Source organism: Martes martes (genome assembly GCF_963455335.1).
Source record: "Martes martes genome assembly, chromosome: 11".
Classification (NCBI taxonomy): domain Eukaryota; kingdom Metazoa; phylum Chordata; class Mammalia; order Carnivora; family Mustelidae; genus Martes; species Martes martes.
The window spans coordinates 47,385,963-47,530,141 of NC_137899.1; the positions used below are offsets into that span (position 1 = coordinate 47,385,963).

The window sequence follows — 144,179 nt, forward strand, 5'->3', positions numbered from 1 at the left end:
TGTGGCATTAATATTGCAGTAACTGTCTATAAATAACAATAATAACTAGTATAGAAAAGTAGCAAAGCATTTCTATGATTAACATCTGTCTTTTATGTCACCAAGGCGGGGGGGAACATTTTAGCTTATAAATTCACTTTTTCAGCAGTCTTTATTTTTTTTCCTTTTCTAAACACTTTGGATCCATTACACCAAATCTCTAAGCATTTAACAAATTTTATTTTGTAATCAGATTCCCCATCTTCATTCAACAATGCCCATTCTGTTACCAGATGTGCTACATCTAAAGAGAATTGCTCTGCCTCTCCTATTTAGAGGGGGAAAAGATTTGCTTATCTTTAACATTGTTGAAGCAATCTCACATAAAATACCCAGTGATGATGGGCACGGCAGTATTCAGGTGAAGCAAAAATGTTTTGTTTTCCTGGTTTACTTGGGAATTGGTCATGATTCTGAAGAATTCAACTCACTCTTGTCTGAGGAGAAACACCCTTTGTGTTTTTGTGTCTTTCACATGTTGAAGAGTAAATCCAAGCTCTGGAAAGAAGTAAAGTATTAACTCCATTAAAATCATTAAAATGCAAGTGCGATGATACCCCAGGGAGAGAGAGGAGACAGAATACCCTGACATCTCTTTCCTTCTAGGCTTAGATCTCTACTGCTGCTGATCCCCACTATCTCGGCCCCATCAGAAGCTGCAGTGCTTGGTACCTAGGTAAGGGGCTCTGTAAAGATCAACAGCAGGACACAGAGGCAGAGAAGGACTAACAGTCAGTACAGATGTGTTAAATAGCAGATTAAACAAATTTAAAAGATAATGATTGATTGAGAGACAGGTGTGAAGAAATCATCCAGCAGCAGAAAGAGACAGGATTTGGAAAATAAGGAATATGAGTTAATTGACATGTAGAATGGAATAGACAAGTGTTTTATATTTCTAATGGGTGTTCTAGAGAAAAGAACACAAATAATGGAGGGAGGTACTATTAAAGGAGATGATAATAAAAGTAGTCATTTTCCAATAATAATAGAAAACACGGGGGTGCCTGGGTGACTCAGTTGGTTAAGTGTCCTACCCTTGGTTTCAGCTTGGGTCATATCTCCAGGTCCTGGGATTGAGCCCTCGCATTAGGCTTCCTGCTCAGGGGGGAGTCTGCTTCTCCCTCTCCCTCTGCTCTTCCTCCTCTACGCACACTTGTTCTCTCTCAAATAAATAAATCTTTAAGAAATAATAATAATAATAGAAAACACATACAGCATTTTCTATGTGCTGGGTATTCACATCAACTAATTTAATCATTGTAATAATTTAGGAGTATGTATAACATGAATCTATAGACACAAGAAACACAGTAATTAGTGAGCAGTATAAACAAAAAATAAACTGACATTCACCTCTTAGTCAAATTGCAGAATACCAAATAAAAAGAGAAGAGGAAAGAGCCACAATAAAAGACAGTATCAACAATTAGACTGATAACAGAAATATTTTTTTTAAAGATTTTATTTATTTATTTGACAGACAGAGAACACAAGTAGGCAGAGAGGCAGGCAGAGAGAGAGGAAGGGAAGCAGGCTCCCTGCCGAGCAGAGAGCCCGATTCAGCGCTCAATCCCAGGACTCTGGGATCATGACCTGAGCTGAAGGCAGAGGCTTTTACCCACTGAGCCACCCAGGCACCCCTGATAACAGAAATTTTAAGAACACTGGAATGAGTCCAATGTATAGAAAGAAAAATAGGGCACCTGGGTGGCTCAGTTGGTTGAAAGACTGCCTTCGGCTCAGGTCATGATCTTGGAGTCCCAGCATTGGGTCCGGGTCCACATCAGGCTCCCTGCTCAGCAGGGGGTCTGCTTCTCCCTCTGACCTTCCCCCTCTCATGCTCTCTTCTCTCTCTCTCTCTCTCACACACACACAAATAAACAAATAAATAAAATATTTTTTAAAAAAGAAAAATAGCTATGAATGTAGAATTAGGTACCAAGCAAAACTATTTTCAGGTATGAGGGAATTACAGCAATACCCTAAGATAAAAACAATGTTTATATTCAAGACTTCAAAATTAAAAGAGCTTCAAAATGAATGTAATTCAGGGGGAAGAAAACTAATTGCAAAAAGAGGGTCAAGAGGCAAGGCAGAATGGAGAGCAAATTGATAAACATTTAATTAAATTTTAGGAAATAACTGTCTTAATAAAGTAACAGTAATAATTTCTTATTTAGGATATACAAGAGGATAAAATTAAAGTACAACAATAACATGTAACTTGGAAGGAGGTTGAAAATGGCTCATATATTTTTGAAATGAGAGTGGAGAGTGATTTATATTTTGTTCATCAATTGAGAATTTCAAAGAAAATTATCAAAAAGATCAAAATATAATATAAATCACTCCCAAGACAGTTAAAGGGAAAAGATGAACCAAGAGTTAAATAAATACAATATCTCAGTCAAGAAATGCTTGAGTGGCTCAGGCAGTTAAGCATCTCCCTTCCACTCAGGTCATGATCCCAGGGTCCTGGGATCAGTCCAACATCAGGCTCCCTGCTCAGTGGGGAGTCTGCTCCTCCCTCTGCCTGCTGCTCCCCCTGCTTGTGCTCTCTGACAAATAATTGAATAAAATCTTTAAAAAAAAAATATCTCAGTCAATCCAAAATAAAGGAAGGGAGGAAATAGTAAAAATGTGACAACTAGCAAAAACAAAACGATAGAAAGGTCAAAGTATTTATAATCACAGTATTCAATTTTTTCCTGTTAAAAGACAGAATGACTAATTGTATTTTTCAAAAGAAATCCAGCTATACTTTGAATTCAAGAGGTATGCTTGAAACCTAAGGAGAAAGAAAGGTTGAAAATACAAGAGAAAAAGATTAATCAGGAGGATTTTTTTTCCAGGAAAATTCTTTAAAAAAAAAAAAAAGATGGAGTAGCTATTAATAACCTTTAAGTAACCTTTAATAACCATTAAGCAAAAAGCATTATTAGGAATAAAGAAGTCAGAACACTTACTGATTTACTAATAGCTGTATGTCAACTACTGTTATGGGCTTCTAAGTATTCACTTATTTAAACCTCATGTCAATCCTTAGGTAGGTATTCTATCTATCTCCATTTTTCAGGCAAGAAAAGGAAGGGATAGAGGTTAAGTAATTTGCTCAAGTTCACCCAGCTAATAAGGAGTAAGGTTAGGATTCAAATCCAAAGGGCAACATGTCCCTAGAGTCCATGCACTTAACATATTTTTTAAAAAGATAGGTACTGGTCCTCTTCTGAAACAAATTTCAAAACTGACCTCTTTAGTTTCTGCTGAAAATTAGCCATTGCATTTCATTTGGTTCATGAGTCTTTGGGACAGCTGCTTCATCTCTGTCTGCCCCATACTATATATATAATGAACAGATAGAATTAATTCTATCTGTAAGGTAAATGTTCATTAATTCATTTTAAAGTATCATTTATTCCTACAAAGGTTCCAAAATGTTTACATAATAGGCACTCTACAACTTTTAAGTATAAAACATTATTTTGTGGTGTATTTTCTCCCATAAATTCAAGCAAATGTGAGCTCTTTGCTTGAATTATTCAGGTAATAAACTCAATCTTAGCTGTAAATGTGACCTCTAAATATTAGAACTAATGCAGACAAAAGAACCTGGTTCCATCATTTTCATATGTAGTATATTTCTCTCCTGCCCACCTCCTTGCCTGATAGTATTAGAAATACAGTTTGATAACATGAATCAAGCTAATAACATTAGTCTGTGACTGATTACCTGTCCAGTTTGGCCTCATATGAAAATTCTAAGCAATTAATTTTAATCTTACGATAATACTCACGGGATGGTAAACCATTCTCCCTAATTTAAATACAATAGTTTCCAAGTTAAATACATTAGCAATAATGAATTAATAAAATCTTTTCTCTGAAAAGTATATAAGTACCATGGCTAAAATTTTATACAAAGAACATATTAAATTTTTAATTAATTTTTATCCTCCTCAGTTAACAAAAATCACATATTGGTTCTTTGATTTTCAATTCCCATTATTCTGAATGTCTCTTAATTGGCATTTCAAGAAAGCTGCATTGTTTAGGACTAATTGGAGATTCTGCAAAAATATAAATTGCAAAAATAATATCACTATAAAAATTTAAGCAGTACAAAGATTTATGAAACAATAAGTAAAATCTACCTATATGATTCTTCAGCTCCCAATCCCATTTCCCTGACATATCTAGTTTTAAACATTTGATATTTGTCTTTTTAGAAATTTTCTATACTTAATGTATATTAAAAATATACATGTTTTTATACATATGCAAACATATACATTTTAAAATGAAAGTATACTGTAATTATTACCTGGAAATTTGCCTCCTCACCTTTTTCATTTGCTATAACCTAGCTATCTTTACAAGATGTAAGATATAGTTCTGCAAGAATCATTATTTTATTTTATTATTCTAATGATGAGTATGTAGTAATTTAATTATTTTCCTATTGACAGTCACTTAAAATATTATTTATTTTTATTTTTTCATATTGGAAACTGTGCCACAATAAACATTTTTGGCAGTGGAATTATTGCCCTAATAATTAAATTATCAGAAAAGTTACGTATCAGGGGTTATTTTAAATTTCCATGTGCTCTCTTAAACGGCCATATCTCTCAAAATTTTCACTGACAGTTCCCAGTTTATAGCACTACTCTTAACAGTAGATGTGATAAAATTCTTTAAATTTGGGCCTCAATGAAAGGTTGTGGATTTTGATTTTAATTTTCATTTGTTCATTCAATTATTATTATATTTTAGCTGAAGTATTTATAATCATATGTCAATTTTATCTAGTTTAGCATAAAATTATCATATGGTAGTATAAGAGTATTTGCTCTCTTCTGACAGTTTTATACCTTTAATAAGGAACTTACTTTGCTTTTTTAAAAATAATGAGTAGCAATCATCTTAATTAATTGCAATGTGGCTTTTACAAAGATCTTGGAGCCTCATTAGTTAAAATCTCACATGTATATTTTCCGCATGAGTATTCTTTCACAAGTTACAAACTGATTATTCATTTTGGTTTCAACCACGCTTGTCTTTTTAGGATTCCCTAAGGGGTAGGGAGCCTATCAATTCACTCTTTCTAGCAGATTCTCTCACTGGTGCTTAGTAATAGGGACAGGGAGAGCCTGTAATCGGCCTGCCTGCCTGGGTTGGTAAAGGAGTTTTTTGTTTTAGTGGAAACTCAGTATTTACTCACTTGGAAGACTCGTGTTCAAAACAATTACAAACAGGAATTTTCTCTTAATTGCTTGGCTTAACAGTGATAGGAAGGTTAGGTCATCTAAAAAGAGCTCACAAATAGTGTTCTGTTTGGGATCTTCATTCTCTCATTTCAGGTGAAAAACAACAGTAACAATGATGTATTCCTTGGCAGCCTCCTCCTTTTTAATGTGACTCTAATGTTGGAAGCTTTTTAGAATTTATTATGCATCAGGACTTTATCATTAACTGTAAACTGCCTTCTGTCCGCTCTAGCCCATTGCCCTTCTTGATTCAACCATATGGCTCTAGAAAAATCCCACTCTTGCTCTGCAGAGCCAGGCACACAGCCATATGCCAAACCCTCAAAATGAGCAATTCAGGCTTTATGTTCTGGTAATGCAAATTTCCATTTCCTATAGCTATTTCTTCTTTTATGGGGAGACAAATAAAACTAAGATATTTTTTCAAAGTATTTGTCTGTGACTCATGTGAATCATAATACATTTTCTCTGTAAAGGAACCCACATTTTTCACCAAGCTCTGTTGGTGCCTTGTGATTTTTTTCTCTCCTGGATTGACCTATTCTACTCTTCTATGTCGTCCACTCTGTAGGAAACACAGTGGTCAGACTATACATATCATTGCTAATGCTTTATTCGTTTCTTTTGTAATGCTGCAGCGGGCTGTCTTTATGACATTACACTGGATATGGCTTGACTCTTTGATATGGGGAGACAGGATTCAGGTCAACTCCAAAGAAGAAATTGGCAAATTACCACCAGAAGGGTTTTGAAATAATAATAATAAAAAAAAATCCTGTCCACTTTTATAGTCCTCAGAATTGTCAGTCATCAGCGAGAATGCATCAGCAGAGAATGCTGAGGTAGCAAAAACAGTCAGGTGGGAGGATGAGGCATCCTTCACGTGCCATCTGTATTAACCAACATCAAGGCAGCATCAAGGTCTTCCTTAAAAACGAGTGACAGGTCTTGACAGCTAAAAAACACAATTTGGCGGGGTGCCTGGGTGGCTCAGTCAGTTAAATGTCCCACTCTTGATCCATGTTCAGGTCATAATCTCAGGGTCCTGGGATCAAGTCCCCCATCTGGCTCTGCACTCAGCAGGGAGTCTGCTCGAGATTCTCTCTCTCCATTCCCCCTCTCCTGCCCCTCCCCTCTCCTCACACACGCTCCCAAGCACTCTCTTTCTCTAAATAAATAAATAAATCTTTCAAAAAAGAAATAAAAACAAAAATAATAAAAACCCACAACTTGGACCCCTGCAATAAGCAAACTCTAAGAAATTTCCTTTGATTTGTAATCAGAGCCCTTAACCAAGAAAGGAACATCTCAATTTTGGCAGCACTGAGCCAAAACAGTGATGGAAATGCAGATGAAGATCCCTAGATCCTAGAATGAGAATCCAAATTAGACAGTAACAATATTTCTTGGCCATATTAATAAGGATTACCACCAATCCCATGATGAGGAAGACTGAAGTCTGATATCAGAAGCCACTCTATATATTTTGATCTATGTATCGGTCATGTCTGAGGGAATTGAAAAATAAAATAAACTGGGATTATTCTCACTATAATATTTGTATCCAGTAAGTCTTATTACTTTTCTCAAGTTCATAGTGTCTTGAGTCAAAGATTTTTCAGGTATTGTCACATACAATACGTGTAGCTGGGGGGACCTTACTTACTTGAGACAAAATGATGGTGCCAAGAAGGAGCACATTCATGAAAGAATCCTTTACAAAGATTTTTTTTTCTTTCCCCCACAGGGTGTGCTACATACTGATTTAGGTTTATTTGTTAAAGACAGAGAAAACAAGGCATAATTTTGAAATACCTCAAACTGCTGGTTATTTTAATTGTGAGAATTTTCCAAGTTCAATGTATATATGAAAAGCAAAATGTTTTTCTGCTTACACTAGTACCACTCACAACAATTTTAATCTAGTACAAATTGGGTAAATCACCACTTCTTTGAATGAGTTGTTCAGAGCGCTCAGGCAAGTGGCTGTTATTATTGATTACTCACCAGGTGAGACGAAGACATCTAAGTTCGCAGGAAAGACGGATATCGTATTAATGATGAATTTTAATTTTGAAGAACATCCTGTTTGCATTAAATATTTAATATGCTCTCTCACCGAAGCGGTTCTTTTGCATTTCTGGTGTGTTACCTGGGAACTGAGGATCTAGCACCACCTGCAGGCAAAAATTGGCTCATTTCATCTGGCAGTCGAAAGTTTTACAAAAGCTTTCCCACTGAGGTCAAAATTGTTTCTCCAAAGAAGAAGGTGGTCCGTACAATAAAAATGCAAAGCGAAATGGCATCTGGTTTGTTTTGCCTTTCTTTTCTTCTCTCAGAGCATGCAGACTGCCTCCTTAAGAAGTACTGTGGTCTAACACAGTGTGTAGGCCACAGGCTGCCACGCTGGCCAGTGGGTCACCTTCCTGACCACGCACAAGAGGCACAGTGACTAGGGTCCACAGTACTTTCAAAGGCTCAAGAAAATGTTTTCCTTTCTTTTAAAATCAGGGGAAAGAAACCTTTTAGCTCAAAGAAAATGTTTTAAAATATAAATACATTAGCCTTTTTACCAACCCATCTGTAGAATATAATTTTAAATATTTTTAGGTGAAGGAAGGGGCCGGAAGACAAAAGGACTTAGGGCCCCCAGCCGCCTCCACAATGAAGAATTACAGGGAGCACCTCCTCACAGCTGTGTCAGGAGGCACAATCCACCGAACCCTTTGGAAAGCACTCACAACCCAGCCTGACACACACACAGCTCGCAAACTGTACTCACTCTGTGCCAGCTGCTTTTAAAGCCTGTTTACCCTCGTTCTTACTAATCATATGCCAGACTTGAAGTAAAATTTCCATTCACTTATTTTATCTTGTGTTCAACCCACATACCGTTTAATCAATGCTTTTTAAAAAGTAAATTCTTTAATCAGGGAACAAGACTCATCAATATACAGTAATCACTGGAAAACCTAAAGCCCAAGTGGGGGAGTCTGCCTGCCATCCTTTCTTCAGCTAGTTGCACAGATTTGTTTTCAGCAACAGAAATAATATAAATAGTAAATATTAAAAGCAAACATCAATATTGTCAGTAATATTGATAAATATTAATAATCAAACCCATATATTTGGCATTTATTAGATGGCAGTCACTGTGAAAAATCATTTCTAATAATCTCATTTTTTACTTAAAAATACCCAGTAATGCCATGAAATAAATGTTATTTACTCCTATTTTACAAATGAAGGAATTAAATAGAGAAGGAGGTGAAGCTCTCTGTGCAAGTCCACATCACTGGGAAGAGGTAGAACAAGGATTTGGGGTTGAATTAAACTGAGAGTCTCCTAACTCTAAATCACAGCCCAATGTCCGGCTGCTCTCCTGGCTTTAGTACTATCTCTGCAAGGACGCTCTTTCTTACCAGACATCTTTCTAGATACAGATGCATATTCCACAGCTAAGATCAAACAAGCAACTAATTCAGAAAGTCTTCCTGAAATGTGTTCCTTTCAAAAATATTTTTGCTGGGAGATTTAGAGCAAGATGGCATAGGAGCAGCAGACTGAAATATCATTAGGTCCCAGGAGTTCAGCTAGATAGTTACCAAACCATTCCGAACACCTACAAACTCAACAGGAGATAGAAGAGAAGAAGAGCAGCAATTTTAGGAACAGAAAATTGACTTGATTATCAAAAAGAAAAGAGAAAGGACCCAAAATAAATAAAATCATGAATGAAAGAGGAGAGAACACAACCAACACCAAAGAAATACAAACAATTCTAAGAACATATTATGACAACTATACACCAGCAAATGTGACAATTTGGAAGAAATGGATACATTCCTAGAGATGTACAAACTACCAAAACTGAACCAGGAAGAAATAGAAAACCTGAACAGACCCATAAGCAGTAAGGAGATTGAAGCAGTCATCAAAAATCTCCCAACAAACAAGAGCCCAGGGCCAGACACCTTCCTAGGGGAATTCTATCAAACATTTAAAGAAGAATTAATACTTATTTTCCTGAAACTGTTCCAAAAAAATAGAAATGGAAGGAAAACTTCCAAACTCATTTTATGAGGCCAGCATTACCTTGATCCCAACCAGACAAGGTTCCCATCAAAAAGGAGAATTACAGACCAATATCCTTGATGAACACAGATGCAAAAATTCTCACCAAAATACTAGCCAATAGGATCCAACAGTACATTAAAAGGATTATTCACCACGACCAAGTGGGGTTCATTCCTGGGCTGCAAGGTTGGTTCAACATCTGCAAATCAATCAATGTGATATGATACATTAATAAAAGAAAGAACAAGAACCATGTGATACTCTCAATAGATGTTGAAAAAGCATTTGACAAAGTACAGCATCCTTTCTTGAGCAAAACTCTTCAAACTGTAGGGATAGAGGGTACATACCTCAATATCATCAAAACCATCTACGAAAAACCCACAGCAAATATCATTCTCAATGCGGAAAAACTGAGAGCTTTTCTCCTAAGGTCAGGAACATGGCAGGGATGTCCACTATCACTATTGCTATTCAACATAGTACTAGAAGTCCTAGCCTCAGCAATCAGACAACAAAAAGAGATAAAAGGTATCTGAATCTGCAAAGAAGAAGTCTATCACTATTTGCAGATGATACGATACTTATGTGGAAAACCCAAAAGACACCACTCTAAAACTACTAAAACTCATACAGGAATTCAGTAAAGTGTCAGGATATAAAATCAATGCACAGAAATCAGTTGCATTTCTATACACCAATAGCAAGAGAGAAGAAAAGAGAAATTAAGGAGTCAATCCCATTTACGATTGCTCCCCAAACCGTAAGATACCTAGGAATAAACCTAATGAAAGAGGCAAAGAATCTGTACTCAGAAAACTATAAAGTACTCATGAAAGAAATTGAGGAAGACACAAAGAAATGGAAAAATATTCCATGCTTATAGATCGGAAGAACAAATATTGTGAAAATGTCTATGCTACCTAAAGCAATCTACACATTTAATGCAATCCCTATCAAAATACCATCAATTTTTTTCAAATAAATGGAACAAATAATCCTAAAATTTATACGGAACCAGAAAAGACCCCGAATAGCCAGAGGAATGTTGAAAGAGAAAGCCAAAGTTGGTGGCATCACAATTCCGGACTTCAAGCTCTATTACAAAGCTGTAATCATCAAGACAGTATGGTACTGGCACAAAAACAGACACTTAGATCAACGGAACAGAAGAGAGAGCCCTGAACTCTATGGTCAACTAATCTTCGACAAAGCAGGAAAGAATGTCCAATGGAAAAAAGTATCTTCAACAAATGGTGTTAGGAATATTGGACAGCCACATGCAGAAGAATGAAACTGGACCATTTTCTTACATCACACACGAAAAAGGATGAAAGACCTCAGGGGGAGATAGGAATCCATCAAAATCCTTGAGGAGAACACAGGCAGCAACCTCTTCGACCTCAGCCACATCAACTTCTTCCTAGAAACATTGCCAAAGTCAAGGGAAGCAAGGACAAAAATAAACTGTTGGGAGTTCATTAAGATCAAAAGCTTTTGAACAGCAAAGGAAACAGTCAACAAAACCAAAAGATAACTGACAGAATGGGAGAAGATATTTGCAAGTGACATATCAAATAAAGGGCTAGTATCCAAAATCTAGAAAGAACTTATCAAACTCAACACCTAAAGAACAAATAATCCAATCAAGAAATGGGCAGAAGACATGAACAGACATTTCTGCAAAGAAGACATCCAGATGGTCATGAAACACATGAAAAAGTGCTCCACATCACTTGGCATCAGGGAAATACAAATAAAAACCACAATGAGATATTACTTCACACCAATCAGAATGGCTATTAAGAAGTCAGGAAGTGACAGATGTTGGCAAGGATGAGGAGGAAGGGGAACCCTCCTACACTGTTGGTGGGAATGCAAGCTGGTGCAGCCACTCTGGAAAACAGCATGGATGTTCCTCAAAAAGTTGAAAATAGAGCTATCCTATGACCCAGCAATCGCACTACTGGGTATTTACCCTAAAGATACAAATGTAGAGATCTGAAGGGGTGCGTGCACCTGAATGTATATAGCAGCAATGTCCACAATAGCCAAACTATGGAAAGAACCTAGATGTCCATCAATAGATGAATGGATAAAGAAGATGTGGTATGTATGTGTGTGTGTGTATAGATATAGATAGAGATATAGATATATAGATATAGACACAATGGAATACTATGCATTCATCAAAAGAAATGAAATCTTCACATTTGTAACGACATGGATGGAACTAGAGGGTATTATGCTGAGCAAAATAAGTCAATCAAAGAAAAACAATTATCATATGATTTCTCTGATATGAGGAATTTGAGAGGCAGGGCAGGGGTTTTGGGGGATAGGGAAGGAAAAATGAAACAAGATGGGATCGGGAGGGAGACAAACCATAAGTGACTCTTAATCTCACAAACAAACTGAGGGTTGTTGGGGGGTTGGGCGGTATGGAGAGGGTGGCTGGGTTATGGATATTGGTTAGGGTATGTGCTTTGGTGAGTACTGTGAAGTGTGTAAACCTGGCAATTCACAGACCTGTACCCCTAGGGCAAATAATACATTATATGTTAATAAAAATAAGTAAAATGGAAAAAAATTTTTTTGCTGGATTAGTGAATAAATTAAAACCTTTTATTTTTATTTTTATTTATTTATTTATTTATTTAAATAAACATATAATGTATTTTTATCCCCAGGGGTACAGGTCTGTGAATCGCCAGGTTTACACATTTCACAGCACTCATCATAGCACATACCCTCCCCAATGTCAATTTCGCCACCACCCTAAAACCTTTTATTTTAACATGCATAGCTTTCTATATCAGTGCATACTGTGGATCAAAAAGATATGGGGGAAGAGATACTGAAGAGGAATCGTTTATTGAAGTTATCAAGTGGTCTTGAGCCATTAAAAGCCACTGAAAATTCCTGGCTTTTTTTTTTTTTTTTAAATAAGTGATACAATGCAGTTAAATAATAGGTTTCGGTTTCAGACAGATATGCATTTGAATACAATCACTGTGATACGTAAGCAGCAGGATATTAAACAACTGAACTCTTCCGACTTTTAGGATATTCATCTGTAAAATGGGGATGAGTCTCCTTATCTCAGTAATTTTGTGAGGTCTAAATAATTAATATTAGTTAAAATCCTTAGTGTCGTGTTCAATACACTTCAGTTTTTTTTCCCTTTCAGAGCAGCCTGACAATTTGATAGTCAAATAATTGATCTACTTCCAATAGAGATTCTCACTGTATGCTACTGAATAATTTATGAAAATAAAGTGGATATTGATTGGAGATCGTATCATACATACACTGTCCTTTAACAGGCATTTATTCTCACGGGCTTTAGTTTACCTGTCTCAAATACATAAATTTAAAAAAACCCAGGGACACCTGGGTGGCTCAGTCACTTAAGCCTCCAACTCTCCGTTTTGGCCCAGATCATGATATCAGGGTCATGAGTCCCATTTAGGGATCCCTCCTCAGTGGGGAGTCTGCTGAAAATTCTCACCTTCTGACCCTCCCCCCATTTGTTAGCGCTTAAGCTCATGTTTTCTCTCTAAAACAAGTAAATCTTTAAATAATCAAAATAAATAAATAAAATTTAAAAACCCAATTACAAAAAACTTCCCTTGACAACATTTTCTGTCTACAAATACCATAATTTCCAAGAATAGGGGCTTATTCTGGCCTAGTTATTTGCCTCATTTAATTTCAGCATCACAAAAGTCAAACGTTTAATTATTTACCACAATTAATTTCAGCATCATAAAAGTCAAAGTCTGGAAATGAAGGCATACTGGGATCTTCCAGTATTCAGAAGTGTTACATGCCTACCTCAGAACGTGAACTTCCTCATAGCCTAAACACAGACAGCTCCACCCATATGACTTCCAGCTGTGATCATGGCTAACCCTCAGGGATGGACAATGCCTCAAGCCTGCCCAATCCTCTGACTCTTCCTTACCTTCTGAGGTTTTTCTATCTCGGACTTTTGAACTAAATGACATGTTTTCTAGCCAATGGGTGGCCACTATGGGAACTGAAAGATTTCCAGGTAGACTTGGCAGCCTTGTGAGATCCTGAGGTGGATCATAAAGGATAGCAATGAGTAGAGAGAAGAGAGAAAAGAGTGGGTCTATTTTCTTGATTACTTTCCGTTCTCATTAAGCCCAACTTTGCATCTTGCCTTTGAGCTCTGTGACATTTTCTATATCCTTTTTCACTAAGCCATCATTTTTACTGAGTTCAGTCAAATGTAAAACTTCAACTTGATGGTTCGTACCTTAGAGAAGGGAGGCAGTTTTTATCAAAGTGAGACAAGACAGAAAATGAAGGAAACTGAGGGCAGTTACCCACTCTTCAACACCAGGGAGAGGAGCTGTCCAACATACTTGTCCACAGCAAACTCCGGAGCAGTTCAGGCCATTGTGAACAGGTAAGAGATGCAGTGTCCACGATGCTGTCCATCATTTTCAACATCCATGAAGAGTTACATGAGGAGGTCCTTGGGAGGCAAATTGAAAACTGGGGGGTAAAACTGACAAAGTCATCAACAGGCTCAGGTTCTGCAACCCATTTTCAGGGTTAAGGGCTGAGTTCTATGAAAAATGGAAAGTATCTAGGAAAAGGCTTTGTAAGATATTTCATATTTAATATTAAATATTAGTAATTTCAGCACAACTGTGTTTTACTGCTGTTCACAAGTACACCATTTCATCCACTTCATCAGATGAGGAAAATGTGCTGAAGACTTATGCAATCTTAAAACTATCAGGCTTTTCTTTTTCTATAAACAAGAAGTGAGTTGATGTTTTCAGTACCATTTGCAAACAGCAACTGAGAAAATATCAGCTACAGGGCTATTCCAAGTCTCTTATATAAGAATTAATTAATACAGTCCACTTAGGTCGTCTACTAAGCTTTATATGAACACATGGCTATTCCACTTTTTAAAAAAATACAATCTTATAACTGCCTGTTATTTACTTCTTACTTATAACTTATAACATTGTAGATACAATACTGTGTTTCTTTTTTCAGGTTTTCTGTATTTATTGCTTCTTCCCCATTTAATATGTTTAATGTTTAGGACACTTCATCTCATTTTAGAAATAAGTGGCATGCCTACCATAAGGAATGAATTATTAAGTGACATAAAGGAAAGAAAATACTATACTCATTTAACTAATATAAATACACGTGGTTTAAACTCTAGCATGTGGGGCACCTGGGTGGCTCAGTGGGTTAACGCCTCTGCCTTCGGCTCAGGTCATGATCCCAGGGCCCTGGGATGGAGTCCCGCATCAGGCTCTCTGCTCAGCGGGGAGCCTTGCTTCACCCACCCCCAACCCTGCCTCTCTGCCTACTTGTGATCTTTGTCTGTTAAATAAATGAATAAAACCTTTAAAGCAAAAGAAAAGAAAAGAAAAAAAAAACTCTAGCATGTAAATACTTTAAAAACAATTACATGGTTATAGTGATACTTATTTTATATATATATATATATATAAAATGTTCCATTATAGGCTCTAAATATTTCCAAGTAGTTCTAATCTGAAATTTAAAATTTTATTATGTATGTTGCAATTTGGGTAAGTTTTATAATTTGTGAATATAAAAAATAAGATATATTTCTAATTCTATCAAAAAGATTACAATACTTTAATATTTTGCAGTAAAGGCTAGCAGCATTATTTTAAAGTTTAGAGAAGTTTGTATTTTAAACAGGGGGCCAAAGAAAGGGTCAGAATATTGGATGCATAATATTGGACACAAACCTTTCATTTAAATGCTAACATGAATAAACACAAAATAACCAAGCATATTAAACAAGGTCTATGACCTGAATTCTTTTTGGAAAATGATTTATAAAGTAAACATTGAAAGGTACATATTTTAAAGCACCTTTGCTTTATCTTCAAAGTATTATCCAAATAGATTCTGGATAAAAAATTTTAAAGTTAATAAATGTGAAAATATCAACAAGAATAAGAAAAAATTAAATTTCTTCTCCATAAATTTATCAAATTACTTGCTTTTCTAAACTCACATTATATTTCTAAAACATTACTTTCATTTGCATGAGTCATTAGCTTTCATAAGGAGTGCTTTTATATAAAATCTGTAAACCATAGCATTTCTTCATTATTAGCATGTACAGGCCCATTAAATCTATTATAAATGGGCAGTCTACTGATGAATATTTTAATTGTAGCTTGGGATTCTTGGTGTGGATCTAGAAAATGTTTATGAAAGATTTAAAAGAGTTGGTTTAGACATTTCAGAATAAGTCCTTGAGCAATTATAACTTTTTAACCATAAAAAATACACATTGAAAATTAATAAGGCTATTGATAAAGCTGCTATGTTGTATACTGAGCAAAGGTGGCAAAGAGATGAATATTCAAATTGCATCTATTTTTATTACATCTATTTTTGTAGGAATTTCAAATCTAATGATTAACTTTCAAAAAGTATTCATTTTTATCTAGAGTGCTTTTTTCTTTCTAGGACTTCTATTTCTGTAAGAGCGTAAAAATTGAAGCACACACTAATAGTCAAAGGTTTATTTTGCATTTATGTATCCGTACTTTTGGTAACAAAATAAGACACAGTGAAACATTATATTTTCTTAAATCTTTAAAACTATAAGTAAATATGAAATAAACTAAAATTTCTTTAATTCTGACATTGAATGCTATTATTTACAAGATTCTTATCAAAGTTAGCATAATTTTATTCTAATAATGTCTTGCTTTACCTGATACTTTAAACATGGCTTAGGAATGTTCAGTATTTCCACGTAAAAGAACAAAATGAGTTTTGTGAACTTCTATGATTTAAAATAGACACAATCAAGTTAAAATATTTTCTGGGGCACCTGGGAAGCTCAGTCGGTTAGGCATTGCCTTAGGTTCAAGTCTTGATCTCCAGGTCCTGGGATCTGCAGGGAGTCAGCTTTTCCCCCTGCCCCTCTTTCTTGTAAATAAATAAAAAGTAAAAATCTTTTAAAAACATTAAAACATTTTCTGAGAAAGACAAACAGTGTGAGGTCGAATATGAGATAGGAGAGGAACGATTTATAACTATAGATAACCTATAGTAATTTTTATCTCCGAGACAAATCTTTCAATTATATGTATATACCTGTTGATATTACCCACTTCCCCAATAATTAATGCCATTAAATTTTGCTTTTATTTAGCTTTCGCTTCTCCTTTGGTATTTGTAGAAGGATCTGATTTTGTGATAGTTTTTCTCTTGCTTCTACACCGAAATAGATCAAAGTACCAAAAGAATGGAAAAATGAAACAGACATCTTCATGTTCTTTTTACATATCAGCACAGTGACCAAGTAAGTCTTCTAAGACCAAAATTTTATTCTTTCTTCCACCTTGTCCAGAAATGTACAGGTCAGAGCAACAGAAAGACTGGAGGGGAAAAACAGGCAAAAGTAAATATGGTATCTTTATCATGGAAAAATGGCGACTTCAGTATCTGGAATACAGTCCAAAGCAATAAGATGCAGGGTATGTCTTATGTTAGCTCACTATCGTCTCCTCACAACTGTCAGTTCGGTGTAAGGGTAGAGCTACATTTTCCAGAATCCCCTTTCCTGTGTGGTTCTGGGTTAGAGTTTGCTGATGACAAAAGCTTTCCATGGAGATATAAGATGGAAATGAGGTGTTTGCAGCTAGATATTTGGATAGATAAAAGATTCACAGTGGCCTTCCAACAGATTTTTTTTTTTTTTTTTATAATGACCCGCTTTGCTTGAGAAGTTGGTGGAGTTTTTTAAAGATTCTCAAGTACTGCAGCAGCTCCAAGAAAGATGAAAAGTATCTGCTTGGTGCTTTAGGCTAGCATCTTCAATATCTACCTCTCTGACTTTCAGCAGCTGCTTTCGGGACCTCTACCTCCCTCTCTCCCCACATGCACCCCCAGCTCTTCCAAGAGTCCTGAGAGTTCCTAATTCTGCATTAAACGCTTTATATCTGAATACATCAAATAGCTTCAGTTATGCTGACTGATCCCTGATGATAAAGACACCATCACAGTAAGAACTGGGAAATACTCAGTTTATTAGATAATGTGAATGTCTTGAATATCAGATACATCATTTCAATAAGTAAATATCAAATCACATTTCAAAGTCCATTCAGATTACCTGGATTTCTTCTTTGCTTTTCTCTAACAATGATAGGTAAGACCTTTCTATGTGTTATTAGTTTCTTCAGTCTTTAAAATAATTTTTAAAATTATGTTCAAATAAACTTCAAATAATTATCTTCAGCTTTTTCTGAATAAAAATTTCATTCTTATGACAGGCTTGTGATTCACATACTTGATATTAATGGCGTTTTGTCTGTAATAAGAAGAGGGAAATCAAGTTTCAATGAATATTAGAAAACTGTTTAACCCTTGCTCATTATTTGCCACCTACTTCTCTCTGGAGTGATACAGAAAGCTCTTGGTTCTGTGTTTGCCACTGGAGACTAAGTACTGCTTTCATGAATCTGAGATCTAATCCAGATTATATTTAAATATCAAAAAGGTTGTGACTAAATGGAGCTTAGAGACTACATGACTCCATCTTGACCAAAGGTTACACTCAAGAAACAGCCTTACTCAATAAAACCCAGTACATTTTTTTTCCTGATACTTTTCAGGAAAAGACTGTTTTCAATTCATGGCAACGTTCTTTCCAGTCTCTTTCCTCATGCTTTTCCTTCTCCATGTCTATTCTTCTCTTCAGTGTAATAACTGATAAGCAACTAACCAACTTACACAGTGTCTTTTACATACCAGTGACCTGTGGCGACCTATTTAGTCCTTAAATAACTCTGTGATTAGGTGTTACTAGCACCACAGCACAGATGAAGAAACGGAGGCTCAGAAGAGTTCATTACCTTGCTGAAGTGAACAAGTGGCAGGGCCAGTGCTAACTGCACCTACAGCAGCTGGGCAGCAAGTTCGGAAGCCTCTGAAAGTCTTTCATAAACCTCCCTCTCTTCAGCACCTCCTTTGCCCAATTTCCCTTTTCTTTGTGTCCTTTGTTTCTAGCTAGTAATTCTCATTCTGTTGTTGTTTTCATTGAAATGCTGGCAATTCAATCACTATCTTCCATTTCTTTTCCCCCCAGTACCTCAGGATGCTGGAAGAAGGGCCAAGAAGCAGGAAAGGAGTGGGTGGAGTCAGGGGGGGTTCTGTGAATGCTCATAAATGGTACTTGTTTGTTTGTTTGTTTCCTATTAAAAAGAAAGTTATTTTTATCCTCTGTTTTGGAGCCAAATAAATATAAAAAAACAAATGAAGCGATGATGCCAATGAGCAACAGAGTAATGTTGAATTAAATTAATAATTTAATTAAAATTAAATTAGTAATGTGAGAATTAAAGTCAAGAGTTTAGAAGAGCTGATTATATAGGAAAGCAGGACATGGGGTCCTTGAGCTGATCTCTTTTTTGTTTTCCTTTTCCTTCCCTAATGTGGTTCCAGATGCAGTCTCAGAAGTACCATTAGTGGGGATGATGATGATCTGAGGAAGGATTCAGGTAGTAAAGAAATAGATAAAAACAGGTTATAGCTAAGTCACCTAGTTTAGTATGTCGGAGTGAAATTGAAAGCTTTTGAGGTCATAGGGTTTTCTATGCCATAAAAATCTCCAAATTAAATAAAGTAACACATGTATACACTGCCTTTAGGTCAGGGAATTCACATTTTTACATTTATTGTTCTTAACAACACCCGATCCAAGAGGTACTCCATAACGTATGTTTTCTGGTTTTCAAACCACAGTACTGTCATGAGCTTGTTTGCTTTGTTTTCACGATGGCGGCATACGCAGCCAGGCTGAACACCTGTTTAAGCAGAAACACATGTGCGCATGCACTTTGCCTCTGAGCCAGACTGATCTAGGATCACACTTCAAAAAGAAAATTCCTTATCATTTTTCAAATTATGGCACTCCAGCGTACTTTGATATTCACAACCCTTGGGCTTTCTGAAGTGCTAAATAGCATAAAATTGCTTTTTATATTAAAGCTAATATAGATTAAGAAATTTTTGAGATCTCTGTAGATATTCAGAAACTTTTAAGATTGGAGACAAAGTAAAATTCAATTTGATCTTATGAGCACAGATTTGATCATGGAAACTTTTAAAATAGATGTTTCTACAGCACTGGCCTTCTAAGAGTGAGGCAATATCAGGAACTCTAAGAAAGTGTCTATTTTTCCTTTGTTTTCTTGCTTTTTTTAAAATAAAAATAAATCCTAATTCTAATGATATAAAGAGTTTTTTATTGCTTTCCTTGAAATTGATTTTATTTTATTTTTTTAAGATTTTATTTATTTACTTGTCAGAGAGACAGAGAGAGAGAGAGTGAGTGTGTGTGTGCGCATACACAAGCAGGGGGAGAGGCAGGCAGAGGGAGAAGCAGGCTCCCTACTGAGCAAGGAGGCAGAGGTTTAACCAAATGAACCACCCAGGCACCCCTGAAATAGACTGGGGAGCAAGTAAAGAGAAAGAAATACTGTCTGGGAAAAGAATGAGGATAGACAAGGTTTTAGTGGCACACAAATCCTCAAATCAATGAAGCAGTGGATATAAAAGTGGTGGATTAAAAAAAAATGGAGGGGGGGTGAAGGTAGTCTTTTTAATCTAGTATTTGACCAAAATATAAATTAGTGGTATCTTAAGTCCATATTGGGGAATATTTGTTCTCTTTCAGCTCCAATGCCATGAAATAGAATATTACACTTGACAGTTATACCTATACATTAAAACTCCTTAAGTGCACATCAAACTTTTGTATAAGAAGATAACTCTATCATGACACAAAAATGATATTATTTTTAGTTTCAGAGGCAAATAGTAAATCCTTGCATGTTTTTTAAATTTGGAAATAAAATAAACATTAACAGATAGGTATCAATTGCTAAGCAGAATATCTGAGTAGATAGATGTCAATATTTTCTGTTTAAAATTTAAAATACCTGTACTTTCTTTTCACATTTGACTCCAGAATATCCATCACGACAAGAGCACACATTGGGAAATACACATCTGCCTCCATGGAGACACTTTTGATTGCAAATTGCTGCAATACACAAATTTTTACCATTAACATCCTTTGACACCAATGCTTGTGACATAGTCTATACTGGTGGTCAGAAGCCATTCAGCAACTCAACTATAAAATAGTTGTAAGATTTTATGAATGGCCAACTACACTCCCATCCTTGTGTGGTCAGAGCACACACATATAGTCATCATACACATAAAAAAACAAAACACCCAGAACTCAACACAGCGGTTTCACTATTCTTTAAATATACTATTAAGGCAAAGAGAATTTTCATTGGCTACATTTTAAACACTGGGTGTACATTTTTGTTTTCTTTAGAGAGGAGATTCAAATTAGTAACATAAAATAGCATTCATAATTTGTTTTTTATTAATTTAGCTACCATTTAAAAGAAACAATTCAGTACCAGCCAGTGTATGGAAAAATTGACAATTTAATATACTATCATTGGAAGTTTAATGTGAAATAACTGTTTTAGAAACTTCCTAAGCATTTTCACACTAGCAATTTCTTCCTAAAAATTTCTTCTCAGGAAACTTAAAAATACCTATATCTATCTCAATATACCTCAATATCGATCTATTTTTCTATCATCTATCTAATCTATCCACCTATATTATCATCTATTATCTATATTTATTATCACCTACCCACTTACAGACAGAAAATGCTTGTCAGAGTAATAACATAAACAACAGAAGGGCAAAAGTCCAGTGAATTATATAAATTATGTTATATATTTAAAATTATATATATTATGGAACTTAATATTTCATTCAAAATTATATTTTGAAGGACATGGAAAATGCTTTTAAGTAATACTGAGTGAAAATAAATATAATATAAAATTACATACAATACAGTTATTTTTCATGGGAGAGATATCTGCTTCCATAGCTCATAAGGAAAGTTTGTGTAACCCAAGAATAATATTCGCTTTGGTATAAGTGCAACATTAAAAGGTTATGTTTTAAACCATGCTGTTGGGTATGGTTGGGCAGGTTGTGTAATGCACAAGGTACCACATCTAAGGAAGAACTTCTCACATCACAGACATCATAGATTTGAATATTTGTTACAATAACTTTCCAGCAGATGGCAATAAGACATCTTGTTCAAATAATGTCAATATTCAGAATTTCTGGACAGTTGGGAAATAAAACATTTTGAGAATGGGGATTTGAAAAATTCATATAGAAGGTGCAAAATTATAGTGCAGATCATGAGGCTGCAGAGTACCTCAACCCACACTCACTGGGGCACCTTCTGACACTAATGTGCTTTTAACATCTCATCATTCTCACCTGTGGACCACGCAGCCCTCTTTCCAGAATAAGCAGCTCAAACTGAGGGTGATGTTGGGGTCGATTCCACGTTAAAACCTGTTAAACCCCTAGGGCCTGCCTGGGCCTACTTAGCCATAGTGACTCCATGTTGCCTAGGTAGCCATTTTGTTGTTTAATAAATGCCTCAGCAGTTACTGATACTGGTTCCGGATAACCGTTGCTAAAACAATACCTAAAACAAGGCCATTTTGTTGTTTAATAAACGCCTCAGCAGTTACTAGCCCTGGTTCTGGGTAACCGTTACTAAAACACACAGGTAGGAAACATCCAATCAGCCAAAGCCACATACGTAGATGTCTGCGGTTGCGCCCTATAAAACTAACCTGTAAGACCAAGAGAGTGACCATGGGTCACTCTCTTCGGAGGCGGCCCTGGCCGGTCAGTCTGACATCTAACGCTTGGCACAGAATAAAGCCTTACATAACTTTCACTTTGTCTCAGCCTCGTTCCCCTGGCCAGTCAGTCTAACTTCTAATGCTTGGCATAGAAAAAGGCTTTGCATAACTTTCACTTTGTCTCAGTCTCGTTCCTTTGATAACAGACCCAACAGGTGATAGCTCTTTTTTTTTTTTTAGCGGTTTATCACATCTAATTTCCAAAGAGAATTATTGATTTTTGAGCAGATAATTCTTAAGTAGATACTAGCACTTAGTGAATTCTTTGATAATATCTTAAGATGAAAAATGTGTAAGTTATAATAGGTATTACTAATAAAATAAAGTCAAAGAGTCATGGGAGTTATATGCAGAAACTTTGATACATGGAAACAAGTGTAGTTTATAAAACATAAAAAAAAACAGGGCAGATATTTCCAGTAAAATCACATGGTTCAGTTTAGTAACTGTGTATTTTCAGTTTATAATGCACTTGGATCACCAGTTTTGAAATGATGTAATTATCGATCATTTGAAAATATTTGCGGGGAGGTACACCTGGGTGGCTCAATGGGTTAAGCCCCTCCTTCGAGTCAGGTCATGATCTCAGAGTCCTGGGATCGAGCCCCGCATCAGGCTCTCTGCTCAGCAGGTAGCCTGCTTCCCCGCCCCCCCCCCACCTGCCTCTCTACTTGTGATATCTGTCAAATAAATAAATAAAATCTTAAAAAAAAAAAAAAGGAAATATTTGGGGGGTATTTCCAGTTTTCCCCCATTCAGTTAATCTTTGTTAATATTTTAACATGTTATTTCAAGTTTTCATACATTTTGAAATTATGTAATATTTGATTTTCCTCAATACCCTGAGACCTCATACATATGACTAAATACTACATATGACTAAATACATACACATATGACTAAACTATGGGAATACATATGACTAAATACACATGACTAAATACATAAGACTAAAACTAAGGGAAATTTATTAACATATTAAAGTCATAAGGAATTAGTTCTGGGTGGTAGAATCTGGGACAATTTAGTTTTTAAAACTTTTTAATATAGTTTATGATTTTCATGATTGGTATGTATTTTTCTCATAATATGAAAAAAATATTTAAAGTGTATATTAAAAACCATCTCCAGCACACCTGAAAGAACTTCAAAGGCAATGCACAGACCACAATTAGGAGTTACCTGTGTCACATAAAGTCTTAATATATTTTACCATATTTTCTTCTTTTAAATGGGTATGACAATGAAGAAGATTTTCTTTATTTCTAAAACCATTTTTTGAATGGATCAGCATGCTGGGATTTGTTTTTTTCTATGATTTCTCCTCACACTACTTTGCTCAATAACTGTAACAGATTCAGGTTCAGAAGACAGAGTAACAAACAAATTCTGTAGGCTTACGTATTTGACACTGCACTCCTTCCCATGTGGTAGGACAATGGCATATACTGGGAGCAATACACTCACCACCATTTTTACATTTCTGAAAGCAGATAGCTGCAAAAAGAAATATAAACAAGTTAAACATTTATTTTGCTAGTCAAATACTCATGAATAAAGCACAAACAATTTCACCAAAGGAAAAAAAGAACCAGTTAAAAGTTAATGATTTAAAGGAGATTTTTTCCCTTACCATTTTATCAAGAACATTTTCCAATGTCACTACTGATTCTTGAATAAGGTGATTTTAAAGGTTATATAACGTTCCACTGATTGAATGTGTGGTGATTTAACTTTTCCTCAATTTGGGGGCATTTACGTTGCTTCTTTTTTCACTTTGACCAATACATTATAATAGCTAGTAATTTTAAATGGTAATTTATAAAAAGAAAAAAATGAAATATTTGAATGAGGAGAGCTGTTATCACCTCAAAACCTAACCAGACTTAAAAGCAGTGGCACTCCATTGGAAGGTTCTGAATTGGTTGGTCTAAAATGGGGTCAAGGAATCAGTAACTTTTTACACCTTCTCCTGCCCCCTACTTAAGACAAGGAGACAGGACTTAAAGACTTGTCATTTATCCTGGCAATTATAGTGGACAGACTGGAAATACGGAACATCCTCTTTCTCTGCTAACCTGAAAGAATGAATTCAGAGCTCTTTTTATTCTACTCTATTTCAAAAAGGGATCCCCTAATGTAGGAACAAACAATAAAAAAACAGAGACAAAACACAAGAAAAACAAGGAAAATGCTCTTTGTAGTAAATTCTGCTTTATGTTCTCGTGAGGCTTTAACATTTTAAGACTGTTCCTCTTACGTATGTTGCATTGTTTCCCTCTCCAACCAGAAGGACAAGAGCAAACATTTGGTCCCATGCATTTTCCTCCATTCATGCACATTGGATCACAGATACCTTCAGGGAAAAGAATAAAACAGCCCTCAAATAGCAATCCTTTACTATTTCATGTGTTGGCTTTACCTCTGGCTGGCAATACCTTCAGTGGTGCCTTACTTTTTTGGCATCTTCTACCAGTGTATCCCTCACGACAGGCGCACACGTTATTTCTCATGCAGCGTCCGCCATTCTTACAGGGAGGGTGACAGAGAGCTGAAAGGACACATGGCCGCAATCTGTGAATATTACATCTCTGATTATTACATATTACATATTGCCTCATGTGCTTGTTATCTATGGGGCCATAAGGCAGAAAAATGTGCTATTAAAATAAAAGATCACAACTGCAAGTCATTAAAACCATCCTTTCTAAATCATAAAATCCAATGCTCATAGCTCTAAGCAGCCTGTGGATTAGCACAATTTGAAATGTATCGATGAACTGTTCATAGCAAATGGCATCTTGCTACTATAGTGCTTAAATTTTGAACCTGGTCTTATATTTCACCATTCTTGGAACTAAAGAGTGAAATGATTGGGGAAGAACCAAGAAAATAAGTCAAAACCTGGCTCAAAATAAGAGATGTATCTACGCTTATAGAAATTAGAAAAATCTCAACAATCTAACACATGATTTTTGGAAAATAATTTTAAGTTGACTTTTGAACACCTGCTGAGGTCATAAAGGCAGAGCTTTATATGTCATTTATTTCTGTGAAAGCTTAGTGAAAAGTCCTTTTAACGGTAATTCCTTGGCTTTGTTAGGACTGTTTATTGGATAACCTTGACTACACTGTACAAGTATTTTCTATGTATATGATTCTGCTCCATGGAATTCAAAAGTTAGTATTTATTATCTTTCATGAGAGGATTTTTATTGCTTCATGTTTCTTCGAGAAATGACAATTAAATGCTTTTATTTACAAAAATGATAAGCAAACCTGCCTGGAAATCTTAAAACTTATTTTTTCCCTAAATGATAATAAAGATCATGTTTTTATTTCTTCTGCATCTTCTGCAGCATGTCCTAAAGACCACTGTACTGGGGCACCTGCGGGGCTCAGTTGATAAATGCCCGACTCCTGATTTGAGTCAAGAACTCTGGTCATGAATCTCAGGCTCGTGAGATTGAGCCCTGCACTGGGCTCTGCCCTGGATGGAGCCTGCTTAAGATTCTCTCTCCCGGGGCGCCTGGGTGGCTCAGTGGGTTAAAGCCTCTGCCTTCGGCTCAGGTCATGATCTCAGGGTCCTGGGATCGAGCCCCGCATCGGGCTCTCTGCGTAGCAGGGAGCCTGCTTCCTCCCTCTATCTCTGCCTGCCTCTCTGCCTACTTGTGATCTCTCTCTGTCAAATAAATAAATAAAATATTAAAAAAAAAAAAGATTCTCTCTCCCTCTACCTCTGCCCTTCCCCCCCCTAAAAAAATAACCCCCCAAAACAATTGCGCTATTATTTCTGCTAGCTACCAGAAATAGTGAGTATGTATGTTTCACTGGCTCCTTATGTCAACTGTCTAGTTTAAACCCTAAAGTCAGGAAGTCTGATCCTGGAGACTTTAAATCAATCCCCAAATCAGTGCCAGTTAGAAGTTTTAGAGGCTACCTAACTCCAAAACCTGCTAATATGACATATGTTCAACAGATACATTTTAGTTCAATACTTAATAATTTAGAGATTTCCTCCTTTCCCAGTTACTCGGTTGGCATATAAATTATAGAGACGTTTTCTCACTGTATCTTACATCTACAGCAAGGAGCATAGGGGTTAGCAGCTTTTTATTTCCCTCTTACGTTCTCAGTCAAAACTACACCTACAGCTCACAAATACAGGTTTAGATGTAGCTGCTTGGTTTTCAAGGTTTGCCTTAACTTAGTCTTTACTTCTTCCCATTTCACAAGCCGTTTCCTTAAAGAAAATCTTAATTAGAAAAACTCATTTGGTATGCCTGTGTACCTAGTACTTCAGCGATGGTTTCTTTTCTACCTCAACTGCAACCTAAGAATCCTAGCCAACCTTCAAATAAAAGAGATGAAATCACATCAAAGTATAACATGGCAAGGAAAGTATAGGTTTTAGGAATTAAATTATGACAGGTTTTGACATGTTTCTACTAAAAATCTACTCTGCATTTTGCATAAACTCAAAGATATGAAGATGTAGAGAATACATTTTAAATTTCATTTATTGACATTAATTCATGTCTACACTGTCAGCCTCAGGACAAGCTCATAGCAATGCTACAGATTTTTTTTCTAGAATCATAACAGGAAAAGTGTTAAAATAGCAGGACATGAAGGGGGGGGGAATGATGCGTCTTTTTGTCTCCCTATCACCTTGCACAGTGCTGTGCATAGCTTTTCATAAATGTTAAATAAAACTAAAGTTGAGAGATCATGAGATAATAGTGGACATTGGACTGGCCACAAATCAAGCATTTTTGCTGTGAGGGCAATAAAAATGGCACCACGGCACACAGCAGACTGCAAGGGAACTTTGCTTGTTTGGTTCACACCTTAACCCTACAAAACTGCACAGACAAGTCCTGAAACCGGGAGCCTAATACATGGGGAAGAAATACAAATATTTCACATAAGAACTCATACATTTCCATGATCTGACCATTTGGTGACCACAACAGCAACATCCCAAGAAGTAGAGAAAAAAAAATGGCATCTTCCCCTTTGAGACTTGTCTTAGGTTTACTCTTGAGTTCTGTTTATGCCTTTCCCTTTTTATTTAGAAAGAAAGAAAGAATAATTACCATTCTGACACTGTGCACCAAAGAATCCATTTGGACAAAGGCAAGTGTTTGGCTTATTACAGGAACCACCATTGAGGCAAACGGGGTCACACAAAGCTAATGAACAGCAGGGGGAAGACAGACCATAAAAGTTTTATTATTTAAAAAATGAAAGCTGCACTGAAGTACAAAATGGTGCATAATGAAATATTTTATTTTTACTGCAAGTAAAACCCATAACCTATAATTAATTTGACTTTGCCAAACATAAGAGGAATGAAATAACTGGATAATAGCTTTGAGAGTCTGTTCATTAAGTTTACAAATAATACCACGCTAAGAATATGGAGGTTATGATTAGAATTCAGAATGCCCTCTGTAAGCTGAAAAAATGATGGGAAATTGGAAGACAACGTCAACAGCACTAACTGGATGGTCTTTAGTCTGCTCAAATACAAGGGGCCACATGTGTACCTCTTTAAGTCTCCTTCCTAATTCAAACAGGAACACTGCGTTCAAGTCCTGGCATGCTCAAAAGCATTGTTTTTGCTTCTTTACTTTTGTTTCACTTTGAGAGTCACCCCCAAATCCATTTTTCAACCCAGACTTTATCCATCCTCCAAAGCCCACCTCAATATTATTTTCTTCCAAACTGTAATTGTCAGAATGAATTTTTGTCTTTTCTGCTCCCAAGGAGCAATGTGCTAATTACATTACTTATTATAATCCAATTGTATCATAGTCTTTTTGAATAAGTGTATCCTGTGTCTCCTTCACTAATGATGTGCTACTGGAAGTCAGGGCAAAAATCAAATTGATCTTTGTGTCCCTTTGCATCATGCTTCACACATAGTTGGCAAGCTATAAGCATTAAATTAAATTTATGTTGAGAGAAGTCATTAGATCACAATGGCTTAGATTATTCGTAGATAACCACGAACATGCTGGCAAAGAAGCAAGCCTGATATTGTGATAAAGACACAAATACCGTGATGGTGTCCTTTAACTGTTTGAATGTTTCATGAAACAGAATGTCTGTGCTGTGATAAAAACTTGAAAGAGATTCAGGAAATGTAACACAGATTTCTCTCCACTATGAGGCAAGTGGATGATGGAAATACAAAGTCTAAAAAAAAAATAAAAGTACTGATTGGTCTGGATAACAGTAAAGCTGAAATTCTATGGTCTGATACAAGAAGAAAAAGAATCAAGACAAAAGGCAGGTTTTTAATAAAACTTCGTACCAGTCTTGTCGCATTAGCTTTATGCTTCGGGGTGCTGGTCTGTAGGATAACGGTGCACTTTACATTTGTTTTAACTGATTTATTCATTGAACGTATTTCTGATTTTACCTGTATCACAAGTAGGTCCATACCAGCCAGGCTTGCACTGGCAGGTATCTGGTGTAAGACATTCACCTCCATTTTCACAGTGCCTGTTACAAACCACTAAAGTCGTAGAATAAAAATAAAATCAAGGTAGATTAGGCTTGGAACTGGCCATATTATTGACTATTACCTAGCTAGCTTGTAATTGCCAATCACATCCTCTAATGAATAAGATCAGAGAAAAAAAGAAAAAGAACTTATTCTTTGGCTTTAAATGGTCTCTGATTCTCACATTCAGCTATTTTTTGCTAATAGAGTTGGGGAAGGAAGAAAATCATTGAGCTGAATGATAAACAAGAGTTCGCTGATTGAGAAAATTATCAGTAAAGAAAATAATCATAGATATAAATTAAACAAGATAAACTTATATGCAAACCAACAAACTGGAATTCTTATTATTATCTCAAGGAATGGTCATGGACAGGGTCAAGAAGAGAGTTGCTTCCAAGAATAAACTTCTTTATGTTAGTACTGGCACCTGGGGCTCCCAGGGGTATATAGAATGAGAACTGTCAGAACAAATCATGAATAATATGCCCTTTAAGTAGGCATTAGGTTTATTTTAGTTAGTACTAAAGCCACCAACTATTCAAAGGAGCAGTTTCCTTACATTAGGCTGCAAGAGAGTTTTGCTTACTTGTTTCACACCTTGGTCCTATAAAACCATAAGGACAAGTGCAGAGATTTCCAGCCAAGCAGGTGCCGCCATGCTGACAAGGTGGACTACAGTGTTCTACAGACACAGATTATGTTCTTAAGTCAGCTCTGAATTAGGAGAAGGTCAGTTGATATTTATGAATCACAGCCACAATACACTTTCTTCTAACAGCAGTTTATAATAAACTCAGTTCTCATTTACTATGAAATTTAGCTCTGTGGGATTGACTATACAAGTTTATACTCTAACAACACCAACAAATCATCAGCATGTTTTGGTTTATAAAACTCTTGGTTAGCATATAAATATATCATCTTGGGTTTCTTCTGAAGAGTGAGACCTGGACGTACACATTCCTGCCCTAAAAATGGAATACTCCTCTTGAGGTGCCTGGATGGCTCAGTGGGTTAAGCCTCTGCCTTCGGCTCAGGTCATGGTCTCAGGGTCCTGGGCTCCAGCCCTGCATCGGGCTCTCTGCTCAGCAGGGAGCCTGCTTTCCCCTCTCTCTCTGCCTGCCTCTCTGCCTACTTGTGATCTCTGTCTGTCAAATAAATAAATAAAATAAAATAAAAAGGAATACTCCTATATTTCCACAATTATTTTCATCATCATTGATATTGTTTCTATTAGTTCACTCTGGATTTACTTTAATTTGTTAATTTGTACCTTGCCTTGTCATGGAAGTATTTAGTGTGGCTCTTAGCTTGTTCATAGTTATTTGTACCATCTATCAAAGATATTCTTTAAAATACTATATTAAGGGGTGCCTGGGTGGCTCAGTCATTAAGCGTCTGCCTTTGGCTCAGGTCATGATCCCAGGGACCTGGGACAGAGTCCTGCATCAGGCTCCCTGCCTGGCAGGAGGCCTGCTTCTCCCTCTCCTGCTCCCCCTGCTTGTGTTCCCTCTCTCGCTGTGTCTGTCTTTGTCAAATAAATAAAATATTTTTAAAAATAAATAAATAATAAATAGAATTTTATATTAAAAATAACAAATGTGTCCTTTTAAAATATTATCCATTTGAAAATGCCATTTCATAAACTCTCCTAAGATTCCAAAAAAAAAAATTATATGGCTATAGACTTGTTTTTATTTTTTATTTATTTTTATTTTTAAAATATTTAATTAATTTATTTATTTGTCAGAGAAAGAGAGACAGAGAGAGAGCACAAGCAGGGGGAGAGTCAGGCAGAGGGAGAAGCAGGCTCCCTGCTGAGCAAGGAGTCCCATGTGGGACTCAATTCCAGGACCCTGAGATCATGACCTGAGCCAAAGGCAGACGCTTAACTGACTGAGCCACTCAGCCGTCCCTGTAAAAAAAATCACTTTTTAGGATTCTTTTTACCACCTAATATCTTCTAATTATTTGGTATTTAGCACTTTCTTGGAGCCATGTTTGACAAGTCGTTCAATAATCAGGAGTGCTCTGCTTGAAACTAAAATATATATCAGAATACGGCACCTTATAACTAAATCTCAAAAATATTACTTCTGAAGACAATTTTACCAAGGAAAAATAAGCTGTTACTCTTTGGCTATTTAATTGTAGAAACCTAAGTGTTTAGAAGCTTCAAATAAATTATTTTTAATAAACATTAAAAAGCTTAGATTTCCCTGCCAGCATTAAGATTTATCAGTATAGACACAGCAAAACTGAATTATCTTTCTAAAAAGGCTTAAAGAAAATAGTGTTATTTTCCTTCTTTGATTTTTAATTTGAATGATCACCTTCATCACATGTTGCTCCGCCATGCCCTGGGGGACATTCACAAACGTTAGGCTTAATACATTTTCCATGGTTTCTGCAATCAGGATAACATATAGCTGTATAAAATAAAGCTCATGTTTTAGAAATGCCCATTATCAATTAAATTCTTTATGCAAACTAGTGAGTGCTGTACCTACCAGTTTGGCAGTTAGAACCAGTGTAGCCAGGTTTACACCTGCATATGTTTGGGGCAACACACTCCCTGCTTTTTCCACATGGGTGTCTACAAATGGCTGCAAAAATCAAGGAAAAAAGGCTGAACTGCTGATATAATGTACACATGTTGCCCATAGACTTACTTATAAGAAAAGTCAAATTCTCTGAAATTTGAAAATTCCGAGTCTGCTTATTGAACAATAACCACTGCATTTATCTATAAAATTATTTTTTCCCTTTGAATTTGTTTTACTACTAGAATGACTCAGAAACATGACTAATATAGTCAGAAAGAAGTACCATATGAGGTAATTACTCCCACGGCAAAGCCTGATGTTGAAGGTGGCTGCTAGCCATAAATGGGATTACACTTTTTCAGAGGTCAATAAAGTTTCAGAAACTAATCAGACAAATGTTGGTAAATGGTGGGAATAATCAGAATTTCAAAGAGCAAGATGCTAGAAACACGTCATAAGTTTACAGGTTTATATTCCTTAAGCTTAACTACCTGACATATTTTATTAGGCATTTAAATTTTTCTAAGGTAAACAAAATATATGATTGTTTTGTCTTACTAATAATATGACATTTTATATTATAAACATGTAAGTATTGAAAGTTGTTATTATTATCACTATTCCTACAAAAAAACCCCCAAAAACAAACAGAAAAAGTACCTCTCAGTAATACTGAGAACAAAGAAATACATACCCCAACAGCTCTATTGCTTAATTAAGTTGGTCTCAAATAAATCAAAACACAAATAACACAAAACAAAACAACAAAATACCAACAACACAAAATAGCTTCTGCAGTATCAAAGCCAAAAATTTGATTTGCCTCAAAGAAAACAATACTGGTAATTGTGAAAAGAAGCAAACACTCCTTTCAAAATTAAAGTGATGCCCAACTTGTTTTATTCTCAAGAGCTGGAGGAATTATAGAGAAACCCAGTTTATGCAAATAAGCAAATACACCCAAATTAGTAGTATAAAGTGCTAAATGCCCACTGTGAGCTGAAAAGAATACAGACCACAATGTTATTCATATCCTTATTTTCTCTCTTTATCTGCTTAATGCTAGGCAAGTCAGTTAGCCCTGTAAGGCTCTGCCTTTCCTATTTGGATAATGGGAAAAATAACAGTCAATGTGCGGAGTCTTTATGGATTATATGACATAATTGATAAAGAATGTGTTTATAAACCTTGGAACACAGCATGTACCCAAAACATATTTACAATATATTACATAGTTATAGTACTATTTGATTTACTTTTTAAAAATAACTCAGGAACAGCCATGTTAATTTTTTTTGAAATATGAAGAGGATATATATAAATAATAAATAAATACAATGAATAGAAATTGGTGAACTAAATGGAGTAAGGAGGAATTAATAGAGAGGCATCTCTTTTTAATCACTTAAATGTGAACTAAATAGTTTCTTTGCATCTTCTCAAGAATTTTCATACTACCTCTGCAATGGATACCATCTCCATAATAACCAAAGGGGCAGCGTCCACACCGGAAGTGACCATCTGTGGTTGGCATACAAGAAACACCAAGAAAACAAGGTGATTCAGCACAAGTTGATATTCTGGTCCATCCAGGCTTTTCTGGCAAAATAGTGATGGCTCTAGTAATCGATGAGGCAAACCCATCCTTATACTGTGTGTAACCTTTGGCAGGCCTGTTAATTTGAGAATTATGCCCTCCAGCCTCTGTCTGGATAGTGCTCTGTCTAACATCCTTTACTTCACCAGGGGAACCATTTGGGTTGATGCTTGAAGAACTATGGTTTTTCGTTAACACTCCCAATTCCTCCAGACTGAGATTGGTACTGTTAGTATGATCCGCCTGTTCAAACCCTGGTATCTGATGGGAAATAATGTTTTTTGAATTATTCATTTGAGTTGTAACTGATTTTAATGAGAAGTGCGGGATGTCACTGGTTGTGTTCAAGAACTTTTTGATACTGGCAGGCCTGTGGGTAAAGCTTGCACTGGATGATGAATGATCTGTTGACAGTGACTGAAATTTTATATCTGAAGAACCAAAAAAGAGAAAGAAATGTCAGTCAATAACATTTATTAATATTCTGCTCTTTCCCCAGTATTTAACATTAAGTAATTCATTCCTTCATTTAATGCCTATCACATGTATGCCATTACACTAGGAGCCATGCAGTAGTAAGAAGTCATCATACACTTCCTGCCTTCAAAGAATTTACAATCTATTTGGATATATCAGGTACCTGGACTGTTAAACATTGTAAAAGTTAAAGAACAATAATTAATAATTTTATTAAGACTTAGAAATAGCCAACAAACATTTATTGACCACTTCATACAGTGAGGCTCAAAGCAAAGGAAATTGCTCACATGTTTGTATTCTTGACATGTGAGCAATTCATAATAATAATCTGAAGCAAATTTTAAATCATACAAACATACTATGCATAATTTTAAATGAAGACTTAAAATTTTCGCAAAATATAAATAATTAAATTGACTGAAGAAGAGACAGAGGAGTTGATAGAACAACTGCAATGAAAGAAAAAAATAATCTAAGTCTAAATAATCTAAAATAATCTAAAGTCATTAAATATGATGCTAAGACAGATGATCTAATAGAAAAAAAATTACCAAATTATCAAGGAAAGAATATTGTATAAAACTCTTGCAATGCACAGAAAGAGATGAAAATTTTTTATTTATTTATTTTTAAAGATTTTATTTATTTATTTGGCAGAGAGAGAGATCACAAGTAGGCAGAGAGGCAGGCAGAGAGAGAGGGGGAAGCAGGCTCCCCGCTGAGCAGAGAGTCTGATGTGGGGCTTGATCCCAGGACCCTGAGATCACGATCCGAGCCAGAGGCAGAGGCTTAACCCACTGAGCCACCCAGGTGCCCCCAGATGAAAAGTTTTATAAACATTTGATCAAGTGACATAATCCTAAAGTCAGTATCATTTATGAAAATACATATACATTTTCAATGAAATGCTACCAGATGAAATGAAGCAGTGTTGTTACAGACTACAACATCAGGATGAAATGGACTTGTATCTCTACTTACCAAATTACATTACATCATTTCATTATGATATTATAATATAAAGAAAATATAAAATGTTAAAAAGTAATTTGATACAATTTTCTGCTGAAAACATTCTAAAAAAGTTAATCTAACAAAACATTAATAGAAATTATAGCAAGTCATAAATGATGCTGAAAAACCATTTGATAAAATTTAAAAACCACCTTTTTTAAAAAGATTTTATTTATTTAACAGAGAGAGCATAATCACAGGTAGGCAGAGAGAGAGAGGGAAGCAGACTCCCTGCTGAGCAGAGAGCCCAATCCCAATGAGCCACCCAGACTCCCCTAAAAACCACTTCTAACTTAAATCTAAAGAGAATTCTGAGAAAGCAACAAATAAAAGGGAAATCCCTTAACTGCATGAAGGGTTTCTAGCAGAAACCTACTGTAATATCATACTTAATGGTGAAACATGAGAAGAATTTCCATTAAAATCATTAAGAAACAATTCCCTGCCTACACACTGGAGGTCCAGCCATTACAACGAGGGCTCAAATTTGAGAGCTGGGACTGCAGTCAGACTGCTCAGGTTCAACTCTCTCTTCTTTTACAAATTGTATATATCTGAACAGAATACTTAACCCATCTATGCCTCTGTACAGATGAGTAACATGGAAATAATAACTGCTACTGTCTATAGCTATTGAGAAGATGGAATGACACAGTATATAAATATTTGTCCTGGGATATCATAAATATCTCTCTGCCTGCCTCTCTGCCATAAAACTAAGTAAACAATACCAATAAGAAAAAAAAATTATTTTGTATTAACAAGCATCTTCCTAAATACACAAATGCCTCAGACAAAGTTAAGGAACTTATTAATCACTCATATGTAATGGGACATGGTTCAACTTGTTTTCCTCTTAAGTTCCACTTGATACAGGTTTTATTCAGGGAATGAGTCTCTGTTTGTAAAGGGCTGATCTTAGATCACTTTAGTGCACAGAGTGAACGGTACGATACTGTTGAGTATTTGGAACTAGGTATTGAGGGGGAAATGTGAGTGGCTGAGATAGTAGGGAATTCCTCTTACCAGCCTGCACTGGGCTCCTTAAATCTGTTACCTCTAGTGCTAGACTGGCCCTCCAATCTGACTCACAAAGTGATTTATTTTTCATCAATATGAGGTATTATTCACTTAAAGGTAACAAAATACAGTTCTTTGACACTGTCTTCTATAACTTTTCTCTTTTAAGCTTTTAAAAGGTTGATATCCACCAATTTTTGTCCTCCTTCCTCTTCCTGTTCTCTTTGGGTAATTTCATCCATGACTGATGACCTTAAGAACTGTATCTTAATCTTCCCTCCAGAGGTCCACTTGGAGTCACCTCAGTCTCTATGTATCCATACTGAATTCATTCTTTCCCTTCCAAAACCCCTTCTTCTTACTTAGATGTCATGTGTGTCATGTATCTTGGTCAGCTCAGGCTGCCTAATAAAATACATAGACTGAGTGTCCTAAACAAAAGGAGTTTATTTTCCTACCGTTCTGGAGGTAGCAAGTTCAAGATCAAAGTGCAGGCCCATCTGGTTCCTGGTGAGAGTCTCTTCCTGGCTCCCATACCTTCTCCCTGTGTCCTCACATGGCAGAGAGAGATGAAGCTCTCTGGTGTATCCTCTTCTAAGGATACTAATCTTATCGGATCCTAACCTTCCCTTATGACCTCATTTAACTGCTTACTCCAAATGCAGCTACAATGGGGTTTTGGGACACAACCTATGAATTTTCAGGTGACACTATTTAGTGCATAGCAATATGAAAGCCAATTCTACACATCCATTCACCTAAACTGAGCACTTGGCACTTAGTAACTCTCTTTCCCTCTCCATGCTAATCCCAATCACTGACCATGGACCATCACCTTGCTCCTTTAGTGTTTCTTTCAACCATTACCTCCTCCTCCAAGGTCAGAATATCTTCATGTCTTTCCTGTTTATTTGTAATACTGTCTTAGCTTTTCTTCCCACCTTCAGACTTGCACAGTTCCTTACACATAAGTGGTCCATCCTCCATACTGCTCTTGAGTAGACTGTAAACTGTATCCTGTTTCTCACAGTTTCTCAGTGATCTGGCCACTGGCTAGGACTCCAGCTTTAACTCTTGCAGCAGTCCCTCTTACCTCTATATTTTAAGCACACTTAATTACTCATAGTGCCCAAGTGTGCTGTGATGTTACATGCCTCTCCACCTTTGTTCATGACATTTCTTCTGCCTCGAAAGCTTTTCTCTCTTGATTGGATATATCAGATTTAGCACTTCTTTTTTAAAAACTTTTCATTATCCCTCCAGGTAGACATGATTCCCTGCATAGTATTCCTGCTAGTCTCTCCAGGCACTTTTATCAACAGACATAGAATGCCAAATTGAACTATGGTGATGACATCAGATTCCCTGGTATCATACTCAAACCCATTAGGTCAGTGGGCATGTCTTACCTATTTTTGCAACCTCCACCTCCAGCTTAGTGCATGACACTTAATGAATATATACTGAATGAATACAGGAGTAAAAGAGATAATAGAACTGAGGGATTTGGATTAATTAAATGGAGCAAAAAATATTTCATGGCAGAAAATAGGGACTTTTACCATGACATATTGTCCCATCACCATAAAATCCTTTTGGACATGCACCACAATGATAGGAGCCAAAGGTATTGAGACACTCTGCTCCTGGAAAGCAAGGCCTGGATTCACACTCATCAACATCTTCCTGGCAATTTTTGCCTAAACAAAATAAAGATTGAGAGTTCAAATTATTTACTTTGAAAAACATTATGTGTCCCGTTAAGTACTCATTCTTTGATTTTTTTTACCTGAAGATATTTTACTTTTACTTTCCTAAAGATATCTTTACTTCTATTACATTAAGGTATGCCCTACAAACTGCAGAAAAGCTGTAATATATTAAAAGGAATGTACTAATTTTAAAATTTACAACAGAGTTAAACATAGTCATTAATTAGATTCTATTTAACATTAAACAAGACCCTTCAAGTAATAAGATTTTCCCTATAAAAAAGAAGACAAAAAGCCATTAATATTTTAAGGCAAAAATTTACCATATTAAAGCAGCAATTTTTACTTTGTTAAAAACACTCCGGGAATTTTTAAAAAGGTCTTAGAATGGTTGCCAGCTTAGCTTAAGGACAACTTACTGCAGTTATTACATTAGCTGTGAAAGTCCACAAAAATTTTATAGTGTGCTAGGAAAAGTTAGTCTTTCCTCAGTAAAATTTTTTGAGATCAAGTGTTACTCTTTGAAATGTTCAAAAACTTATTTGAATGAATATATTCAGTCATTTACTCATTAGAGTAAAATCCATGAAACAATCAACATTTGAATTCTTTCAAATGTAGTCTGTAGCATAACAGTCCCAAATGATAAATTTTTTATTTTACTTTAAGATTTTATTTATTATATGACAGACTGAGCAGGAGGAGGGGCCAAAGAGGAAGGAGAGGGACAAGCCTAAATCCTCATGGAGCCCAGAGCCATTGTGGGGCTTGATATCAAGACCGAGATCATGACCTGAGCTGAAATCAAGAGATGCACACTTAACTGACTGAGCCACCCAGGCACCTCTAACATTTTTATGTTAAAATAGATGCCTTCAGGGAAAAAAATTGCAGCTCAATAATTGCATATTTACTTATTTAACATTTGTATCTATTTAAATTAGAGGAAACATTGGTATGACTTGCAAAAAGCCTTGGGAAATTAAAAGGTGTCATTCATACTCTTAGTTGAGGTTTCTAGAATCAGACATTTGAGGATAATTAATGAGTTAGCAAATTTCACTTGATTTCAACTCTGACTTTATATCTTGATCTTTTAAGCAAATGAATTATCAACCTTTCTTAAATGACAATTCTTACATTTCCCATGGCAAATTTCTTCATTATCCCATGTTATATTTCAATAGAATACATTTAAATACATTTCTACCTACCAAATTTAGACAGAAATGTTTAGGAACCTGCAAAATACAACACAGTCATAGAATATTGCCATTAAAATGACAAAAATGGGCAAAATTATAAGAGTTTCTGTAAGCAATGTACAATAATAAAAGGATATTGGTAGCAAATATATTTGTGATGATTATTACTACACTTTTTAAATGTATATTAAAATCTTTAGGAACATACACTTGCTTGAGTAATCTGTAGATTACTTGGAAAGCCAAAGAACTTTCCTTTCTAATCTGATCACATACTAATTTCACTCGTGAAGAACCAAAACTCACCTTTGAGTTCAGGCGGACATACACAAGAATAACTGGGAAATCCACTAATACACCTGCCGAGGCCACAGGGGTTCGACTGACACTCAGTGATGTTCACTTCACAGAGAACCCCCTCAAAGCCAGGCAAGCAGATGCACAGGTACATTCCACTTCCTGGAGGAAATTTCCTATCTGACACACATGATCCACCATTCAAGCAATCACAAGACTTCACAGTCACCTCCAAAAGAAACAAAAAGTAAGATGCTTTATTTTTCAATAAAATTAACTTCAATTTATGCTCCAGAAATTGTGATAGGCATGTATGTTTATGTATAAGACCAGATCATAAGTTTTACAAAAATAAATAAATAAATATATATATATATATTTAATGTAAAAGACTATTTAAAAAGATATGTTAACAAAGTAATTATGCCAACTTTCAAGAGCATAGCCAAAATATAAATGCTGGGGATAATTTTTAAAAATGTGACAAGATGATTGATCAATTTCTATAATGCACCCACCACAACCGGAACAAAAATCCGTAAGGAGTAAAGCAGTCAGTCACCTGAGTTATCCCAAAGTACAGAGAGTAAACAGTCACTTGAATTATGTGGTTACCATGAAATTGTACACAACTGCACTTCATACCATTACTTCTGTGTGAGTGTGTCCCAAATGTCGAGCATATACAGTGCAATAAAAAATAGTATTAACAGCTCATGACTGATAATATCTAAAGAATGGTCAACAAAAAATGACTTTACTTGAATGAAAGGGTATAATTATCAACCTTAGGTTGAGCACAGGTCTTTCAGAGAGGTAGAAATGAATGCATTCTTCATCCTTATCATAGGTAAGTACAGGTGAAAATGATCTAGGAGTCAGTCCTTTAGCTCCATGCTCTAGACTTGAGAATCTCCATAAGATTTTAAATTCTGACAAAAACAGCATGTTGGCAGTTTAATTTTCCATGAAATGTTGAATAATTTAGTTCCTCTTCACAAAGTAAGATTATATTGCAAGTTTAAAATGGATACCAATATTGCTAATTAATTCAGTGGCATTTATGTAATGATAAATATTACCATAATCGTGACTCTCGTTTCAGCATTGCAGTCATCGTTAAAGAGTAAAGTGAATTGCTGTGGAGTCTGGGACTCTGTTTTCCATGTGAGAAGTCCTGTAGAGGAAACATTTGCTCCCTCTGGACCCGAGTCCAAGGTAAAATGGATGTCAGAACCTTCGGGATCCAAGGCCGTGAACTGGTACACAAAGTTCTCCCCCAAAAATGTCTGTAATTTGTCTTGCGGTATTTGAATCACTGGGGGTTGGTTGTCTGTCACAGAGAAAACGTTTACTTTGTACTCGTGTAGAAAAAATAAAGGAAAAAGGAAAGAACAATAGAGAGAGCTCCTACTGGAACTTTCTGATGAAGTTCAAACTCAGTGAAAACTTCCATTACCTACCCTGGCTCTATCGTTGTTTTTTTTTTTACATTCAGAATAAATTCAATTGCATTCTGAGAAAATGTAAAAGTAACTCATAGGTGCAAGACTTCAAACTTTGCTACAAGAGTGTAAAAGCGCTTTGAACAGAGAAACACTTCTGCATTCCCCAAATTGGATGCCTCTTCTTTCCTTTCTGTCTGCAATTACTTCTCCATGTCAACCAACTCAGTGCTTGTTCTCTCACTCTTCTTTGTCCTCTACCCTTTTCAGCTTTACTTTCCCTCTCAGCACCTTCTTTTCTTTATTTCTTCTTTACTCTCCACCATGTCTGGACTGTTCATTTGACTCCCCTGACTCTTCCTCACTGTACCTGTCTCCCCCTTTATAACTGGGGGCCGCAGAGTCACAGCAACCCTCTGCTCCTCAGAGGTCTTTCCTGCTGCCAAGCTCACTTGCTAGAACTCTGGTTATTTCAGAGGACAGAGAGGACTCCTTTTGTGCTCAAGTAATGCTTTAAAACATCTTTTTACATTGTCACATTAAAAAATGGCTCCCTCCCTTGCCAACTGGCTTAACAGATTGGAAGAATAGCCTTTTCCATTGTGCTGGGCACAGACACACTCCACTTGCATCAACAAAGCACTGATGCCAAGAGAGTGTAGCTCTGGTTCCTGCTCTGCCCTCATATATCTTTATACAATTTACTGATTTTAATTTCCTCATCCCTCAATAAAAGAAACTTGGGACAGATGGTATTTCCAGACCCCTGGTATCCTTGAACATTGTAAATCTATGATGAGTCAGTCATACCGAAACCATTAAAAACACAGACACCAATTCAGAAGTTATAGTGTGTTTCCCTTGTCCCTGGCACTAAATTCTTCCCCAAATTTTCATTGTCTTCCCATTAACACCCCATGGGTCTTGCACCTGAGCAATGAATCATCTGACAAATGGTCTAATGCAGTCATGAAATTTGTATATACAGTAATATATACAGTGATGTTACAAAGCACAGTATAAATAAAAGGTTTTATGACTCAAATAAAATTACATGGGGATGGGGGCAGGGAGTAAATATATCTTGTATTTTGTGATGCCTGGTCTTTTCACTGAGTAAAGAGAATGAAGAAACATCTATGTGGAATTATATATAGCTGTACTTAAGGAAGTGAAGAAATTATATGGTACATGACTATGAGGTGGGGTGTTTTTTTTGGGTGGAACTAAGTATCCAGATATTATCTGGACCCACTATTATACTCACGGAGTCACAGAAAGGTAGGGCTAGAAGGCACTTAATAGATTACTGAATCCGGGAAAGTTTATTTAACAGCTGATGAATGCATGGCCTCTGGAATTTAAATAGCTAAATGTCTTGTCACAAAACTAAAAAGAAATAAGTCTAAGGATAGGATATAGAGCTTTGGTCTCAAAGTAATGTTCTCTTTCCACTAAACCCACCAACTTTACTGATGGACGTTTTATGTACTTATACAGTACTTGAGAGCCTATTTTGTTAGTAACTATTTGACTTGTACAAACTGTGTGTAACTGAATTAGCCATTCCCATTTCTTCCATTAATAATTCACATTTGCTTTCAGTATCAAATATTAAAATGAAAATCCCATGCCCTATTATAGTATAATCGTAGAAATTACATGAAATAACATTTCGTTTTATATTATGTTCAAGCAAAGTAAGTCATGCAGTTAGGAAAGATCCTAAATTAAACACATCTTAAATATATTTATGTATATATATACATTTATGTACCTCATGGTTTAAAATCACTTAAAAATATCTTGTAGAGAAAATATCTAGATTAATAAAGATTAACTTACTTTCTAAAAATGACCAAGTAAATTTTGAAATTTTTGGTCTACAAATCAAACAAGGGCTGGTAGGATTTTTATCTCCTTCAATGTAGCAGAGCCCATCAATAATGCAAACATTTTCCTAATGGAAATTTTAAAAAGAGAAAAACAATTAAGATGTCATTATAGTTAGTGTTTAGGAAAAAAATGTACATAGAAAGGTAATACCATATATGTTGGTGATTCTAGTGAAAGCATATAATAAGTCTATTCTGGTTAGGAAACATTTTTTCATATATCCTAATCATAAATGTATGTTAGAAAACAAATAATTTCCTTTCGTGTAATTTGCCTGTGGAATTGATCAATATGGAGGGAATAAGAAAATATATATATATAGCTTTATCTTTGTGTAGAATTAGTTTATAAATAACACGGAAGAAAACCTGTCTTTTCTTCTTGTATTTTCTTTGTTTGTTTTGTTTTGTTTTTACTGCTAACTCAGGCTGGAAATGCTCTATCAATAAAGAAATGAAACAATTTTCCCCTGCTTATCTTATAGAAACACATTAGTTTCTAACGATTTTCCCTTGGTCTAGGAGCCCACTATGTCCTCTGAATATGGTGACACTGAACAAGAACTATGATATAATTATCCACATTTCACAATGGATATTCTTATACAAAATAGTAGAGAAGCTGATCTGCAAAGAAATAACATTAAATGTAGCAATCATTTTCAACCTGAGAAGAAGACCAAATTTTGTTCAGCATATATAAATTTTGCATATTTGATAAAAATCTATTCTGATGTTGCTTACAACACAATACAAAAATAAGAACAAAATAGCCCCAACAATATAAAACAATTGTGAATTGTAACATTTTAAAAGTATTTCTTATAAGACATGTGGAAATGGACTATTTAAGGGAAAGTAAAAATCAACTTTTCAGAAACAGAAACTTCTTATTGACAACATCTAATTGCTAATCTCAAGGGAAGAAAGATCTAAAACTTAAAATAATACTTTAAATTTTTATCTACATAAATATTATTTGATATGCTTCTCAGTTTTGAAGAGCCAAGTAATATTAGATCCCTGGTATCTATTACATCAGCAGCTGGCCTGTGAGAACGATCTGTTGATAAACCAACAGACTGCAGCTAAATGAATAGGGTGTGGCTGTGAAGATTCAGTTCTGGCTGGGGTGTTCCGTAATCCCTTCAGTGGAGGAGATTTGCAAGGTCCAGTGAATTTAGTTGCCACAAAACAACAACAACAACAACAACAACAAACAAAACCCAAAACAAAAAACCTCCTTATAAAAGTGCTAGCCTTACACATTTTACAAACTCCATCCTGCACGCCCCTAGTTACAAAGAAGATTAGGTAACTATGGAGAGACATCTTACTGGAAAATCATTATTACTATTTCAGAAGGAATATATGTAAGAGTTAAAATTCAATCTGAACCTCCTTTCTTTTTTTTAAGGAATTTTTTAAAGGAATAAACAAACTGCCATTTCAAAACATACAAGGTAGAAACCTTCTCCTTGCCATTTCAACAACAGTTATGGGCAGAATAACATTTTTAGTTAACTGTACATAAACTTGAGAAAGGCTTTTCTCCATTAGTATTTCTGATATGAAGGTGAAAAAACTAATATGCCATTAATATGCCAATAGCATGGGAAATGAAAATACCAACTGTGTAAATGTGAAAATAAGTGGAAAAAAATGCATACCTTTATAGTACATGAGTCCTTCCCATAGAGACCACAAACTTGACAAGCCCCATCATATATGATCATTATTCTGGGATTACTGAACTTATAACCATCATTAGATACCTGTAAGATGTAGTTTTATAATTAGAAGATCTATTCTAAATGTAGCTTCATAAATTCATTATGAAATTTTAATATATAAAATTTACTTATGTCTTTTCTCTTTTACCTTTAATTGCCACTTTGCAATTGGTTTCTCCCCCATCAGATTTACGGTATCAGACTGTTGAACATCAGGCGGCAGCTGACAATCAATGGTTCTGCTATTTTGAAAAACAGTATTCGTGTAGACAGCTTTTCCAAGGACCCATTTACTGTTATTATACTAAAGGCATAATGAGAAGGCAATTAACCTCTGTTTAATTATAGAAATTCCTTGCTAGTGAATTACATATAATCAAAAGATAAATTTTAAAATGCATGGCTGGTATAATGGAATATATAATGAAGTAATAAAAGTGACATCAACATTGAGTTTTATCCAGAATAATGAAAACCATATACACTTTAATTTGATGTAAACTGCTTCCGACACCTCATGTATTTCTTGTGAGTTCAAATCAAAGAAGTTACCAATATCAGTCATATGCAATGAATCACCATGCCATGAGTTTTGTAGCAAGAGGAAACACATTTGACTACATAACTGGCCAACAGTGGATTGATTTCCTGCCCAGAAAGTCATTTCTCCTGCAAAAGCTCCTAACCTTCTACTGCAACTTGAAATTGCTCTTTTGTCTGGTTCCCAGAGCCCTCTCATGTTCTTATACGACCCACCTTCCTGACTACATGTAACCACTCCAGGGGTGGATCTAAGTTGAGCCAATGCTTTGATTACTTGGACTATTTTAACTTTGTCCCAGGGGGCACGTTGGACCAGTCTGCTTCTGGTGGCTTGAGGTGCAAGACACAAAGTTATGGAGCTATAGGTGGCTGTTGTTTTTCACTATGTGGAGAAAGCCAGTATCTAATGAAAGGGAAAAATGAAGTCTACAGAGAAAAAAAGAACTGAGATAGGTAACGACACACACATACAAATGCAGACATACCGAGTTTTCATGTGTTCAAGTCCCAAATTCAAGTTATTCCTGAGAAGTCGGCAATTACATTCTAATCCTGATTCTGTGAAAAACGTACTGTCCTCATAATAAGTACCATTTTTGCTCAAGGTAGTTCGGATAAATTTATGTAACTGAAAACTGAATTCTAACCAGTTCACTCTACTTAATAACTCAGTAGCAGATCATACTTAATCTATATTAAGGGATTACTTTTCAGTACTAAAATGCATTGGTGCCTAAAGAAGAAAAGCCAGAATAATTTTCTGGGTACTGGTAACTACATAGAAAACTAAAAGGCCATATTTTATTAACAATATTTTGATTTACTTTTTTTTTTAAATTTATGACTGTAGAATGCTTTCAATTGCTCAGAAATGGGCAAGGAGCATGTTGATGCTGCCATACTGAGGGTCAGTAGGAGACGGAAAAGAAGGCAAGAACATGCGGTCATCTGTAGCCAGAAGAAACTATCTTGTTAAATACTGATGACTGACAGAGTAGACCACAGTAGAAATCTCCACATTTAAGGGGATGTGCAGAGTCTGGCCCTACAGACAGGTCAGTTCAGTGGTCCCCCCCTATGGAGGGGGACTGACAACAGTGTCTCCGGGTAGTCATGATAAGGACACTTAACATGGATACCGGACTTTGTGTATTGAACGAGATTTCATACAGAAATCATTTCCACCTACATTTAGAGAAGCCTACCCCAAATAAGGAATAAACAGAGTTCTATTAATTTTCCATTCGTCAATATTTTGTGAGTATCTATTGGTGCTGAGGACTTTCTGATGAAAAAGATCACAGAGGAAAAGACAGACAAAATAATTTTAGTATTACTGTAACCAAGACTCAAATAAAGCTTAATGAGAGAGAAAGAAGCCACTGACTCTAGCACAGTCAAGGGAGGCTTCTCCTCCTGAAAGGAAAAGAAACTGCTATTCGGACAGTGGGAGCACAAATGGAGAGAGTGCTATTCAATTTGTTTGGAGGGAATAGCAAGTGGAATGCGGGGATGCATGAGACAGCATGAGATTTTAGTAGAGCATATCCAGGAGGTTCAAGTTTGCAAAAACAGACAAGAGCTGGATCACAAAGGGCCATTCATTTTTAGGATAGCTATTTAGATTTAATCCTCGAAGTATTTAAAAATTGGATTCGGTAAAGTGCTGGTCTGGGGTCAGGGAGTGAAAGAAAGGACTGGGTGGGTGCTTGCATCTCTAGATAAAAACTTGTTTAAAATTACTACTGCAGGGGCGCCTGGGTGGCTCAGTGGGTTAAAGCCTCTGCCTTCGGCTCGGGTCGTGATCCCAGGGTCCTGGGATCGGGCCCCACATCGGGCTCTCTGCTCAGCGGGGAGCCTGTTTCCCTTCCTCTCTCTCTGCCTGCCTCTCTGCCTACTTGTGATCTCTGTCTGTCAGATAAATAAATAAAATATTAAAAAAAATTACTACTGCAAAAGTAGAAAAGAACATCTATAATACGTTACCTCTCATGTGAAAAAAAGGGATTTATCTGTTCCTTTGTGCAAAAGACAGGCAGTAAGAATAAACCAGAGAAGAGTGAGAGTGGATACCTTCAGGTATAGATGGAAATGGGATGGAAAAAAAAGGTAATGGACAGAGTGGTAGAGATGATAAAACAGTGACATTTCTCTGTGTGCACCTTTCAAATGGTGCAAACCCTCAGAACCATGATAGTATTTTGTATACTTTCCAAATAAGTACATAACTAAAATCAACCAGAGTGCGGAGGATATTCAAAGTGGAATACAAACATTAAAAAAAAAGTATTACAAATGAAATATATAAATATCCTGAACAGGGTGCTAAAGAAAATAGCTAATCTAAGTAAATTTGGTTTGGGCTAGTGAACATTGATATTTCTTTCTGTAGTTTTTTTTTTTTTTTTCTTTCTGTAGTTCTGTATGTTAGAAAATTTCATAGTGTGCTCTTTATCAAATGTTTAGGGAAAAAAAGGTAGTATGAGAATAAATATCACAGCAAATAATATATCTGAAAGTAAGTACAAAGTGTACTTTCTCTTTCTTGGCAAATCACTTAATGGTAGTGTGATATCATGATTTATTCTGCCACAAACAATATAATGTCTACTCTCTTGAGTAATACTAAGTGAATAAAATTATACATATATTCCATTTTCTATTGTATGTCTTATTATTTCATTAGGATTAAAATATTTCATGGTTATTTAGAAAAGCTCTACTAAAAAAATCTGGAAATAAACATACTTTTCTTGTATAAATATTTGATAAAGAAAGATACGAAAGTTATTTCCTCCTTAAACTCTCAATCTCAGGATGCCATTTGGCTTTAGCAATTTAGAGAAAAAGTAAAAAGAATGCTAAAATGTCATTTGCTGTCTTAAGTTTTCAGCTTATCCAAGTAGGTGCTTTAAAAGAATTTTCCTTAAAATAAAAATCCACTTAAATAAAGAAAAGGAAGACCATATAAATAATCATCAAAATAAGGTGTAATTTGATATACCAGTGTTCAAACTGAGTGATCATGTCCATTATTTATGGCCTAAAGAAAGAAAAACACTATTTTCTTTTTGAAGTAAAGGGTAAGTGTAATTATTCTTCAACTTTTTGTTTTGTAAAGGGAACTGTTCATATCCCTGTGCCCCTTAAGCCACACAGGCTGCCTCGGATAAAAATGATCTCCATTCTTTGTGGTTTTATATTTTAATAAATACAGAAGCTTCCATATCAAGCTTAATATTATTTTAATTTTTTATTATAACTAGAATAATGAACCAATACTGCAATAAAAATTATATAAAATAGTTCAATAGAGTTAACAAATAAGGAAGAAGCTTTAAGGTCAAGAAATTCAACCATTTTCCTATTGAGCGCTCTGTGGCTATGACATCCATTGGGATTATGTTATTAATTGACAGACCAAATTAATTCAAGATAAAATTAATCTGAATAACTCATAAACTTGATTGTTTTTCAACACTATAATTAACATACCTGCAGTTTAGTAACTTCACATTTAATTGAAGGTGATTCTTTGAAGCCTTGACCAAACACTCTCACTGTCACACAATTATATTTTCGAATATTACAGAATCCAGCATTCTCGAGTTCTATAATTTCAGGAGCCTTGTCTTTGGACAGAATGATAGAACAAAATGGACAAATTTTCTTTAATTCCAGAAAAATAAACTATTTTCAAGGTCCAAGTTAAAAGCAATTGGAAAATAATACTCTGAACTCTACTCCAAATATTAGTACATTAATTAAACAAATATATATATGTGCATATATATGTATGTATATATTTTAAAGATTTTATTTATTTGACAGAGAGAGCAAAAGAGAGAGTACAAGCAGGGGGGAGTGGCAGGAAGAGGGAGAAGCAGGCTCCCTGCTGAGCAGGAAGCCCAATTGGGGGCTCCATCCCAGGTCCTAGGATCATGACGCTTAACCCACTAAGTCACCCAGGCGCCCCTGAACTATTAAATATTAAGAGAAGTCTGGTGTTAAGTGTGACCCACCATCAAAGCAATAAAAATAGCATTAAAGATACTACCAGTGCCTAAATATGCAGGTTTAATTAATGTTTTAATAATGTTTAATACCAATTATTTACAAGCATTAAGAAATTACTACTACAATGGCCTGTGTTTTGTTCTTGCCATTTTGGTCTGTGCCATAGAAATGGGTTATACCAAAAATACTTTTGTAGGGGTTCCCGGGTGGCTCAGTGGGTTAAACCTCTGCCTTCGGCTCAGGTCATGATCTCAGGGTCCTGGGATCGAGCCCCGCATCGGTCTCTCTGCTCAGCAGGGAGCCTGCTTCCCCCTCTCTCTCTGCTTGCCACTTTGCCTACTTGTGATCTCTCTCTGTCAGATAAATAAATAAAATCCCTAAAAAAAAACCTTAAAAAATACTTTTGTAATAAAATAGTGTAATTAGCAATGTGTTAAAATTTAATGTGTTAAAATTTAAAAATTCTTAAACAGTGTAAGAGTTATCAAAATTTCATGAAAATGTTACTAATGTTCTTATGTATTATTGCTATCCTATATGCCACCACAATCTTAGGTGTACTTTCAATCACTGGAAAAAAATTTCTCCTAGCAGTCAGAGTTAACTGATCATCATATTGTTACATATCTGATTCTGGTGTCAGTAAGATGATACACTATCTGTATCAGCAAGATCTGGCTGTCAAAACAGAGAAATGCTGCATATAAAAGTAACAGTTCTCTAAGTACTGGCAAAATCTAAGTGAATACAACTTTACTAGCAGTGGAATATAAGATCATAAATTGTGTGCTCAGAACCCTAAAATATTTGTGAAAATTAAAAATATATATTTGCTAGTTTATTCTTTCATATTCAACAAATGTTTACTGAGCAATTTCTATTTTTCTCATGTTATTCTAGGCACTGGGGATAGATGAAAAAATAAAGTTCCTGTCTTTTTATAACTTACATTCTAATATAGGAGGACAAAAAAAAAAACCAAAAACAGTGAAAAATAAAGTATATTGCATAAATGTTTTCAAGACTATGAAGAAAACTTATATATTAACTATATGAAGGGATATAAAGACTATGGGGTGTGTGAAGGAAACTACTTTATTTTGAATGACCATGGAAGATGTCTCAAATAATGACATTTGAAGAGAGAAGAGAAGGAAGTCCATCATGAAGATAGATGTTGGAAGAATGCTCCAGTGAGAGGGAAAGTAAATGCAAAGGTCCTGAGGTTGGAGCAGGTTTGGCCTCTTTGAGAAACAGCAAAGCAACCACTTAATAACACTGGAGGGCCGTGAGCTCTGGAGAGAATGACAGATGAAATTCAGTGAGAGAGGAAGCTCCAACTGCATTGGGTCTTCTAGGCCATGGTAGGGAATGTAGGTTTTATTTGGAAGGAGAAGGAGAGCCATGAGGGGGATTTAAGCAGGAATACTATAATTCCACTACCATTTCAAAGGGATCACTTTAGCTGCTGCATGGAGAATAAATTTTGAGAAAATCTATAATAATCCAGATGAGAAATAAAGGTGGCTTGGACTAAGTTGTAGCTGGGAAAGAGATGAAAGTTGTTGACGCTAGAGCCAGATTTGCTACTAATGGATTAAGCCTGAGGCATGAAAAAAAAAAGAAGAGTCAAAATGACTGCAAGTTTTTCATGTGAACAGTCAGAGGAGTGAAGTTTGCATTTACTGAGATGGCAAAGTCTCAAAGATAGAAGGGTGGGATGGTGGGGGTAGAAGGAAAATCTGGAATTACTAGTTTAATGGCTAATGAAATCAAATTGATTTTTTTTAAAGATTTTGTTTATTTATTTGAGAGAGAGAACAAGAGCAGGGGGTGGACAGAGGCAGAGGAAGAAGCAGCCTCCCCGCTGAGCAGGGAGCCTGATGCCCATGCCAGTTGGATCACAGGGTCAACCCTGTGATCATGACCTGAGCTGAAGACAGATGCTTAACTGAATGAGCTGCCCAGGTGCCCCTCAAATTGATATTTAAAAATTTCTTTCTCTTACATATTGGGATATAATAGTTTGTACCATGTAGGTGGATTAGAGAAAAAATTAAGAAAACTGGCCTAATTAGCAGAATATTAAAAACACAGTACCCCAAAAATAGTAAATTTGAGTTCTAGAAAAAATGATTATTCTTTACAACAGGAGGGACGAACTGCGTGCAAAGACCCTGAGGTCAAGAGAACTTGGCATTACAGAAACCAAAGTGGGTAGAGTGAAATGAGTGAGGGTTTTAGTTGTAGGAGATGAGTTTGAAGAGGTATGGCATGCGTTATAGGCTATTATAAGTACCACAGCTTTTACTATAAGATGAGATGCTTTGGAAGAATTATGACTGTATCCATTAGTTAACTGGGGTCCTTTTCCCTAAATAATCTGAATAAACCCTGTTAAGATACTGAAAGTAAAAAAAAAGAACAAAGAATTTCCATAACATAGCATATGCAATATCAAAGCTGTAGAGTTCTCACTCACCACGTGAATCACTGCAGTCATAGGAACTAAAGCCTGGGGAGCATGCGCATCCCCATTCCACACACTCCCCATTGCCACTGCATAAACTGGGGCATTTGAGGACCTCGAGAATGTCTTCAACTGACTTGCTATATTCTTCTGTGCTGTGTTTCCCCTCTTCCAAAATTCTTTTTTCACATTCATTTTCTAAAAGAGCCACGCCGGCTTCTGCCCAGCTAAGATCATCTTTTAGGAGAATATCTTTAACACACATATCTATAGCAGTGTCTAGGCTCTTGCCCAGAAAGGCGAGACAGTGTCTTCCTATGCTAGAGTTGGCAAGAGTCTGCTGGCAGAGTGCCAAAGTGCCATGTTCGGTGAGACCAGAGGGTGTGGGCCACGTAGGGACAAACTCCTGGTGGATATCCTCAATATGGTCCTCAGGGAAGAAATAAGCAAATTCTTCTAGGTCACTTTGGCTAAGACTTTGGAAAGCAAACATAGGAAGAAACTCATAAAAGTTTTGCCGTTTCCATCTGTTTTGTGGATCCCGCCTCATTTCCTGGCTGTGGCTACCCTTGCCCCGTATATGTTTCCCATTGTCCAGAGTTTTTGGTGCCTCTTGTTTTTCATTTCCAGGATGTTTTTGTAAATGTAATTCCGGTTTGGTTAGGTTCACATGCTTTTTTTCTTGAGGAAGGAAGTTAAAATTATTTTCTTCTCCAGATGTATACTCATTTATCCCTCTGATAAGAACTTCTGAATTAATATACTCAGAGGTGACATCTAGTTCTGGTATTAAGAAAGAGAATCTGACATGTTTGAGATCTTTGCAACTTGAAACAATCTCTTGTTGAGAAGCACTGTCCAGACGATTGGAAGGATATAAAGAATTAGTGTCCGATGAGCAGCTACAATAGGACAGTTTTCCAGGTGAAGGCGGAGAAACTGGCATTGTGTCAAACATGCTTTTCCCTGGCAAAATCCTTCCAGGTGAAAAACAGAAAAGAATAATAAATTGCACAAGAACATTTTTTCTCAGTAACATGTTGCCAAAAAAAAAAAGGCAGAGTATTGTGTCTCCACTAAACACAGTAACAAATGAAAACAGTTTACTTTCTTACCTCCATTCATTAATAAAAGCAACACAATTATCAAAAGTTAGATCAATTTTTATCCCATTTTTATTATGGAAATCATTTTCTGGGTTTTCATCAAAGGTGCCACAAAGTCCCAAAGTGTTTCTATAGTCTAGGCTAGGGGCTCTGATTGTTAAACTCATGCCCCATTCACTAAGATCAGCACGGATAAATGCTCCAGAAGAAAACCAGACCTGAAATACAGAAATAAGAGATGCTTAAGCAATATTCAACATGGATTAAGAAAAAAAAAACTATTATTTGAGGAGAAACAAATTCATTTATTCCTTCAATATAGAGAGAACAGAATACTGATTTTCTTCAGATTACAATTTTCCTTTTAATGCTACGTGTCAAATCAATGGCTTTTGCACTTTGCTGACTTGAAATCTGATCTCTATGTTGACTCTTTAATTGCAAAATATTGTTCAAACCTCTTTCTTTTTAAACTAAGGTGGGGTATTTTATATAATAAAACAGCTATAAATGCTGGGGATTATGTTTACCAAGTAATGCTTCTGATAATAAAGTATGGAACTAGACTGCCAAGTAATTAACTTACACAGATAAATGTAATTCCAGAGGAATACATGTTCCTGTGGCTAATCAACATTCTCATCTTCACAGTAGGCAAACAGAATCATAAGCCAAATTATAACCAGGGCATACCTGGGGAGTCGGAATGAGAGCAAGGGGTTTGTCAAATTATCTTAATAGCCTGTGTCATCCATGATCCTCCTCACAGGCCTACCGCTGCTCCCAGATCAGGGACCTGAATGTTGAGAAACGCTCTCTTCTAAAGTCACTGAAGATACACCATCTATGTTTGTTCGTCTGACTCTTTCTCCTTTAATTTTTTAAATTTAAAAATGGCATTTTTTTCTCTGTATAAAAATCTTAAGTGCTCACTCCCAAAAATTATTTTAAAAGCAAACAAACCTTATGTTACCATTCAACCTGAGCTAGTTCATGTTAAGATTTTGGTGCCGATTTTTCTAAAACTGTTCCCATATGCCATTAATATCTTTGCCTGCTAATTAATAGAATTGACTCCAAAATTTCATGACTAGACAGTGTTCTATTGTGTGACATCACTTTACTTAGGGTTTTGGTTAAACTACAAGATTCATCATTGATTAACTGTAACTTTTCCATCTTAGAAGGAGAGATACAATGAACACTATCAGGACTCTGAATATACTTATTACGGTAAATTTTCAGAAGTAAAATTTCTTGAAAAATGACATGCGTAGGTTGTGTGCATGCATAATATAGCTATGTCCTTTGGAAAGACTGTAGCTACTATTTCTATTCTTGCCAACATTGTATGAGATGTTTAATCTGCATTTCTCTGATTACTAATGAGGTCGTGGTTTTCATATTTTTGTTGGTTATTTATACTTTTGGATATATTTATCAGTTTTCTTCCGTGAATTGCCTGTGTATATTATTTGCTCATTTTAATTGGAGTGCTGATTGTTAGTGATGTATAAGAGTGTTTTATAGGTGCACCTGGCTGGCCCAGTCAGTAGCACCATGCGACTCTTGATCTTGGGGTTATGAATTCAAGACCCACGTTGGGTGTAGAGTTTCTTAAAAAAACAAACAAACAAACAAAAAGACAGGGAGATAGAAAAATACTTCCAAAAAGGAGTGTTTTCTATATTAACTGTATATTTTATATGTAAAAAATATTTTCCCAGTTTTTCATTTGCATTTTGGTTTTTAAGGATGGAATTTAAATACATAACATTATGTTTAAAAATTCTTGTTTACCTCAATGTTATAGAAACATTCACCTGTATTTTCTACTACTTTCATTTAAATTTGAATCTTATTCACTTGGAATATACTTTTTTGGAAGATGAAAGGAAAATGACATTATAATATAAATAGCTTACACACACGAACTATTATTTTAAAATATTAATGATCTCTAATCTTTTCCATGTATCTACCGGCCTATTCCTGAGACAGAACCACCTGTACTCATTTCAAAAATTGACTAACTACTCCTGAAGACTTATTTTTTTAAAAAGATTTTACTTATTTGACAGAGAGAGACACAGCGAGATAGGGAACACAAGCAGGGGGAGTGGGAGAAGGAGAAGCAGGCTTTCTGCTGGGCAGGGAGCCTGATGTGGGGCTTGATCCCAGAACTCCGGGACCATGACCTGAGCTTAAGGCAGATCCTTAACTGACTGAACCACCCAGGCACCCCCCTGAATACTTATTCTTAATTATATATTTCATCTCTGTGTAATATACTATTTATTCAGCACTGTCAAAAATAATTTGTAGGAATAACCCACCAAGTTACTACACTGAAATCTTAAAGTAAGGCTGCTTAGATTTGATGAAGTCTTAACTATGTTGTGTCTATTCGTGTGTGCTAAGCCAAAAAAAGATAAAAAGAAAAAAAGTTATTCCTTCCAGTATTAGTTGTCAAAAAGCTATTTCTGGGGGAAAACTAATGTTAAAATATGATAGTTCCTAATTTAACAGAGATGAAAAGAAGTTCAGATTTTAATCCAAAATCTGTAGGAAAAAGAGGACAAATAATTTTAAAAAATCATACATACTGTGACTTTTCTTCCTAAGTAGGATTCACTTATCTTGATATTGCTGGTTACATCTTGGCTCTTTACAGATAAATATGGCTGTGATTCATGTAGCTGACCACTGCACATATCAAAAGTAACAACTTCACCTTCTTCTTTGGCAACAAACCCGCAGTTACACGACACAGGATAGTGAAGGCTTCCACAGTCCCATTGGCGTACATGGACTTCAAAGTCACGTGACACACTCTTATAAAGCACAAATGTTCCAGTTTTGAAATTATCATATACCCTATGGTTAACAAAAATCAACTGCATTAAGAACTGTACAAAATACCACAATACGTTATAAGCAAAAAATGTGTGTTCAATTTATTTATATACATTCAATGTATTTTGATACAAGAATGAAAAATCCATATATCTAATAGCTTCATATTAGTTTATTTTTTTAAGATTTACTTATTTATTTGAGAGAGAGAGAGAGCATGCACATGCATGTGGGAGGGGGAGAGGGAGAGAATCTCAAGTAGACTCCCCGCAGAGGGCAGAGACCTATGTGAGTTGATCCCACCACCCTGAGATGAGGACCAAAGACCAAATAAAGAGTCCGACGCTTGACCAACTGAGCCACTGAGACACCACTACTTCGTGTTAGTTTAGAGCACTAAATGAAACAAAGTAGTGACAAACACCTAATCCTATGACTTGTTTCTTCCTTTTACCACTCTGGTCAACCCTGCTAGAGCTTTCTCCTCCCGTCCCTGCTATAGTTTTCTTCATAGCACCCATGTTCCTCAGATACACTTGTATTTTATTTATCAACTGTGCATATCTCTTTACTTATGCAAAAGTGAGCTGCATGACAGCAGGAGATGTCTGTTTTATGAACTGTCATACCCCCAGCATTGAGAACAGGGTTTGTCACCTGTTGCACAATTAATCTTGTTGAATTATGGCCAATTGAATTAATCCCCACTATGCTTTCTAGAGGTTTTTCCACTAAAACTTCTAAGATTTTTATTGTAACCATAAAGGAATCTTGCATGTGGGATCAATTTCTACAACTTTTCAATAATTGCTCAAACTTTTTGATTATCATTTGCTATGGAGTTCTGTATTTGTTTGCTCATACTGAATAATTTTACTGACTATGATCACATTAAAATTTTTAAAAAGAATAAATTATCTTACCCTACATGATGAAGACAATTTTGACTCAACAAAAAGTTGTTCTTATAATTTTCTTTAGGGACATCTTAAAATCATATATTCCCCAGAACAGTATAACTGAGTTTAAATCCTCATATGCAGATATTAATAGCAAGATAGCTTAGATTACTTTTTGATCATTTTATCCATTTTACTTGCATTCTAGGGGCAGATATCCAGGTATTCATGATGGCTACAATAGTTTTCCCCTGAGTATCCTTGTCATGAAATAGAAATACTCAGTTTTTAAAAAAAATTATAATGCATTCGCCTAATCATCTCACCTAAACATTAAGGATTATTTCAGTATCATGTGGAAATGCAATATAGTAAATATCTCTAGAGCCAAGAATTTAACCACTATTAAAGATAATGAAATCAAGTTAAAATGACTATTTGTATTTGTAAGAATCTTCATTTTTACTAATACAGCCTCATAACTAAATTGTGTACTTATCAAGGGCCAAATTTTAAGGCAAATAAACTCCACATAAATAAATTAGTATTTTGAAACAAGCCAGTGATATCCATACAGGCCTTCCTGTCTAATCTTTCAATGAATAGGACAAAGAAACAATAAAATAGGAAGATGTTTAAAAGAAAACAAAAGCAAAATCCAAAAGAACAAAAACTACTAAAAGAAAAAAAAACTTTCAGGAAATTACCTGCCATCAAATGTAATTATATGTGGGTCAGTAAATGAATAGCAGTAAGCAGTTGGGACATCCTTTACTTTGATCTTAAAAGCAAAGATATTTTTGGTAAATATTATCATTAATTGTATTTAGTGATACACAATAAATTGCTTAGCAATCTCAATGACTTTGTCATTACTGTTTTTACCACAGTTATTGAAATTGACTCATTTAAAAATGGAAAAAGCTTATTAAACAATTTTGAAATGAAAAGTTTACAAGATGTACTGATCAAATAAATATAACTTTTTTAAAGCTCCAATTGTAAAGGTATTTTTTGTAATTTGTCAACCTGGATGCTGTCTGGAACGTAGCTATTCCACAAGAAATCCTCATGCACTATAGGTTCCACTACAATGTTTGTCACTCTGTCTCCATCTCGAGAAAAATCTGTCACAGCAGTGTAGTACACCAAAGCATGGCTGCATGATCCGTTAGCACAGGACGATGTCCGGTGAAGGTCCACGTGACAGGAAGACAGCGCCAAATTTAAACCTCGCTGTTCTTTACCTATTTTGTGAAAAAATACATTGGCTTTTTTTTTTAAAGGAAATATACCAACCAAAGCATGTAACAACTTGATTAACATGGAACACTGAATTGCGAGATTATTCCTCTTGTCTCTTATTTAAAAATATGGTTGTAATTTTGTCTAAATAAAAACAAAGCTACTGAACCCTACCCAATCTTTACAATGAATTAATCAACTTCAATATATACATATATATGTACATACACAGTACTATTTTCAATAATGCTATAAATCCATATGTGCCTGCATAAAATTCAAAAGCAGTATAGAAAATGTATTGTGTTTCTGTAAGAAAAAATCATGATTCCACCACCAAGAAACATAATGTGATGTTCTTTCTGCCTAAGAATTGTGCCTTCAGTCCTGATATATCTGTGACATTTCACAGGGTTTGTACTCATGTCCTATCCATTGTTGAGTGATAGCAATGATTGTTGATATAGATGATTATTGGATCATCATCTTAAAAATAGAAATGTTAACATAAATTAATTCCACATCAGTAATAAACTCTCTATTCCTTTTCGTCTCCCAAATGTCCCAATATATTCAGAACCTTGAGATGCTCCCTTTCCTATGAAACAAAGAACAAAAAATAATAATTTAGAAAGAAAATGGTAAGAGAAGAGGAAAAAAGGAACTTCTGGAATGTACAACTAAACAGAAAGGATAGATTGCTCCAAAAACCGGCAACAAGGAAAGTTTGGTCTCATATCTAATTAATGATTACAAAATCCTTTTGAGATCCAGAAAAAAGCAGCAGTTGTTAAAAACTTTCTATCTTGTTTTCTTCCACACATAATTTTAAGGTATAAAATTATATTGGTCTGATATAGAACACTGTACTGGGCTACAAATTCCTGAAAAAGAAAAAAAAAGTTCTTCTTCATGCATTTTTCCCCCCTAGAAATACATACTGTTCCTATACACATAAAAATTAACAAAAACATCTAAACTCTTAGTCAGCTCCCTAAGGTGATCATGGAATACATCTGGCTTGGATATAGCCCCTGACATCATTTCCTCAGTCTATGGTGTGAGGGCCAAGTATTATTCTCTGTAAGCCTATAATAAAGCAGCATAGTCATTGTAGAAATAGATTAGGAGAGACCAACTTGTTCTCTATGGAAGTAGGTACACTTAAAAAAATAAGGTGAGACATATCCAAAATGAAATCCAGAAATTCTTCTCCAGAAGAAAAGGAAATTATTTTTAATTGACAGATAATAGGAACATGCAAACTTTGAAAATGTAGAAATATATTGCTTTTCTATTATTATAATGCTTGTCTTGTTGAAAGAATTGAGAGCACACAAATATAATTCAAAGTAATATGAAAAACTTTGGCTAACACAATTGGAAAATACCAGTAACATCTTCCTCTTCCTATTTGTCCCCATAAACTGTGGAAAAATTTACAAAATATGCTTTTCACAGGTTGTCTGAAGTAGAATTATGTCAAATGGTGTGAGAGAGGGTTTAATTTCATATTTCTCTGCTGAATTTCAAAATACAGTGCTGCTCATGGTGCTCCCAGAAATCTAAATATGTAGCAGGGTATGACCTCAGCCTGCTTATTGTCAACTGTCTGGAGACAGCCCCTCTCGATGCCTTTTTCTATTTCCATATCCATCTCTTTACTGGGTGCAGCATTCATTCCCATCAGACTCTCTTTTTATCCTTTTGTTTCTCTGGTTTAATTTGGTGTAATACAGTGCTCATTTTGGCAGCATATATAATTTGGTGTAATACAGACATGAAGACCTAGATATATTGTATTTGGTGTATTTATTACATAACATTTTATGTCCTATGGTGAAAAGGTGTATAAACAGAATCTCTCTTAAAAGTTACATTCTAGGGGTGCCTGGGTGGCTCAGTGGGTTAAAGCCTCTGCCTTCAGCTCAGGTCATGACTCCAGGGTCCTGAGATCGAGTCCCGCATCGGGCGCTCTGCTCAGCAGGGAGCCTGCTTCCTCTCTCTCTCTGCCTTCCTCTCTGCCTACTTGTGATCTCTGTCAAATAAATAAATAAAATCTTTTTTAAAAAAAGTTACATTCTAATTTATGTATCTCTTATGTGCTTTGGTCTCTATATCGGAGTCTTAGGGGGAGAAACAGAATCTAATCAACCCAATAATTGCTATAAATGGTTTGTCCTCTCGTACTCTATCATGTTCATGGGAGAATTTCACCTTTCTCTATAGGCTGTGACAGTGACATATATGCAGCCATGCATCCTGCAATCTATATAATTAGTAATTTAAGTAGAATTTTAAAAGAAAAGATCTCAAACACAAGCTTACATTAGGGAGAGAGAAGCAAAGAATGCATTAGGAGATTCATGTTGCCTAAGTTGGAACTTATGTTGGCCTAAGTTCCATATCACACCTCCCTATTTCGGGATATTTGGAAAATCTTCAAGAGCAGTTTGTCCCTCCATCTCCAAAAACTAAGCAAAGAAAAAAAAATAAGTGGGAGGAGGAAGAGAATGATAAGAGGAGGAGCTGCTCATTAATGGGCTGGTTGGTTGGTTTTAACAAAAGCTTCCAGGCCAGGAGGGATAAATGAGAACTGCAACACAGGTTGTTTTGACAGTCATAATAATGGCCCAGAAGTATTAATATGAGTGAGCCATAACTTGATGTAAACATACAACATAATTAATTACATGTACACACTCCAGTGACTTTTTCTAGAAGAAAAAAAAAGCATTAATTATTATCTGAAATCTAATAATAAAATTAAGTGAATTTAATATATTACCTTGATCAACAGTTTTCAGTTTTAATGAGATTTTGCACTCCTGGCCAAGCTCACTGGTTTCAGAACAAATGACAGGAACTGTGCTCTCTATCTTCAACTGATATTCTTTCCCATCTTCTGATATAGTGCTTAACTCTGGGTGTAACTGGCAAAAGAAAGCATGCAGAGCAGTCATGTCAAAACAGAATTTATTCCTAAGATAAAATTCTGCAAGAGCATTTTTCTTGACAGCTCGTATTTTGCTAAATAAGCTCGAAGTAATAACTGAAGCCCTGGAATTTTTTAATTAAACAAGATCAATTAAAACCAAACACTTAAAAACACTGGCAGCACGTGGAATTGTTGGGCTGCTCCAAGCTGAGCCATAATCTGGTTCCCCAACACGTTAGGCAGCCTGGTACTGCCTTAGTGATTCTGCTTCTGAGATGGGCACTGGAGAATGGAGGAGACAAAGACGACTATATTCTTCCATTGCTTTGTCAACGTTTACTGACTCACCAAGGTAAGAGTGTATTTATTTTTAGGGACTAATATCATTCCTAACATAAATTAAAAATGTAAGGTCTTTTTTTCAAACTCCTATTTAAATTCTAGTTAGTTAACATACAGTGCAATACTAGTTTCAGGAGTAGAATTTAGTGATTCACCACTTACATATAACGCCCAGTGCTTATCATAAGTGCCCTCCTTAATATCCATCACCCACTTGGCCCACTCCTTGCCCACCTTGCTCTATCAACCCTCAGTTTGTTCTCTATCATTAAGAGTCTCTTATGGGGCGCCTGGGTGTCTCAGTCAGTTAAGCGTAGTCAGTTAAGTGTCTGACTTCGACTCAGGTCATGATCCTAGGGTCTTGGGATTGAGCCCTGCATTGGGCTCCCAGGTCAGTGGGGAGTCTGCTTCTCCCTCCCCCTCTGCCTGCCTCTCTGCCTGCTTGTGCACTCATTTCCTCTCTCTCAAATAAATAAATAAAATATTAATTAAAAAAAAAAGTCTCTTATTGTTTATTTCCCTCTCTCTCTTTCCCTCCTCCCATATTTCATCTGTTTTATTTCTTAAATTCCACACATGAATGAAATCATATGGTATTTGTTTTTCTCCGACTTTTTTGGCTAAGCATAATATACTCTCGCTCCATCCACATTGCTGCAAATAAAAATCCATGTATTTTTTAATATATAAATCAAAATACTATTATCACTTTAAATATCTCAACCATCAGCTTCTTTCACTGCCTCTGTTTTCTTCTGTTGGATTACCGAGTACTGAAAATCTAGGACCGGTCCTATCCAGTTCATAGGCCAATCCTTTTGTGAGGCACCAAGTTTTTAATCCATCTTAGTTCCTGGCTAGCTCTCCAAACAGATGCTTCTTAGCACCACATCTTCTCCCTGTTAGCCTAATCAGAAACACTTTCTGGCAGCAGACTGCTGAACCCTGATGTTGTCTGCTGAGTGTTCACCAGTGGAGATCCAAAGGTTCTGTGCTCCAAGGTCTGAGCTCTCCTCTCCCTCCACTGTAATTATGCTGTTCGACAACATGGTTACTCTTCTCCCTTCCTTCCCTGGTCCCTGTTGTGCATAAGTGGACGTTCTCCAGGAACAGGTTCTGCCCTGGTTCTGAGTGTTAGTCTCACAATCTATCGATCATCCCATCTTGTCCCCGAACTGGAGCTGAATTCAGGCCAAACTCCAGCGCTGTGGCTGAGACCGCAGAGGGTGTTCGGCGCTTGCCTGCCTAGACCTCCTGATGCTGCTCCATTCCTTCCACCCCTTCTGGATTCCCTGTCATACCTGCTCATCTGCTGCAAAAGCTCACCTGTTCTTGGACGCCTGTGCTACCAGCAGTGACCACAGATACTGCCTCCTTTAATGAGGCCCCTCATCACAGTTCACAGAGCACAGACCCCTGGGTCAATTCTATTCCAGTCAGAGGCTTCAGTACCGGACCTCGTCCTGTCTTCCAAATGCATGATAACTAAATATCAATACTCTAACTTTTAGTTACATGATGGAATGAATTATGGGAATAAAACTTTTATTTTATTCTAATTTGAGCTACTTCTGAAAAAAATGCAAATATATTCCAATTTTTGTTCAATAACAGGGGCCCTAAAACATCATTGTGCATTACAATCAGTTGGGTTACTTTTCAAAAATACAGACTCTGGGATCTCAATAGTCGGTGATGAGGTCCTGGAACCAGCATCCACAGATCGCAGTATGGAAAACACAGTGATAGAGAAATAATCTTTCTGATCCACCCCCATGGCTACATACCTTAATGCCTGCAAAAAATTCTTGGCTTTCGATGGCTAAACTTTGTACATGTGGTTTCTCCAATAAAAAGATGGAAACACTACAGAATATCTACGAATACAATTAACAAATAATCATTTAGCAATAAAATTATGGAGAAAATACGTGTAAACTATTATAATTAAGTACTTTGGGTAGATAGTGCAAACAAGATAATAAGAAATGAAATAATTTTAAAACTTGCTTGAAAACTGGGAAAAAGTCCATCATTTAAAACTATTAGCTTTTCAAAACCTCAACATAAAGTGTTGTAGACTTTGTGTTTTAGATATATTTAAAAGGAGATAATAAGTGATATCATCATTTAAAAAAATGAAAACATCTTTCTAGAATAAAAACTTATCATTTTAGAACCAGAATGAGACATGAAGTTATATGGGTTCATTGATAATCCAGCCAACTGCAACAGTGGATCTTCACATGTAGTCACTAAAATTATCGACTCATCCAATTATCACTGGAGTTGGCACGATTGCAAAGGAAAAAAAGAAAAAGAAAAACAATAGTATTTTGTATTCTGAGGCCAAAAGTACGTTTAGGATATGTTATATTAAAAAAAAATCCATTTTGAAAATTAACACATCATGAAAAGAAAAGAAAATCCAATTGTTTGTGAACATACCCTATCTCCGAGCCTGAGATTTATGCCATCCAGTTCTAAAAGAGAGGATGCCTGAACTGTGGTCTCCTGCTTCAGCTCTTCTTTCATTTCTTGAGAAGAAAGCCTAGACCAAGTTATGAGAAATCCCACTGAGGTGTTTGTAGAGGAAACCTCAAAAGCACACCTACAGAAAAGCCTGGATCCAATCAGCTCCACCACAACTTCGGGCCTTTCTGGGGGTGGTGGTGGCAATGAGGCAGACAGCTGACCTGATGGGAGAAAATGCATCATCTGAAGTCGGGAATCTTAAAGAACAGAGACGTGGTGATGGGGAAAACTCACAGAGACTAACTCAGGGATTTATATTAGGAAAAGGAAGATAGCACTTAGAGAAATAATTATTCTCTAGCAATCAGCAAAGTTGCATGTTCTTATTTTGATCCATAATCACAGAAATATTGACAGCAGAGAAATTATCAGCTCAAGTTTATATTAATGCATGTTGGATGTGTCTACTCTTGAAGAGTCTAGCTCTTGGACATAAAAGTAATTTACTTCTTTTAAAGCAATTTCTGAAAGATTTCCTTTTCTAAGACAGAACAAACAATAAAATTAAGGTTTTTTAACATTATAATTTCTCACGTAAAAAACAGTCATTATAATGTAAATTTAAATGATTCACTGTTTTACTCTTATCATTTACTCTTACAACTCAACTCATCATTACTCTGGGTTGAAAGAGCTGCTCATCACAAGAGTGATTATACTGTTCAGTGAAACATATCAAGTGTTAAAAAATAGTCTTAGTCTTTTCATTTTTTCTGATGTTAAAAATGTTTGAAGTTTTCTCTGGGAATTTAGGAAGACTTTGCAGTTTCTATCTCTGGTCATTTGCAAAATTAAATTTGGGGATCTAAGGTGTTTTGATTTTAGGCACCTGGGTGGCTCAGTCAGTTAAGCATCTGCCTTCGGTTCAGGTCATGATCCCAGGGTCCTGGGATGGAGTCCCACACTGGGCTCCTTGCTTAGCAGGGAGTCTGCTTCCCTGTCTCCCTCTACCCCTCACCCCTGCTCTGGTGTGTGCTCTCTCTCTCTCTCACTAGCTCTCTATCTCAAATAGTATAATTAACAACTAAAGTAAGTTACAGAACATAAAAACCCACTGAAATTGTTAGTTTATAAATAATTATTAAAAAATAAAATATGGTACTTACGAACACAGAGACCTCCAATTTCAATTTCATCAGGATGACATGGGTGTAATTTTGCATCAGAAATAGCTGAAAAAGGTTCAGATTTGTATCCTTATTCAGTTGCGCGTAAAGATATAAATACATAAATATCTGAAATGACAATTCTTTGGAGAAGTATGTTTTAATACAGACCTAGACTTAATAGTTCTCTTTTTTAATAATAATTTTTTCCCTTTTCAAGATGAGATTAAATGGAGATAATTTATAATCATATTTTAAAACAACCACAGCTTTCCTATCTTGTTTTCTAAATTTTAGTCTACATTATTAAATAACAAAACTACAATTTCCATAAATTTATACGAGAGTTGGTTTGAACCGCTTCCGTGTAACTTGCCTCCCCTCTAACCATGTGCAGGATTACAGAAATGAGTCAGCAGCTATCATGGTAATAACTATAACTATAACTATATAATAATTCTCAATGCCAAACTCAGTTAACTGGGATAAGGGTAACTACCTGAACAAAGATAGGCTCATCATATTGCTTCTTGGAAAAATTTAGAATTTGAACCTAGAGACAAGAGTTGAAAGCTGGGTCAAGTCACTGATGAAGCTCTACAGGAATGTCTACAGACTCTTACTGCCAACATCATGGGAGCTGCTCCATTGCCTGTACCTTCTGAGGCCTTCTTATTTAACTCTTCCTTGGATTCAATGACAGATCCTAAAATTGTTACAGTTCATCATTTCTAAACATTCTTTTTACTTGTTTTCTGTTACTTATAACTCAAACTAATATTCATTGTGAGTTATTTTTTATTTGCATTTTGATCATTTTATTTGTATATGGAAACCCAATTTGTTGAAACTTGTCCTTAAGAACTGACTGTGTTCCTGTGTTGAAATCAGTTAACTATGTGTGTTAATTTATTTCTAGGCTCTATACCTTTCCACCCATCTATTTGTCTATCTTGATGCAAATATAATACTCTGTAGATTACTGTAACTTTAGAATATGTCTAAAAGTTAGCATAAATTGTCCAATTCTTTTCCGTATCACTGTAGTTGTGGATATTGATATCATGTATTTCTTTAAAATTTTAGGATTAATTTTTCAATGTCCACAAAAAAGCTTGCTGAGATATTGATCAGGATTGTTTTAGAGCTATAAATTATTCCAAGGAGAACTGATTTCTTTTTTTTTTTAAAGATTTTATTTATTTATTTGACAGGAAGAGATCACAAGTAGGCAGAGAGGCAGGCAGAGAGAGAGAGAGAGGAGGAAGCAGGCTCCCCGCTGAGTAGAGAGCCCGATTCGGGGCTCGATCCCAGGACCCTGAGATCATGACCTGAGCTGAAGGCAGAGGCTTTAACCCACTGAGCTACCCAGGCGCCCCGAGAACTGATTTCTTAACATTGAATCATTGTTCCATAAACATGGTTTATCTCTCCATTATTTTAAGTTTCTCAATTTCTCTTAGCAAAGTTTTACTGTTCTTACTTAATAGGTCTTATACATCTTTCTCCATATTTATTCCTAAGTATTCCATATACTTAGTACTATAATTGGTATTTTTAGATGAAATTTTTGCTGGTATATAAAGAAATACATATAACTTTTATATGTTGATCTTTTTATTCAGTATCTCTGCTAGCTCCAGTAGTTTTTTGTGATTCCACTGGATGTTTTCTAAATACACGATATCATCTGTATTTATATTCACAAGTGATATTGTTTCATAGTTTTCTTGTAATGTGTGTCTGCTCTTAGTGTCAGAGTAATGTGGGCCCTAGAGAAGTCTTGTAGTTCCTACTACTCATTTTTCTGGAAAAGTTGTGTAAAATTAGTATTATTCCCTCCTTTATTATTAGGAAGAATTCCCAAACCATCTGTGCCAGGGTTTTTCATTTGTTTTTTTTGTCTAGGGATAGATTTCAACAAGAAATATAATTTGTTTAATAAATATAGGGCCATTGAAATGATCTTTTTTGAGTGAGCTCTAGTTGTCTGTGCATTTCAAGAAATTTGTCTACTTCATTTAAGTTGTCAAATGTACTGGGAGTTATTCATAATTCTTCTTTATTCTTTTAATATTCATAGAGTCCGTACTTGTATTATCTCTCTTATCCTGATATTGGAAATTTCTGCCTTATCGTTTTGTACTGATTGAATTGGCTAGAGAATTATTAATTTTATTGAATTTCTCAAAGAACTAGCTTTTGATTATCTTTAGTTTTTTATTTTGTCTATTATTTCATTGATTTTCACTCTGGTCATTATTTCCTTCCTGCTTACTTTGGGTCTCATTTGCGCTCCTGCTTCTAATTTCTTAACTATGAACTAATGGTTGCCTGGGTGGCTCAGTTGTTAAGTATCTGCCTTTGGCTAAAGTCATGATCCCAGGGTCCTGGGATCGAGCCCCACATGGGGCTCCCCATTCTGTGGGAAGCCCTCACCCACTCCCCCAGCTTGTGTTCTCTCTCTCACTCTCTCTCTAAAATAAATAAATAATCTTAACTATAAGCTGAGGTTTTTTTAATTTGTAAACTTTGTTTTCACTGTATATTTAGTGGGTTTTTTTTTTACTAACATCAAACTTTTTCTAATATTCTAATTTCCTTACTTTAGGGTCTAGAATGTAATCTATCTTGATAATGCTTCCTGTGCACTTGTAAAGAATGTGGGCTACTCAGTCATTTGTGGAATCTTCTCTAAATGTCATTTAGATGAAGTTGGTTGATAGAGTTTTCTAGTCTCCTCCATTTTTTTGTTTTTGTTTCTATGTGTTCAATTATTGACTGATGGGTGCTAATCTTCAACATGAACCATAGATTTGTCTATTTCTTGTTGAAGTTCTGTAAGTTTTGCTTCATGTAGTTTGAATTCCATTATTAGATACACAAATCTTTAGAATTCTTTTCTCGTTGTTCAATTGACCCTTTTATTTTTAGGAAATGACCCTTGTTTTTCTAGGTAATATCCTTTGCTCAATAATTTACTTTGTCTAATATTAATATTGCTACTCTAGATTTCTTGTGATTTGTGGTACTTAAGTATATCTTTTTCTATCCTTATATCTTCAACCTCATCTTTCTTTATATTTAAAATGGGTTCTTCTAGGGAACCTGTAGTTTGTTGTTGTTTTTATTATCCAATCTGAAAATTTCTGACTTTCACTTGGGGTGTTTAGACCTTACATATTTCTTTTTAATGTTATTTATTTCTTTGTCAGAGAGAGAGAGAGCACAAGCAGGGGTAGTGGCAGGCAGAGGGAGAAGCAGACTCCCTGCTGAGCAGGACCCTGGGATCATGACCAGAGCCAAAGGCAGACGCTTAACTGAATCACCAAGGCATCCCCCAATGAATTCTTAATAATTATATATAAGTTTTTTTGTTTGAATGGTATTGGTAAGTAAAATCTTGAATTAACCTTTCTTATTTGGCTTCTAGAAAGTGCAGATAAACTGTGTGAAAATTATATACAAATTCTAAAAAACAAAACATAGTCATGAGAATATATTATTAAAGTGAAACATTTTTCTTTAATTTTTGCTGTTTTCATGATTTTTAAAGCTAAATATGACTGACTGATTGTTGCCTATCCAATTGCCCATTAGCTGGGAGCAGAAGTTTGTCCAAGTAAAAAAGTACATTTCACAGACTGCCTCTTGAAAACAGAGATAAGCCAAAGAATTCTTCTAAAGTAGCTGTCATAAGACTTCTTCCAAATCAACTCCTCAAAGGGAAGTGTTTCAATTAGCATATGCCCTCTTTCCACCCTTAGGGCTTCCCATTTCATCTCGTCTAAAATGCACAAAAAGGGCTTAAACTGGACCTTCATCCCCTCACTGTGAAGGAAAAGCAAAAGCCTAGAGACTCACAGAGTCCTCAGCCTGACATTGTAACATGGCCAAACCACCATCAACTGGGAACATCTGCTTCAGATTCTTGGTAAGCAAGAAAAAGAGACACAATGCAGATTAAGTGACTCATTTTTGTTTGCTATCCATGAAGTCTAATTCCAGTCTAAATAGTATTTTAAGGTAAGCTTTTTTTTAATTGGCACATCAGAGAGGATAATTCATGTGTTCATCTGATTAATAACTTACACACAAAGAGTAAAAAATAACAATCTTCTCCCCAAAATTCTCTTTAATTAAAACCAGTAGCAGGACTTGAATATGGAGAATAAGAGAAGTAATTCTCGAATATTCAAGCTTGAGAAACTGAATGGGTGGAAATGGCATCTATAGGAATTTTTTTTTAAGTTTTAAGGGTATGTCATAAAAATGCAAATTTCATGTATTTTGTTTATAAATTCAATGTAAACAGTATTTCTGATGACTTGATTGCTTTTATTTTATGATATTCTCTGGTATGAAAGTTTTGTTTTCATTTTTAACAGTAATCAATATTTCTTAAAATAATTTAGGCATATTATTGTTTTTTTTTCCATTGAAACATCTACACAATTTTCCACAAATACTTGGCAATATTATTGGAAATTTTATAAAAATTAACTTTTTAATGACACAAATATTGAAAAACACTTAAAAGACATTTTTCAAAATCTCTCAACTTGGCCACTCAATGAAACGGATGCATCTCTCTGGATTTTCTCCTTCTGAATGAATAACACTAGCTCTATTAGCTGAGCAGATGCTGTCCTTCCTCAGTGAACGTACTGCTTTCCGCCAGGTTTAGCTGGCCAGCAGCTGTGTAAGAAACATGAAGACTTACTGGCTCATGCTCTCAGGATAATTCTCCTAAGACCTCTCATAGCACAGAGAATAAAATGAAGAGCTCTCTAAGAGTCAGGCATTGCTGCCTTCCCAAATCCATGTCTTGTTAGGCTCTCCCTCACTCTCTGCGATCCAACATCTCTGTGCTGCTTTGCTCATGGGAGCAGCACCACACTCATTGCCTTAAGGTTGTTCACGTGCTGCCCTTGCTTTCTGGGAGGTTCTTCCCCACACTCTTTATCTGCCCCAGGACTGTCTACCCTCAAACTCTCAATGTCAATGCCCTGCTCTCAGTAGAGGCCTTCTCAGCATCTCATAAATTTCACCCTCTCTCACCTCTGGTGTTCTTAGCTACAGCAACTTTTAATCTTCTCATTCACATCATTCATTTCAATTTGTGGTTCCACATATATACTCTTTGCCATTGTTCACTGGATCTGTTATTCGTTTTTATTTGTTTATTTTTATTTTAATCTGGAGAGTCTAAGAACCTCAGGATGAAAATATTCGTAGGTGTCACGCATACAATTTTTATTGTTTGCTGAATCAAGTGTTTGCCTAGTTTAAGATGGCTGATCTACAATAGTATCTCCCAGCATTTTCAATCGACTACATATGAAGGAGTCCAGATAACATAGGGGGAAGTTGGTTTCCTCCCATAATCTGGTCACATATCAGTACACTCCCTCTACCCCAAGAATAAATCCCTCAATTAATGGTTCCATTCTTATCTACGCAGCCCAAGCAACAAAAAAAAAAAAAAAAAAAAATCATGATTATGTAGTTTCTTTCTATTTTGAGCTCCTCATATCTGAGGAGTCGGGTCACTAGTTCTATAAAACACTTCTAAGGGCACCTGGGTTGCTCAGTTATTTGAGCATCTGCCTTCGGCTTGGGTCACAATCTCAGGGTCCTGGGATCAAGCCCTGAATGGAGCTTTCGGTTAAGCAGGGAGTCTGCTTCTCTTTCTCTCTCCCTCTGCTCCTCCTCACTGTTCATTCTCTCTCTCTCCCTATCTCTCTCAAATGAGTGGATGAAATCTTTAAAGAAAAAAAACAAACAACTTCTATTAAACATTCATTTGTTGAACCCTTACTTTGTTAAGGACACAAGGTTTTGAGACCCTGATGTAAAGGGTACATGGTCTTCAAAATGTTCAGTCATAATGGTGTACAGAGAGAATGAAACAAACAAAAACTCAGTAAGTTCGATTATCTATTGTGAGCTCCATGATGGTGTATTATGAGAGCTACCCACAAGAGCCCCTATTCCCCAGTATCCTTAGTCAACACCGTATCAGTGGCAGGCTCATGAACCTGGTATACATTTTATGTCTCTATATCTCATGTTCCCTCTTACGGAACAGGCCAAAGTACAACTTTCCATTTCTCTCCCAACTGATGTCTTACTTTCCCATTTCCATTGCTCAAGAAAATAACCTAGGCTTTGTCCTTGGTTCCTTTCTGTCCATCTTCTCCCATACCCAGTGTATGAGCTCTGCTTCCAAAAGACATCTCAACTCAACAACCTCTTTCCTCTGTCACACAGTATAAACCATTTCCTCCCCCCACTGCAACCTTAGAGCCACCACCGTCTTTCCAAAGCTTCCTAAACGGAGTCTTACTGCAGGAATAGTGGCCCTTTAAATACAATCCTTAGACCACATTCGCCTACTTTAAATCCCATAAGGTTTTATACTGCAGTTATGACTAAATATAAGTTCTTACCATGGTCTACAGACCCTACAGATTCTTACAGATTCTGTCCCCTTCCTACTTTTCTGACTTCATCTCTAAAGTCTCATCTACTCAGTCGTCCTGCCATGTTGTTCCTCCTTCAGTTCCTTAAACGGCCATCTTCATGTCTATCCTAGGACACTGGCATTTGTTGTTTTTTCTACATGGAAGGCTCTTTTCCCATATATTTCCATGGCTGACTTATTCCCCTCATTCAGAGCTCAGCTCAAGTTCATCAGCTATTGAGAGAAACCTTCTTCAGGCATTCTTTGTAAGACGGCATCCCTGTGCCCGTCAATTGCTATTTTCTCTAATTTATACATATACTGCTTTCAAAACTAATTTTATTTTTTGTTTTATTTTTGGGTTGTGATAAAACATTTTATTTAGAGTTGATTTTAGACTCACATAAAAATTATGAAAATAATATGGATCTTTACCTGTAATAATACCCCTTCCACTAATGTTCACATATTGCAAAACCATGATACATTTATTAAAACTCAGAAACTAACCTTAGGAATCTATTCTTAAATAAACTGAAAACTCCATTTGGATTTTACTAGTTTTCCAGCGCATTCTTTTCTGTTTTGGTATTAAATCCAGGCTATCATCATATTGCATTATTCTTCATGTTTCCTTAGTCCTTTCCAATCTGTGACAGTTTCTGCACTCTTTCATGGCTTTTCATGATTTTGATACTTTGGAAAAGTATTGTTCAGGTATTTTGTAGAATGCTTCTGACTTTGGATTTACATGAATTTTCTCATGATTATACCAAGGTTATAGATTTTAGGGAAGAACACCACAAAGGAGAAGAGCATCTTATTGCATATTATTAGTAGGAGCCCAATATCAACATACATTATCACTAGTGATATTAACCTTGATCACTTGATTAATATAGTGTCTACTAGATTTCTCCACTATGAAATCACTGTATTTTCCTTCCTATATACTATTATTTGGAAGCAAATCACTAAGTACAGCCCACAACCAAAACAAAAGGAATTAGACTACACCTTATAGGTGGGATAGTAGCTACACATATTTGCATTTGTCCTTAAGAAAGCTTTGTCTCCTTTCCTCCACCAATTTATTTCTCTAATCATGCCTTGATATAGTAGGGACTCATGGATATTTATTTTATTCTTTGGGTCATATTCAGTTCATTTATGTATATTGTCTGAGGCAACTCCACTATAATATGAGTTCCATGAGCTAAGATAACCCATTTGTCTTGTTCATTACCATAATAACCCTAGGTCCTAAAACAATTCCTGGCAAAGGATAAACATTCAATCCATATTAATGAATGAAAGATGAAATAATATCAAACACATTTTCATGATCTCTTTTACTCACCATTCTTCATCTCTTAACTGAAAAGAGTGAAGGGGCATGAGGAAACCAATGAATTTTTAACACATTCAATCATCATGTTCAAAGGGAGGAAAGAATCCTAAACAGGTCTGGCTAATTTAAACCAGAAATTTAGCTTCACTCTACAAACAGTGGCAGACCAAGACTCTTCCTGAGATCTGTACTATTTCAACACAACCCATCCAGAGAATGGCCCCAAAACATCAACACAAACAGTTCTGTGATTAACAGCTCATGGATATCACTCATGTTTTCTTACCTTGTGCACAATATCCCATACATCCCTGAGTGGGCTGTAGTAAGTACACAAAAAAGTTTCCACAGTTTCTTACAGACACTGGGATTTGAAAAAGGCAGCAGTCTTTTGTAGCACTAAATGAAAACTGCCACGTGGCACAAGCTGTCAGTTGCTTGATCTCTCCAGGTGAAGGCAGTGTCTCTGAATCTCTCAGAGACAGCCAGATGGGGGCCTGTGTTCCACAGTGATTCACCTTTTGCAACAGAGAAAACAAAAGTTGAAAATCCAATTTATTTTCACACATAAGTCAATTTTGTGTTTTCTTCTAAACAACCTTTAAAATAATAAACTATTATTTAAAAACTCTAATAACTTGTACCTGTACTGTAACAGGAGCTTTACATAGCTACTAAATTTAAAGAATACTAAATTTAGGTTAACTGTTCATAACTAATATAATATTATCCCATTTAAATTTATTCTATATTACCTTTGTAATGTAAATAAGAGAAATTCAGTATCAGATAACTTACCACCATAGTGATACATTCTAAGATAAGATAAGAGAATCTGAAGTCATCTTAATATAGAGCAAAAAGATGAACTCGCCTTGGAAATTTCTTCTAAAATTACTGGATGTAGTATATGTAAGATAATCTTGTATGTAAGATTATATGTAAGATACTGGGAGTATGGGGTAATTGGGTAATGGGCATTAAGAAGGCCACTTGATATAATGAGCACTGAGAGTTATATGGAACTGATGAATCACTAAATTCTACGCTTGAAACTAATAATACAGTATATATTAACTAAATTCAACTTATATAAAGAATTTTTTAAAAAGAAGTTAATGTGGGGTGCCTGGGTGGCTCAGGGGGCTAAGCCTCTGCCTTCAGCTCAGGTCATGATCTCAGGGTCTTGGGATTAAGGCCCCCCGCCCCCCAACGGGCTCTCTGCTCAGCAAGGAGCCTCCTTTCCCCTCTTCCTCTCTGCCTGCCTCTGCCTACTTGTGATCTCTGTCAAATAAATAAATAAAATCTTAAAAAAAAAGAAGAAGTTAATGTATAGTTCAGGAGGCATCAAAAATGAGGGGAAAAGGAAAGGATTGTTCAAATCTGGTGATGAAACAATTGGTTGGCAATTTGGAAAAGAAAAGTCTCCCTTAAAGCCAATTATCAAAATCATTTCCAGTTGGAAAATGGAATTAAATAGGAAACTAACCCAGGAAAAATAAGAAACTACATATGATTTAGGAAGGACCCATGCAGGCACTTGTAAAAGCATGACCTCAGACAAGACACTCAGCATCCTTCCTTTTTGTTCTAGGTGGATTGTAGTATGTGCTATGGTAAGGTATAAACATAATTATGTACATAACATAATTTCTACATAGCAATGACTCAGTTTTTTTTTCAGATTGTTATCCAGATTATAATACTCAATATTATGATGACTTCTATGCTTAAAAGCAATGGAAATCATAAAGGAAAAGATTGATAGTTATGTTTAAATAATAATTTTAAAAATATAAGACAAATAAGAGTTAATAAGAATTGGGGGCGCCTGGGTGGCTCAGTGGGTTAAGCCTCTACCTTCAGTTCAGGTCATAATCTCAGGGTCCTGGTATTGAGCCGGGCATCCGGCATCGGGCTTTCTGCTCAGCAGGGAGCCTGCTCCCCCCCACCCCCGCCTGCCTCTCTGCCTCCTTGTGATCTCTGTCAAATAAATAAATAAAATCTTAAAAAAAAAAACAATTAAATAAGAACTGTTTAATAACATTATATTTAGTATGTTATTTATTGTCACATTATTATATTTCTTATTTTATTTTAATTATATAATATTTTATCCACTTAAAAACTGTAAGATCATAGATGGGTAAAAAACACAAACACATAATTCACAGAAGAAATACAGATGTCTAATGAATACATGAAAGTATCCAGTATTAAAAAAGTTATTTTTACCTACTGCTCCTAAAATGAGAGATCAGCATATTTTTTAAAAGATTTTTTATTTATTTATTTGACAGAGATCACAAGTAGACAGAGAGGCAGGCAGAGAGAAAGGAAGGGAAGCAGGCTCCCTGCTGAGCAGAGAGCCTGACACGGGGCTCGATCCCAGGACCCTGGGATCATGACCTGAGCCGAAGGCAGAGGCTTTAACCCACTGAGCCACCCAGGTGCCCCGAGATTACCATATTTTTAAAAAACAATTATATGTATCAAAAACTTCAAAAAGACATTAACCTTTACTAATTTTAATTATAAAATAATCTTAATAAATACACTAAAATATAAAAGTGATTTATATGCATGTTTACTAATTGCAGAATTACTTTTTATAGCAAGACTCCAAAGGCTCACACATGGCAATGGTTTATATAAATACAGTATATGCATATGACAGAATATTATTTTCAAAATTAATATTAAAGAATTTTCAATAGCATAGGAAAATGCTAATGCTGTAACTACCTGAGAAAAGCATGTTATGCAATTGGACATGTAGCATGAACATTACAGAACAATATAAAAAGAAGGAATGATAGCAAAATGTTTTTATGGTATTATGACTGTGTGGGTATATAATGAATGAATGTTATTCTATTAACAGTCCTTCATTTTCTAAGTTTTCTATAATGTACATGAGTTACTTTAATCATCATAAGTAAACATTTTTATTTACACAGACTTGTATTATCCTCTAGAGTTAAAAAAAAAAAAAAAAGTCCTATGGATTCTCCAGGTAGCTCCTCTAAAGCTTTGAATCAAGTAGGGAATGAGAGAGTGCGGGCAGAGAACACTTCTCCCTGGGGCACAGACCCAGTGAAATCAGTTCACTTTTACATTTGTGTGAGGTTCTAGATTCAATTATAATTAGTTCGGCCAAAGAAAAAAAAAACACAAATATTTAAGGATGCAATGAATTTCCTGTAATTTCCTCAAATTCTACTTTTAAATTCTGATTTTTTTAGTTTATTACAAACAAAATGTCACAAAAGTGAAAAGCAAATAAACAAAAAGGAAAGAATAAGACAGTCACAGTGTCACAACTTAAATACTGTTAAAATTTGGATATCTTCCCTGAGTTTTTTTTTACATTACATTTGAAAGGGAAAATAATTCCTGCTTCTGCATAATTCACAAAATGTGGGTAACAATAAGGAGAATGAAGAGCCCTCACATAGAAGGAGCCTTCTACTTAAGACTGACAAGAACTTGAAGCACTTAGACAACACAGTATTTTACTGTTTGCAAGTTACTTAGAGGTAAGTACAGGAGCCCTGGAGACTGGTGGCCTGTGATCAAAACGTGGCTGTTTGACTGGGTAACTCCAGCAGGGGTGTTTTTGCTTAAGAATCTGAGTGTCCTGCGTTCTATGATGGAAATAAGGATGATAGACTATATTCTAGGGTTGTAAAAACTACATAAGATAGTGTAGGTAAAAACCCTTGGTGGACTGCATGAGCATAACATTACCTATTACTATTATTATTACAACTGGGAACATGGCACAATATTCCTTTGGATTAACTCAATCTTGACACAAAAGTAAAATCATATTTCAGAGAGAAAAATAAATTGGTTTTAACAAGATTCAATCCTCATATGAAAAAATACATAAGAAAACACACATGTAGTTCTTAGTGAGTTGAAATACCTCAACACATTTGGTTGGCATCTCAGCAGGTCTGTCAAAGATGAGAAACCGATACCATCCAGGAGAGAGGGAATGGTCACATATCAGGTCTTGAGAGGGAGAATGCTGGAGGTGCATTGAGTCAAAATGCACACTTCTGTAAGGACTCTGAAGAAACCGGTGTCCCCCAGGAGAGCACTCCTGAGCTAGGATGGAAAGACAGTGTCTTATGTATGTGTTTTCCTCATTAACACAGTTTATTCCTCAATTAAAACTGATTCTCCTCCCAAATTAAACAAAAACCTACAACTGCACATAATGACCATATGAAATGTCAGGATCTCTTAGTAAGTCAAAGATGACTTGCATTTTCCCTAAATGCAATAAACCAATCAATAAACTATAGAATGTATTTTTGAGGTGCTTAAATTTCAAGAACTTTATTTTCATTTAATTTGGACAAGCAATACTGCTGCTCACTGTTGAGTTAGGATTTGTTTATTCTTATCATCTGAAGTTACAGACCCTGCAAAGATGCCTCTTGAGAGTGGCCTTCCAGATCTGAATGCCATTACTGACCCTTCATGACACACATCCCTCCCAAGTAGCCATATGCCCCCCACATCCCATCTCTGCCAAGTCCTGGAAGGCAACGAATTAAGCTTTTAAGACCAAGCTAATTTTTGCAAATGCCCTCCTACTGAAGTTTCCTGCATTCTTGAGTACAGGAAAGAATATAGTTTTCAGTTTTTTTCCTTTTTCTTTTTTTTGTAAGATAAAGTATTGAAGTCCCTTTTTATTACCAGGCACAGGAAAAGGAAAGGGGTGTAGGAGAACAGTTTTGAAGGAGAAACAAGAAAAGACCCTGGAGAAAGGGAGACTCTGTAGGTTTTTTTAGGGAAGCCATTTTCTGAGCAGCACTTGGCCTGGAGGCTGCTTTTTCTGTCAAACCCATAGAGGCAGAACATAAAGCTCCTCTCCCAGCAAGAAGAGAGAAAGAGCTAGTAATCCTAGAAATATATTCTAGAAATATAACCAGAATTATAACTCTTGTTTGAAGTTCCTGTACTCTCAAATGATAGGAAGCATAAAGAACTGTCCTTATTTGAATATTAGAGTTTCTTGTTGATACAGCAGGTATAAAATCTCCAAATATTAGCTATTATGTATGTTGAAGGAAACTACTATAATACAGATAATATCTATAAAATAGAAATGTGAAAGAAAAATTCAATCATTACTAAAGTACCTCACTGTGGGAAAAAATTATCTAACTGAACAAAAACTCTCAAAATCTATTAAATAATTTTAAGTTACAGAAGTGTTTTTAAATAAAAATCACTTAACTTGGTAAGAGCCCAATAAACTAGAGATATTAATTTATAAGTCAATCTCGTAAATGTAGCTTATAAAAACTTATTATAATTTTTTTTTGCTTTTTGTTGTTGGCAGAGATAGCAATTGAATTGTACAAAATGTATTGTTCTCCAAAAGATATTCCCAAAGAAATTTTAAAAAATTTAGGAATGAACACAAAAGGTTTCTCCTCCTTCTATCTCTTGCTCCACCAGTTTTCAACATCCCCAGAAAAGTATAATCCAAAAAATACTATTGACTTTGATGATCTCAAACTGTCAACATTAGATAAATATTTCATAAAATGTGTATGGCTAGAACTCAGGAGACATGCTTCATTTCGTTTAATTTTGAAATAACTCTTAAGATCCTATCAGTACCACAACATTGTACCTGGTTAGAAACTAAGGAAAATATTTAAAAAGAGATTCCTAGTGAGGTTTGCATGAATTATTGAAACATTTCCACTGATCTCTTTCCTGCAATAATTTTGTCTTGGGAAAAAAGTCACTAACTCTAACTTGATTCTGAAGAGTATTTCTCCTTCTTTAATGCTTCTGTAGTGCTCACATTTCCTCTGACTTTGCACTTCGAATAATTGTTTTCTAAATCAAAGCTAAAGATGTAGTAAATGTACTGGCAATCACAGTGTAACAGCAATAGTGTGCAGAAATGTTGGGGTTTAGAGCAACATTCGAAAAAGAATTCTTGGGCACCTGGGTGGCTCAGTGGGTTAAGCCGCTGCCTTCAGCTCAGATCATGATCTCAGGGTCCTGGGATGGAGTCCCGCATCGGGCTTTCTGCTTAGCAGGGAGCCTGCTTCCCTCTCTCTCTGCCTGCCTCTCTGCCTACCTGTGATCTCTCTCTGTCAAATAAATAAATAAAATCTTAAAAAAAAAAAAGAATTCTTGAGATGATTTTGGTGCAAAAAGGTGGATTTATTAATGCATGGTGACAGGACCCACGGGCAGAAACAGTTGCACTGAGGTTGTGACCAATTATATACTTTTAAGTTGGGAGGGGGTTAGGGATAGTGAAGGTCTATAACAAATTTTGGAGGAAAGGTTTCTAGGACCTTGAGGGGGATAGCTATTGTTAGGAAATGGTCATTTATTACTGTCTAGTAAAAGCTTAGTCATAAGACCCCTAAAGTGTCCCATGTATAACGGTGGGCCATATGCTTAGGGGATAACTGCTAAAATGTATCTTGAGGGGTAGAGATAAAGGAAATTTTCAAAGGAATTTTTTTTTATGTTAAAGGAGACTTAAAGGATCCTGGAGGTTGGGTTAATATTAATGTAAAATTGCCTTTTGCCCTTAGCAAAGTATTAACATTGAGGCAGTTGAGTTCTTAGAGGAAATCATTCTGCCTATCTTAAGGACTTGTCAGTGGGCTCTAGGCAATAAGGAAATTTAATTTTTCCTTTTGCCTTTGTTCCCCACATCAAACATTACTAAAGAACTATGTAATATTTACAGAGAAAAATTTTAAAATTTATTTATTTTTATTTAGTATTTATTTTAGAGGTAAATTCTTAACTCATATAATAATAACCTGTATTTTATATTGTTCATTTCATTTTTCCCCAAAACATCTACTTGTCTTTTTAAAAATGTTAAAGGTCTCTGCAGAAAATTTTAAAATCTATTAGCAATAAACAAGCCACACTCTTAAAAACCTCATTATAACCTTAACTCTAGAATGCAACATACAGTTAACTAAGTGAGAATTATACCCTTATAATTCCCATCCTATCCCATCCTTGGTTTGGGCTCCCATTTGGAAATTTGGGGACTTAGCTCCTCAAGTACTAAAAGAAGAGCTCTACAATTAGAGCTCACTCATTAGTCAATTTTATGACATGTATGATGTGCTAAGCTTTCTAGCAAACTACCAATATAACTTTTCCCTCATAACAAAAGTACATGTAAAATATACATTAAAATAGACATTTCTATTTATTCTGTCTTTCCCAAGAGGATTCAATAAGTTAGATAGTATATAATAGAATCTGTAATATCTGGATTTCAAATACTTTGGGAGAATTTGCCAAGTTATAAATAATAGGTACATAATGATACAATATGAAAATGGTTTTCTACTTTTGTTTGTAGATATAAAATGATCTGTACTAGATTGTTTTCTAGTTTTAACACAATGGCCAAAATTCCTTAAGATTTATAACTGGTAGACAAACAAATATGTTAGGAAAGTAGATAAATCACTGTTTTGAATATGCTTAATGCCTGAAGACAGCTACTTCATTATACTTGAGTTTATAGTCATAAAACCTTTGGTGTATTGCTCTATGGTAATTTTAAATATTCGTGATTTTTTAAAATTTGTATAGCTTCCCTAAGGCTTCTGATATTCAAAATAAGACTATGAGTTCTGCAACAACACAGAAGACTAAAAAGCAAGGTCTGATACAGTGACTAGTTTGCTTTATCTCTTTACTTTGCCCTCCTTCATATAACAAGAGGCAAAACTGAATGTCTCTTGTGAAGAATACAAATAGACTGAAAGTATAAGTATGGAAAAATAACATACAAGCAGCACCCACAAGAAAATAGGATTGGCTATATTAATATCAGATCAAAAAAATCTTTAAAAATGTTACTAGAGATAAGGATGGGCATTTTGTAATGGTGATAGGTTCAGTCCATGAGGAAGATACTCAGTTATGAATACACACACACTGAAGGAAAAAAATACCTACTTCAATGTAATAGTTGGAGACTTCAATACTCCACTTTTTTTTTTTAAGATTTTATTTATATATTTGAGAGAGAGTGAGTGTGGGTGGGAGGGAGAAGAGTAGAGGGAGAGGGACAAGCAGACTCCACACTGAGCATGGAGCCTGACACGGCTCCATCTCACAACCCTGGGATCTTGAACTGAGCAGAAATCAAGAGCCGGATGTTTAAATGACTAAGCCACCCAGGCATTCCACAATACTCCACTTTCAATATGAATAGAGAAATGGGCAGAAGGTCAACAAAGAAATAGAGCTAGAACAATACTATAAACCAACTTAACCTAACAGGCATCTATAGAACACACCTGCCAACAACAGCAAATAGAAGTTCCTCTGAAGTATACATGAAACATTCTTCAGGATAGACAGTAAACTAAACCACAAGATAAACCTCAATCAATTCAAAGAAGATAGAAATCATGAAAAATGTGTTCTCTGACCACAATGGAATGAAATTATAAATCAACAGCAGAAATAAATTTAAAGAGCTTACAAATATCTGGAAATTAAACAACCTAGATAATTGATGGGTCAAAAAAGAAATTAGTAAGGAAATGAGAAAATATATTGAAAAGATTAAAACAAAGATACAGTATACCAAAATCTATGAGATGCTGCTAAATTAGTAGAAAACTTGTAGCTATATATGCCTACATTAGACAAGAGTAAGATCCCAATGTAATACAAGCTAACCTTGCCCCTTAACAATGGAGAAAGAAAAGCAGACTGTATCTTAAGGAAGCAGAAGAAGAGAAATTTTACAGATTAGAGAGTAAATTAATAAGATTGAGAATAGAAAAACAATGGAGAAAATCAATGAAACCAAAAGCTGGTTCTTTGAAAAAAAATCAACAGAATTGGCAGATCTCTAAAGAGACTGGGAATAAAGAGAGAAGACTCAATTGCCAGAATCCGAAATGAAACAGGAGACACCACTAAAGATTTTATTAAGGAATATTATTACAGGGGCACCTGGGTGGCACAGCAGGTTAAGTGTTGGACTCTTGGTTTTGGCTCAGATTGTGATCTCAGGGTCATGAGTTTGAGCCCTGCATGGGGATTTGTGCTCAGCATGGAATCTGCTTAAGACTCTCTCCCTCTCTCTCTCCCCTGCCCAACATTCTCTCTAGAATAAATGAGTATTATTTAAAAAGGAATATTATTATAATAAATTAGATAAATAAGATTGACAAATTCCTAAAAAGACATGACAAAACTGACTCAAGTAGAAATAAGCAATCCAAATAGATGTGTCATGTAAAAACATTGAGTTAAAAAAAAAATAACACACCCATAAAAAAAGGCCAGATTCAGATGGCATCAATGCTGTATTCTACCAAATACTTAAACAATAATACCAATTCTTCACAAGCACAAATAATATAAAAGGATGGAATATTTCCAGACTCAATTCTATGAACCCAGTATTACTGATACAAAAACCAGAAAAAAGATATCACAAGAAAAGAAGACTGCAGACCAATACATCTTTTTTTTTTTAAAGTTTCCATTTATTTATTCGACAGAAAGATCACAAGTAGACAGAGAGGCAGGCAGAAAGAGGGGAGGAAGCAGGCTCCCCGCTGAGCAGAGAGCCCGATCAGGGCTCCATCCCAGGACCCTGGGATCATGACCTGAGCCGAAGGCAGAGGCTTTAACCCACTGAGCCACCCAGGTGCCCCCAATACATCTTTTGAATATGGATGCAAACATCCTCAGCAAAATACTAGCAACATGAATCCAGAAATTAGACAAAGAATTATAAACCATGACCAAGTGTGATTTAAACCAGGCATATAAGATTGATTTAACTTCCAAAAATGAATCAACATAATATACTAATATTGATAGAATAAAAAAATAAAAATTCTCAAGTACTTTCAAAAGACCCAGAAAAATAATTTGAAAAATATCTAACTCCCCTTTTTGATTATATACCAAACAAACTAGCAATAGAATAGAACTTACTCAACCTGATAAAGAGAATCTACACACACACACATAGACACACACACACACACACACACACAGAAAAAAACCAAAAAACTAACATTAAAAAAAAAAACCCTCCAGTTTACGTCATACTTGATGAAGACTGGGTGCTTTCTCACAAGATTAGGAATGCCCACTCTCCCTGATTTTATTCCACATGGTATTTCAGGTTCTAACTAGGACAACTAGGCAAGATAAATAAATAAAAGGTATCCAGGTTGGAAAAGAAGAAGTAAAACTATCTCTAGTCACAGATGACATGATTTTTCATGTAAAAATCCCTAAGAAATCCACACACACAAAAGTTATAATGAACACATTTAACAAGGTTTTAGGATGTAAAATCAAGATACAAAACTTAATTATACTCTTATACATGTACAGTGAATAGACTGAAAATGAAAATTTAAAAATCGATTCCACCTACAAAGCCTCAAAAGAACAAAATACTTAGGGACAAATTTAACAAAAGAAGTCCAAACTTACACTCTAAACATCGCACAATATTGCTGAAAGAAACTGGAGATCTACGTAAATGGAAATACATCCTTGTTCATAGATCATAAGATTTAATGTTGTTCAGATTGCAATGCTTCCCAAATTAATATGAAGATTCATCAAATCCCTATCAGAATATCAAGGGACTCCTTTGTAAAAATACGCAAACTAATTCGAAATTCGTATGGAATTTCAAGGGACATAGAATAGCTAAACCGATCTTGTAAAAGAAAAACTAAATAGGAGGAATCATATTTTCCATTTCATAATTTACTACAAAGCACCTGCAATCAAAACAGCATAGTGTTGATATACGGATAAACACATATCAATGAATAAAATTGAGAGTCCAGAAATAAACCCACATTTCCATCTAGTTTTCAACTGATTTTCGGCATAGGTGCCAAGGTCATTTAATGGGGAAAGGACAGTCTTTTCAACAGATGGTGCTGGGAAAACTGGATATTCACATGCAAAAGAATAAACTTGGACCCTTATGCTGTACCATATATGAAAATTAACTCAAAATGTATCAAAGACCAAAATACAAGAGCAAAAACTATAAAACTCTTAAAAAAAAAAACTGGGGTAAAAAAAATGGGGTAAATCTTCATGTCTTTAGATTTGGCAACAAATGCCACGATATGACAACAAAGCACAAGCAACCAAAAAAAAAGATAGATAAATTGGATTTTATTAAAATCAAAACTTCCATGCTTCAATTTTTTTTTTTTTTAATTTTATTCATTTGACAGACAGAGATCACAAGTAGGCAGAGAGGCAGGCAGAGAGAAGAGGAAGCAGGCTCTATGCTGAGCAGAGAGCCCGATGCGGGGCTCGATCTCAAGACCCTGGGATCATGACCCAAGCCAAAGGCAGAGGCTTTAACCTACTGAGCCACCCAGGTGCCCCTAAAACTTCCATGCTTCAAAAGACATTATTAAGAAAGTGAAAAGACAACTCACAGAATGGGAAAAAAATTGCAAATCATGTACCTGGTAAGAGAATTGTATCTATAATACATACATAACTCATACAACTCAACAACAAAAGTAACTCATATAACTCAACCCAATTAAAAAAAACTGTTGAAGTATCAGAGTAATGTTTCTTCACAGAAGATATACTAATATCCAATAAGCACATGAAAAGCACTTGCCATCATTAGCCACCAGGGAAATGCAAATCAAACCATAAAGAAATGCCATTTCATATATAAGAGGATGGCTAAAATCAAAATCTCAATGTTGACAAGAATGTGGATGAATTAGAACCTTCGTACACTTCTATGGCATGATAGAACAGCACAGCCACTGTGGAAAACAATCTGGCTGTTCCTCAAAAGGCTAAACAGAATTATTCCCTGATTCAGTAATTCTACCTCTAGTTACATATACGCCTAAGAGAAATGAAATCATGTGTCAACACAAAAACCTGTACCAGGATGTTCAAAGTAGTATTATTTAGAATGGCCCAAAGGTGGAAAAACCCCAAATGTTCATCAACTGATGAATGTACATACAAAATGTGGTAAACACAGAATGGAAAACTATTCCACCACAAAAAGAGATGAAGGACTAAATATGGTACAACGTGAATGAACCTTGAAAACATGATGCTAGGTGAAAAAAGTCAGTCACAAAAGACAACATAGTATATGATCCCATTTACATAAAATACACAGAATAGGCAAATCCATAGAACAATGTAGGTCAAAGATGGCTTACAGTTGGAAAGGCGAGAGGGTAATGGAAGGAATAGGGGATCGAAAGCTAGAGTACAGTATTTCAAAGTGATAAAAATGTTCTAAAACTGATGATAGTGGCTGCATTTATCTGTGAATATGCTAAAACCCAGATTACTGTACACAGTAATAACTATCGCACACTGTGAGTGAGTGACTTATATGGTATATGAGCTATATTTCAATGATGCTGTTTGAAAAAAAAAGAACTCATATTTACTTCCTCTCTCCTATCTTGACTCTATTAAAGATTAAAAAATTACCAACTTCACCAAGATATGAGTTAAAACCTAGTAAGGGTTAATATTTGCCTTCAGTAGAGAGATTATATGGAGGCAAGAAGGGGTTCTGTGATCTATAGTCAACACTGAAGCAGATTCCCTTTATAAATACTGGTCATTTTTCTGGAAATATTTTATCTAACCATAATACATGCATATTTAATGTTATTACATGTATGTTTAACTGTTCTTCAAGAACAGTTCTTCAGGAAGATCTAGTACATCTGTAAGCAAACCAAAGAAGGTATAGTGGAATGATACCTTTTAAAGGTATCATTTCAGGAGGGGTGCCTGGGTGGCTCAATTGGTTAAGTGTCTGTCTTTGGCTCAGGTCAAGATCCCAGGATCCTGGGAGAGAGCTCTGCCTTGGGCTCTTTGCTCAGCAGGGAGCCTGCTTCTCCCTCTGCCTTCAGCTCCCTCTGCTTGTGCTCTATCTCTCTGACAAATAAATAAAAATCTTCAAAAAAAAAAAAAAAGGCATCATTTGAGGAAATAATAAATTGGGGTTTAATCTTATTTTAAAAATCTTTCATGAGGGAAAGATTGCTTGCTCTTCCCCCTCCCTTTTTTACAGAGCAAATTTAACTTAGTAAAATACCGAGATTAACAAGATGAGAAGACAGAATTATACCCTAAGCAATTATAAATGTTGCACATAACTTTTTTCGAAGTTGTACACAGGTCAGATTTAGTTCTGAAAAATATAAGGAAATTTAAAAGAATAAGTTACCCTTCACTTAATACTTTTATCTATATATACACAAAAAACAATAAGGACGAACTAATGACTGTTTTGTTTTAACTTCACTGAATTCTGAACGGTTTTCTTTGTCATGGATTAAAGAGGAGGGAGTGGCGCTCTATTTTCGTAGAGATCTCTTAGAGCAGGAAGAGGGATTCTAACAGATAAACTAAAAAGTCATACACAAAACTTAACTTACTGACTTATTGTGGGGATAAATGTTCCCCAATTACTTATTTCCAGCGGTGGGGTGGGACTGGGGCAGAAATCGCGTCGTCTGGAACTGAACTCTTTGTGAATAATTCGGATTCACTTTCCGCTAGGATGCCCGGCAGATGCAGTAAAAGTTTCTTACAGTAAACTAAAGGGACCCAAAGACCAGGATATCAGCAGGAAACAACCAGAGGGACAGTAACAGTACGGAGGGTCTCAGAGCGGGAGAAGAGGAGGCGACAACCTCCTGAGCGCAGGAAAAAAACGGAGAGCTGAAAGGGTGCAAGCTGACAATTCAAAGATTGCGGTAGGGGACGGCGGAGGGCGGTGAGGGACACATAGCAGATGTGGCCACAAAAATGCGCATGGACGCTCCACGTGTCATCCAGAAGTCAGCCCCCTTCTCCCTAAGGCCGGAGCGTCGTCCCAGGGCTCCCCTCCGCCGGTGCCCTACCTTGCCGACCTTGCCCCGGGGCCAGGAGCAGCAGCGCCAGCGCCCAGAGTCGGCCAAGCATCGTTGCTGCCGCGCGTGGGGTCCAAAGTGTCGCAGAGCCCGGGGCCGTGGGCGCAGGCAGGATGGGGACACCTCAGACCTATCACAGGACTCTCTCGGGCGGTTCTTGCTAACTCTTCAGAGTCGCGGCGCGTTCTCGCTCTGGGGCGCAGCAGTCCTTCCCAGGAATAGCGTCTTTCGCGCCGCCGCTTTGCGGCTACGTCTCCCTCCGAAGCCACGCCCACCCGGCGGGAAGCCACGCCCACTTGCCCTCCCTGGAGGCCGCGTCTGGCGCTTTCGCAGCTGTGGCTCCACCACCTTGTATCTCAACAGCGGTCGCGTCCAGGGGACAAGCTCACGGGGTATAGCACGGCCCCTCGCGTCTCACTGTTTTAACAAATGCTTTAAGACAACTTGATCATCCTGGAAATTGTTCATATGGACCTCCAATAAAAGCAGCCTTGCGGGGTTCTGTGAGAAGGGGCAATGCCCTTGATTACACCTATAGACGTATTCTTAACCTGATAATTGGGGGTGCTGGTTTGCCTCCAAAGGCACACATGCTTCTGAGAAGTTGCCCCTGTCACCTGAGGCCTCGGTGATGAAGGACGAAAGGAGGGAGTGAAAATTAATGTTGCCACACTGGTAGCTCTCCTCTTCTGCCTCCATGACAGTTTTAAGAGGTGGAAGGGAGGAGATTGAGACTTCCAAACACCTAGGGTTAGCCATCTTGTATTTGCTGGTGATTCCGGTGTTCTTTCAAGTTGTCCAATGGTGACCCAGTATCTCAGGATCCTCCCACACATGGTCACATGACTCCCAAGGTTGGCCGGGTGGATGGTCTTTCTTCTGAAGTTATTTTTGTATGTGTGGTTGCCTCTGCAGAGGAAGCAGGTGCCCGCCTTAAAAGACAAACAAAACAAAACAAAAATTTAAAACAAACAAAACAAAACAAAAACAAACCCCAAAAAACCCCACAACTGTTTCTGCATCATTCTATGTCATTAAATGAAACCTCACTTTCCTAGTTCTTATTCGGCAGTCTCAGTTTTTGAGTCCCCTTAGCCATCACTTGGGACTTTGCCCTCACAGCTTGTACCTTAGGGAAAAGAAAACACTAGTCAACAGAAAGTAGTCCCAATGTCCTGGTAGGTTCCAGGATTTAGGCCACAGTTCCACTTATGGATTTGGAGGACTGAGGCTTGGATGAGGCATGATGATAAACACAGGAGATGCCCAAAAGAAGTCCTTCTGAAAATAGTTTATAATTGGGTGCCTGGGTGGCTCAGTCCATTAAGTGTCTGCCTTCAGACATAATCCCAGGGTCCTGGGACTGAGTTCTTCACTGGGATCCCTGCTCAGTGGGGAATTTACTTCTCCCGCTCCCTCTGCCCTTCCAACCTGGTAGTGCTCTTGCTCATTCACTCTCTCTCAAATAGATAAATCTTTAAAAAATAGTTTATAACTTTTTTGAAAAAGAAATTGCAATTAAAGAATTTTAAACCTGTTTCCAAAAGTGTAAGTATTAACTCATTTTGGGGAAAAAATCCTTTGCACTGCGTATAACTTGTGTGTAGCCCCCTTTTACATGCAAAGAAGGCACCCAATCATATATATAGAACAAAAGTGAAATACAACTTTTTGGTGGGGTTGGGCAGATGATTTTCATCTTCAGACCTAATTATGGAAGAAAAATTTAAGGTGAGCAGGATAAAAACCCAGAGTTTTTTTTAGTGTACATCTTTTATTTCAGCATAGAAAGTCCTAATAAAATGGGCAGAATGGCACCTGGGTGGCTCAGTCAGTTAAGGGACCGACTCTTCATTTTGGCTCAGGTCAGTATCTCAGGGTTCTGGGATCTAGCCCTTTGTAGGGCTCCATGCTCAGTGGGGAGGCCTGAGATTCTCTCTCTCCCTCTCCCTCTTCCTTTGCCCCTCCACCCACCCCAACTCTCATGCTAGCTCTCTCTCAAATAAATGAATAAATATTTAACAAAAAACTGGGGCAGAAAAAGAAACATCAGTTGTCTCAGTCTATTTGTGAAATCACAAGGCATAAAGTAATAGATATAAACAAGATTAAGTTGTAACAGGCTTTTTGTAAATTTTTTTGTCCAACAATATCTGTAGAAATGCAATCATTTTTATACTTTCTTGGAGGACAACATTACTTACCTAATTCTCAACAAATTATACAATTTAAAATACAGTGGGTCCCATTTTTCCCTTCAGTTTTTGACTAATGAATACTATTTTATGAGTTTATAATAGACTTGTAACTTTTCCTTGATATAGTGAGTTAAGATGGAAAAAAAATGAACTTAAATTGTTTTCCAAATCTCAATGGAAAATTTATCTACACTGGTGTGGGTCTGCAAGAATATATCAGCTAAAAATTCGTTACAGGATTGTGAGAAAAAACAAAGTAATAAAAATGATGTTTTAACATATATCTAGTGAAGTTCATCAAAAATTGGTATAAGATTCAATTTTTTTCACTTTTTCTTTATTTTTTAAAAGGAGGAAAAAACATGGGGCACCTGGGTGGCTCAGTGGGTTAAAGCCTCTGCCTTTGGCTCGGGTCATGATCCCAGGGTTCTGGGATCGTGCCCTGCTTCGGGCTCTCTGCTCGGCAGGGAGCCTGCTTCCTCCTCTCTCTCTGCCTGCCTCTCTGCCTACTTGCAATATCTGTCAAATAAATAAATAAAATCTTTAAAAAAAAAAGGAGGAAAAAACAGTGGATACATGGTACCATTAGTGTAAATATCGATGACACTGGGGAAATTGTGGCAGGTATCACTGAGAGAGAAATAGTATAGAATGTCTGAAGGAAGATGAAACGAAGCCAAGAGTTAATACGTATAATGTAACTTGAATCAAGAGAAAAGCCCACCAACAGAAACTTTCATATGATGATTTTTTTGGGGGGGAAGAGGAGAAAATAACTCTGCACTTGTCATGTTCATTTGCGAAATGATAATGAACTTGTCTGGGTAAAACCCCTCAGGGGGAGGAGAGAAGACCGAGCAAATTAAGTGCACAGACCTTGGAGTCAGGACACCTGGGCTCTAATCCTAGATCTGCCACCTATTTACTAGCTGTGTAACCTTGGACAGCATACTTGACGTCTCTTAACCTCATTTTTCTGCACAATGGGAACGATGATAGTAATAGCTACTGCATAGAGTTTAAGGGAAAAAAGTGTGTATATGTGTGGGAATGGGTGCTGAGGAGGAGTCTGAAGAGAGAGCACTTAGCATCTGATTCAGAGTAACTAAAGTGAATGTATATAATAGTGTACTGTTAATAAAATAAAGGTGCAACACCACATAATTACTCTTTTTCTTATATCTTGTTATTATATAAAGGTGCATAGTTTCTCAGTGTTACCCTGTAACAGTGTACAGTATAATTTGGAGTACACTTAGTGAAAACACAGGTTTATATAACATATGAATTCCTTGGCCAGTGTGTGTCTTACTAAATGAGAGAGTCTGGCTCTCTCCCAGATACATCTACCATTTTTGGCAAAAGCATCCGGCGGGGGGTTGGGGGGGGAGGGATAATGGCATTAACAAATCAATACTTAAGCTTCATAAATTAATGTCTTGGCTCTGGTTCTGAGTTTATTCAGGAGGTTACTGCTCCCAGACAGACACACTAAATGGAATAGATATCTTGCTCCCAAGATTAGCAAGTTCCTTTTTCTTAATAAGGAGTGAACTAGAGATGTGATACATTAAAAAAAAACTCACTGAGAATATCCATTAACTGCGAATTTTATAATGTTAATGTGGGCATGCCTCTAGGAAATAATGTGGAAAACCTCGGAGAGGGGAGCTGTCTGCCTTGGCATGAATGCTGGTTATTAGAATGAATCTTTCCACACCCATGTTCGAAGTAGCATTACTCACAATAACTAAAATGTGGATGAAACCCAGGTGTCCATTGATGGACGAACTGTCAGCAAAATGTGGTATATACATGGAATGGAATATTATTGTTTTAGAAAGGAAAGAAATTCTGATACAATACAGTACGAATTCTGATACAAGTACAGAAGTTCTGATACAAAACGTGGATGAACCCTGAAGACATTAGGCTAATTGAAATAAGCCAGTTCAAAGGACAAATGCTGTATGATTCCATGTATGTGAAGTACCTAGAGTAGTGAAGTTCATAGAGACAGAAGGTAGAATGGAGGATCCCAAGGACTGGGGGTGGGGGCAATAATCAGTTTGGAAAGATAAAAAACTTCTGGAGATGAGTGGTGGTAATGGTGTGAATGTATTTATTCCTACTGAACTGTACGCTTAAAATGGTTAAGATGATAACTTTATGTTACATATATTTGGCCACAATAGGAAAAAACAAGTAAAATGAATGGATCTTTCACCTATCAGCCAGAAAGCAAACCCTTTATTTAAACAGATCTCAACATTATTGGCTTGAAGGAGATTTTTTGAAATGTTCAGTTGAGTAAAAATAGCTTAACCTCTGACTGAATTTACTTTGAGACATAAACTCATACTCAGAGGTTGACAAATTGATTACACCTCCACCAGCCATGCAAAACCACATAAATTGCAACATAGGGTCATAAGATTTACCAGCTAAACAGTTTTCCTATCTTGTCGGTCACAATACTTTATATAATACTGAGAAATTACTTTTCAAAGATTTGATTCTGTCACCTTTACACAATAAAAATAGCTTTTATGAATAGTTATTTTAATAAAGAAATTAACTTGTTTCAACTTAATATTTTCCATGATGTGATTTAGAAATGAGATTAGAATACTAAAGTTCCTTTGAATGGAGTTGGAAAAGGTGTATATTATCCCTTTCAACAGCCATCCATATACATAAGTATTACTGTTTGCATCCAAAGTACATATTATAAAATGCCTTTATAACTGAAATGTCTTCCTAGTAAGTATCATGATTATAATTGAATGTTATTTAGATTCTTCTAGAAGACTTAAATAAAATGTTGTAGCAGGTGGGAAAACTATGTAACATTTCTATTTTTGTTTATATGATTTATGTTATCATCCCTTTCTAAATCATGAAGCATTTTGAGCCTCATAATTATAACTTGCAATATATAATTAGTTAAATTCTGCAAATATAGAAGGAACTTTGATAATATTAGAGCAGAAATTCCATTATTTCAGAAATGGATTTTTTATGAAAAAATCTAATAAATATCAGTAAATTTAGCTTTTGTCCAACTCTCCCAATCACCCTTAATCCAATTTAAAATAAACCAAAATTTTATAAGATGCAAAGTGATTTTTTATAGTATCTTTATTATAAATATAAACATAAAATTCACCTGCTTTTAGTGTATAATTTAATGAATGTAAGCATATCTACAGAACTGTGCAACATCATCACAGTCTAGTATTAGAACACTTCCATCACTCTAAAGATAAATCTCATGCCAACTTACAGTTGCACTCCATCCCAACCTGCAGTTTTAAGCAACAACTAATTTCTTTTCTGTTTCCATATATTTGCCTTTCTGGACATCCTATAAAATGGAACATATGTGTTCTTTTGTAACTGGCTTCTTCCACTTTTTGAGATTATCCACATTGTAGCTTTATCCTACTCTATTTTATTCCTTTATTTACTTTATTCCTTTTTGTTGGCAAATAATATTCCATCGTGTGGATATGGAGCATTTTGTTCAGCCATCAGTTGACATTTGGGGTTGTTTCCGGTTTTTGGTCATGTAAATAATGCTGTCATTAACTTAGTGTAAGTCTGTGTGTGTACATGTATGCTCATTATTTTAGACAGAGACCTAGGAATGGAGTTGCTGGTCATGTGATACGTCTATGTTTCACTTTATTTCTATTTTTCCCCCCAAGGGTTTTTACCTTATTTATTTATCTATTTATCTATCTATTTATTTATTTGAGAGAGAGAGAGCATGAGCAGAGGGGACAGGCAGAAGGAGAGAGAGAAGCAGACTTCCCTCTGAGCAGGGATCCTGATGTGGGGCTCCATCCTAGGACTCTGGGATTCTGACCTGAGCCGAAGGCAGACACTTAACTGACTGAGCCACCCAGGTTTCCCTCCTATGGTAAAGTTTTTAAAAAAAAATTGTTTTTTTTTTGGCGGGGGGACAGTTAGAGAGACCCTGGGAGCGGGGGACACAGAGGAAGAGGGAGAGGGAAGATCTCAAGCAGGCTCCATGCTCACCCCAGAGCCCCACATGGGGCTTGACCTCACAACCCTGGGATCATGGACCTGAGCCAAGATCAAGAGTTAGACACTTACCCCAACTGAGCCATCCAGGCACCCCTCCTACTCGAAATTTTTATAATTTGGCTAATACAACAACACCTCTAGCAAATTTCTCTGGGAGTGAAGGCAAGGTAATATTCCCCCCTTCTGGGGCCCCTGGGTGGCTCAGTGGGTTAAGCCTCTGCCTTTGGCTCAGGTTATGATCTTAGGTTCCTGGGATGGAGCCCCACATCAGGCTTTCTGCTCGGCGGGGAGCCTGCTTCCGCCTTTCTCTCTGCCTGCCTCTCTGCCTACTTGTGATCTCTCTCTCTGTCAAGTAAATAAATAAAATCTTTAAAAAAATAAATTATCCCCTCCCACCATATATACTCCTGTGACTACCATGTTGCATTGATGCCTAGGTTTAAATGTGACATTAAGCCTGCTACTTAAACCATCTGGAAAATGGAAATGATATAATAGTGCTTATCATTGTGATGGCATAAATATTAAATAAAATTACAAATTTATATATATATACTATATATTTATCTATATATAATATGTAGCCTAATGCCTGTCAAATACTAAGTAACAGAGCTATTTTCTGTATATATCTGTATATATTATAATTTCTGTATATATTATAATTAATAAGCACCATTTATTGAAATATCCTATTCAGTGTTTTGTGATGGAGTGAATGTACCAACCAGAATATGTAGTCTAAGTGGGGAGGGACAGTGTCTTAGTCATCACTTAACACTGGTAAATCTATATAATGACTTAGTCCCATCTGAGCTAGAACCATTCTGCTCTATGGATGTTGCCCAGCTTTTCCTCCAGGGTTGGCAAACTTTTTCTGAAAAAGGGACAAATATAATATTTTTCAGACAATATGGTCTCTGTTGACACTACTTTCCTGTCACTGTCAAGTGAAAACAATCATAGATAATTTGTAAATTTTTTAGTATGGCTGTGTTACAACAAAACTGTATCCTCCAAAACAGACTGCAATCAGATTTGACTTGTGGGCCATAGTGTGCAGATCTTTCACAGAAAGTTAAAATATTATTTGTATTGTTATCTACTTGCCTTGTACATAGTAAATTTCTTTCCTTCTTAATCTCTAAATATATGATCTTACTATTTTGTTGGAATATTTTAAGCCTATCTTAGAATTTCTATATTTTTTTACCTGTATACTAATAAAAACAGTTAAAAAATATTTATCTATTTTAGAGCTGGAGAAGTCACCAAGGTCAGTGATTTTTAAGTTTGTTTTAAGACAATTTGTCCAAAGGCTCTAACTGAAAATGGAGTGAAAGTCCTGAAGCCCTCCCCACCAGCTCTGCAGAGGACAGTCTGGGAAACATGGCTTGAGGTAAGAGTACATACTCAGAATTCCACAGAGGCAGGGCAGGAGAGATAAATATGTGACAATGGTTCAGTGCAAGACAACTGGGAGAGGTGGGGACTAGGGCATGAAGTTCCATCAATTATATAGAATTAGGAGCTACCACCAACTGATTGTTATACTAACAGAATTCGGGCCTACTTTGCTGGGTCATCTCTTTTTTTTCTAAAAAGCAAAGTTTTTCTTCTTCCATTCTTTTATTTTTTTTAATTTCTTTTTTTAAAGATTTTATTTATTTGACAGAGAGAGAGTGAGAGAGCACAAGCAGGGGGAGCAGCAGAGGCAGAGGGAGGTGCAGATTCCCTACTGAGCAGGGAGCCTGATATGGGGCTCCATCCCAGGACCCTGGGATCATGACCTGAGCCGAAGGCAGATGCTTAACCAAATGATCCACCCAGGTGTCCCAATTTTTATTCTTTTTATATTTATTAAACACTACAATTCTAAAATTCAGAAACTAGTTTAAAACAAACAAAAGAAAACATTGCTTGTCAGACCAAAGAAACAATTCTGCTGATCAGCAACTTCTGCTCAGGATCAAGGTTCTCATTCATTTCATGGATAAGAGAATGGAATATCAGAAATCATGACTTTGGTAAGGCTGGCATATGTTCTTTGACTTCAGTGTCCAAATGTCCTTTTCACTAACACATTGTCTTTGACTTGGGAAAATGGGCTGATCATGCAGTGGTTAAGAGAGCAGACTTTGTGGCTGGGCAGACCTATTCTAGAAATCCCAGCTCTGGATCCTATTATATCTTAGCTTCTTCATTTGTAGCATAAAGGGATAATTGCATCTTTTCCAAGGTTGCAGTGAGGGTCAAGGGGGATAGTAAATGGAAAGCACTTAGTCCCATTCCTGACATACAGTAATCACTTGATTAATGGGGCTATTATTAAATTTTACAAAGTAATGAAAATTTTGATAAGAAATTAGTGTGAAAATATAGGTCTAACTCATTGGTTAAGTGTAACTATGCCCATATACACATTTCTGTCTTTCTGGGTCTACAGAATGAATAAAAGTCTTCAAAAATTATTACGCAAATAAGAATTGTTTAGTTATATTAGTTTTCAATCAAGAAAACAAGGACAATGTGTGCTTTTGGAAGTTTACAAAGGGGAATGGAATGAGAATGTAGCCCTCCACATAGGTAACACTGACAATTCATGTCTTCCAAGTTGTAGTGAAACATTATGTATCTAGGTTTCATGTTTAATGTTGTAACACTTACCATAGATGAGAAAGGAACTGCACCTCAAAATAAGCAAACAGAGGAATATAATTCACTACAAAAAGAGACTAAAGAAATTGTCATGTTGAGGAAACATATGGCTTCTTATAAATTACATCATGTTGAACAATGGTTTTAATGAGAGACTTTCAATAAAATAATGCCTTTGAAAAGACCTTTCTTCCCCTTTAACTATCAGAAAAATCCCCAGTCTTGCTTCAGGGAACTTGAATTTCCTGTTGGTTATTTCTTAGAGCTACAAGTTGTTTTTATTGAGTGGCAATTTCAGCTTCAGGCAGTAATGAAAAAGGCATACCACCAAAGCACTGTAATAAAAGGATTTTGTAGATGATAGAGGACATTATCTGAATTAAATAAAGGTTTCAAAAAAACAAATCACTAGGTTCATGTTTCATTTCTTAAAATCAAATGTATAGCTCACCATTAGAAACAGGATATAAAACAAGAAGACTCCCAGGAGTCCTTAGCAAAAAAATTCTCCTTTTATGGACCTCTTTAAACCTGATTATTTAGGGGCACCTGGGTGGCTCAGTGGGTTAAAGCCTCTGTCTCCCGCTCAGGTCATGATCCCACAGTTCTGGGATTGAGCCCTGCATTGGGCTCTCTGCTCGGCAGGAAGCCTGCTTCCCCCTCTCTCTGCCTGTCTCTCTGCCTACTTGTGATCTCTGTCTGTCAAATAAATAAATAAAATCTTAAAAAAAAACCAAAACCTGATTATTTAAACAGTGAATGGCTTGCTTTAATAAATCATTGTGACCTGTTCATTATGAGAATCACGGAAAACAGTAGAATAGAGTAAGCATCAAATTGGCAGCACGGTCATGTTTTGTAATCTCCTAGTTGTGGGAGAAATTCTAAGAAATCAAAATAGTAATATTTATTTTGTTTTTCATTTAATTAAATTCATCTGTAGGTCATGATTGGTTGGGTATCACAGGAGAAAAGATATAAATAATATATGGGCCACTTAAAAATAGTGATAAAGTCGTGTTGGTTAAGTTGCAGTGCTGAAAACCAATGACACTGTGATGCTGTAAGTCGAAGGGATTTAGTGGAGAAATCCGATGCTCCCGCAATCATTGCAAGGACTGAGGAAAAGACTCCAGTCTGGGTCCTACCAGTCTCAGGGCAAGAAGATCTGACCTGATGAGCAGGTTCCTCTCTCTGCCCTTGTCAGAAATGTGAGTAACCAAGAAGCTGCCTTGGATATACTGACTGGAAGGACCCATTACCTTCTCTCCAAAGCCGCCTTCAGTACGTGGAGATGAGGTAGCTCACAGTGCCCCCGCCTGTGCAGCAGCCAGCACTGCTCCAAATGGCCGAAATGTTGATAGACAATGGAAGAGAGTCTGGCCACCAGGCTCACTCTAGTGCCCCCAGACGCTCAAGAAACTGAACCCAGGGCACCGGAAGTAAGCCCTGCCACAGAGAAGCTGTTTCTTCACATTCTTTTCTGCCTGAAGAAAAGACATCTTTGCCTCTATTTCACCCCTGCAGCCACTGCATTTAAAAACTTGTCTTTTTCAGGCCACCTGTGTGGCTCAGTCGTCAAAGGTGCCTTTGTCTCAGGTCAGGATCCCAGGGTCCTAGGATGGAGTCCCACATCAGGCTGTCTGCTTCTCCCTCTCCCTCTGCCTGCTGCTCTACTTGTGCTCTCTATCTCTCTGTTAAATAAATAAATACAAATTTTTAAAAAACTTGTCTTTTTCTTTAATATCACTGAATTCCATTCATTTCTCACCTTCCTACTGACAATACATTAGCATAGCTCACCATTGCCCCTCCTAGTGTTGATGAGTATGTGAACTCACCTGTCTTCATTTGTGTCCCACCCCCCCAACCCTCAGGCCTCCTAACACTCCTGCAATGGCTCCCCTTTAGCTCTGTCCATAAGATAGCCTGCAGGGCTCTTCAGTGGGGAGGCTGAGGTTCTGCCTATTTCTCTGGAGTCTCCTATCACAATAGGGCTCTCCAGACTTAATAGGCAGCTTGGAATTACCTGGACTCAGCAAGTACTTCCTTGCAGCACAGTACAGTCACTTCCAGATCACATTTTCTGAGCATGACACCACTTCTGAATATAGACTTTTTTTTGATGTTGTTGTTGTTTTTGTTACAGACTACCTGGTCATGTAAAATTTAAATTATGGTTTAAGTAAGCGGTGGGGCAATAAGTTAAATTAAAATATAATACTTGGGGGACGCCTGGGTGGCTCAGTTGGTTAAGCAGCTGCCTTCGGCTCAGGTCATGATCCCAGCGTCCTGGGATCGAGTCCCACATCGGGCTCCTTGCTCGGCAGGGAGCCTGCTTCTCCCTCTGCCTCTGCCTGCCACTCTGTCTACTTGTGCTCACTCTCGCTCCTCTCTCTCTCGGACAAATAAATAAAAAAAATAAAAATTAAAATATAATACTTGGATGATCTAATTCTAGAGGGTTTAATTATAGCCAGAGTGTATATGAATATACGAAGAATGATTTCAGAAGTATAAAAGTATGCCCTTTTTTATGGACACAAAGCAGCATTTTTTTTTTAAAGATTTTATTTATTTATTTGACAGACAGAGATCACAAGTAGGCAGAGAGGCAGGCAGAGAGAGAGGAGGAAGCAGGTTCCCCGCTGAGCAGAGAGCCTGATGCGGGGCTCAATCCCAGGACTCTGAGATCATGACCTGAGCTGAACGCAGAGGCTTAACCCACTGAGCCACCCAGGCGCCCCACAAAGCAGCATTTTAAAAAGTCAGTTCTTGGGACACCTGGGTGTCCCAAGCTCCCAAGCTCCCAGCTCCACGGGGAGTCTGCTTCTCCCTCTGACCTTCTCCTCGCTCATGCTCTCTCTCATTGCATCTCTCTCAAATAAATAAATAAAATCTTTAAAAAAAATAAATAAAAAGTCAGTTCTCCTTCATCAAGATAAAAAGCTTTTGCACAGCAAAGGAAATAGTCAACAAAACCAAAATATCTTTTCTGATAGAACAGGAAAAGGCATTTGCAAATGACATATCAGATAAAAGACTAGTACACAAAATGTATAAAGAACTCAGCAAACCCAACACCCAAAGAACAAATAATCCAATCAAGAAATGGGCAGAGGACATGAACAGACATTTCTGCAAAGAAGACATCCAGATGGCCAACAGACACATGAAAAAGTGCTCAACATCACTCGGCATCAGGGAAATACAAATCAAAACCACAATGAGATACCACCTCACACCAGTCAGAATGGCTAAAATTAACCAGTCAGGAAATGACAGGTGTTGGCGACGATGCAGAGAAAGGGGAACCCTCCTACACTGTTGGTGGGAATGCAAGCTGGTGCAGCCACTCTGGAAAACAGTGTGGAGGTTCCTCAAAAAGTTGAAAGTAGAGCTACCCCTATCACCCAGCAATCGCACTACTGGGTATTTCCCTAAAGATACAAATGTAGTGATCCAAAGGGGCACGTGCATCTGAATGTTTACAGCAGCAACGTCGGCAATAGCCAAACTATGGAAAGAACCTAGATGTCCACCAACAGACGAATGGATAAAGAAGATGTGAAATACTATGCAGCCGACAAAACACCCCCGAAATTCTACCATTTACAACGACGTGGATGGAACCAGAGGGTATTATGCTAAGTGAAATAAGTCAGTCAGAGAAAAATAATTATCATATGATCTCTCTGATATGAGGAATTTGAGAGGCTGGGCGGGGGCTCGTGGGAGTAAGGGAGGGAAAAATGAAGCAAGATGGGACCAGGAAGGGAGACAAACCATAAGAGACTCTTAATCTCAGGAAACAAACTGAGGGCTGCTGGAGGGGCATGAGGAGGGATAGATAGGGTGGCCTGGTGATGGACATTGGGGAGGTTATGTGCTATGGTGAGCACTGTGAATTGTGTAAGACTGATGAATCACAGACCTGTACCCTGATACAAATAATACATTATATGTTAATAAGAAAAAAAAAAGTCTGTCCTCTGGGGTGCATAGATGGCTCAGTTGGTTAAGCATCCAACTTTTGATCTCAGCTCAGGTTTTGATATCAGGTCATGAGTTCAAGCTCTGTGTTGGGCTCCACACTGGGGGTAGAGTGTACTAAAAAAAAAAAAAAAGCCAGTCCTCTAAAATAACTTAAAACGTGTATTGGATGGTTAAATATATCAAAATTATAAGGGAAATTCTTTGAAAGAATAGAGAATGATTATACTCATGAACTTGTGTTATGTACTTATAAATAATTACTTATAAATGTATTATGAAGTAATAATAATTTTAAAAACAAATTAGAAATAACATGAAATACATAGAAGAATTTGAGAAGTAAGAAATAGGACATTTCAAGTATTTGGGGAAATAGTTTTTAAGTTTATTTAAGATTTATTCAAAGTTAATTGCATGTGACAATGGCTTTGGTGGATGATGATGTGGGAATTCTGGAGTCCTACCTGCCACCTATGCAGAAAGCAGTTTGGAAAACATGACATGAGGCCACGATGAATCCTTAGATGATCACACAGGCAGTGCCCAAGACGTAAATGGCTGATTTCTGTTCAGGGCAAGGCAACTGAAAGTGGTAGGACTTAGGAAGTCAAAAGTACATTGACAATTTAAAGGGAACAGTCCATTCCAGCTGACTGTTGTACTGAAGGAATGTGGTCCTATTTTGTCAGATGGTTCAAGAAAAACTAAAAAATATTTTTTTACCCTTTTCTTTTTTTATAGTATCTTTTAATTTTTAAGCTGCAATTAATTAATAATAATAAGCTGTAATTAAAAGATTAGACACAACAACAACCTTGTTCTGGCCAAAGAAAGAACTGGTTGAGGGACACCTGTGTGGCTCAGTTGGTTAAGTGGCTGCCTTTGGCTCAGGTCATGATCCCAGGGTGCTGGGATTGAGTCCCACATGAGGCTCCTTGTTCAGTGGGGAGCCTGCTTCTCCCTCTGCCCCTGCCCCTGCTCACGTGTCCTCTCTTTCTCTCTCTTTCTCTGTCAAATAAATAAATAAAATCTAAAAAAGAAAGAACTGGTTGAGGCAACTGCCAATTAGCAATCTCGACTCAAGAGGGTATATTGATGAGGGAATGGAGAATCAGAAATCTTCACGACTTGGGTTAAGTCTGGCATATGGTTCTATGACCTCAGTAACCAAACGCTAGTTTGATAACATATTATCTTTGATTCGAGAAGAGGTTTGAACTAATCCTAAAGCAGTTAAATGCCTGGACTTTGAAGCTGGACAGAATTTTCCAGAATTCCAGCTCTGGGTCCTATTATGTCTCAATTTGTCTGTTTCTAACATAATAGTTATAAATGCCTGTCACACAGGTCTGTGGTGATGATGAAATGATATAGTAAATGGAAAGCATTATCCTCACCCCTGCATATAGTAATCACCTGATAAACTGAAGTATTACTAAATTTTAGATAGAGGTAAAAAATTGAGTGTGAGATAATGAGAAAAGAGAAAGTATAGGCCTAATCAGCTTCATTGGGTAAGCATGATTATAAATATATATGCTTTTTCCCTTGTGTTTAAAGAATAAATTTCTCCCAAATTTATCACATAGATCAGAAATATACATTTGTGTATTCTTTTGCAATAAAACAAACACCCACGATAGGTTTATGTGGCTCTTTCTAAAAAGGGAGGGGATGAGATTGTAGTTCACCACATAGGTCACTGAACATGCGAGTCCACCAAAGTCATATGGGAGAACCTGTCTAGCAGGTAACAAGTGACACACTGAGTATCTCTATGACTCCTTCACTACTTGACACCTGCTTAATGCAGAACAAGAAGAAACTACAGTTCAAAATGTGTAAGCAAATGAATGTCATTTTCTATAAGAGTATTAAAAAATGTTGGGGAAACATGGTACTTATTACCATGTCATGTTGAACAGGGCTTTAATGATAGACTTTCAATAAAATGAAGCCTTTGAATAGATCTATTTCTTCCTTTTTAACTACCAAAGAAAACTCCCAGCCATGCCTAAAGGCACTAATATAAATGCTGATTATTTGTCTTATATTAATGAGTATTAGTTCATATTTATTATATGTTATATTAAATGCTATTAGTTAATATTGAGTGTTCCATTATAGTATATTATTTTATATTAATCTTTAGGAATTACCATCTAATAAAAAATACAATGTATGATTTATTCTGTATGCTGGATTTTACATAAAGACTTTTTGGAAAGGAACATTATGTTTTATGCTTTTTTTAAGATTTTTTTTTAAAGGTTTTATTTATTTATTTGGCAGAGAGAGACACAGCGAGAGAGGGAACACAAGCAGGGGGAGTGGGAGAGGGAGAAGCAGGCTTCCTGTGGAGCAGGGAGCCTGATGCAGGGCTGGATCCCAGAACCCTGGGATCATGACCTGGGCTGAAGGCAGACGCTTAACAATTGAGTCACCCAGATGCCCGTAAGATTTTATTTTTAAATAATCTCTACACCCAGTGTGGGGCTTGAACTCATGACTGAGAGATCAAGAGTTGCATGCTCTAGTGACTGAGCCAACTAGGTGCCCCCAGGAACCTTATGTTTTCATCAAAAATTTTTACCCGATTCTCTGCTCTGAAAGTGCTCTTGGCATCTCCTATTCTTTTCTTTTTCCTGAAAGGTTTCTTGCAATGCTAATTCTTATTCAGTGATGTTAACTTCTCTCCTTGGCCTATTGTTCTTACTTTGCCCATGTATATTTTTACATTATCCATCAACTCTGATGCTTTATCTGTTTTTCTTATCTACTTTAGTACAAATGTGTTTCTCTAGTCCCAACCTTTTGCTTGGGCTTCAGTTTCATATAATCAGAATCTGCCCTCAACATGACCAAGTCTTAGCTCATTTATAATGCATACATTTATCCATGATATATATGCATATATATGCATATATTCATCCATATTTCCTCCGCTTCAGCTACTCATACTTCTTTCTTCACACGTAGACCCCATGAAAACAAACTTTGTTCTCATCTCTAATACATCTGCTTTTATCTACTGTGTTGAAATTTTATCTGTTTCAAGTTTTATTTCACCCACTAGGCTCTAAGCTCCATAAGGAGAAGAACCTTGCTTATTATTCATCTTCAGAACCCAATGAACCCAATGCCTAACTTATGTTTAACATTGATGACCAAAACATCGTTGAACTGAACTGGACCAAACTAAAATTAATCTATTTCAAACCTACATCTGTTATAAAGATCTCTTCCAAATACCCTTAATATGGACTTTTTATATCTGTGGAATTTATATTTAGATGAGAAAATGCTTACTCAAGACTATATTTAAAAATTGGTCTAATTTTGTCAATGAATTCCTCAGAAAGCAATAATAATTTGTATTTCAACCAGCAATGCATGAGAGTTGTCCTTCTTCATATTCGTGGCACATCAGATGGTATACTGATAGTATACTTTTTTTTTTTAAAGTAGGCTCCACACCTAGCATGAAGCACAGTGCAGGATCAAGAACTGAGCTGAGATCAAGAGTCACTAAACCAACTGAGCCACCCAGGCATCCCAAAGAGCTCCTTTTGATGAGGGAACAGAAGGCTGGCTGAGGACAAAGCAAAAGCTGACACCCTGCAATCTTCCCCCACCCTCACTCCTGAGTGAGACATATGTGACATTCTTTAGGAATCTCCCAACTATCTTAATGTTAATAGCTTGCTAAAAAGAGAAAAATGACCTTAACAGTGGCAAGGCCTCTGGTATCTGGTATCTTGTAGGTCCTCTTTAGCATATGAAAGTTCTATAGAAACCTCCCTTTTTCCTAACCTCCCCCAACCCCATCGTACATAACTTGCCACCCCTCAAAACCTCCAGGCAGCAGCTCTCTCTGACCATGGGTCCTGTCCCCTTTTTCAAATAAACCACTATTTTGCACCAAAGATGTGTTAAGAATTCTTTCTTGGTCATCCGCTCTGGACTCCACCCCACCAAACCTCACTCATATTCTAGAACTTCATCACTTTCAATACACTTTCTTCTCTTCAGGATCTTGGTCCCTCCTGTCCCAGCTGTTTCAGTATACTCTGATGCCTTCAAGCAGCTAATTTTATTATTTGATACAAGCTACTCTATACAGAAAAGTCAGGGGCAATCATTAACACCAAGCTCCAAAGAAGGAAGCAAAAAAGATACAGATATAGTTGTATATATACCCATATTTAGGGTGTGATGAGGAAAGAAGTAGCTTGTGCTATCAACTTCTCCTCTTTTCACTGTAGGCAGGACATTCTGGTGGGCTAGACTCTTCTCAACTTGAATTTTTGGCAAACACAGCATAATCAGTCCCTTCTAGACCATGTCTTGACTATCCTAGGGCATTCTTCTTAAGTTACTAGTTCAAAGGGAAATCTAGCATTTCGCGTTGGTTCTGTATTCAGAATCCAAATAAATGTAACACTCATTACTATCATCCCTACTTACTTCTTGAGGATAAGCTTTCTCACAAGGCCCAAGTTGTGGGAGTGCTGACAACACTGACTCTTATCTTTGGACTTGCCTCTTGTTCATGCCCACAGAATGACCTCCCTCAGGGCTATACTTTCCAGGACCCTGGAGGTTAATGTATGCCCTGACCAGAACTCAGGAAGGCTTTTCTGATCTTCCCTAAAGTGGTGCACAGAACGCTCCATTTTGGTATAATAGAGATGACAGGTGCCCAGAAGGCCCGACCTTAGATAATTGCCCTTAGACTTCACTGAAATGCCCCTAGCTCTATATAGCCTGTGGATTAAGGTGTCCAGGGGCGGAGAATAGCTGTGTAGCTCCTGGATTGTCCCTGCCACCGCTGGCAGTAAGTTATCCTGAATGAAAGTCGGTGTAAGTGGTATGGAGTGGTTTGCTTCATTTTTCAGTCTCAAAGTGCCTTCACAGTTTGGAAGGATACTCTAGTGTTCCTCTTTCCCCTTTCAACAACAAGGTATATTTCCACCATCAGAACCAGGACACTATTCTTTTTTTAAATTTTTTTATTATTAACTTTTTTTAAAGATTTTATTTATTTATTTGAGAGAGAGAGAGAGACGGTGAGAGAGAACATGAGAGGGGAGAAGGTCAGAGGAGAAGCAGATTCCCCATGGAGCTGGGACCCCATGAGGACTCGATCCCTGCTCTCCTGGGTTACGACCTGCGCTGAAGGTAGTCGCTTAAGCAACTGAACCACCCAGGGGCCCCACCAGGAAGCTATTCTTATCAAGGCATCAGCCCCTGAATTGTTACACTAAAGTCAAGTCCCATTTCTCATTGATTTATCAACACCTCAGTTATATGAAGCATGAGCCTAATTGTTATTGTTTAAGTATACTTTATATTCATAGTAATGTTAGGAAGTAAATTCTTGTATTAATCAAGTCATAAATAACCATATTCTTACTTTTGATTAATGTTCATTACAATTGTAGTCCATAAACTACATAGTATAAAGAAACTTGATGCTTATCCTTTTTTGCTGAGCCCACAAACCAACAACATTTAAAGAAATTCCCATTATAAGAAATCCACACAGAGAATAAGACAGCTAAGTAGAAACAAAGTTTACTAAAGGTGAAGATCAAGGATAATGGTTGAGTTTTAGAATTTTAGAATAACAATATTAAGATGGTGATAAGCATTCTTTTTATCTAAAGGTAGACTGGGGGCGACTGGGTAGCTCAGTCAGTTAAGTACCTGCCTTCAGCTCAGGTCATGAGCCCAGGGGCCTTGGATTGAGCCCCACATCAGGCTCCTTGCTGAGCGGGGTGACTGCTTCTTCCTAGCCTGCCATTCCCCCTGCTTGTGCTTGCTCTCTGTCTCTCTCTCCCTCTCGTTCACTAGCTCTCCCTGGGTCAAATAAATAAATAAAATTTAAAAATAAATAAATAAATAAAGGTAGATTGGTTAAACTAGACTACAAAATAAAAAATCCATATTTTCATCTGTTTCACTCAAATTGGATTGGCTACTTAACAGATTTGACAAATTAACAATTTTAATCAATTAATCAGTCAACAACCATCTACTGAGACTACTGGGTTCATATGATTCCAACCCTTTTCCAACATCAACACACTATGAATTTGAGATGTTTTCTTACCTCTAAAATTGTCACAAGTTCTTTCCAGCTCCTTTTCCATTTAAATTGGGCTCTGTCTTGAATAACCCTAACTTTAAAACAGCAGCAACAACAGGAGCACAAATTAAAAGTCCTAAACTATCAATACCAAATTTTTCAATAGTCACATGTATCATTTTACTTTCCTCATTTAGCTATACATTTTCCTGAAAACAGAACACTTGGAGAATTTTCATTGCTTTTCTTTTTCCCAATTCCTGTCTATTTTCCTCTGGAACAAATACACAACAGGTGCTCAACATACAAGTTGAATTAATAAATGCATTTTGTTCATTCAGTTCACTGAGATGGCAGAAGACATAAATTCAAACCCTAAATGCACAGAACAAAGAATACGATGAAGAACTATAAAGGAGAAAAAGTGTATCAAACATACTGCTACTTATAAGAACTTGGAGGTTCAAAACCAAAACTATTGGCACTTTGTTCTGATAAAACCAGTCAGGATTCTTCAGGAAGTTGAGACTCAAAAGCTTTATGAAATATAATGTAAATTTAAAAAGGTTCAAAAGCCTGCTTTAATGGCCAAGTTTACAGAAACTCTAACACTACATAAAATGATATAAATAAATGAATGCCAAAAGTAAACTTCCTTTGCAGCATTAAATACACTCTACTTTTCATCATATAATACAGTATAACTCTAGTCATCAAAAATATCTACATTTTTGGAAAACTAAATTTTCACATGGATAGTTACACTGTTAGGACATATCCAAAAAGGACCCACCTGTGCCCTTTGACACAGGAGAAACTTATACAAAAAAATCCCAATATGGAATACAACAAAATAGCTCCTTAATTTTATATTCTATTACAAATGGCATCCACATGTAAACATGAGAGATTAGACAAGAGAGAAAATGTTTTTGTTATTGATAGTACAAAATAACCTAGAAAAAAATATATATATACTTTAAAAATGAGCAAAACAACTAGTTTGCCACTTAATGTCTTTGTGCTAATTCTACTCACTTTTTAATGTAAAGCATCAGATCTGGGATATTTTAACTACATCTTCATTGTGGTAGGTATGTACAAGAGAGGAGAAAAAGAGATGAAGATTGCTTTAAAGTCTATATTAGTTCTGACCATGTTTGAATAATTTCTAAGATAGTACTAGTGTATAAACTAGGATTGTGATGATTGCAAATACTTAATAATGTCATATATTATTTTTGGGCGTTCTGTTCAAAAAACCATAAGAAATATACAATAAAGAAAGGACAAGTACACCATTAACTCCTTACATGTGAACAAATAAAAACAAACAAAATCGGGGCGCCTGGGTGGCTCAGTGGGTCGGGCCTCTGCCTTTGGCTCGGGTCTTGATCTCAGGTCCTGGGATCGAGCCTCGCATCGGGCTCTCTGCTTGACCGGGGGCCTGCCTGCCTCTTTGTCTACTTGTGATCTCTCTCTCCTTGTCAAGTGAATAAATAAAATCTTAAAAAAAAAATCTTAAGTGAAAATATGTAAGAGAATTTTCCTCAGTGCCTGCTGTATGTCTTCAGAATATGTCTTACAACTAGAAATATGTTAACCATTTTAACTAACTCCTCCTCTTTTGACTTACAGTTAATTCCTCTATGCAGCTTCTCCTACAGGAGAACAGATGTAAAATAGCTTATTCCCCATACAAATGTTCCCATAAAGGTCTGAGTTGAGATTTCAATAAAAAATGACTCTATTATCTTCATTATTTTATTTTGATACTAAAAGGAAGTATCAGTTATAACACTATGATAATATTCTGGTAAAGCAACTATCACAATATAAAAAGTCATCGACTCCATTATTGCTTGCATATACTATGAAACCAAGGTGTTCTCTAATAGCACATCTCAATGATAAATCTTCTATATTTCTGTTGCTAGAGACTTGTAAATGACTCTAACTGAAACTATCTCCCAGTTTAATAAGGATTACTTAATTGAATATTTTAATGCCCTTATGACACTTGCTAAATAAAAAAGATACTCAATAAATATTTTTCCTCTCACTTCCCCTTGTATCTCTACTCAATTAAATCAAAGGATATTATCCACTTTCCTTTCATAGGAGCTTAGAACCTGGTGATAATATTTGTCTTAGAGAGTGCCATTACTAGTTATGTGATGGCTGAAAAGGAGATATGTGGGCTATAGTAAAAATGCAATAAACTTTAACGTAACCTTTCTTTTTAAATGTGGGTCAAACATTTTCTTGCAAAATATTTTGTCTATTTACAATAAATGCATATTTTATATTACATAAATCCACTTTTAAACATTCTTTATGAAGACATGGTATTTCTATTGGAGAAAATGGAAAGCACTTGTACTCAGGGGTTTTTCAGGATATGATCTAATAAACTGGGTTTAATATTTAATTTTTAAATTGTGTGGTGGGTTAGAGGCTCGGTTCCTATTTTTACAAATCAATCTGAACTTAATAGAATAGACTAAAATCAATAAGCCAATAAAAAGACAAGATCATATCCTAAACAGTTAAGTCTTGCACTTAACCTTTTTAAAGCTGTAGATAATTATACTTCCCATACATGACAGATTTAAACTTGTAAAACCTAAGAGTATTTGGAAAATAACAAAGTAACTTTAATATTCTGTATAACTACTGAACAGTGAGTAGGAATGACTACCCAACACTGTTGCTGCTCTAAACACTGTGTATTAGGCTAGGTTTTCTCTGGCTAGATTAAAGGAGTTGAGGACAGGAGGGTCTTCCCTCAAAAGAGATCTAATTTACAGTAGCAAAAAGGATTGTAACAGAATCAGTGTCTGATTATCCTTCTTGAGAAGTAGAAGTTCCTTGCCACTAGGATGCCTTAAGGTTCTAGTAGAAGCTTCTCACAGATTATTAAAGAGATTTTAAGGAGTAGGCTATCAGAGGAAAAAAACCACAGGACCGCAACGAGGCAACCACCACCGCCGGGAAAACTAAAATCATCGAGGGCAAAGGGATCACTGCCAAGGCAGGAGCGGCACCTGGGTCAGAACCAATCACAACATCCAGCCGTCCATAAAGATGCCCCGTGACACTCCTGTCGCCCGCCAGTAAGCCCCCGATTTGCACACCAGGCGGCGCCCTGCGCCCCACTCGGTCTCCTACCTCTCCGACTTTGCTGGTGACCTCGGCCAGGCTCCGCCAGTGGCTGCTGCGGCCGGGGCAGGAATCAAAGATGTCACAGAGCCCAGGCCGCGGGGACAGGGAGGATGGAGCCACCTCCGGGCTTCCCCGCTGTCCCTGCTACATTTCGGGTTGGCCAGGGGTCCTGGCTCGCGGTTTAGCCGGCCCAAGGCCGGAGCAGCCAATTGAGGCTGCGCGGGACTCCCGCGCGACCCCTGCCCGTGACCCCCGCCCGCAAGGCCCCGCAGCCCCGCAAGCCCCGCAGCCCCGCAGCCCGCCCGCCAGCCCCTCCTGCTGGTTGTTTGTCGTTCTCGCACCCCACTGCCCGTGCTCAAGCCCAGGGGAGGCTCCCCGGGTGGCGCTGAGCGCCAAGCACCTCGCTGAAGTGCATCTGTTTGGGGATGGCTTAGCAGTTGCAGAGAGCAACTAGGGTCAGGACCCGCAAGGGGCTCGCTGCTCAGCGGAGAGTCGGCTTCTTCCTCTCCCTCTGCTCCTCCCCCCACTCGTGCTCGCTCGCTCTCTTTCTCTCTCTAAAATAAAGAAGTGAATCCATAAATAAATGAATAAATAAATAAATAAAATTGAAATGATAATAGTATGAATTGTGCTGATGAAGAATGACGAAGAACGGTAGGTCAGTAGGTTCATGAGAGTTAGGAATAAGGCCCTTTATTGGTCTCAGAAGGCAGAGTTGCTTCTGCAATCCCAGCTGGGAGAGTAGGCTTTGGTACCAGATAACCTGTTTAAAAACTCAGCTGCTTCGTCCTCTATTTTTTTTTTTCCATCCTCAAAAGACAAAAGGAAAAAGGAAAAAGCCTAAGTTGATACATAATCACTGCCAACTGGCTCTGCCTGCCTGCGAAGTTGTTGGAGGGGGGCATCAAGAGGACAGACCACTGGCTGACAGGAGCGCTGAACCCGTGGCTTTTCATCTCTTCCTCTGTCCTTGGAATGTATGATCTATTCGCCGTTGCCATAGCTAGGACTGTCCCAAGGACGCAGCCTTGAGGGAGTAATGTGTTGTTGAGACGATCAGGGTGTTTTATGTGACTGAACCCAGTTAAGGCCACTCAACCAACTTTTAAGATTCTAGGGGGTACATCCAAGACAAGCCTTGTTCTCTTGCTTATTAAGCCTGCCCGTCTGGAGTGGCCTGCCTCTTTCCTCACTCTCTCCTTGCCCTCTTTGCATGGAGGCCAATTTATGAACCAACACGGGTCAACAAAATGCTCAGTAATTAATTATATTACAAAAAACTTTACATTGTTTTTCAGGTCACAGTACAATTCCAGTTACATATTTGCTTAGCATGATGTAACTCAGTGATTTGCTATCAAGACTACAGACCATCAGATGGTAAAGCGGTCTTGTATTTGGCTTAGGAAATTGAGATTGATGCTCACTGTTTTCTGTAACTATGCTGTATTGCACCATGACATCAAAATGTACTACGTGTTCTCACATTGCCGTACCCTTGTTCACACTGTTTTCTTTGCCTAAACTGCCTTTGCCACTTTCTTACTGACAAGATCCTCTTCATGATTCAGCTGAAATAAACCCAGTGATAAAGGAGTTATAAATTCCATGCCAAGAAAAGTAAGTCATCTCTAGAGTGTCACATTCACTGCGCTCTCTGCCCTTTCGTTGTTGCAGGCATTAATCTTCATCCATACTTGCAGAGTAATTGTCAAGCTGTATTTTAATAAACTTTATATGTCTCCCTCCAACATTAAAAATGATTTATTTCTTGCAAATAAGCGACACTGGCAGGCTGTGTTTGGAAAGAGATGTTGCTGATCAGGTAGCACTAGAGCTATAAAGTGAATATGGCATTTTTATAAGGATTAATCTCCTTAATAGTTCTATGCTGTGTGAAGGAAGACAGATTCAAATGGCTACACACTGTTAGATGTCATTTATATGTCATTACTGCAATGGAAATATGCTCTGGCCAAAGAACAGATTAGCAGGTTCAAAGGGCTGGAGGTAGGGGATCCATTGAATTTAAATTAACAAGAGGTACGTACATTCTGCATTGAGATTCCTGCTCTGTACCTTGCTGAGATAGGCAGGTACACACATCATGTCATGAAAACTCTCAGTGCTCTACACAAAGAGGGTACATTTAATAGAGGGAATTTGTTATTTTAAAAGGAAAAATACAAAAGCTTTGGGCAGCAGCCACATTCGTGATTCATACCCAGGCACCAAAATCTTATTTGTGGTTCAGCTTCCCAGCACTGCAAAGGGTGAGAGGGTTAAGGAGGATTTGATCCCAGTTGTCTTTCTCCTGGTTAAGGTGCTGTAACAGGGAAAGGGCCTTGTACTCACATAGTCACTGTGTACTTTAAAAAAAAAAATTTATTATGTTCAGTTAGCCAACATATAGTAGTACATCATTAGTTTTAGATGCAGTGTTCAATGATTCATTAGTTACCTGTAGTGTCCAGTGCATATCCCAGCAAGTGCCCTCCTTAGTGTGTACTAGGAACTTCTGATTTGCCTATGCCTAGCTGTGTGTGCCATATGGGCCCTTATAAACTTCATAAAATTGTAAAAATCAAAGCCACAAATAATTTCATTCTTTAATATCAACCTATGACAAAATACATCCCAAATTATACAAAGAGTCTAAGTCAAGGCAAGAAAATTTCCCCCAAATGAAGGAAACAAAGATTAACATTTTAAAATATTATATTTTCATAAGTATTGATAAGTTAAACTATCTAAAAGCAAGTCTAAAAATAAATATGGAGCACATGGATAAAAAAATGCTAAAGAATATATAAAAGAAGTCTTAATTAAATATATATGTATGTTCTCCTGCGGCTATGACAACTCCCCTAAATTGGTCTAAAAAATTATTACTGAAACCAATAAACAACTTAATATATTTTGCTGGGGCTTGGGCGAAGAACTCAACCAAATGACAATGGATGCATTCTGCCAAAGATAAGCATATGTTAAAAAATGAGAGAAATTCCTTTATATGTTTATTTGCGAGAGAGAGAGAGAGAGCGCACACTTGAGCATGGAGGGAGGGGGTGTGGAGGGCAGAGGGAGAGAGAGAAGCAGACTCACCACTGAGCAGAGATCCTGATGCGGGGCTCTATCCCAGGACCCTGAGATCATGACCTGAGCTGAAGGCAGACACATAACCAGCTGAGCCACCCAGGCACTCCCAAACAAGGAAAATTCTTAAAGGGAATGAAGAAACAAAACATTAATAAGTTTTGCTAGGATTTTGATGTTTTGTGTTTTGCGGGGGAGGGGGTTCTGTTACTTTTAAACCATCACCAATTATTAAAGTAAATTCTAAGTTACAGATTTTTTAGTATACTTGATATATACAGAAATAGACTTTAATGCTGCAAATACCTCCAGCTGGTCATGTCAAACTTCAAGTATGGCTAAAGTAATTATGGGCCAATGTACTCCTTTAGAAATACAGTACTTATATAATCTAATTCTAGAAGGTCCAATGAAATGAAAATAATATATTAATAAAAATTGTATTTCAACCACCTATATTTGGGAATCACTCTCTTAGGAGTTATTGTATACAAAATCTTTGAAAGAGAATGTGCATCATCAGCTATAGGGTAAGAGTTAACACTCAAAAGAGCTGAATCAAAATTACTTTAGGAGGTTTATTTATTTATTCATTTATTTGAGAGCAAAAGAGACAGCATGAGCAGGAGGGAGGGGGTAGAGGCAGAAGAAGCATTCCCCCCACTGAGCAAGGAGCCCAATTCAGGGCTGGATCTCAGGATCTTGGAATCATGACCCGAGCCAAAGGCAAATGCTTAACCGACTGAACCACCCAGGTGCCCCACATCAAAATTACTTTAAAGAGAAGAAACCCCGGGGCACCTGGGTGGCTCAGTTGGTTAGGAAACTGCCTTCGGCTTAGGTCGTGGTCCTGGGGTACTGGGATCGAGCCCAAATCGGGCTACCTGCTTGGTGGGGAGCCTGTTTCTCCCTCTGCCACTCCCCCTGGTGTGCTCCCCTGCTCCTTCTCTGTCAAATAAATAAAATCTTAAAAAAAAAAAAAAAGGGAAAACCCCATGAGATGTCCCCCCATGCATATGGATGTTCAGACTCACCTGCTGTAAACGTGACTCAGACCTATATGTTACCCTGGATCTCTTCCCTCTCCCTGTGGACCTGAGGATGTGGGGAGTTCCCTAATCCTCTCCGGTCACTGCCCAGGGCTGGCTGGGGACTAGCAGATGCAAAAGGTCACTGGCAAATCTGGGTCCTAAGCTCTGAGTCATTTTGACCATTTTCTTCCCTTGGCTCATGGAACTTTCTATCAGTCAACAGAGCTGTCAGGCAAATGTTCTTCAGACTTTTTGTCATAAGAGAAAAATCCACTTGTGCGAGAATAAAGTGATCATTTCCAATTCTATCTCCAGGTCTCTGGCCATCTTACTGCCAAATTTTCAATTTGTAAGGTTGATGTTTTCAAGAAGCTTGGGAAGTCTCTGTTCTGTTTCTTTCCCTACCCCCTTTCTCCCTTAACCTGCAGAAATTGTATTCTTTTACAGTTCTGGAGGCCAGAAGACAGAAATAAGTATCACTGGGTAGAAATCAAGGAGATGGTAGGGCCTCGCTCTCCATGGAGGCTCTGGGGGAGAATTCCCTCCTTCCTGTTCCAGCATTCCGTGGCTTGTGGCCACATTGTTCCTATCTCTGCCTTCATCTTCAGATTGCTTTCTCTTCTGTGCATTCTGCTCCATCTTAGGCTATAATTTTCCTCATCAACTGATGAGATCCTGCCTGACATATTCACGGTGTCGTTGAAGCACTATTGGGGGGTCTCAGCTGAAGCTTTTGAATCACATTTTCAAAATGTGCATTTCTCACTGTAAAGATGCTGTCCCAGTTTGAAACTTTGAACTTTGTTTCATTCGTCTGACTGCCTTCAAGTAATTTTTAAAGTATTTTAATATTTAAATTCTTGTTTTTCTTTTTTCTCTAATTTCAAGTTGGTCCCATCAATGTGATCTTCTCTAATGAGAGACAGTCACTTTTATCATCCTCAGGAGAGTTTCAGTCAGAGAGTGATTTATCATTTATGACCAGTTCCCATTGTGTGTGGAAGTTTTTAAGGATCTTTTTTTTTTTTTCTGTTTCTTTACCTTCCACATTCTTGCCATTCAGCATCTTCTCCGGCAAAGAGTTTTATGCTTTCCTGAAGCTGAGCATTTCCATCAAGACCACTAGTTATTCCACTCTGACATAGTTCTATAGGCTTCTGAGATGCCTTTAAATTGTCCTTGACCCCAGTCACTTGGAATTGGAAATATTTTGATGGCTCTTTGAGTGAGATAGTGACTGCCTTTAAAGATAAACTATCATCACTCTATTAAATGAAACTTTTGGTGACACTCTCCTTAGTCTCTGTGAAGGTCTCTATCCCCCAAAGAAAAGGTAGACCCGTTTGCATCTTAACAAACAGCAGAGCGTTGCTGCCAAACACAGAGTTTGTACCCTCTGAGGACTGTCATCTATCATGAGAGCTTCCTGGTCCTCTGTATGAAGTCTAATCTTCTCACTGACTTCATGATGTTCTTCAACCCAAACAGAAAATCTTTTGCTTAGCTCTTTTTTTCCCTTAAGGTAAGTTGAAATTTTTAAAAAAGAATTTACTTATTTATTTGAGAGAGACAGAGCATAAGCAGGCAGGAGGAGTAGAGGGATAGGGAGAAGCAGACTCCCCACTGAGCAGGGAGCCAGATGCAGGACCTGATCCCAGGACCCTGCGATCATGACCTGAGCCAGGTGCCCCCGTAAGTTGGATTTTTATAATAAATGCAATAGACAATTTCATATCAGAATTTCACAGGAAAATTCAAACAGACTTGAGCCTTGTGTCCATAATTCATACCACACCATCAGTGGATTGCCCAGATGCTACAGGACTAGCTGGAAAGGCGTTTTTGGGGGCCATCAGCTCCAAAGAACACTATAGCTCTATCTGTGGACATGAGCTCATGGGTTACAAGTTGCTGGCAAGCATTGCCAACAACTTGGAATCTGCAAGTATTTTACTTCAACCCAAACAAGTGCCTGGCAACTAGGATAGACCATCAGTAGGGGTGGGACAGGAGGGCCATATTTTATAGCTTAGTATACTTTGTGCTCTGGTATTGGAGCTGTCTTGGAGGTCAGGATGGAAGGGCCATAATCTGGTCTGTGACTTTGTAAGAAGTGGAAGAGAATGATCTCTCTTTTTCTCAACCATATGAGGACACAGAGAGAAGGAAGGCATCTGCAAAACTCCTTATGACCTCATTTAACCTAATTACCTCCTAAAGACCCTGCCTCCAGATACAGTCACACTCACAATTAAGTCTTCAGTATATGAACTTGGGGGAGTGGTCTCCATCACAGGAGGCTCCAAGGCAGACAGAAGCTGATTCTGTAAACCCATTATGTCCTCACCTTTGGAGAGTTTGAATTCAAGGCATGGGAAGTCAGCTGGGTAGGGACTGAGTTGCTGCCAGGCTACCATTGCTCTGAGACCTATTACACTAAACTCAAGGAGGAACAACGTAAGGCAAATCAGTGCAGTGGTTAAGGGCATGAGCCTGGAATCAAAATGACTTGTTTTGAAAATTGGCCCTGCCGCTCACCAACCAGGTAACACTGAGCAAGTTACTTTAACTTGTCTTTACCTCTCTCTCCTATATCTGTACAATGGGGATAATAATAGTGTTTGCCTCCTAAAATTATTGTATGTTTAATAAATGGCTGAGGCTTTTGTTATTATTAGTATTATTATTTTCATGTGGTCTGTAACGCAATCTTATCAACTCAGCAACTTTATTTAGTGTACCCAGAAAAAGCCGAAATTACACATTACTCTGTGAAATCGTCAGGGAGTTCAGAGATTGCTTATGGACTTCATACTCCCACTCTTTTTCTCTTGTTTTTGTAACTAACTCTTCCTTTTCCCTTATGAGTTTGCTAATACATCACCTCTAGCAAACCTACCTGCACTGAAAGCCTGGGTACCAGCAATCTCCTCTATTTGCTCCCCTGACCCCCTAATCTCATTAGTAAGAGCTGAGGCTCTTGACATTGATTGTGTTGGTTTAAATGTAACCTTGAGTATGTTACAAAAAAATAGCTAAGCCTCATTTTATCCTCTTGAAAGGGGAAATAATATATAATCATTTACCATTAAGTTGATATAAAATTGAAATAAAATGATATATGTATAATATTGTGCATAATGACTAGTAAATACTAATTAGCAGTGATTCCTACCGTACTGTCATTGTTGGGTCGTTATTACAAGCACAGTAAATGAAATACACTTTTTTATCGTTGGTGACAAAGTAAACGTGCCAAGTATAGAAGATCTAGGAGGACAGAGAGAATGTCTTGGGCAACATTTAGCCAAGGATTTCTAAATACTTAGTCGCCAGCTGAGCTAGAATCTTTCTGCATACCAGCCATAGTTTGTTAACATACTCTTTGCAGATTGCATTAATTGTCAACATGTTTTTCACAGACTGACTGACTTTTTCCTTAATTTTTACCTATATGGTCTTATTTTTTATTATATTGAAATTCAGCGAAATCTATTGGAGAAGTCATCTAGATCAGTGTACGTGTCCACAGCTTTTGTTGAAGATGAAATGGGAGAAATGGGAGTCCTGAAGTACCTTTCCCTGTTGCTAGGACAGCTGCCAACTGATGAGCACATATCATTAGCAGGACAGACTTTGAAATGAATGCTGCTTAAGGTCTTAGAAAAAATCTGATGTGATATTACACTTGTCTACACTTTTCTGGCAAAGTAGACTTCATAGTTTTTTTTTTTTCCCCCTGTATGTAGCTATGTCATTTTGTGAGGCAAAGTTTTTTAGTTCTTAAGAGTAAATATTAATTAAAATAAAAATACTTGTGGAGCATAAGTAATAACACAGAGGACATTGGGAGATGGAGAGGAGAAGTGAGATGAGGAAAATTGGAGGGGGAGACAAACTATGAGAGACTGTAGACCCTGAGAGACAAACTGAGGGTTTTGGGGGTGGGGGTGAGCCTGGTGGTGGGTATTAAGGAGGGCACGCATTGAATGGTGCACTGGGTGTGGTGCATAAACAATGAATTTTGGAACACTGAAAAAAAAAAGTAAAAATATTAATTTACTGGGGCACCTGGGTGGCTCAATGGGTTAAGCCTCTGCCTTCAGCTCAGGTCATGATCTCAGGGTCCTGGGATCAAGCCCCACATAGGACTCTCTGCTTGGCAGGGAGCTTGCTTCCTCCTCTCTCTCTCTGCCTGCCTCTCTGCCTACTTGTGATCTCTGTCAAATAAATAGATAAATCTTTAAAATATATATATATATATATTAATTTACCATCAATATAATATTTATTTTGCACATAGAAGTCTACTTTGCAAACTGAAATTCAAATAATATCCTTTCCACTAAATATGTCTTATTTTTTGCTTCCAACTTTAATTTCTGTATTTGAAACTATGAAACTAGAGTGGCGAGGATGTAACTATTAGTTGATATTTCTTTTATATTCCATAACTGATTATATGAACTATTTTAACTCCACAAGTTGATACCAATTATATTAATTATACTAAGTGTTATTAGTTAACCTTACATATTCTATTTTAAATTACTTTATATTTATTTTACATTTTCAATTTATTTTAAAAGAAATCAAATAAGCACAATGCCTTATTTAGTCTTTATGCAGGTTTTTTTTTGTGTTTTTCTGGACAAGCACCCTTATATTTTTATCAAACATTTTTAAAGAATCCTGTGACACAGGAGAAAAAAAAAGGAAAAATTCCTTTTCAGTGCCCTAGGAGTCTTCTGATTTTACCCTTATAAACTATCTCCTGATAGGTTTTTTGCTCTTCTGACTCTTAATAAATGTGTTTTTAACTCCTCTTTTTGGCTCATTGTTCTTTTCAGTTTGTCTGTATAGTATATTGCACAATCCATTCTTTTTTTTTTTTTAAAGATTTTTTATTTATTTATTTGACAGAGAGAGATCACAAGTAGGCAGAGAGGCAGGCAGAGAGAGAGAGAGAGAGGAGGAAGCAGGCTCCCTGCTGAGCAGATAGCCTGATGTGGGGCTCGATCCCAGGACCCTGAGATCATGACCTGAGCTGAAGGCAGAGGCTTTACCCACTGAGCCATCCAGGTGCCCCTGCACAATCCATTCTTTCTCATGATTTATCTATTATTCATATCCACCAGCTCATAAATGTGAATATCCACTCCCGACTTTCGTCTGAGCTTCAGATTCATATAAGCAGCATGTCCATCCAACATGTCCAGGATGTAACTACTGCATATTATATATTACTCAACACCCCCCCCATAAACTTATGTTGTATTGATTTACATGAAATGCTTTTCTGCCTTAAAACAGTTTTTCCACGATCTGGGTTGGCCCTAACTTCTCACCCCATACTTCTCACACTTTCTGCTTCATATTTACACATTATCAAGACTGAATTCCACTGTTTTCCCATAACACATGTTCTTTTACCTCAAGGTATTGAAATTATTCTGTTTCTATGTTTATCTCCACTGCTATACTATAAACTCCTTAGGATTCAAAGACTTATTTATAGATGAATTTCCAGTGCTTAATTCAGTGTTTAGTATTGATATTAAATATTATTTGAACTGTGGGATGCCTGGGTGGCTCAGTCGGTTAAGCCGCCGCCTTCGGCTCAGGTCATGATCCCAGGCTCCTTGCTCCGCAGGAAGCCTGCTTCTCTCTCCGCCTCTGCCTGCCACTCTGCCTGCTTGTGTGTGCTCTCTCTCTCTCTCTGACAAATAAATAAATAAAATCTTAAGAAAATATTATTTGAATTGAACTGAACTGAACTAAAATGAATGAAAGGCAAGCCTACGTCTGATACTGAGAGACACTGAAAGTATTGACGCAGTCTGTCATACTTTGCTCTTACCTATAGGTGGCAGCAAACTCCTAAAATAAGGGGGAAATGGTCTGTGCGCAGAATCAGTTCATCACAAGTTAAAACGGCATATTCTTCTTTGTATTTGGGCCTTTACATGAATAACAACTATGTAAACTTTAATTTTCCAGAAACACTAAGAAGAGAACACAGTCTATTAAGTTCCTTGAAGTGAGTGTTTTCCTGTCATAATTACTCATCATCTCCAGAGTCACTTAGAAAACCTCATTGTCTCACTCCTTCCAGCTTCTTCTATATAGAGGCTGTCATTCTGGCCTCTACATTTTTGTTTGGTGGCCATTGAACAAAACTGTGAAGCTGATTAATTTCTTTTTGTAACATTTTTTTTCCTTGATTAAAAAAACCTCTTTCTCTGACTATTCCTGAAGTATATATCACTCATTTCATAATGAGTCTTCTGAAGCACTAAGTTAATTTTTAAAAAATATTAATTACATCTTCTGAAATGTTTATACCATATTACAGGATAATCTTTAAAAATTAATAACAAAAATTAACAAAGTTTTTCTATCTTTCTATTTTCTTGGTAACCAGTTATAACCACACGATACATTATCTTTCTCCATACTTAACACTTATAGAAACACATACATGCACACACACACACACACACACACATAATATTTAGGGTAGTTTTGGTTTTGTTTTTAAAAATGAGCTTATGTTGTATTAATATACAGAAAATATTTTTCTACCTGGAAACAGATCATGTACATTTCTACACATCCATATGTATGTATCTAATTATTTTTAACAAATTCAAAATATTCCCCCATGTGTACTATCAAAATCTACTCAGTAGATTTTGTAGATTTATCAGTGGATAATTAAGTTGATGTCAGCTTTTAATAATCCCTCCCCTCAAAATACTACTGTACGGATATTTTACAATCTAACATTAGGAATGATCCTTTGTCTCTGTGGAACTCATATACAGACAAGAACTACAAATTATTTTTATATTTAATTTTAATTGCTATTTCCAAAAAAATCCCTGAAAAACAATAATAATTAATATTCCCACAAACATTATAAAAGGCACTTATGAAAAAACCATAGCTAATACCATTCTCAATGGTGAAAAACTGAAAGCTTTCTCCCTAAGATCAGGAATAAGACAAGATGCCCACTTTCATCACTATGATGAACTATTAGTTCTAGTCGAACAATTAGAAAAGAAAAGGAAATAAAAGACATCCAAATTGGAAAGGAAAAAAGCAAAACCATCTCAGCTTGCAGATGACGTGATTCTGTATATAGAAAATCCCAAAGAATTCATGAGAAAGCTGTTGAAGCTAATACATGGATTCAGCAACATTGCAGGGCACAAGGTTAACACACAAAAAGCCGATCGTGTATCTAAATACCTGCAGTGAACCACCCAAAAAGGAAACTAATGAAACAACTCTATTTACAATAGCATCTAAAAGAATTAAATAGTAGGAATAAATTTATCAAGAGAGAGACTTGTACATTGAAAACTACAAAATATTACTGAAGGAAATTAAAGAGGATCTAAATAAATGGAAATACATCCCATGAAGAGGGAAACTTAATATTATTAAGATGTCAGTATTACTCGAAGTGATCTACAGATTCATTGCAATCCCCATCAAAATTTCAGCAGACTTTTTGCAGAAATGGAAAAGCCGATTCTTGGTTTCATATATGTAGCCAAAACAAAATCTGAAAATAAACAGAAAACTTGGAGGACTCACAAATCAATTTCAAAACTTACTGCAAAGCTATGGTGATCAAAACAGTATGCAGTGGTATTAGGATAGACACAGAGAACAATGGAATTGAATTGAGAGTCCAGAAATAAACCCATACACTTACGGCCCATTCATTTTTGACAAAGTTGCAAACTTCATTCAATAGGAAAAAAACAATCTTGTCAACCAATATACTGAGACAAATGGACTTTCCACATGCAAAGGGATGAAGTTGGAGCCCTACTTCACACCAGCTACAAAAATTAATTCCAGATAGATCAACAACCTAAATATATATAAGAGCTAAAACTAGGGGTGCCTGGATGGCTCAGTGAGTAAAGCCTCTGCCTTCTGCTCAGGTCATGATCCCAGGGTCCTGGGATCCAGCCCCACATCTGGGCTCCCTGCTCAGTGTGGAGCCTGCTTCCCCCTCCCCCTCTGCCTGCCTCTCTGCCTACTTGTGATCTCTCTCTCTGTCAAATAAATAAATAAAATCTTTAAAAAATAAAAGCCAAATCTATAAAATTCTTAGAGAAATACATAGGGGTAGATCCTCATGAACTTGGAGTGAGCAGTAAGTTCTTAGGTATGAAAGCATGAGCAACAAAAGTAAAGACTATATGAATTGGACTTCATGAAAATTAGAAACTTTCGGGGCACCTGGGTGGCTCAGTGGGTTGAGGCCTCTGCCTTCGGCTCAGGTCATGATCTCAAGGTCTTGGGATCGAGCCCCACATCAGGATCTCTGCTCCGTGGGGAGCCTGCTTCTCCCTCTCTCTCTCTGCCTGCCTCTCTTCCTAATTGTGATCTCTGCCTGTCAAAATAATTAAATAAAAATTAAAAAAAAAAAAAAGAAAATCAGAAACTTTCATGCCTCAAAAAACATTATCAAGGAACTGAAAATACAATCTACAGAATGGAAGAAAATATTTGCATATCATGTATCTGATAAAGGTTTAATACCCAGATTATAAAAATGACATCTACAACTTAACAGCAAAAAGGTGGCCCAAATTAAAGGGCCACAAACTTAAGTAAACATTGCTCCAAAGAAGATATGCAAATGGACAATAAGCCAATAACCGAAAGATGTTCAATAATATCAGTTGTGAGACAAATACAAATCAAGATCACGGTGAGATACCGTATCATACCTACTAAAGTGCCTTTAATAATCATTTTTAAAAACCTCAAAAGCAACAGAAAATAACAACTGTTACTGGGAATGTGGAGAGATTTGAAATCCTCGGGCACTGCTGGTGGGAATGTAAATGGTGCAGCCACCATGAAAAGCAGTCTGGTGGTTCCTCAGAAAGCTAAAGAGAGAATTACCACATGACCTAGCAATTCTCCTCCTAGGCATCTACCCAAAGGATTGAAAACAATCCTTTTTGGATTGGCCTACGTGTATGCCAATGTTCATTGCAGCATATTCATGAGAGCCAAAAGGTGGAAACAATCCAAGTGCCCATTGACAAATGAGGGTGGTAAATGCACACAGTGGTCATAAAAAATAAAGTCTTGATCCATGCTACAACCTGAATGAATACTGACAACATTATGTAAGTGTAATAAGCCAGACCCAAAACCACAATTACATGATTCCACTTAAATGAAATATCTAATATAGGCATTTTCATAGAGCTAGAGAGTATCTTAGAGATTACCAGGGACTGGATGGAGGGGGTTCTGAGGGTTATTGCTTAATGGTTGCAGAGTTTCTGTTTGGAGTAATAAAAGTTTTAGAAATCAAGAGTGGTCATGGTTGCGCAACACTGTGAACATAATTAATGTCATGACTCGTACACTTAAAAATACATGAGCATTTCCCTTTCTTCACATTAGTGTCAACACTGGATAGAACAACTCTTATTAGCTCTCATCAGTCCAATGGGTGAATAATGATATTGCTTCAGTTTGCATTTCTCCAACCACTGGTGAGATAAAATATTTTTTCATATTCACTGACCATGTGGTTTTCCTCATCTGTGATTTTTTAATATGTTTTGCTCATTTTAATATTTATTTTCTTACCAGTTTGTATAAATTCTGTAATATCATGAGTATAAAGATAATTTCCCCTGTATATAACAATTTTTTCCTATTCACTCATTTTTCCTTTGAAACACAAACCTTTAAATGTCAAGGAACATACCCCATCTATCTATGGATAGAAGTTAAGAGCAGTCTTAACACTAATCTCACAAAAAGAGAAGGTTAGATAGATGGTAGATAGATGATAAAGATAGAGTTGATATGTATATGAGTATAGGTACAGGTAGTTATAGGTATGGGCATGGATATAGGTATAGATGTAAGTATAGATATAGGTATATTTTAGGTGCAATAAGGAAAGAGGCTTGTGGTGTCAGCAGCCCATTTCCCGAATCTTACACTCCTTTCATTGAAGTCAATGCATTTTTGTGGTCCAGGCTGTCTTTTGGATTTGACTGAAGACAAAATAGTATTACTGATCTCTCCTTGGCCATGTTTTTTAGTATGTTGGGGCACTCTGCTTCAGTTTACAGTTCAAATGGAAAGCTAAAATTTTGAATTGGGTCCTTATGCATAATCCAAGTAATTGTCATTTTCAATGCAACTGTCCCAGTCAGTGGCTGAGGATCAGTCTTCTCTCCCTGCTCTCAACGTCTGCTCCCACCACCCAAAGCAGGAAGCTACTCTTCATGGAAGGATATTCCACAGAATTTTTATACCAAACCTTAGGCATTTTTTCTAATTCACTGAACAGTGAATTACTTGCTAGTAATTTGTAGAACTAAATTTTTGTGTAACAGGTCATAAGTAACCTGATTGTTGCTTTTGATTTGTTTCCATTATAGATGTCATCTGTAAGGAAACTTGATGTTTTTATCCTTTTTTGTAAGCTCCCAAAGAAATCACAAACAAAAAAACTTCCCATAATAAATAATCTACACAAACTAGAGAGTGAAGAAGCCACATAGAAGAACAGATAGCTTGGGGGTACCTGGGTGTCTCAGTCGGTTAAGCATCTGCCTTTGGCTCAGGTCATGATCTCAGGGTCTTGGATTCAAGTCCCATGTTGGGCTCTCTGCTCAGTAGGGGGCCTGCTTCTTCCTTTCCTTCTGCCCTTCTCCCCACTTGTGCTTACTTTCTCTCTCTCAAATAGATAAATAAAATTTTAAAAAAATAATAAATAAGAAAAACAGGTAGTTTACTAAAGATGAAGATCAAGGATAATGAAGAAGCTTGGGGATAATAGTAACCAAATGGTAATGAGTATTTTCTTCTAAAAGGAACAAAGCACAGAACATTTTACACTGTTAACGTTCCATGTACAGTATTTGTTTGATTCTAGTTGAAACTTTGCATCTGCTACAGAGTCTACACTAATAGTGAGTACATACTAGGTACTTGTATTTGTCAAATTATTTATTTTCCTCATTGATTTAGTCAAAAAACACTTACTGAGATTATGGAAGCCTAGGATTCTATTCCTTCTCCAATATCAGCATTTTATATGAATTGGGGAAATTTTATTATGCAGAAAATTATTTCATAAGTTTCTCCCATCTCCTTTCCTACTTGAAGCCGTAGTGAGGCTCTATGATAACCAACATTGTCAACAACAGCAACCTGTGGCAATAACAACAAAATGATCCTACCCAGGACTTTTTCCATTATCAAGACTATTTGAAAGAGCAAAGTATTAACATTATTTTGGGTAAATCATCACTAGACTCTGGCTTCTGGCATATGAGTTAACATTGCCAATCATTTTACTAAGAAATACGTAATGCGGTGGTATCACCTTTCACCAGTTTGCATATACAATTTGAATAGTCATAATTTTATTTCATTATTTAATAACATGATTGTGTTAGTACTGCTTAAATCATAAAATAAAAAAGAATGACTTCTGAAAAAAAAATAAAAAGTGAAGTCTATGAACATGTCAGTTAGATGGCACAGAGTAAGAAGAAAATAGCCTTTGTGCCTTTGTGTGTTTCTGTGTGAGCAGGTGTCAAGTCACTCCTGTAAATACTTTTTAAAAAAATGGAACATGTTAACTTATACACCTGGTATCTGATTTTAATATGACCTACCCTGATTTATTTTATGCTATATAGCTTATTTTATCATATCTTTAAATCTGGCATGCTATAAATCACCTTTGGTTATTATATTACTTTTGGATCAGCAATCCCTCATTCATTTAAAAACATTTCATTTAGTCAGTAGGTCCCACAAAGAGGTCTCAATAAATAAGTTTAACCTCTGTCTATTCTTCAGATAGAAATAATAAATGTAATTAGTTAACCTATACCCATTTTTAAAAATTTTGCTCCATTTTTAGTTAATATCTATATATTTTGAGAGAAGCAAAAGGAAGCATTTTTTAAAAAATATTTTTATTTATTTATTTGAGAGAGAGTGGGAGAGAGAGAGCATGAGAGGGGGGAGGATCAGAGGGAGAAGCAGACTCCCTGTTGAGCAGGGAGCCTGATGTGGGACTCGATCCTGGGACTCTAGGATCATGACCTGAGCCGAAGGCAGTCACTTAACCAACTGAGCCGCTCAGGTGCCCGGGAGCATTTTTAAATAATGACATTATATTAAGGCCTACATGTACATAGAAAAAGATAATTTACTTTCCCTTTCCTTTATTGGCTTATTTTGTTTCAATAATAATAGAAACACACACTCTTCAATAAATATTTTAGAAAGTCCAATATAATCTTAAGGGCTGGAAAATATGATTTATAATCGCAACAGCCAGAGCCAACCAGTATTAACATATTCTGCCTCTATTCACTTCATTTTTTTATCCCCCTTTTTTTTACATCATACTTTGTCCCTCTGCATATAACAACTTTCCATAATGTTCTTTTTTTCCAACATGGTAAAGCCAGAGTAGGCAGCTTTCCTCTGTGGTGGCTGGCTTGTCTCGGAGCAAGCATTCCAAGAGAACCAGGCAAGAGTTGAATGGCCTTTTCTAACCTAGCTCAGAAATCACATAGCATTACTTTTAATGGTAGAATCCACCATAACTTCCCTAGTTTCAGAGGAAGAGCACAGACACTCACCTATCAATGGGAAGAGAGTCAAAGAATCTTGGTTAATGTTTACTACCACAATACAGTAAGACACAACTGTAAACCAGAACCATAACTGGCATTATTTTAATGAAAGAAAGTATAAGCATTTCTGTAATGGAAAAGCCTCAGCTTTTTGTCATCTCATTTCACTAAAAGAGCTCTTTCTTCTATTTAGTATGTGAGGATTTTTATAAACTTCCACAATAAAACTGAAGGTCATGGTAGGAATGCTGAAAAGGAAACAGATTTTGCAGATACTTGAGGAGTAAAGATTTGAAATGTTGCTCCTTGTACTGTTCTGAATGACAGCTGGAATTATAGAGAACTTGCTTCGTGCCAGGTGATTACAAATAGAACTAGATGTGTTGTCTCATATGTGTGTCAGTTTCCTAAGATGTTGGAAAACATTATGAGAAAGTCATACTGTGGAATATTCCACAACATAATGAACTGGATCTGATATGTTGATTTCTAGAGATGTCCATGATGTATCAAGTGAAAAAGGAGATTCCACATTTATACATGTATGTGATGCATATATAATAGATACAACAGAAAATGTCTAAGGATACTTATCAAATTGTCACACTTGGTATCTTAGGGAGTTGAGATTGGAGTAAAGAAAAATGAATTTTTTATGGGGTGCCTGGGTGGCTCAGTGGGTTAAGCCTCTGCCTTCGGCTCAGGTCATGATCTCAGGGTCCTGGGATCGAGCCCCGCATAGGGCTCTCTGCTCAGCAGGGAGCCTGCTTCTCCCTCTCTCTCTCTGCCTGCCGCTCTGCCTACTTGTGATCTTGGTTTCTCAAGTAAATAAATAAAATCTTTAAAAAACGTATTTGTTTTTAGAGTTGTCATATCAAATTGTTAGAACTCATATATATTGCTTCTATGATAAATAAGTCAATGTCTCTCACGTTCTTTCTCTTCTAGGTTAAGAACTGGGACAAAGGAGAACAGAGTAAGAAACGTGAAATGAAGTCAAGGGTCTAATCAGGGAAATGCAAGATTTTCAAGCCAGAGTAAAGTGCTGTCAGAACCTGAAGGAAGGAATGTTAGATCTTGCTTGTGGGGTTGGGAAAGTTTTCTCTGTGCTCTTAAGAAGTTCTGAGCAAAAGCAAGGATGAAGGACTCCAGATGCCAAGGAGACCACTCAATGCAAAGACGTGGAGAAAAAATCCTGAAGAGTAAGAAAGATGGCCAGGTTTGGTTTTGTAGGAGCAAAACGTCACTGAGCAAGAGAATGGCGAGTGGACTGGGTAAGCTGGCATGAACCCAACTGGGAAGGATTTGCTTTTTTGGCAGAATAATGTTTTGAAATATTATGCTAATTTTTCATCCTTCTTCTGATATTTTAGCCTATTTAGATTTTAAGTACATAGTCTTCTCTATGTTCACCATTCAAAGGAGAATTCTGAGACACAAAGCTAGGATATGTTGAGAATCTCAGCTTTTGCTTTAATTTCATAAATTTATAGGAGAATGTAGCAGATTATGATTCATAAGGAAAAATCTGTACATCATGGGTAGGATGATGCCCTTGCACCTCTGTACTCCATGCAAAAAAATATTCCAGATGGCCAGAGAGGGGAGAAAAGGTGGCCAAAGTCACATGCACAGAGAAGATGGATTAGAGAGCAGGTCATGTTCTCAGTCATCATCCCAATGGTGAAGCAGGACCAGAGAAGCAAGTATCTTATGACTGATTATTATTTTTATATTAACACGAGCTTGTCAAATTACAAAGTTATTACAATTACAGTGACATTTTACTTTGTATAATTGTTATGCACTCTCCATTTTGTTCTCAAAAATTCCATGGTCTGAGCAATAACTTACATAGTCACCCTAATTATAATCAATGTATATCAAAGCAATTCTCTACTTTTTTGCGTTCTGCCACTCTTGCTTCTCCACTTTTCTCATTTTCAAAAGAATTTGAAACATCTTTGTAAATAAATGACACAATAACATAAAAGGGTAAATATATTGAGTTCAAAGACCTGAAGATAACAAGTGAGATGAAGCCAGGAATCAGGTCAACACACAGGTAAATAACACAAGGTTCTGTGTGGTTTGAGCATCTAAATCACAAAAAAGTTTTTAGTGCCAAAATCAGCAATAGGATTCATAGTACTGGTGAGAAAAGAAGAAATAGCTCAGTGTAAAACATCCACAGGAAACATTTGAGAAACTGAAACAAGCTAATGTAAGTGAAAAACTTTTGGCAGATTTTACCAATTTTCTCACTGGATACCTGCTGTAAACCAGACATGACACTAAGGCACTAGGAATGAACCAAGCCAAGTTCTAGACCTCATGAAACTTATATTCCATTAGCAGAAACAAATAACTAACAAAAATTCTATTTCATTCAACTATAAAGTTAAAATGGTGCTAGTTCTAGATTGAGATGTCAGGAGGCAAAATTTGTTGGATCCAAGAATAAAATACAAAATATGGGGAGGTAGGCGGTCAAATTTCCTTTTAAAAAATATTTTATATATTTATTTGACAGACAGAGATTGCAAGTAGTCAGAGGCAGGCAGAGAGAGAGGGAGAAGCAGTCTCCCCACTGAGCAGAGAACCCAATGTGGGGCTTGATCCTAGGACCCTGAGATCATGACCTGAGCCAAAGGCAGAGGCTTAACCCACTGAGTCATCCAGTTACCCCTCAAATGTCCCTTAAACAAAGTAATGCTCAAATCATAGATTCAATTAATAATTGAGTAATCTGTAATTTAAGACTGTATTTTAGACATACATGGTTATAGTGAACACCTAAAAAGTAATTCTGATTCTCCACTTTGATTTTATATATTTATTCATTTTTACATTTAAGTCCAACTCAAAAGCTATATTTATTTAAAGGTCAAAGTATAGATGTTTAAACTAGAAAATTGAAAATATGAGGAAAGAAATTACCAAGTAATAACCAACAAAAATATTTAGTGCACATCCTTTCAAATTTTTTTGTGTGATCTCTTACATTTAGCACAACTAGGTTACTATATGTGTTCTTTGCAGCCTACTTTTTCTGATGTAGTGTTATTGTTTTAATAGAGAAAACTACATGTCTTCCCCTTAATGATTGCCTACTCCTTTATCATCGTGTGGACTGTATGGACGTACTTCTGATTTTTTTAAAATTTTAATTTAAAAAAAATTTTAAAGGATTTTATTTATTTATTTGAAGAGACACAGAGAGAGAGGGAACACAAGCAGGAGGAGGGGGAGAGGGTGCCTGACGTGGGGCTCGATCACAGGACTCTGGAATCATGACCTGAACCAAGGGCAGACGCTTACCTGACCAAGCCACCCAGGCGCCCCATATTATTTGATTTTAAAATATTCTGTATATCATCATTTAGATTCAGAGATTTTTCAAATTTTTATAATTTAATAGTTCTGCTTTGGCATTTGTATAAAGAATTCTACAACTTGATTATGTTGTGTTTGAAATGCCATAAAAGATTATTACAAGCAGAAACCCTGTTAAGTTATTGGCTGGGATATTTGAAAATAAAATTTCTGTTTTCAAAGAAAAAAATTAAGTCTTAGAATTCTTTGGGGCTAAAAGTTTTTGACTCAGATTTTAGTTTAGACATGTTTAAAAACAATGCATATTAAGTAAACCAATAGAAACAAATTTTAGAATACATTGCTTACTGCATATTCACCCAAAACGCCAACAGACTTGACTTTTTAATGTTGAGATGGTAATTAAGAGTTCATTTAAGTCTACACATTATAGAAAGGCACAATTATTCAAATTCTTTTTTTAATTATTTAAATTCTAAGATACACTTCAAGTTGAATCATATACTTGTTACATGCATTAAGTGCATTTTATATCATTTTATATCATTCCATCCAATCCTTTCAAATTATAATAGCTAATGGTTATATGATATATAAAAGGTGAGTGGTGACAATGGCACCTAAAGTTGGGTTTGTTTGTTTGTTTTGTATCTGGAAAAATTGTGTTTGGGGTAAATTACGAACAGATTCTGCCACCCAGGATAGAGGTAGTGTTTTGTTTTTCAGGTAAATATCTTTTTCTAAGAAGGATCCCTTTGTTAGGGTCTTTTAATACGAGCTATTGCTTCCTCATTGTTCTTGGGGAGTCATAGTGTGGTAAAATAAGCTAAAGCAGGTAGATCACAACAAGAGACAAGTGTTAAATCAGTTCAAGGACAGCTCATATCCTGAAATGATCGTTTTTCTTCTGGGAGAGAATCTGAGTGCCATATTGTTCTCCCAGTCTGGAGGGACAGGACTGAATTTGGAATGGAGGGGCAGCACACTGTGTGGACAGGACTGTCTGCGATACATGAATACATGAATTGTTACATTCTATCTTCACATTCTCTATATCCTCCTTTCAAGTGTTACTAAAATACACTATGTATTTCTTAGTTTTCCTCATTCATTTATTCACCAGAATTAATTGTGTGTGGCCTCTCTCCTGCTGACCTCTGCCTCCTACAAATGTGCACTCCCTGGAACCACCCAGATCCTAGCTCTTGTTCAAAACTTCCTTTCAGAGACACCCGAGTGGCTCAGTCAGTTAAGCATCTGCCTTCAGCTCAGGGGCCTGGGATCAAGTCCCACATCAGGCCCCTTGCTCAGCGGGGAGCCTGCTTCTCCCTCTGCCTGCCCTTCCCTCTGCTTGCACTCGCTATCTCTCTCTTTGACAAATAAATAAATACAATCTTTAACAACAAACCAAGATTTCCTTCCAGATAAATGCAGAGGTATCAAGTCAAAGACTTAACAATCTCACACAGGAGTAAAAAGAAGTGGTCTATACTGCACAATTTATAATAAAATAACTGGGAATTTTGTATTTTCCATCCATCCTACAATGCCTTCCAGAGTTTTCCTTGGGAAAACAAGTTCCTTGACCTATAATAAATGCCTTCCTGCTAAATGCTTGAAATCCAACAAAGCAGGCTTCTGGAGGCCGAATTTGAACCCTAAAGGAGGGTTACTAAACCATCACCCCACCAAGAGCAACGAGAAGCTATCCCTTCAAGAAGTCTTCTCACCAATAGTTAAAAGAGAATGAAGTGTTCTCTCTACATCTGAGTAGGATTTATCCCCCTCTGAGAAAATAACCATAACGTGTGATGAAGGGAGAAAACAAAGGAAGGAAGTGACATAGAAATGGTTCTTTTGTATCTGGAAGGTGGTCTGTCCTTTGTGGACACATGGAGGAATGTGAGTTCTCCAGCCATTCCCACGAGACCCAGAGATGGGCCTTTGTCTTAGTCTGCTCAAGCTGCTAGAACAAAATACCACAGGATGGGTGACCTAAACAACAAACATTTGTTTCTAACAGTTATGGAAGTTGAGAAGTCCAAGATAGGAGCCGGCAGATCCTGTGTCTGGTGAAAGGCCTCTTCCTGGTTTTCAGATGGCTACCTTCTTCCTACTGTACCCTCACGCCTCACGCAGCAGAGAGCAAACAAACACTCTGGCGTTTTGCTTCAGGTGCTTTAATCTCCTCATGAGGGCCCTGCCTTCATGACCTTGTCAAGATCTAATTACCTCTAGAGGCCCCACCTTTGAAAAACACCACTCTGGGGCTAGGATTTCAGCATATAAAATGGGAGCACATTTAATCCGTAACAGCCTTTAACCCCAATCATCCCTTACTGCCCCCCCACAGAAAGTCCCTGTGAACCAGGAAGGACCAAAGAAGTGGGGAGATGAAGACTCCTCGGGTAGTCAAGCGTTTCTCTACAGACTGCTCAGATAGCATAACAGACTCAAGATAATTTACAAGAACTAAGCTGTGTTTCCTGCAGAAAACCAACTTTGTAAGACTGAATATTTAGTACGTATTGTACAATTTTTTCCAGCTTTTTTGTTTTTTCATACATCTTAGAATTAATGTTGTAAAGAATTAATTATTTGGATAATTCTATGGCCTGGCACGTAATAAATATTCAATAAGGTAAAGTCAAGATCAATTTGAACTGAATTTATGAGAACAAAATAATTTTCACTGCGTTTACGCCAAGTTCTTGAAAATAAAACCTTAATTTTAGAGGTGCCTGGGTTGCTTAGGGGGTGGAGCATCTGCCTTCAGCTCAGGTCCTGATCCTAAGACCCTGGAATGGAGTCCTGCATCAGGCTCCCTGCCCAGTGGGGAGTCTGTTTCTTTCTCTCCCTCTGCTCCTCCCCATTCGTGCTTGCTCGCTCGCTCTCTCTCTCAAATAAAAAAATAAAGAATCTTAAAAAAAAAAAGAACTAGTATGAAAAAAATAAAATCTTAATTTAAAAAATATGAAAGCACATTTGCAATGTAGAAAATAAATATAAGCCATGTCAAAAGAATATGTATTAAAAAAGAGAGAGAAAGAGAGACCAAGAAACAGACTCTTAACTATAGAGAATAGGCTGGTGGTTACCAGAGGATGGAGGAAAGGGGTGTAATAGGTGAAGGGGATTGAGAGTACATATATCATGATGAGCGCTGAGTAATGCATCGAATTGTTGAGTCGCTACATCATACACCTGCAACAATATAATATTGTATATTAACTACACTAGAATTAAACAAAAAACTTTTAAAAAGAGGGAAAAAAGAAGATGTATTTTTAAAAACCATGCGTAGTCTTACTATACAAAGATGACTTACTGTAACAATTTTGATGCAAACTCTCTTCTTTGGAAGGAGAGGAGACAAGGCACAGAATTTCAAAACAAAAAAGAAATCTATTTTCCTGAAGGCTAATTGTAGTGGCAGCTTCAGGAATCAAGTTAGAATTCCATAAGAAAAAGATCACTGAAAAGACAAAGAGAAGGAAAAAGAAAAAGGTCACTGGGCTGTTTCTTCCTTAACTAGGATTCTGTCTAGAGTTCTTTATGATTTTCTCATGTAAGGGGTAGAACCAGGCTTTATGAGGCCTAAAGTTGTATAATTTAGACCCTCTTTACAAAAAAGAATACAAATTTATGCATACAAAATCTGACACAAAATGAATATCTTTTAGAAAGAGAAAAATCACAACACATTACATATTTTAAAAAGCTGGCAAATACAATAAACATCACAAAATAAAATAAAATGCAGATTTTTATTAATAACTGCCTCACACACTTCTATAATTCTTTTCCTACATTTTTTAGCTATATACTCTTTGAGTGCCTCTTCATGTGAAACAATGTTATGACATTTTCTACAGAGAATAGAAAGATAATCCAATCTTCTAGAAGAGTTGATAGAAATTTTTTATTACTAATAATAATTTAGAAAAATTTCTTCTAGATTCACAGCTCATCACTAGTGCTTTCAAGTAGAGCTTTGCAGTATTTGTTTCCTTTATTTGTAAACTGTACAGTTCGGACAAATTTCCACAGAGTAGCACTTGAGTCTGTATGTTTCAAGACCAATCTTTTTCTCCATTTCTCTTCCAGTGTCAGATGCTGTTGGACATGTTTATAGAGTACGATGCCTCTGACTCAGGTGCTAACATCCTTGTGACATGACACCAGGCTAATTGGTATGATGGATGACAGACAGCCTTTCCTACACAGACACAACCAGAAATGATGTAACTATCCATATAAGAGACTACGAGCCACATTAACTATGTGCTACTTTCAACTCACTTGCAATGTATCCCCAACTAACTTCCTTTTAGACTAATCTCAAAACTTTCTTTCTTTTTTTTTTCTTTAAGAGTTTTTTTTTTTTTTTTCATTTTTATTTTAGAAAGAGAGAGAGCACATGCAGGGGAGGGCCAAAGGGAGAGGGGAAGCAGACTCCCTGCTGAGCAGGGAGCCAGATCAGGACCTGAGCTGAAACCAAGAGGCAGACGCTTAACCGACTGAGCCACCCAGGTGCCCCTCAAAACTTTCTTCAATCATTCCAACACCATTTACCCTGAAGAAAGTATAAAGAAGACAAAGCGAAGAGAGAAGAGTCTTCACTGCTTTCAGATAAAATACCTGACTTTTGCAAATGTTATAAAGCATATGCTTATTCCCATTGCGAGGGTCCTTTGTGAGGCTCTGGAAGTAAATGGCCAGTCACAGTAAGAAGCCCTGAAGCCTGTGGGTGCCTCAGTGGTTTCCTGGTAAATCCAACTCTGACTGGAGTTGTGCTTTGTTTTACCAAGAGCGAGTCTCCTACAATTTCTCTTACCCAAAGCTGACAACTCCTATAGACCTAGGCAGAGCCATGTGGCACAAAGCATCCACATGGTTTCATGAACATTTGCTCAGCTAAGTAGATCTTTTTTCATAACAAAGGTTAGTTCAGTATTTCAGTGTGGTAGACTATTAAGTTTAATAATGAATTTAAATTATGATTATCTGTTTATAAGATGGTGGCAAACAATAATAAATAGTTAACTCACCTATCATAATGTTTCCCTATGTTTACATGGTATTTCCAACTTTTCAATATATATTTCCATAAAGCATGACAGCTATTAGCTAGATTCACTGTCAACAGTAAAAATCTAGATAATACATGTAAATATGGATTAGTAAAAAGATCTGTCATCTCACTTATTTACATAGAACAAAACCTGCATTTACCTACAGTACAATAATTTAATGTGTAAGCAGACACAGCAGGAACTACAGTCCCTCCCCCCATGTAAATAAGTGTCATTCTGTATATACCAACTACCTCTACAACAAAAATGGAGATTAGATAAGTGGGATTAAAAACCATAGTACATGATTTCATGTTTAAAGTAAGTCATTTAGGCAATTTATTTTTTTTAAGTATTTTATTTATTTATTTGAGAAAGAGCATGAGCAGGGGGGAAAGGAAGAAGCAGACTCCCCGCTGAGCAGGGAGCCTGATGTAGGGCTCCATCCCAGGACCCCAGGATCATGACCTGAGCCAAAGGCAGACTCTTAACCAACTGAGCCACCCAGGCACCCCAGCAATTTCAAGCATTATTTTGAGACTTAAAAATTAGCAACCTCTTTTACTATATCACAGATTTAGTTATCTTATAACCTAGTTACTAATGATAAAGTTCAAAATAACATTCATATATTAGTTATGAAAGAAGAATAGTACTATAATAATTGTAAGAATATCTGTATTTTGATGATGGATTATGACCAAAAAAAGATTTTTAAGTGGTAAGAAACTGTGTATTTTTATCTTTTTGTCTGTATTCCAGAAATTATTGTAATTAGATTTTTTTTTGCAAACAAAACACACAAGAAAACTGAAAATGAAAATTCTTATAAGCAAAGATGAAAAATAAGCATTCTGATTTTTGGTTAAGTGACAATTCATCTCAATAGATCAATAATGTACCAGTTAACTAGAAAGAACCAAAAAAAATCAGAGTATCACTTGAACTGGGGGAGCAACAAATCAGCTATGCCATATGGCTTTTTGAATAAGATAAATGCCCTGAACAGAAATTATATAACACCAACACGCTGTTTTTTTTATAATCCAATAGTGGACATGCTTGTGTCTGGATGATTTCTTATGGAAAATTGATTTGAAAAAGAATTCCATAAAAACTAGTCTTGGTATTCACAGCTTATGCCTTTTTAAAGTAAAAACTTCTTTTTTAATCCACCAAAGAAAATGATGTAGCCACATGTCATTCAATTAACATTAAATTAACTAGAGTCTTATGAACTTATTTCAAATTAAAATTAAACTTGAAAATAAACAATATGCTTCTGACCAAGGGAGTTTTGGATTGACCTCCTACCAATTATGACTCAAATTTTCATTGAACTTTATTTGTTGTAATTTTTATAAAGATAAATCCCACAAATAAATGACCAAAGATTTCTCTATCACTATGCCCATATTAAACCCAATTATTTCGAAGTTAACTATTTTAATCTCCTAATATGAGTATTTTGTTTTCCTTGAGACGAGGATCTTAATCTGTCTGTAATTTGTCAATCAAGCTCAGATTCTGTGAAACCTCTGAAATTATATCCACAATTTGGGGGTGGGTGGGTGATATTTTTAAAGGAAGGTAGTTCATAGTGTTCATCAGATTCTTAAAATAGTTTGTGGCCCACAAAGTCTCAATACCTAATTCACATTATTGTCAGCTAGAATGTAAGAAAGTGAAGAACTAGAATCAAGAAAGTCATTGGAGTGTTTGAATCAAGAAAAGCCAACTGGATTTTCATATTTTAAGGTGATTTCATTTAAGCTATTGTTCATTTCATTCAGGATAGATTTCCCTCTTCCCTCCCAGCAAATGAGTCACGTATCCCAGAAACCACATAAATGAAGTATACAGAATCCCTGTCTCAGTGTTTTGAAAATTACTAAAATCTTAGACTATATATTATTTTTCAGTTTTAGATAGTTGTGTAACAAGACCCAAAATTTCTGATCAAAGTAAATAAAAAGGAGCCCCAAAGTGAATAAGAAATGAACACTACTTTTTCTTTCTGTGCTGTGTGTGTGTCATTTGCTAGAGAAGAGCCTACATGAATACATAGTCCACATCATTCTTTCAACTTAATCTTCTGTTACACAGTTACTAAAAAACCATTATAATTTGCTTTTCATCTTCTTTTAAGCACATTAATCATTGGCATCCATTTATATTTAACTTGTTAAAATGGGCAATTGAGAAACCACCAATATATGTCCTTTAAGATATTATCTTTAGAAATTCGTTTTAGAAATAAAAACGTGATGTGTTGCATTTTAATTTCCCTAATTGTCTTCAATTAGGGAACTGCCATTCACTATTATTTTGTTTTTCATTTTGTTTTGCTTTGTTTGCTATTCCTAAATGTGTAAGACACAGTTTGTCATTTTTTCCCCCTCAGGGTTATATTTGTCTTCCAATCAGTTTGGTGTCAGGGTTGTAATATATGTAACGTATAGAGAGAGTTGTAATAAATATGTAACATAGTACATATTTGTTATATATTTATGTGAATATAAATATGTATATATAATTTTTATATAGAATATATTTTTTCTTATGAAAGTAAAAATACGGGGCACCTGGGTGGCTCAGTTGGTTAAGTAACTACCTTTGGCTCAGGTCATGATCCTGGAGTCCCAGAATCGAGTCCCACATCAGGCTCCCTGCTCGGCAGGGTGTCTGCTTCTCCCTCTGACCTCTCCCCTCTCATGGTCTTTCTCTCTCTCAAATAAATAAATAAAATCTTAAAAAAAAAAAAGAAAGTAAAAATATGTATTTTATTGATAGCTCCATTGTTTAAAAATTAGGATAACCAGGATTTGAGACAAAGTAGACAAAATCCTTTTGTTTATGAACAACAGAATAGTCTATTGGGTCTACCAGCTTCTTCCGTGCTAGTAATAGTATCCTTAGATGGTTTTATTAATTAGTCACACATTTTCTGAATTAATTCGAGATTTAAAAAAATTACAGCTTTTAAAAAACTCATATCTCAAATGTCTCTCTCATACTCTCCAGATTTCCAGTGTACTCTGAACTCCATCTGTGACAGTGTATTTAAAGGTAGGGTAACAGATTAAAAAGCAAAGCTCAATAGCTAAATTAAAGAGTTCCTATTAAAATTGCTTTTACAGGGGCACCTGGGTGGCTCAGTTGGTTAAGCGACTGCCTTTGGCTCATGTCATGATCCTGGAGTCCTGGGATGGAGTCTGGCATCGGGCTCCCTGCTCACTGGGGAGTCTGCTTCTCCCTCTGACTTTTCCCCTCTCATGCTCTCTCTGTGTTTCAAATAAATAAAATCTTAAAAGGAAAAAAAGAATTGCTTTTGCAAATAATACAACGTTTTCATCTTCTGTCAAATAAATATATAATGACTTACAGATACAAATATAAAATTAAGTTTGACTTTCTAATTAAGAAACTGTTTAAAGCATAAAGATGAAAGGAAGTCACTTAAAGTAACAACAACAATGGATATAAACAGATGAATCATAGAAGAGAAAACATAACTGGGTAATACGTGTATCAAAAAAAGCTCAACCACACTTACACTAAAAATGCAGATAAAAATTAAAAGCCATTCCACTATCAAATTAGAAAACATCTTCAGAAGAAACAAAAAATGCTGATAGATGTACAGTAAACAGAAACAATCATATTCTCCTAATTCAGTTTCTCTGAAAACAATGTCAATATAGGTCATGAACTTAAAAATTGTCACGTGTTTTGATATACTCCTCTATCCTGATCTAAGCAGATAATCAGAAATAAAATCAAACACTTGCATGCAAAGATGTTCTATTTAAAATTAGTGAGAAATTGGAAACAATGTAAATGTCTAAAAAATTAAGAATAATTAATTAGTCTATGACTGTACTATGAAATTTCACTTACCTATTAGAGATTATGTTTAGGAAAATTATTTTGCAATAAGATAAAATATTCGCAATATAATGGGAACAGAAATAAGCTGCTGCATCAATGAGTTGTTAGTTGATGTATTACCTGTGCACCTGGAACCCCTTTTAAATTATTTTTGTTTTTATTTTATTTTATTATTTTTTTAATATTTTATTATTTTTATTATTTTTTAGTGTTTAAGTATAATTAACATACAGTGTTATATTAGTTTCAGGTGTATAGTATAGTCACTCTTCAATTATACACTCAGGTGTATAATATAGTCACTCTTCAATTCTATACATTACTCAATCCCTTTCACCCATTTTACCCCTCCCCGCCGTGTGCCTGTTGGCCACACGGAACTCCTTCTATAGTAAGTGTATATAAGTAAGTGTGTATAGTAAGTGTATATAAAAACAATTATAGCAACTCCATTCTTTTCAAAAGAAAAACAATGTAAGATTATTGAAAGTTTATGCAGTTATGGTTCTAGACCTATATTAATCACTAATCCATATTTGACGAAAACATTTAACAAAAAAAACACTCATATTTTTAGAACTATGACTAACCTTGACTGAAAATTTTGGTTTTCATTTAGAATACTGTCAGCCAGAAGAAGAAAAACAAAACAATAACAAAAAAAAGTTCTCTTAACCAATGACAGAATAGGGAGATTTATTCATATGTGATTTGTCAATGTCAGTGATCACTCAGGAGACAGAGCAGAGTAGAAGGAAAGTGATTTGGACTCTAGAAAGCAGGCAGACTGCTGATAACGGTTCACATGCAGTCACCTGCTGACCTACATAAACGGTATCCCCAGGTTTAGATGCGTATTTCACAAGCTAATGTGGTGCTAACCATAATCCAAAATGTGATCATTGGATTTAGACCTTTGTAAAGCTTTGCTGTGACCACAGGGATGAAATTTTAAAAACCAATAACCATATTATTAATAAAAATGATAGCAAAAGAGATTTTGTTTTCCCTTTTGTAGAGGAATCCATGTAATAAAATCCATAATTATATTGCATTATCTTTTTAGCATATATTTTAAACCTCCTAGAAAGAAGAGAGTTACTTCATGAGTTTAATCATATTTATTTGGTTGATCACTAATAACTATTGAGTGATTTGAACAATAGTTGTGGATATGTTAATTTTCAAGGTTTACAGTCAATGAATGTACACTCTTTTCTTGGAGGCAGAACTGCTCTAGCATAAATAAGTAAAGAAAAGTCTCTTAAGAACTTTCCCCATTTCCTTTGCTTATTACTACTGACTGCAAAATGTTATGAGAATTAGAATACATACACTTAAAATAAGCAACCCACATCTAATCCAAGTGGAAAATTCAATTCCAAAAATTCAGTGATCCAAATGTAAAAGCAACCAGAATTAACTTATTTCCTAGAATCTATATTCTATTTCCAAGGGGCAGAACCAGCAGGATGGTTGTAAGTACACAGATTCCTACACACACAGGCAAAAATGTACTATGCATGTAATCTTGGAAGAGAAAAAAAATTCTACTTTCTTCAGTAGTTTTTAGATGTCACAGTCATAAATATACTAGCTTGGTATTTCAGATTCAGAAATATGTCTCCTCGAAGTGTTGACATTTTTATATATGGATGCCTTTTGAGGAAAAAACTCAATTTGTACACACTGTTGTGAACATAATCTGGTTTTCTTCCTTTGAGTTAGCACAGAAGGCCTACCTACCTGACCACATCACATGTAAATCAAGGAAGGTTGAGATACTTTTTCTCCAGTTGTAGATGAATTGCTTCCATGACCTTCTGAAAGGTCCATATAATAGCTACTTGAACACATCAGTTTTGAATTGTCAATGTCACCAGAATTGGGCATGGAGGTTTTTACTTTCTACAAATGTTGTCTCAAGGTAATATCAGCTAGATATCAGACAAGGAAACATCTTGTTTGATTAACTTTTTATAATCTATCAGATACAAAGGACATGGGGGGAAAAAAGGACAGAAATTCATCTTGTATTATGGACAGCCCAAACGATTATACTAAAGCTAAAGAAGATAAATGGTGCTACCAGAGTTTTAACTCATTGCGTGTTGGTTTACAGCTGCTACAAATCTTTCCTTTCAATAATTTATCTTTAGAAAGATCAGGAAAATAGTAACAAATGTATCATTCTCCAACAAATTGCTCTTTCTTTTCATTTTGAGTCCAGAGTGCTTCTGGAAATATAAAGATACATTAGGGTCTTATGTTGGAATACGGTCACTTCAAATTTGGAATGGATATTGAAAATAAGAGCACTGAAGAAGGGACAGATCACTAACAAAATATCTAAGCACTGTATGTTTATTCAAATGTATTGAAATACTTTGATCTTCAAAATGCACTAAAAATAGTAGCCTTTCATGATTTGGGGGGTTGTTATTATGTGTTTTTAAACCATGTTTTGGAGTTGTATTCTTTTTTACACTTTGGATTATGAAATGGCTCAACTATGGAGAAAATGTGGCATAGTATAACAGAAAAATATCTGTTTGTGCATATGGAGATCAAAATTTATTTTTACTTTTGTCATGGACTGTCTGGTTAAATTTAGGGAAATTATCTTGCATCTCAAAATTACGGTTTCCTATCTCTACAGTAGAGATAATTCTTTCTTCTACAAATACCAGCAAATTTTAATAAGTTAAATGAACTTTGAGCATTCAGTATTTGGATAGTAAATGTACCACTTAATTATGCTCCATTTACTTATTCTCTCATAAATTACTTTATAAAGTCTCAGTTTGGGGGGAGGGAACATTTATGCTGTCACCATATTTTGTGATATTGGTTACTTTTCCAGATAGTGTGATGTTTCTATGGAATGTTAGACATCTAGAAGTGGGGCACAGTCCATTTCAGGATGGAGATGTAATAAAATGCATTTTTTCTTCTATTAGGGCAACATTCTAAATGCTTGTCTCTGACTCTTGGACTAAACTTTTCTTCTTCTGTCTGCTTCTGTTATGCTATTTAAATTTACTCCATTTCTTTTCTTTTTTTTTTTTTAAGATTTTATTTATTTATTTGACAGACAGAGATCACAAGTAGGCAGAGAGGCAGGCAGAGAGAGGAGGAGCAGGTTCCCCACTGAGCAGAGAGCCCGATGCGGGGCTCGATCCCAGGACCCTGGGATCATGACCTGAGCTGAAGGCAGAGGTTTTAACCCACTGAGCCACCCAGGTGCCCCCATTTACTCCATTTCAATGAAAAAAATGAAAGTGTCCCTCCCTCAAATTTATCTTTGTTCTGTTATCTTAGATGCGTATCGGTCATATTCAGCCAGTCATAACAACTAGTTTATGTTTTACATTTTTATGCAATTTTCAAAAGTATTGCATCCTTAATTTCCTGTTTGTTTAAACTGTCTAATGGAATAATAAAAGTTAAATTTTAGTGATATGGTAAGAAGATAATGAGTTCCTTAATTATGTAGTCTCTTTGAGAAACTAAGCTTTTCTCTACCGCGCCCCCATTCACTGATAATCTAAGATATGAATTACAATTTACACAGGGGAAAGACTTTCAAAGCAGAAGTACAATAAGCATTAGAGTATCACCTTGAATGGGGGGAGTTGAGAAGAGGTGGCTCATAAACAGGACTTTAATCCAATATAGCAGTCGGTGGATCGTGAAATACTATTCTTTATCTGTCCTAGATGGGACATAGCGCATGCAAGGTCAACTCGACTGCTTCAAGGTTTTGGCAGAAGATGAGTCTGAAAATGTTGACAAAATCAAAATTATAGACATTCTTTTTTTTTTTTCCCTATACACTTGTTTTGCCCAGGAGAAAATGTAAGCCCAGAAACTGAAATGACCTACATAAATTCTTTTTATTTTTTAGTCCTTTAACCTTGAATAAGTCACCTAATCTAGAGGATTCCAAAATGTCTTCCACTATTAAGATGGGTATGGTTGTGGTGGGATCCAATTTCTTTCTTCTACCTATAAGATTTTTTCTTGAGATTTTATTTATTTATTTGTCAGAGAGAGAGAGAGAGAGAGAGAACAAGCAGGGGGAGCAACAAGCAGAGGGAGAAGCAGGTCCCTGCTGAGTAGGGAGCCTGAGGTGGGACTTGACCCCGGGACCCCAGGATCATGACCTGAGCAGAAGGCAGATGCTTAACCGACTGAGCCATCCAGGCATCTCACTATTGATAAGGCTTTTATGAATCCTAGGAGTTCTATAACTTTCCAAAGAACTGAGTTGTGTTTCACTTTACACACACACACACAAAATCAATGACAATATTTATTGAATACTTATTATTAGGTTCTGTTTGTTGTTTGCCACCTCAGTTCTATGGCATCTAGATGCAGTCAGATATGCTAATAATTACAGTCTCCACAGTTTATCACCTCACTGATAGGCTCCTAAACAAATGGGTTAAATTCAATATTTTTCTGTTAGTGTATATATGGAAAGAAAGAATTACGGCTATTAAACTGTGATTCTCCAGTTGATTTTACAAGTATTCTTTAATAATTTTGGAGAAACACAATATTCCAATCAAAGAGAGGTAATGCTTTGCTCAGAAAACATGGTCCCAGACAGGGACGGAACACCTGTATTCAAATCCTCATTTACACTATCCTGAAGCTTCAGTTTTGGAACTTAATTGTGTTCATCAAATGAGGGAATTCCATAGTTTTTCAGTAAGAATTAAATGATAGTAAGTATGTAGAACAATGCCTAGAATATATTTTCAGAATAAAATAAATATTTGCTAATATTATTGCAAAGCAACCGATACATTGTTGTCAACTCTGAGTACAATTAGAAAATTTACTTAATTTCCATTACTTAAATTTGATGTCTTTTTTTTTTCAGAGAATAACCCCATAAATGCAATATAACACATGTGGAAATGTCTTTGGCAACTTGGATTATGAGTCTGATGCTCACCCTATTGAGATTCTTCTTCATTCACTTGATATTTAATATCCTAGAAACTTGGGAACTCAGGGAACTCAGAATAAATTTAAAAATTTGTCTCCAAGCTCGAAGTTCATATCACTGAAGAGAATACTGAAAGCAACCCAACATAACAAAAACTATATTGAACATACATGAAGATACACTGCATGGGATTTAAAATTTTTTTTTAAGATTCTATTTATCTGCCAGAGATAGAGTGAGTGAGCAAGAGAGCACAAGCAGGGGGAGTTGCAGACGGAGGGAGAGGTAGAAGCAGACTCCTGCTGAGCAAAGAACCAATGCAGTACTCAGTCCCAGGACCCTGGGATCATGACCTGAGCTGAAGGCAGATGCCCAACTGACGGAGCCACCCAGGTGTCCCAGGACATATTGCATAGACTTTAAAACATTGGAAGGGGAGGTGAACCATGAGAGACTATGGACTCTGAAAAACAACCTGAGGGTTTTGAAGGGGCGGGGGGTGGGAGGTTGGGGGAGCCAGGTGGTGGGTATTAAGGAGGGCACGTATTGCATGGAGCACTGGGTGTGGTGCAAAAACAATGAATACTGTTACGCTGAAAAGAAATAAAAAACAAAAACAAAAACAAAAACAAAAAACATTGTTTCTCTAGTGTTTGGAATCTCGTCTCAGCGAGGAGATAGTGGCCCAAATGTTGCTGGTGTGTGAACAAGGTACACACATGAACATGTTTTAAACACTTAGAGTCCTTTCAGTTCCTATGATCAGGTAATGACAAGACAGATTATAAGAGAGATTTTACATCAGTTCTTTACAGATGGCCAAAAAAATTATAAGTATTGTTGTTGTTGTTTTACAGAAGTAAGCCAATTTAATGCATTAATTTGGATCAATAAAGATTCAGTTTTTAGAGCCAATTCTCTGCAAAATTTCAAAATATCAAAGCAAGGATAATGGAAAAATTGTAAACAAAAATATTTTCGACTAAAAGAATAAATACAATTCCAATCTTCTTAGTGATCTTAAGACACCTACCCTACGCGCTACAAAGTACTAGAAATAAAAGACCAGACATTTATACAGTTATAATCAATGAGAACCAAATAAGCCGATATCTGTTTATGAGAAATAACTGGCTATAGTGTCAATATTTAAAGTTCATTCTAATTTACCAAGCCATTTATGAACATCTTCTTAGAATCAGGCAACCCTTACCACCTTGTTCAAAGTAGAGCAAAGCAAACAGACAAACAAAAAACTCCATGGGTGGTATACCAGTTCCCAAGGTTCATGTAAGCCTTCAGAATATGCGTCAACTGGAAGATCAGTAAACTAAAATTTTTAATAAATTATAAATACTGTTAATATAGTTTAGTAAATTATAGATGCTATTATTTCTCTTTAACAACAAGTTTATTTTTAAGTAAAGCTTTCAAATATTTAATTAGAAAATCATCTCTCTCCATTTGGCCACTGCTTTTCCCAGACCTCTAAACAACCCTATGAGTTATTTACTTCAAGACTTTCTCACTCACCATTAACTTCCCCAAGATCTGAGAAAGAGCTCTTCACTAAAACTTTCTTGCAAAATGGATTCAACAAGAGCACATGCAAAACAGTCCACATATGACAGGAAAATCACAAATGCAAATACTAACCAGGTAAATTGTGGCTGAATGTCAATTATGCCGTTAGACTAGTTCTTGGAAAATTCAAGCTTTCTCTTCAATTAAGTGATATATTTAGAGAAGCAAATGAGAGCTAGATTTCAGGATTTCAGAATGGAATAAGTGCTGGGGAAATTCAAATCTCATAGCAGAATCATATAACCCAAACACTATGCCACCAGCTGCACCTGTATGAATATGACATATGCAAGGTTGTTTGAAACTAACTCAGCAAAAAATGTGAAAGCACTTGGACACTCAGCAGGAATAGAACCCAGCTTATAAATTATGTATTTGTCTAAGAAGTGAGATTCAAAATAACTGTTTATAAAATGTTTTGTGTGATATCGCATTTTCTTAAATTTTTATGTATCCATAGCATTTATGCAATCTGAAGTCGCTGTTATAAATATGCAGTTTTAATAATGAAGTACTTTTTATAAAATATAGTTACAATTGTTATGAATTTTTGTTATGAGAAATTACTCTTGATTATAATCAATTTGTTAATTTTGGGGGCTAACAAGATTTTCCTTATATTGCTCCATATTTTATTACTCTAGTTTACCACAGAAAACTGAAAGGACCATAGAAAAGAAATAATGGAAAAAGAAGAAAATAATGTAATTGCTATCTCCCTACTAGATGTTGATTACCATGGTAAAGATGCTTGAAATACCAAAAAGATCCCTATTTCTGCCTTAGAATAGGATATATTTCAGGTATATGCATATATCTTTTTCATAATGCCTTGTAATAGTATGGGAAAAAAGCAATGAACATT

The 144,179-nt window shown here is 36.4% G+C and overlaps 1 protein-coding gene across 1 annotated transcript; it reads right to left on the bottom strand.

The window, feature by feature from the left end:
• Window positions 1-17,451: 17,451 nt before the first annotated feature.
• Window positions 17,452-85,564, bottom strand: VWDE (von Willebrand factor D and EGF domains; the record flags this gene model as incomplete). The annotated part of the gene is made up of 30 exons (XM_080818278.1): window positions 17,452-17,754; window positions 20,387-20,490; window positions 23,621-23,716; window positions 24,480-24,575; window positions 24,675-24,770; window positions 27,319-27,414; window positions 28,650-28,745; window positions 29,323-29,418; window positions 31,070-31,165; window positions 31,247-31,342; window positions 32,741-33,310; window positions 36,956-37,093; window positions 38,617-38,836; window positions 39,690-39,940; window positions 41,898-42,012; window positions 43,618-43,722; window positions 43,829-43,984; window positions 47,719-47,855; window positions 50,723-51,687; window positions 51,826-52,034; window positions 54,423-54,693; window positions 56,279-56,352; window positions 56,601-56,818; window positions 59,605-59,749; window positions 61,884-61,973; window positions 62,545-62,792; window positions 63,738-63,803; window positions 71,841-72,072; window positions 75,486-75,670; window positions 85,504-85,564. The coding sequence occupies 30 exons, from the start codon at window positions 85,562-85,564 to the stop codon at window positions 17,740-17,742; spliced, it is 5,343 nt and encodes a 1,780-aa protein (XP_080674404.1). The 3' UTR covers window positions 17,452-17,739.
• Between the last annotated feature and the right edge of the window lie 58,615 nt (window positions 85,565-144,179).